At 49.6% G+C, this 115181-nt stretch overlaps 3 protein-coding genes across 5 annotated transcripts; 2 read left to right on the top strand and 1 right to left on the bottom strand.

Moving 5' to 3' along the window:
- Positions 1 to 6509: 6509 nt before the first annotated feature.
- On the top strand, positions 6510 to 40891 carry LOC119104660 (synaptotagmin-15). Its single transcript, XM_037228381.1, has 12 exons — positions 6510 to 6568; positions 7110 to 7124; positions 13163 to 13365; positions 14316 to 14384; positions 23147 to 23233; positions 23701 to 23824; positions 24668 to 24761; positions 30210 to 30352; positions 31414 to 31579; positions 32370 to 32476; positions 32971 to 33074; positions 39875 to 40891. Exons 1-12 carry the CDS (start codon positions 6510 to 6512, stop codon positions 40003 to 40005), a joined length of 1302 nt encoding a protein of 433 aa, XP_037084276.1. The 3' UTR covers positions 40006 to 40891.
- A 29960-nt stretch (positions 40892 to 70851) lies between these two features.
- LOC119104758 (translation machinery-associated protein 16) lies at positions 70852 to 76323 on the top strand. The gene is made up of 7 exons (XM_037228478.1): positions 70852 to 71023; positions 71594 to 71676; positions 72463 to 72603; positions 74395 to 74422; positions 74840 to 74906; positions 75250 to 75441; positions 76301 to 76323. The coding sequence occupies exons 1-7, from the start codon at positions 71021 to 71023 to the stop codon at positions 76321 to 76323; spliced, it is 537 nt and encodes a 178-aa protein (XP_037084373.1). The 5' UTR covers positions 70852 to 71020.
- LOC119104224 (tetraspanin-5) lies at positions 75899 to 87784 on the bottom strand. Of its 3 annotated transcripts, XM_037227891.1 has the most exons (8): positions 87509 to 87784; positions 87059 to 87253; positions 84805 to 84978; positions 83059 to 83187; positions 82223 to 82273; positions 81042 to 81158; positions 78551 to 78667; positions 75899 to 77808 (listed from the first exon to the last, which is right to left on the bottom strand). In XM_037227891.1, exons 1-8 carry the CDS (start codon positions 87593 to 87595, stop codon positions 77737 to 77739), a joined length of 942 nt encoding a protein of 313 aa, XP_037083786.1. In that variant the 5' UTR covers positions 87596 to 87784; the 3' UTR covers positions 75899 to 77736. The 3 variants fall into 3 exon arrangements, with proteins under 3 accessions (XP_037083786.1, XP_037083785.1, XP_037083784.1); XM_037227890.1 differs by lacking the exon at positions 78551 to 78667; XM_037227889.1 differs by lacking the exon at positions 81042 to 81158.
- Positions 87785 to 115181: the final 27397 nt, after the last annotated feature.

The raw sequence follows: 115181 nt of genomic DNA, 5'->3' as shown, positions 1-115181 counted from the left end.
CGCACCCAACACCATGCATTGGTTAGGTTGGTCATTCCCTCCCCTTGTCCAAAACGGTGATGGAGCCATTAGCGACTCGGAACGCCCGAGTCATAGATATTCACTGCACGTGAAGTCAGCAAACGGGTAGACCCGATGGGTTTCCCATGTCGCGAGTCAATTTGGCCGCAAGATCGCTGGAAATGGCTGATATATCGCTTCCGGCACCTCATAATGGCTCCATTCTCTCAACACTTGAAGGGGTGGCAGACTTAATGCCGCGGAAAGTTCAGCAGCCCTTAGTTCTGCCGTCGGACGCGGCGTCAGCATAAACATTTTGTCAGTGAAGCTCATTAGCGACCACACAATGCATCCAGACATTTAACTTGGACATCCGGGGACGCCGTGTGCATGCACAAGCTGATCATGGATGGCAGCATACACTGTGGGGTCCCCAGGGACATCACTTTTTTGGCTGCTTTCCCATCCTACGGGAGAGCCCATGTCGTGCGTCTTGTCCTGTAAATCATTCCATACAGAAAGATATGGGGATATTTTCGGTTGAGATACGGTTGCTTCATTAACTGTGCTTGCCCCGAATCGTTTTTGCACGCCATCACGAGGGTATCCATTACGAAACGGTCTCCTAGCTCAATTAGACCCGTATTATATATTATGGCATCAATTGCTTTTTGAAGAAAAAGAACCTGTGGGCCACGTACAGACAAGCAAGTACAGGGACCATACACAAAGCACGGAATGATGTGCGCCTCTTGCATATAGGCGATTAGCTTCTGAACTGCGACGCTTCCGAACTGATCCGCCTCCGAACTGCAACGCTTTCAAACTGATTCGCCTTCGAACTGCGACGCTTCCCAAATGCTTCGCTTCCGAACTGCGACGCTTCCCAGTTGCTTCGTTGCCGAACCGAACTGTTATATGGCTGGTACTACGCATCAGGGCATCCCAGTGGCGGTGCGTGATACGCAGAAGCGTTGGCTTGACGAGCGTGACGTCACGTACGGCTGGGCCGTGCCAGAGGGCCAAAGTGCATCGAAAACGACGAACAGGCACAAACCGCGGGCCAACCCGCACAAAGGACAGACCATCATCCTGACCTGACCTTACCTTACTGACCTGACCTGATCCCACCTTACAGCTGTACCTGGCAACGCCGATGCACCTCCCCTTCGGTAGGCCTGTGCACGCCTCTGCTGATGACCTACACACAGCCCGAGGCAATGGACGACCTCTGTGCGCGTCGCGGCGCTAACCGTGATGGAGGAGGGCCGGCCGGCGGCGAGGCCGTGCGGCCCGAGTCATGTGCCCGTGGGAATGTCGCCGGCCGTGCTATCATGAATGATTAGTGTGCCCATCGGTAATGCAGAAGTACAGGCAGGCGGCTTTACCGTTCATTATGGTAGAGCTGTCAGGGATGTGAGAGAATGATAGGCTCGCGGCATATTGGCTTGTGTATTCGAAAACTTGATGGGGTGGGATGGGAATTGAAGTTGAAATACTGAGATGGCATTTGTTCCACATTGTAATTTCTGTGACGCTTGACATTGCCGACCTTGCCTTCCAACGTTTCATATATCATAAAGCTGTTAAATGCGCGCGGTGATGCCTTAACATGTTTTCCACTTGTCCAATGCTCTTTAGATGTAGGAATAACGCTACGTCGCATATCAGAATGACGTCTGATTCTTTCACTTGAAGTATGCCTTGTTTTGAACCGCAGTTTCAGATTATGGCATGGTATGGCCCAGCTCAAATCTATAAAACAGATAATCGGCGTATGGTTTATAAAGTGCATAGTCGCTTTAGGGCAAATCAGACTTGAGAAAACCCGTTATTTCAAACGGGCAGGTAAACGTACAGTGGATAGAGAAGTGCATTGGCCATATTGGTAGAGAGTCTGGCAAACGGGTGAGCAAGGCCTTGTGAGTAATGGCAGTAAGGCTGGTACGAGTAAATCCACACGAGGTGTTTTCCTTAATCCCGGGAATTTGAATGTCACGCGTAAATCACATACAATATGAGCCTTTCTCGCGAAACGACGCAAGCGCTATGACCTTCTGTGAATCGGTGTGGCCCTTTGACCTTTCGTGAATCAGGATGACCGTGGTCGTTACGCTGTGCCACTCGTGGCTGAATTGCTCTTGTTTTTTTAACGCCTTGTTGAGTTGGTTCGGTGATTTTGCAGTGACGGAACTTTCTGGAGCAGATAACCCGCGCCGGGGCGTGCGGAGCCACCAACAGTCGGCACATCGCGTTACCGTTCGGTTACGCCATTGGTTACGCTATCGCGCTACGGCTGCCGCGTTACCGCTTGCAGGGAGCTTCACGATCAGGCCTGAGATGACCCAGCTTCGTCTCCAAGGTTAAAACTGGCGATTTAATATTCATCCGGGTTGTGACCATGACACAAATGACAACAGTTGTCGCAGTGGAGGTATCGAATATGGACGGGATGTGACTTATCCGACATGACTACCTTTGAAGCCATTCGGTGTGCACACAGTCGTGTTCTAAACCAGATTCAGGAAGCAGGCTTGTATAACACAGATCTGAGATAAAACGAGATCATAGCCGGTCATTGGCCTTGCATGACATTGAGAAGCTGTCACAGATGGTGTCCACTCCCCCTGTCCGGTGTGATGAAAATAACCTAAGAAAGAAGGAGAAAAGGCGACTATGCGTAGTGGTGGTACACATATGCGTACACAGCTTGTATCCATGGCAACTGCCAGCACAACACCGTACTTCAACCGCGCTTAACAGCCATTTGCGAACCTAGCACGTGCGACCATTCGCAATAAGCAAACGTGAGAACAGTAGTGGTCTGTATACCGGCCCTCGCTACTCATTTCAATGCCTGGCACCGCCCCCCACGCTCATGGGAGCAAGTGCATCTGCTGTTCAAGCTGCCCCGCCGCGTTCGCTTCCCAGCAGCTGCGAAACGCCGCCCCAGGGTCATGAAGTTCACTAAAGGTCAGGAAGGCCCCGGGGTCATCGAAGCACTAGGGGAGGCCTGAGGTGCCCACCGTAGGCGAATACCAGAGGCTCGGCCGCCATTGGGGCCGGCCTCGCGGCTCCGGTCCGAGCGCGTGCTGTGATGAGGGAGCGCAGTTCAGGACTCGTCCTCTTAACCGACGCGCATAGGCCCCCTATGTGTTCGTATTTCGTCTGACGCTGCTGATGGCATGTAAGCCGCGACTCGTACAGACGTAGGCGGTATTTGCTCTGTGACATACGCTATAAATACCGCCTGCGTATTCGCACAAACCGTAGAGGCTAGTTCTCACTTCGCGGCAAAGGAAACAATGTTGTCGCCGAGCCTGAAGCATGACGATGTGAGCGTGCCACAGACTTTTGAGCTTTCAGATATGCTGAAAACACTAGTCCTGACAGGCAAACAGTGCCGAGTGTACCGGCTGTCGCCCTGTGAACGAACGCAGCTCGGTCTGGGCTGATGCGGTTTCCGGTGCTGAGAAAGGCTTTTGGAGGCCGAGCTTGTTTTGCTGTTTGGAACGTTTGCAACGCTTGTGTGAGCTGAGTTGGCATTTTAGATCGCCGAATCCCGACGGGACCATGTAAACGATTTCTCGGCGAGATTTTGCGCCGTTTGGTGTTGCCGATTAGTCCTTTTTTTTCAATTGGATGTAGGTTTACGCGCCGTATTGTTCTTGGCACCCTGTTGGCAATCAGTCATGTGTTGCTGACCAATTTTAGCTCATGTTGTTTTGCCTGAATATTTTGATTTTTCTCGAGGAAAAGTATGTTTTTAAGCGCACATATGCATGTCATCGTTACATTGGCAGCTTATAATGTCTGGTGGCAAATCGGTTTGCATTCCTTGACTGGCAGGCAATGGAACTGAGCATGACAAATTTGGAGTCCAAAACTGGAGGTGTTTGGTTATGATAGCCCGTAACTGTGCGTTGGACAGGCGTTTGCGCAGGTTGCAATGGTGAAAAAGTATGGCATCACAAACGGCGTTAACAAGTTTTGTGACAAATAGCTTGCATCGCTATCTTATTTTTTCAATATATCCATTATGCATGGTTAAAAACATGTTTTGTACTTGTTCAAGTGCGATGAAAATTGTTGATTTTCTAGCCAGGTCAGGTTACTTTAAGATAACATTCGTTTACTTTCGCGATATAAGCACCAAACATTTTAAACCACAAACAAAAGTAAAACAAAATTTCCACGTATTGCGTATTTTATTTGGCCATACGTAAATGTTTCCCATGTGTCAGTTGTTTATCATGGGGCAATGTCTCAACACATGGGGCATCACAGACCAGCTCTCATCCAGCATCTTGCACGCTTAAGTCTAACCGTAGATAGTCCAATGTGTTACGAAAACTGGCGTCAGAAAACATGTTCTATAAAGCTCCTGACGTAAAACATTCCATAGAACTGGCGGCAGTTCTCTTCAAAGGGATAAGCATCGATATATGAGGTATTACACGTCGGACAGCACGCACGTAAACGTCTATTTTTCGCGTTGACATTTGATATACTAGATGATTGAGAATCACAAGTTCAACATTTTTGTATTGTTATCAATGGGTAAAAGCTTACCGACATGAATATGGCAGGACGAATATCATTCCGATGCCAGCCCTATTTGGCTGCTAAATTTAGGCGCCAGCTAGTGGACTGGCTGAGATTGACCGAAAGGGGCACGCCTGTGAGATTTGTCACAATGCCGTCTGTACTAATATGGGAGATTCTTCCCCAGCTGAGCCGCTTCCCTCAGCCCCTGAGAAATGTCACAGCTCTGGTACACGGCGTGACACTTTGAAAAGCTGCATTATGAACCGACAGCGGTAGAGACATTTATTACCAGCTTTATGAACACCAGATATTGCAATAACACCCTGGAACTTGGCCTCGGTCAACAATATCCCGTCCTCGGAGGTCATTTGACCTTTGACATGAGGTGTAGCGTCGTCGGCGCTGTGTTTTTACTCGAGGATGGGGTGATAGAGCGAGCGAGCTTGCAAACATGGACTGGTGGCCTGAATGTTCAGGTTTGGAGCCATTATGTTGGAGGTCTTCAGCCCTTCCTCACTTCCGTCTAGCACTGGGCGTGTGGAAACAGTCAGATAACAGCCTGGCGGTACATACAGCTCGGCCACGGTGTGGATGGGTGGCATGGGCACCACCGACAAGTGATTGCCTTCACTTATCTAGGGGAGCTCACAAACACACACACACACACACACACACAACACACCCACACACACACACACACCCACACACAACACACAACACCCACACACACACAACACACACAACACACACACACACACACACACCACACACACAACACACACCACACACACCGCACGCGCGCGCGCGGGCGCGGCGCAACACACCAGAAGGGAAAGAAGGAGATATTGATATCTAGATCTAGATCTAGATATAGATAGATAGAGAGAGATAGAGAGAGAGAGAGAGAGAGAGAGAGAGAGAGAGAGAGAGAGAGAGAGAGAGAGAGAGAGAGAGAGAGAGAGAGAGAGAGAGAGAGAGAGAGAGAGAGAGAGAAGAGAGAGAGAGGAGAGAGAAGGAGAGAGAGAGAGATAGAGAGAGAGAGAGAGAGAGAGAGAGAGAGAGAGAGAGAGAGAGAGAGAGAGAGAGAGAGAGAGAGAGAGAGAGAGAGAGAGAGAGAGAGAGAGAGAGAGAGAGAGAGAGAGACGTACACAAGCAATAAAAGCTACTGATTGTCAGAAGCCTTTTCCACCTGGTTTCGATCTCCTTCGGCGCCATTTTAGAGGAGACAAAAAAGCAGACATTAATGAGCCGGGACCTCGAACATTAATGGGGCAAGTAAGGAACGTAATCCTCGACCATGAATGGGGTCAGGACCAGGACAGAGACAGGACAACAGCGGCCTCAATGGTGATCACCTCGGGTGTAATCACTGGAGAAGGGACTGGTAAGATGTGCCCAACATTTTTATAATAGTTTTTACTTGTTTGCGTTTTGCGTTCTTCTATTTTAGTGGAATTTTTTAGTGGCATTTTGAATCCAATTCAGCACCTTCCTTCGTTGAGATGACAGCCGATGGAGGAGGGATCGTGGACGCGGAAAATTGGCGGGTGATGTTTCGTATTGTGCCACTGTTGGGGCGTCAAGTGACATGCAGCCGCTCCTGGTTGCGATCTCCGGCGTCACTAATTGTCGACATTCTTCGCTGGAGGTCTTCGACGGAATTCCCCACTTGGAACATGATTTCCCTTGTACTCTCTGTATGGGCATGAGAAGATAACCTGGTGAATTGTCCGTCGTTGGTAGCGTGTATTACTCACCAAAGTGCCACGAAACACACAAATGACAACCATCGATCAAACATCTATATCTGAGTTTCGAACAATCCAATTCACAGGGCTCACTGTCCTTGAATGGTTCCGCTGACAGCGCGCCGTCATTGAAAGTTCAAAATAACCTGCTCCGGGTTCAGTCGCTCCACGGTGCAGTTCTGCTTCGCCAAAAACTGTTCCTTTGTTCCAGACATGGACCATGTAACGCAGATGGCCAAGTCTCTCCAGAACAAACTGGTCTTCCCCGCCGAGTAAGTACCTGAAACAGCGTGAAAGGTGATCTCCGCATTTCGTAAATGCACATTGCCTGCTGTCTGCGCGATCGCGTCCGGTCTTTTCCAAGAGCTCTACGTGGGCATTGGAATAATGCTCTTTGGCAGAAAAATCGTCTATAAGCCGTTTGGTTAGTATGGCAGTCGTAAAAAGGAACAGTACGAGTTAAGTTTCGGAGATGCTTCGTTGAAAAACAAACACCTTGATCTTCATCCTCGCACCCGGCAGAAGCTGGAGGATCTAAATGCTGCGTACCAAAAGTTGAAACATTCGGAATTCATTTGCAGCATTCAGTTAAACTGTTAGGTTGCAATATGTGGGATTGATAAAGGATGCAACTTTGGGCACAGCGGAGTTTATGCAAATGTAGCACGGATTGCAATCGCATGTATTGTTGTAATACCGTCAGTATGCAGTGGCAAAACAGCACCAGCAACAGTATAATATAACACTGACTTGCCTGATCAGCAAAGCCAAGAATCCTAAAGCGAATCATGACCTGCCTGATTCCGATTCCAGGATGAGCTTCCGCAGGTCAGTAAGCGCGCCAAGCACCCAGCATCAGAGCACTTACCCACACAGCACAGTGTGTTTGATTAGGCGTAATTTAGACTGACGGAGACGATGTATACGTCAGCGGGGGGCACGGCAGTGTTTTAGCGACGCACAGCAGTCTGCAAGACCAGCATGCACATAACACGGCAGTGTTTTAGCCGTGCACAGCAACACGTCTGTAAGATCAGCATGCGGTGAATGCGTCGCACTCTTCGTCTGCTAGTGGTAGGTCGGAATTGCTCACCTGCCTTGTTTTTCTGCCGCACCAAAGCCGATGGAGCTTAATTAGACGTTCCATATCACCCAACGTGAGCAAATTCATGAATTGCATGAATAGGTAATTTTAATTTGCAGTCATTAATAGCATACGTTAACAGTACTAAGCGATGTAGCCAATGTCGCCAATTGCAATGTGTAAGGCAGAGATTACCTCGAAAAGTGTTTGGTAATTCACCAAGCAATATACTGCGAATAGCGTGCCTTTTCATGCCTTTTTGCCTTTCGAATTTCAACCTGGTCACTGAACCGGGCAGGCCATACGGCGTAATCTGTCAGCCAGTAATATTTACAGAGTCCTATTTGGACGTTAACAACCACGAACACAAGCCGAGCGCACGCCCACAAAACTGGCAGCCGACGGCAAACCCGACGCCTGTAGATGCCGGGTCAGTGCAGAGTTGAACATTGATCCCGGGAGAGGCTAGCGAATTGCATCCGGTGTGTCCCCAGATGGCGCTAGCGGGCTTTCCAGATTGCTGTTGAGTAATATCCTCGAAGGCATAGGGCAGCATATTGCTTGGAGACCCGATTTGAGCAGCGTTGGCGGAATGGTTTGTTTCCAATTTTGCGTTACATCATCGGCATTGTTTTGGAGAAGCGCGTAGTAATCATTTAAACCATAAGGAGCCAAATCGAAGCACCCAAGAGGCCTCTGGTCGGGTTGCCGCACCCAGTGCTACCGTAAGGATAGATCTATGCCAGATCTGATACAATTCTGCCTTTTCTGGTAGGTATTTAACATGTGAATTAAACCTGCTTTGTCTTGCGGTTTTCTTGATGCAGTTTGGTCCATCTCATATTTTCTTTAAAAGCCAACATTTTTTCAGAGGGTGGTACAATCCGTGCCCAATCTATGTTTACCTCAGTAAATCGCCGGTGAAATTTACATAAGTTGTTCAGTGCATTAGCGAGGAGCATTATTCACGTAGATAAGACAGTAGTAATAGCTGTTTCCTCGGAGAAAAGCCAGGAGAGTGGAGACATTTGTTTTTTCTGAGGAATAAGGCTATTACTTCCTGTCTTAACTGATGAAATTTGATTGCATTGTATGGCTGGGATTCCGTCATCTTCTCCGCGGTCGCATGTCTGTTGGTAGGCTTCCACAACGTTGATGTCTACGTCCCATCACTGTCACTGGTGAAATTCCGCTTCGCGTTTTGTGGTGGCGACTGGAAAACTCATGCGTCTTCTGTCTTTTCCGGTGTCTTTTAAATATCCAACCCAGTCAAGTTGTCACATGTCGGACATCATGACGTAAGACATGTGAAGAAGCTTTGACGGAAAGGCTACGCTCATTTGCTTCCGTGCAACGTGAACGTCATCCATGCAAGTCATTTTGTCACAGCTGGCAGTGCAAAGTAGACGCCTTCCATGTAAATCACTTTGTGACATGTAGGAGTGCAATATAAAAGTCATCGATGCAAACCATTTCGTAGCATGTGGAAGGAGACTCGCCACATATTTCGCCAAAAGCTTGAATAAATATCCCACAACACATCGCTTCGCCTAATCGTCTTCAACATATTTCTTCCTGACTAAGTCTTTTGACGCCGCGCCCTTACAGCTCCACATGTGATAAGCATCGATGAGACTATAACCGACAGCTGTCTCACACTCTGGACGTCACGGGTTAGACCTGGGGCGTGGGTTCGCGAAATGAGTGCGGGGAGTACTGAGGCCCCAAAATGCTGCAGCCTTACCCAAAAATACACCAACATGCAAGTTTCACCAGGATTGGCCCATTTTCTTTTCAAAGCTGGGATGGGGTGCGCGTGGAAGAAGGCTTGAACCCAAGTTTGGAGAGGGGCTGGAACTCCCCACCTGAAGAGGAAAGTACACCTCTGGTGTAGGACCTTACTGATGGCTGCTATCCGCCCAATAATGACCAGCATGACTCTTTAATATTATTGGAGGACGCCATTCTTGACACATAACAACTACCAAAAATTTCCACGGTCAAAAGTTCAGGAAAATCGTTAAATGACATAGTATAACTGAATGTCGGTTATTCATACGTGAAGCCCGTTGAAACTTTTGCTAGATCTCAGTAATCCCCCTGGAGGGACCCTATTCTCCTACCGCCGTGGGAAACCCATCCCTCACTCTGACCGTGCGTGAACACTTGTCACATGTCGGACATATGACATCCCATGACATGAATCCTGAGGTCCGCAAGCCTTAGGCGGCTGGATCTATATTCCACATCCTGGGATTCGTTTCAGCATCAAAACACACGATCACGGGTTTCAATGGCGTCAGACCCTCGTTGCTGGCAAACCCGCAGTCCCGTGGCCGCCGGAATGTCTGTGCGTATCGGCGTAGTGTTACGACGTTAGCACTACGGCAAAAACTCCTTCAGACAGGAGTGCTACAGCAAAAATTCATTCGGACGGGAGTGATACGGCAAAAGCTCTTTTCGACAGGAGTGCTACGACATCAGTTATATGCGGTATAAGTTCTGCTGCAAAAACTTTTACAACTCTACTTTTGTGCGACCTCACTTTTCCTGCAAAGATTTATAAACTCTGTGAGTGCTACACAACAAATTTTTACAGCAAAAGCTTATACGGTCTTTAATTTAACGCGACATCTCCTCTGCAAACACTCATACACGATATGAGTACTACTCGGCAAAACTTTTACTGCCAGAACAAAAAACAGTCATTTCTTTTACAGCAAGAATTCATGCACATTTCATTATACGCGACATTACTTCAACTGCAACTGGTTAAAGGTGACATTTTTAGGGTACAAGTTGTGTGGTGTGGCACTTATGCTGCGTATAAGTCCTTGCAGTAGAAATAATTTCAGGTATAAGCAATGGCTGTAGGAGTTTTCGCAGCAGAGATCATAACGGGTGTAAGTTTTTGAAGTGTTAATTCTGTCCTGGAGCACTATTGTAGTGTAAAAGCCTTTGCAGTGGAAATAAAGTCATGTTTAATGAATGGCTGAAATATTTTTGCACCAGACGTAATGACGAGTATAATTTTTTGAAGCATAAATGCTGTCGTGTAGCACTAGTGTTGCGTATGAGTTTATGCAGTAGAAGTATTGTCGTGTAAAAGTTGTGGTTTCAAAACTGTTTGCAGAAGAAGTACTGACGAGTATGAATTTTTGCAATTCATGCCTGTCGCGTAGCACTAGTGCCATGCATAAGAACTGACAGTAGAAATAACCGCGTATAGAAATAACAGCGTAGAAATAACATCGTATGATGACACTCATATCGGTAGGAGCTTTTGTTGCAGCACTTATGTGGAGCCCATCGGCGGTGTCCGCGGGCCAGTCAGATACTCGTGTCGATAGGAGTTTTTGTTGCAGCATTAATGTGGAGCCCATCGGTGGTGCCCGCGGGCCAGTCAAACTTGACCCCTGACCCATACGGATTCCATCTGGCCGCCTGCGGCCTCGTCTCGCGTCCAATTGCCTGACCTCTTGACCCCGGGGAGAAGGATCGATCACCGACGCAAGTCCGGCAGCTGCCGGAGACTGCTGAGTGGGCACGTGTCGCGGAACTGGCGCGTTTTTGTTTATAGGCGCGCGAAAAACCGGACGCGTACTGGCCCAGCCGGCGCTAGCATAGCTGTTTGGGCCCCTGCTTGGGGGATCGCTGGCAGGTATTGTGGAATTATCCGTCCACCTCTCTAGTGGCCAGCACTTCATGCAGGCGCTGCGTCATAGTAACCGCGCATATGGAGCTAACGAGACTTTTGTAGATAGTGTCCAATGTCCCTTTATAGTGAAGTAGTGCTGTTTAAAGTTCTCACTGGTCTGTTTAGGCTTGACAGTCGACTCCTGTATATCTTAGTGCCCTTAAAATTCCTTTGTTTCTTGTATGTCTTCGGTGGCTCGCGCGCACGATCTAGTGACAGTGATCGCCAAAACGAGGTCATATTGCAGGGGACCTATGTGACAGGTCCCAAAGATTATATCCTCTGTTTGAAATAGACATCACGAACGCCTTAAAAGGCCACTGACCTTTCCAGCCGTTCGCTTCCTTGTTCCGGCAGCCTGAATGGCCAGCCAATCAGAAACGAGAATCATCCGAACGTGTCCCGGCAGTCCTGTAGCCGCCAGAATTAAGGCTGGGCTGCGACGGTGCCGCTGCGACTGCCGGTGATAAATTTAGAAAACCGCTCGTGAGTTGGACGTTTGCGCTCTTTCTCTCGGCATTTCTAAGCGTGAGCTGTGTTGACAGCGTTGCCACTGGCGAAACATAGATTGCAAAGCTCAACCAAGTTATTTATTTGCTACTTTGTGGGCATATCCCATCCTTGTTTTGCCGTCTCCAATGCGGATCAGCGTAGCCAAGCTCCGTAGCAATGTATCCCACAACAATCGCCATTTCAGGTCGTGGTCGGAGAAGAGCCGTTTAGCTCATAGATGTAGGGAATATTTTATTGTAATGAGGACAACCAGGAAAACTGCAGGAATGTGCTGGGAAAAGTCCTTTTTCGCGGAAGCGGACGAGCTCGTCAATGCTTCTATTCTATGAAAACACTGTAAATACGCGTATTACCGCTGATGTTTACACAAGCAAACTAAGCTTCGGTATGAAGCCATAGTTGCGCTGGTTGTCACCACTTTCACGGCAGCGGCGAGCGTGTACAAATCATCGTAGTAAAGCCTTTAAGCATCACGTAATTGTTTGTAAGAGCAGTCAGCTCTTATCTCTTTTTGCAGTCAGCGTTCTCGTGTATCGTCACAGCTTTCCATGAATTTAGCATCTGGAATCAGTGTTTCCATGCGTCGTGCTGAATTTCAATGACATTTCTGATAAAGTGTCGCAGCCTCCCCTCCTCCGTCCCCTGGCACCGCCCCTGCCTATTACAACACCCGTCAAAGCGGGGCCAGTGCTCGGCACAGCCGTGCTTGCCAATTTGCCGCCGTCTCGCCGAACGCGACCTTTTCAAATATGGCGCCAATCAAGCTTTTCAAATATGGCGCCAATCAAGCTGGGAGCGGACCGCACGTGCTCGATTGGCCGGCGACGGGAGCCGCCGAGTGCGGAGGCTTTTAGCTGCCTCGACGCTTGTTACTGGCCGCACTGCAAACAAGTGGTTCCGAGGTCTGGGATGGTAATAGCGGCTGAGACCGGGCCATTTGGCGGCAGAGGGACTGGACAGGGGCCATCTTGGACACAGTTTTGCCTTTTGGGGCAGTGATGACGTGGACCTCCCGGATGGTGATGATGATTATAAGAATGATAGTGGCGATGGTGGCGGTGGTGATGATAATAATGATGATAATGATGATGATGGAAAGACGCAGTCGTGACGTGGAGCTTGACAAATGGACAGAGCATCGTCGTTTGGGCCGCCTTGCTCGTTGGCAAAGTACCTGCCTGGGTTGCCACCGACGACATCGCAAGTGCCGACGTCATCCACAAACGACGATCCTCCAAGCCATGGGAATTGTTGTGACGCACTAACCTCTGACGTCATGGGTCGCAACTCGTGAACGGCGTTTGGTAATGAGGAACGCGGGCCTGATAAAGGAGAGTATCCGGACATTTTAAATGGCGGACAGGGAATATCAGCATTGAGGTAAAATACCCGGATTTGTGAAAAAAGGACTTTGTTGGCGGAGGATTTTGTCTCCAGAGTTTTACCGACACGCATCGTCCGCCTGCGTGTTCATGAACTCATGAGCCCATAACATCACCGTCCAATATGACGTCACACAACATGGAACCGTTCGCTCTGCCGCCGGCTGACGCGCCCCTGTTCTGTCAGCAGCGGCCGCGAGATGTTCTCCATGCCTCCCATGCTCTCTCCCGACGTCTTCTCTCGGCGCTCGTCCTCGTCCCGGGACGTGACCTTTACCCTGCCGCCGCTGCTCTCTCCCGACCTCTTCCGACGTCGCTCGTCCTCGGCCGCCGACCTGAGGGCCAGCGGCTCGGACGGGGCCACCACGCCGCTCACGCCCTCTTCGCCCAGAGGTGGGTCGGTCGGAAGCGAAGGCTGCTCTCGACGAGCGGTGTTCTGATGTGCTATCTCGGGGGCCAAATGTGGTCGCTTGGTGTTCAAATGTGTTCTATTGGTGTTCAACATATTCTATCGGTGTTCAGATGTGAACAGATGTTGCCTCGCCTTGTCACGGGACACGGTCTACGTTTGGCGACAAACTGCGTGATATTTTGGTCTTGCTTCCTGAGGGGATGGCAGGCTTTGGTGTGTGCCTGTGAAGGGACGGCAGGCCTCTGTGCGTGGCTGTGAGGGACGGCAGGCTTCAGTGCGTGCCTGTGAGGGGACGGTAGACTACGGTGTGTCCCTGTGAGGGGACAGCAGACTCCGGTGGGTGCATGTGAGGGGACGACAGGCTTCGGGGCGTGCATGTGAGGGGACGACAGGCTCCAGTGCGTGCTTGTGAGGGGACGGCAGGCTCCGGTGCGTGCTTGTGAGGGGACGGCAGACCTCGGTGTGTGCCTGTGAGGGGACGGCAAGCTTCCGTGCGTGCCTGTGAGGGAATGGCAGGCCTCTGTGCGTGACTGTGGGCGGAAGGTAGCCATCGGTGCGTACCTGTGGCTGCGTTTTCGTCCGTTCTCAGTCTGCTGTGTCACTCTACGCTAAGTGCGTCCTACCTTGCGCGAGGAAGTGTCTGAATGTAAATGACGAAGCCCGGATAACGTCGCTCTTGATACAGTATGACCACGTTTAGATGACTTGCCGGAAAGCCAGGTTGTCACCATTAAACAACGTTCGGTCGGTGCTGTGAATACTGCTGTCACTTCGGTCACCACTGAGCATGCATATAGACTTCGTTGTCGTTTCCATAACTTAGTCCGCGCCGTTAAGAGCAAAGCACCTTCTCTCTGATGACCAGACTCGTTGAACCCGCACCTGCGACAGAGCTGTGTATGACTGATTGCTGCATGACTGATTGCTGCAGATATGGCCTCAGACTGTGGATCAAGAAACACGACCCCTTCTCCCATCGCGTTCTTCTCGGAGTCCCCACGTAAGTAGGCCAATGGCGTGCGTTTCGTGGTGTTTCGCGGCATTTTCGTAGCATATTTCGCAACAGTTCGCTTTGTGACATTTTGCTTTGCAACACTTTGCTTCGTAACATTTCGTAGCATTTCGCGCAGAGCTCCAGCATTGGAAATACGATGCAGAATGGAAAACGATATATATTGTGTTCATCTCGTAATCAACATGTGACCACACAACATGCGAACGACGTATGATTGTTGACAGAACCAGAGACTCGAAGTCGCTGCTTCCCATGTGCGATTTGATGTCACATCAAATAATATATCATGACGTTATTCGGGATTTACGACGCGCTCAGCTGCGCTCAGCTCAGCTGATTATTTGGCGTCGTCTGCCTCTCAACCCTGGCAGGCAGGGCGGGTGGCGCGGGAGATCGACCCCACGACCTATGGTTCCTCAGACTAGCAGCTTAGCCACCACACCACCGGAACCCAAATGATTTATGAGGGTACCAAAAACAATGTCATCTGGACGTGAGCGTTTTGTTCATAACGCAGTTAATCACGGACGTGTGCTCAGATGTCCAGTTGCTGTTTGGACACAACATGCGCGGCACTGGTCGAGGTGGATCGTTATCGAACAAACAGGTGAACGTCTCAACAGCGACGTTAACGCCTTCAATAAGGTTCGGACTTCTCCGGGCGCGATATTCGGTACCCAACGACTATTGTCCAACTTCACGGCGTAATGTAGTTGTGTACAAAGGTGACGACAATACTAGTGTATCTGAGCAGGGGACAAGCATTGTCTCGCAACTTCAGAAATGCTCGAAGCCTAAAGCACACTATAACAAGGACAAAGACCATCTATCTGCAGATAATGGAGATTCGCTTTTCTCCATAATATGTCTGTAGATCTCAAAATATTTGGAAATTAAGAGCTATCAAGGAACTAAAAGCTCAATGATTGCAAGAAAACATGCGAAGAGTTTATCTTTATTGATGTTAACACGAAGTTAGCGATATCTGCGGCAGAAAAATACACACGTGCACCATGTATTTCCAGTCCGTGCAGATTACTCAGAACCTCAGCTCTCGGAAATGACACAAGAGTACCCAAACCGTCTGAGACTATCCCCAATGTCTTGTAGTTTTAATCTTTCGCGCGTTCCCGACACAAGCTCGGGGATCATCTGTCGTCACGCTCGTGCTCTGAGGAAGGATATGGGCCCGGAGCAAGGGCGTGACCACGTGGCCCAACTAGGCGGGGACAAGGTCACAGGCAAGAATACGCGGAACGCCGGCTGTTCTCACTATTTCAGGACTGTTTTGGGGAATCCGGGCGGCTTGTAGAGTTCGGCTTATTCTAATATTAAATGGCGGATCCGCCCTTTGGCGGCTCGAGAGATTTCTGGGAAAGATGGCGTCCAGCAGACGCCGAACGCCCGGGGCGAGGTAACCCGTGTTAGGTCTGGACAAAATAAATGTCCATCACTATAAAGAAACACGTTAATAGGATGGATGAAGACCATTAAAGACTATTAAAGACCAGGCCGTATTCAGCGCTTATGACCTCTTTCTGGGTATGTTCATTTGACCTCATGTTTCGTTTAACCTCGTTCGACAGGTTTAACATCAAGGCACCAAATGTGTTTGTGCTATATTTCATCCCAACGTTTCGGAAATATTGGCGTCTTCTGCATTCTATCTAACTTTTTATTGCTGTCATTTCACGAGATACCATCCTGAAACACTAGAACGACTAGAATGGCCTCACGTGTTCGAGTGTGATCTACCTTGCTTCATATTTTTGTGTAGTGAGCTGACTGGTGCTGGCAGTCATTTTTGTACTTATTCAGAAAATGGAAATATATATTTCCAAGCAAGCTATATATATATATATATATATATATATATATATATATATATATATATGTATGTATATGATATTTAAACTGCCGAACAACAATGAACGAAAGATAAGGTCAATACCCCGAAAAAGCTTATTAGGATGAATGCACCCTAATCTCTCGTAAGATGTGTATAAAATAAGGCGTTTTGCCAACTTTTACCAGCATAAAACCTCATGACCCGGCAGAAGCGGATAAAGCCGTTACAACACAATGAAAACTAACTCTACACCAGATTGAGGGAAAAGGTGAAATAATCAAACCAGTTCGCTGGCAAGCCCTTGGGGCCGTATCCTTTGGTTGAGTTTTGGGCTTTGATATAAATGCAAACGTAGTAAATTAGATGTTCAAGCACTTTGAAACTAGTGTAAAACTCAAAACATAGCAACAAGATCAAAATATGCAAGAAGCTATTTCGCGTGCGTGAGACAATGTGACAGTTCCGGGGACCAGAGCATGACAAGTAAACATTTCCTCCGTTGAATTAAATGACGGTCAAAGGCGATTTTTCGATCTTTGGATCAACTGCTATTTTCATTCAAACTATGATTCACTGGCTAAGAGGCTGCATTTGAGCAATTATATCAAGGTATTCTTATTTTCAAGGAGGAAAAGAAAGAAGAAGTCAACTCTCGACTTAGGGTAGCCAGGGTTATTTAGGTGGTCAAGCCACTATTAAGGGTGGCCAAGCCTAGGCCAAGCTTGTCTGTGAAAGCGCCAGTGCAAATTGCAAACAGCAATACCAGGTCAAAACCAATTTCAAAGAAATGTCTAGATGCCACCAAGCAGCTTCGTAATGATGAAAGATCGTGGTTAGAAGGGCTGATAAGCCATCCATGTTTGTCATCCTGGATAGAGAAGAGTACCTTGACAAGACCAATAGCATCCAGGCTGAAAAGATCGCGAGTGACCCAATAGATAAACTGGAGGCCGATGTGAATCGTTGGATCGTTTCTTCAAATGCTGTCTAAAATAGCGTTCGTTTTCTAAAAATAACTGGAAAATTTTCTTCACGCTATGTCTATGGAAAGGTGAAAACACATAAAACAGACAAGCCACTTGGCCTATACTGGTCTGCTGGCTGGTCAATACCCCAACACACAAGCTGGGTAAAAGACTAAATAGCCTTATCGCGCCTTACACACCATGCAAGTACAACCTCAAGGTGATCCGGGAGTTGACTTACATGCGAACGCGTCAGGTCGCAGCCGCGTTAGCCTCTCTTGGGGTGAAAAGCTTGTTTACATATGTTTGGTAGACTACACAATTGAAATAATGTCGCGCTACATCTATAGCGCTGAGATTTTTCATTTCCTGAGCTCAGTCATACAATCCTCCAAAAACTGCTCTTATCTTGTGCAAAAAAATGCACACTTACAGGGACCTGGTAACCACCTGTGCCTTCAAAAGCAGAGCGTAACAATGGGCTTATATCTCGGACCATTATTCGCGAATTTCTACACGTGCCATATTAAAAGTGCTGCACGGGATGATCATACTATCAGTCCCAACATTTCATGCCCGGGACCTAGACCTTATGACATTCAAATCAGTATTAAAAGCAATCTCGGTCCTCAAATTAACTTACGATACCAGTTTAGATAACAAAGTTCCATTTCTTGATGTGCTACTCGAAAGCCAAACAACCGGTTTATTGTATTGTAAGACCACTAATGGCGGTATTTGCTTGAGTGCCGACTGTGAATGCCGAGACCGGTATGAGAGAAGTGTGACCAGAGCCTTTCCACGGTGTGGCGAGTTCGAGAGCCCAGAGGGTTTCGAAACTGTCCTTGGATTCTTTTGCACTTGGAGCTCGTGGGAGTGAAACAGATCTTCATCAACAGCGGATGCTCAAATTCACGAGTGGACTAAGAAATCCTACGCCATCTGAACCACGAATACCAGAAACAAAAATAATCCAAAAAGCAAGAAGTACCCAAAAAGGAACACATCAAACTTTTGTACAAAATCAAACGACCTCTGCATACAAAGCCGACAAACGAGTCGTTCAGCAAGTCGTTATCAAAAACCTGGAGCTCATCATCCATTAGACAAGCGAAAAGAGCAGCAATCTCCCTTGCGTAACAGCCTTCAACAAAACCAAGACCAGCTGAAGAAAACAATGTGATATATCGATCGTCTTGTCCTAATGTTGATAGTTGACTTAACAGCATAAGCCACTTTGGGCGCGCGGCCGGTTTGTTGTCCATAGCACTAATCAGTCTTTCATACCCCAAAATTAGCGTTTTGTCCTTACTTTTCGCTCTAGCGTTGCGCCGGAGGACAAGGCGTGCAAACTTCAGATGCTCAGCATATCGGATCCTCAAAAACCTTCATTTTTAAAAGAAGGTGAAACCAAAAACTTATATGCAGGACCGAATTCCATTAAAGGTTTGATACATTCGGTTTTTCATGTCATCGATTTGTCGCTGCTTCAGCTTCATTTCCCACAATTAGGGCACTGTGTTCTGCAAATGGAGATCCCATCAAGTACCGGTTAATATCTGTTTTGTCGCGTCAGCAGGTAGAAAAGCGCGGAGATGCATAGCGCGTTTTCGGAAGCAATTATGCTACCCATTGATCTTACGCTTGATTATGCGCTCTCTTGCATGTTTCTCAAACTGATGTTTGCTCAGCGAAACCATTTCATCATGAATTTAATTGGACCTGTCGCGTGCAGCACTTTGCATTAATAAACCTGCGCGGACATTGAATGATTGGCTAGAGATGCGCGAGACATCCTGTAGAAGTTAGCATTATGGGTTTTAGTTGTATGAATTGTAGTTGATCAGGAGACTTGATGGAATGACAATTTTAACAAGGGCAATGGTTATAATGACAACACTCCTCTGTGCACGCTCCAAATGCATGCATAGCACGTTCAATAGCATTGTTTAACCACCACTTTATCACGTGTCGCTCAACAGACATCCGTTTACTCAGTACCCACACAGAGTGGTGAGAAACCAGGAGCTAAATGCCTCTCCTGCTTTTATGAAGTATGTCGCCGTAAGCGTAGTGGACAAGCTGCACCTCTGCGCAAAACCAGAAGACAGGGTCCGATTTCGCGCGCCGTCCGCCCCTCTTGCCAGTGCTGGTATATCGGTGAGAGGCGAGGAAGCAGACCTACGTATTGGTGAATGCTGTGATGCTCGTTCTCGTGCTAACAGCTCATCGTGAATGGTATTTCAAGCTGGTCAAATAAATTGGCTTTAACGATCGGTTTGAACACAAGCTTCGATCCGTCGCAGGAACACGTTAGAATACGCACCGCAGATGCCACGTGCTGAGGAGATCCAGATATCCGCTGAGGTTATCCAATATCCACTGCTGCATGATGTATGCGCAACGGGCATGCATGTCGTGCCGCATGTCTGGCGCTGACTGATGAATGAGAAGAGAAACAGGCATTCTTAGTTTTGTCCTGATGTTAGGATCTCAATCACCGACCTCATGCAGCGTGCCCATATGCTTGGATCTGGGAGTCACGCAAGGCGCACTTATTAGGTGATGCTTATGTAAGACCCTCATCGTGTTGCATCAAACACTCTGCATTTGGGCATGGAAAAACGTGGACTGCATGAGCGTGGGCGCACAGACCATGGCGGAAGGTTCTCAATCGTTGACGCTCGCATTTATTTTGACGCGCTCGGGCTCACGTTCTCCTGGCACATTTGGCTGGGGCATGTCCTCTAGTACGCATGCACCGGCCGGGCGGGCCTCAACATTTGGAAATAACGTCACCTTTCCGCAGCTGCGTAATTTCATCGTCCCGGCCTGGCCAGGCCGGTCGCGCCATTGCAATCGTCATGATGACAGAGTTTGGGCCAAACTGGGATGATCTGTGGAAGCCACTTACCCGACCAAGCCGACCTCGCTGCTGAATAGTGTGCGTCGTTCCCATGCGGCTAAAGATAATTTCCAAGGCCAGCGTGCATTTGAAAATATATTTAACTTGGCGCCGATGAGGTGGGACACTAGCTAAGGGAATCTTTAACTCGCTGAATGCTGCATGTCAGATGGAATCATTCAATTTCTCGTCTTGAATTGCGTTCATGGCCTGTTGCTGGCGAGTAATTATTAATTGGTGAGTAAGTGAATACTTACAACGTAGTATTTTGGGCCAGACTTGGAACGCTGACCTCGAAACTAACGCCGGCTTCAGTCCAGTTGTCTAATTCCTCAACCATTTTCTAAACATGCTCTCATGGTGCTGCCTTTGAACACGCTTTATAATTGGCTTGCCGTCACGTGTGGTGTGTGTTATGTGAATGCTGAATGGGCTGTTAGTCACTACCGCAATATGATGACCGCAGTGACGTCATTTTTCCCGAAGCAAAGCCAGGGATGTGATCATCTTGCAATTTTTCGATCGGCACGTCCGGAATTCGCTGTTCCTTTGAAATCGTCGACGTAACTTTAAGTGATCTTCCATTTAGCTCACTAATTCACCACTCACCTTTTTTTCGTCAGGGGCAATGTGTCATTCTTTTTTAATGTAAACCATATTCGTTTACATCGAGCCAGAAACACACCTATTGCTTTAACATTGCCAACATGCCAGTGCAAGGTTACCAGAAAACGACAAGGAAAGTTAAATTATTGCTTCTGAAAAGTTCACATCTTGTCCCACACGACGTTCTACGCAATGGAGTAACCGCGTGATATCAAATAAACCTGATGCACCACCGCACCGTGGAATATTAACTTTATGTTCGTTTCATATTGCCAACATCGAGAACACAAAAACGTCAGCAAATCTCGTCAATTCCGCCTCCTCACGCAACACTGCGTTTTGGTACGTTCAGAGGAACAACCATGCAAGAATTCTCCAAGCTTATCTCCGCCAGCAATTGGAACTACTCGCCCTGGAAGTGCAGCAAAATAAAAGACATCCTGACGAATTATTAAGCTTCTGACTGCGACCGTCTGGCTCTTGCGATTATGCTTTATATATATATATATATATATATATATATATATATATATATATGCATACATATATGCACACACACATATACATGTATATAGGTATATGTGTATATATGTACATATACATATACACGCACACACACACACACACACACACACACACACACACACACACACACGTATATATATATATATATATATATATATATATATTGCGACTTGCGCATTCCCATACCTGGCGGCCACGCAGCCGCCGGACAGCATGACTTACCAGCCTGCATAAACACTGTAGGGCAAAATGGCGCTAGGACGGAGGTTTAAAAAAGCAAACAACAGGACGGAGGCGCGAGAATGAATGCTCAATGCCTGTGCTTTTTTAAGAGGGGGCCCTGAAACTCTTTCTAGATTGGACGCATAGTTGTTTTCACGCGCACTACCAGCTCGTGACGAAACACCTATTGCTTTAGTTTCATATAAGTGGACTGATATCATGGTACGCAGCTGAACGTGAAAATTTGGAAACAGCTTACAAAGAATGGGGCCAAAGACGAAGCTTAAATGGAGTGTTCCATACTTGCAAAGGGTTTTGAACTGAACTTGCCATCTTAAAGATCATTCGGTGCAGTTCACAACACTGCACTTCTGAAGACCCAAACCCTTCAAAGTTCTGAGCTGACGCCCGCGAAAATGTGCAAGCTGTTTCGGAGGACTATTTCAAGGTCACCCAGACATCCATAACGTCATAGCATTATTCAAATCCTGTCATTCTTTTGGTCATGCGGTGGTCCAGGCAAGAAAAATATGAACGTCGAGTAGTTGACATCTGTCGTTTGTGAGCACGATTTGCAGACATAACGGCCGTCCATTGAACTGCAATCAATGTGGCCCAAGGTACGATGACATAATCAAACCATGACGCATTGAAGAGCATATCTACTAAACAGAGAAACTGTGTTGTCTAAACAAGCCGGTTCCACTTAAAAGTGGGCACGGTAAACACCTTAAGTTCAACAGCGGCTTCGCGATGAATGTTAAGCAGCATGTATCCTATTGCAGCCATGTACGACTCAAGACTGTCTGCTGCTGAGGCTCGCACATACACTGCGTCTCCCATTACTGAGCAATATTGCAGAGCAATGTCCTGTGTTCACTTGCCAGCTCCTTCCCGTCGAGGCTCGCTTACCGTGTCACGTTTTGTAGCTGCAATGGTGCCCATCTCGTACCACAATGACTGTGACGAAGTTTTGCACCATGATGCACCATGCAACATCTGATCCAAGTCAGTCTTGCTGGCTGATAGCCCCAAGCTACGTTTGCAATTAAAGAAGCGTGGTTACCAACATAGCAGCTCCTGATGCCATCCCAAAATCCGGAGGCCGAAACTGGGGGGGGGGGGGCGTGCACGTGGTCCCCGTCCCCCCTTAACCACTCATACCCTCAACGGTGTCAAACCATCTTATTTTACGCACATAAGCCATCCACAGACAAGGCCGGAGCGTGGTCACTTTGTGGGGAGGCAGAGTGTTTGACTTTGATCTAAACATGACCTTACCAGCTGAGGCAGCAGTCCCAGATTGGCAGCAATGAGGTAGCATCTTTGGACTGAAAAAGACTAGTCCGACGAATTTACCTGCTTGGCTTTAGTGCCGCGAGGTAGCATCTGCACGAAGCTACACAGATGACGCTAAGTTGACCTGCGATTTTCCGCCCAGTCAGTCATTATATCTCACCTGGTAAAGCAACGTTGGTACTAAAAACTTCTTCGATGTACTTCTCCTCATTTTGGCGTCATGCCAGAATGACTTCATTCCAGTGCTGCTCATCTTCTATCCTCAGACCGCTAGGTTTGCGGCGCTGAAGACCTGACCTCAGCGTCGCGCCAACACCTTGCCGGGTACCGGGCTGTGCTTGCATGAGTTCACGCGCTGATTGGCTGTCCGTTCCAGAGCGCAAGGGCCTGGGTCGATTGAACCCAGACATCTACCGACTACCGTCCCCGGACAACGATGACGTCGAGGTGAAGGCGACGCTAGGTGAGCTGTCGACCAATCACATTCAGGCGCCGCTTTTGCCGATTCGCCGTGCCCGCAAACGACTTGCATTGTCGCGCCGGTGACGAACACGTTACGATGGTGGTGCTGTGGCAGTTGGACACTGTAGCGGTCATGGACGTCGCCGAAGCTAATGATTGGCGGGATAATTTTTGGTCCATTCGTGTCAGGCGCACAGGCCACATATAGGCTAAGGATGAGACTACATTTGGGCGCCGAGGGCGTACATGAATGAATAGTTATATATATATATATATATATATATATATATATATATATATATGTATATGTATATATAGTAGAAATATGGATAATCTAAACTGGGACGACATTTAGGCTCACGTTACAAATTTGCATGTTTCCGTGGCAGCTGCAAAATGAGATGTTGTACCTGGTATTCGCCGACATGTCATTATCCGCCACTATCATCTTGTCATCTGTCACCTCAGGGCGCCTCTGGTTCTCCCTAGTCTATGACGCGTCAGAGGAGAAGTTGACAGTCACGGTCATCAAGGCTAAAAAGCTGCCCCAGAGGTCACGCGACGAACCGGACAGCTGTGACCCTGTCGTCAGGTCAGCCCAAGGTCATCTAGCCGGTGCCATAGATGGTAGAATTTGTTAAGCTATTGGAGAGCACCCGTGGTGCTCGAACTGCCAAAGATTGGCGTCGTGGTAAGTGGCCCCTGTTAAAATGTATACACCCTTCTTTGCCACTTTTTATGTGAGTATTTTAGAGAGTATTTTATGGCAAAATATATTATTTTGGGATAAAATTGCTGGATTGCAACGACTGTGATGATCATGCTGGTACCCAGGCAGAAACAACAGCAGCTAGGGATCAATTTCGAAGCACATAGAGTCCGTCGTTCTACCAACCGCCCAAACTCGCGTGCTGTACTTTTCTCCCACCGACCCCACTCCGGTGCGCTTGTCTACGTGCTTGTTAGACTCTTGCCGCAGGTGAGACAAATTTAGATACACTCGGAAACTGTGAATGGTTAACGCCTCAATGCGATGCGTTTCTTGAGGTATTTTTGTTGTGCGATAATATTTCCTGGTGTTTCGATGCGTTAGGAATTTATTTCCATTCCATTCCACTCATCGCACATGTAGCGTTGCCGCGTTTCGTTTCTGAATGCACTTGCAGCATTCACAAAATCCTGGCCATAAAACAACGCATTACTTGGTTGCCCACTGTCTATAGCAAGTGTTAGAGCCGACTCTCACACTCAGCTGTTCAGTTCAAGCCTGCATTGACGGCCGCTAGGTCAGCTCAAAGTCAGCCGACCTTGGGCCGACCTTCAGCCGACCGACCGCCCGCGGCGTGCCACGCGACCCGGCTGCCGGCATGCCACGTGACCCTGCGGAGGCGCCTTTAGGTACACCACACCAACCATCCACGTGTTTTTTTTTTAGGGTGCACCTGCTGCCGGACAAGCGTCGCTACCTTCAGTCTCAGCAGAAGAAGAATACCTGCAACCCGCGCTTTGACGAAGAGTTTCCCTTCATGGTGAGGCTGGGTGCCGCGCTTACTCAGGCGAACGGTGATGTGGAAACCGGTGCTTCGCGGCGGGACATAAAAGTCCGATGCCGTCGGACATGTTTGCTCCCGCAGCAAAATCTTATGCTCCACGCTCTTCACGCACGATTGTGGTGTTTTCCGCCATCGCTTTGAAGATGTCTCGTCCCGGACCGTTGGGTCCAATGTGAACATAAATGCGTGCAGGCGACTGTCGTAATAGTTCTGCCACTTTTGAGATCACAGGTCTGCAACGTACGGGCTTAAAAAGCAAGGCTTCAAGGGGGTATTGCTAGCTACATTGCGGGTATTGGCGGGTGTTCTACGCCGTAAGTTCTCCCACTTGTGTTTGCTTGCCACAAATGTAGATATTATTCACTGACAAATGTTGGTGACAAATGCTGACGTAAAAAGAAATAAGTTGTCGGCGCAATAAGGACAAAAAAGAAAACTAATGTATATAATTGTTATGAAGTTTTCACTTGTGCAATGCATGCCATTTCAAAACAAATAATCCATGGCATACCGGCACTTCAATGGGAGACTACTGAAACGTAACAGCTGTACAACGTAAAGTAAGGCACAATTATTTTACGACACATCCTGGGAAGATGAAATTTCAAAACAAGAACAAGAACCACTCTGAAATACCCCCGCTTTAGTGATAGACTCTGCTTTGGCCGAAGTTTTCTACGCAATAATGGTCTCCAGCTCCAAGCCCCAACCACAGGAGAAGCTAAGCCATTTATCCCTGCTCACCTACCCCAAGCATATTTGCAAAACTACGCTCATGGATCTAAAACAATTTCCTGAATAAATTACAGGTCACAGACAAGACAGGTCGCATGCAAAAACTCAGTGGTTTGCAAACACATCTGTAGATGCAATTCCACGGGACATGTTCAAACGGCAAACATTCTCCAATGCCTGGAGTAAGTGAAAAGATTGGCCGTGTATTTGAAATCTAAAACATGTCTATGGAGTCCATAACAGCAAACCGATCCCGCTACCTGCAATTTAGACCTTATCCACAATTCATGTAACTTCATGTAGCAATGCTCTCTGCAATATGCATTCACTGATTTGGTATTTAACCAAAAAGAAAAATGCAGGAAAACAACGATTACCAAACCATCCCGGTGATCACAGGAAAGTTTCAAAATAATCGCATCGAAGGCGAAATCGGCACACGGTGCAGAACTACTTGGACCAGCAAATGCTGGTCAATGTCGTCAGCTGGCCAGGGAGCTCGGATGCACAAGATTGCCGTTACGAAGGGTATTGACGACCTCGTACTTGCTAGTCACGCTTGAATGGATCATCAGCTGTCCAGGGGCGTAACACGAGGTTATTGATAGCGCATTCGTCTTTCGCCAAATGCTACGCTTACCTTCTGCTACTTGCCATGTGGCATAACGATGCCGATGGTGGTCAACATTCTGTGTTCACCAGTATTGAAGGCATTTGGAGCATAAATGCAGCATCAAAAGCGCAGTATTATAGTTAAGCTCTAAGCCTCATTACTTGACGTAAGTAAGCCTAATCAGTCATCATTCGGGTATACACTTCACTCTATGGAGTTGGCAATTCTGTTCATATGGTGCCTTTTAGCCGTGGGCAATGCTGTTCTTCATATTGCTTCCATGATATAAACTGCGTTTTTTGTGTGGGGCTATCCATTTTGCCGTGTATATGCCAATGTGTTCCCGTGAAGTTGACAACTTGGCCATTTCAAATGCCTACGACACTAGGGTTTTGGAGGACAATTTTTTGATGCACACATGTGACTGAAAGGTCATCATATGATCTCAGGGAAGCGTAAGTTCAGTCTGGATTTATTTGCATTCTGATATTAGTTGGAGTCCTCTGAAATGTTTACTTTCAATAAATTTTCGGCTCCATTTGAAGGGCCTTTTGAAGGATCATCATGATTTTGTCTCTGACAAAGAAACTTTATTACCTGGGACCAAGGGGATTGGTTCTTCTCTGATTGGACCATGTGTTGCGTCTCCAATAGCCTCTTCAAAACAGTCAAGATCTTCAAATGAATGTAGCTCAGCAGTTTTCTTCATTGCTAATTAATAAACAACAGGTGAAGGAATAATGTTTGCAGCTCGGCGATTCTTGTGGTGAGCCTGACGTCATAATAAGGCTAAGTGTGTGTGCTTGGAATTAAAACAAGGCCTCTTGATGCCATGGCAGAAACAAAACAAAAAAGATTAAGAGGCTCGTAGATGTCTCGCAGCTCCTTGTTTTGGGACCAGTGATATTTTGAAGGTTCGGAATGTGTACCTGGAATGAAAAGTAACGCTGACGGGCCCATGTAAGCTTTTGGGGGCCACTATTCCTGCGGGGCGGGTACGGGTTTTTCAAACTCGGGTGCGGGTGGGTGCGAGTATTCCAAATCTCAATAAGTGACAGCTTTAAGTTATGCCTACTTGATGCAAACTTAAGCTCAGGATAAACAATCACGTTCCAACCAGGAAACAAGTACGATGCAAGCACGATAGACAAGCACAGCCTGTTCCGCGTTCCGAGCCAACAGCTTTATCTTCAACAATTGTGTTACCAATTGCTTTACCTAGAAGCCCTGCTGCCCTAGCGCTCTGAGCCCGTCAAATGCACAGTGCATGTCAGGCGCTTTGACGCTTTCCCAGCGTCAGTTCTTGAGCGTGTGGCGTGGAACAATACGTCCTGGCCGGTGCGTTGATGCCGTCCGTTGCCGGTTGCCAGAGACACCTATCGGTGACCTCGACTCCTTGCACTTGAACGGCCGGCGCGTTGTGATTGTGGTTGAAGTACGTCACTTCGCTTGCAACTGACAGCGATATCAGCAGGGATCGGAGGGCTCAGCCCTGAAGACTGCGATGGTGTTGTTTCCGAGCGGTTGCGGGTAACATGTCCCGTATGCCGCTTGGCTTGTCGCCAAGTAGCTAGGTCGCAATCTCGGTAACTTCACTGGCCTAGACCTGCAATTTAGTCAGGCCGACATCGGGATGTGTGCCGTCAAAACTCTGCATGCAGGCTAGAAGAAACTGTTTTAGACCTACAAGGCACGAGCGAGAAATGTTTCCGCTATCGTCACCGCTAAGGGTGTAGGATGCTAAGGATGTAGGATGGATGTAAGGATGTAAGACTCATCTGCGCGACTCCCACCGAGTGATGAGAACGGAAGCCGTGGTGAGAAGAAGAGAGGAAACGACAGTGGGGCATGTAATGATTCCGGGGCAGGATCAAGACAGCGGGGCAGCTGATGGCTCTCGGGCGGAATGACATCACTCGGGGAAATTTTGGTGGTGACGTCACGGCGCAGGATATTCCGTGCAGTAGAATACATGGCCGTCAGGAGATGCTAGACGCCACATGGCAGCACGGACAACAGTGGCCAGCGTCAGGGGTCGGTCAAGCACAGGGGCGTGGCGTGACATGCCGCACTTCTTCAGGCCTGGTGGCTCGGACTCTTGGTAGAGTCCCGAGTTGAGATTGCAGCGTTCGGGAAGGCGACAATCGCGTTGTCATGGTGAACCGTGGTGTTTGACCCACGTCTCTGCATGCAGTGCATGCTGAAATCATACGCTGAAATCAACCATAGCACGGCGGTGGCCCCAAAAAATGAATGTAGGCTTTAAGCGATCATCTCGGCTGCGCATTCGTGGGTGACGTTACAAAAGTGTGGGGGGCACCATTCCATGCGCTAGCCAGCGGTGGTGTGCGTTGACCTATTGGAAGAGCACTGCCTGACGGTACGGGATGCCACAGGAACGTAATTATCCGGGCTGCGCTCGATGCTCAGCCTGGGAATACTGCATCGATTATTCGATTTAGCGGTATGCCGGGCGTGGTGGGGTGGCGCCGGAGTTACGACGAAACCGAAAAACGGCGTAGGAGACGCGGAGGACGCGGCGAACGTCCAGGCCCTCCTTCCGCGAGCCGGCTGCTGTTGGTTTCCGATTTGACACGGCCCGTCGCACGTCGTCGGGATCGACGCGACCCAATTAGTCTTCATATGGGGAAATCTGGCGTTGATCTGGCGTCACACGACAGGTCTGACAGGCGTGGTTGGTCCTGAGAAGCGTATGGATCTGTCCTGCGGGGTGGGTGGCGCCCTGCTGAGCTCCGCATGAGCACGTGGGTCCAGACTGGCGTGCTGCGGGGTGTCCAGCACCATGTCTTCGCATGTCCTCCGAAAAAGCGGCTTTTCAGGACATGCATCGCAGGTGCTTATGATTTAATCATGCATACACAAATCGAAGGCGTACAGTAGGAAATGCACGACAAGGACACAAAGCACGGGTGCTAGTTGACTGGTGTTGGCACACGGCTAATTCGCTGGCGTGGCTTTTCTCTTGTGACCAAGATGAATGTTTCATGAGAACAGAGATACCGCTGGTTCCGTGAAATTGAGTATGGTTTCAAGAAGATTTTGAGTCACCGAGAACTCTTCAACGGTGTCACGAAATTATAAAAGTGAGGCAATCAAGTGCACGGAACTTGAAGGTTTGTCATTCTTTGTAGCTTCAGGAGAGACATTTTCGAGATTAACAAAATGAGAGTGACTAACCGAATGGAAGAGACGCACTAGCGTAAGGTTTGTGTGGTGCGAAGACACCATTTGGATGTCACTGCGTTGTTGGCATGCTTATTCCTGAACAAACCGGGCAAACGGGCGGATTTCTGTCATAGATGTAACGGTGAATGAACGGAAGGTATTTTGGCAATAACGCGTACAAGGGTCAAGACTGATCGCATATACGAGGTCTTCTCGTGATCTAAGGACAAGCGTATGCGGTATTTAATATACGGCTGCAAATGACAAATCCAACGCAACGTTACCCGAACCATATGAATGCTGGTCACCAACCGCGAAGAGCACGCTGGAAATCCATGGGTCAATCCGCTCTCCCGGCGTACAAAGCAGTTGGTATCTGCCGAGGAAACGCAAGCCCACCATCCACTTTCCGAACTTTTCTGATCAATGCGCCCCTCAAAATATATAAATCACATTCCGGGCTCCGCCTAAACAAGGTTAGCATCTGGGTACCTATCGGCCAAGCGTTTTCAAAGCAACTGGACGGTGCACTTTCTGTGCGGGGTTATAATCTACGCAGAAAATTCGACGTTGCAAACGTCAGAAACCGACCTCAAAAACAGCCCGCCGCTCGCCGAACGTCAGAAACAGACCGCAAAGACAACGTGGGAAAATTCCGATGGATAAAACAGTAGAAATAGCCTTATTCCTCGGAAAAGCAGGAGAATGAAGATATACGAGTCTTCTCCATACTACATTCTCCTGGTTTTTCTCCGAGGAATAAGGCTATTACTACTGCCTTATCTATGTGAATAATGTTCCTCGCAAATGCAATGAACAACTTACGAAAACTCCGACGGTATGTTCTGACCTTATGTGATATGATGACCTGATCCGATCCACATCCGCAGATCCCGCAGCGGAGGCTGGCGCAGCACAGTATCCGCATCTCCGTGTACGACAGCCGCCGCGACCGGAAGCACGTGCCACTGGGGAGTGTCATGCACAGCCTGCGTTCGGGCCACACCCTCACCAACGTCGTCCGCGACATCAGGTGAAAACAGCCCCGCTTCAGTAGATGACCATAACCCTGTGGCGATTTGGATCTCGCGACGGATTTTAAAAGCAGCGTGGCATTGCATCGTGGTGGGGCTTAGGGGCGATGTTAATTACATGCCGCCGTCTGCCTGGAGAGCACATCCTTGATGCCTGCCGAGCGCTACGACTGGGTTTGAGGGCATGATTTCTATGAGCTACGGTAGTGTCAGTCGTTGCTTTTGCTCTTTTATGCGCGTTTGACGTCACGTCGTCGGGTACCTCTCTGCGATAACGAACTGGTGCTATTTTCACAACTCCGGTTGTGAACAACACTTGTGGTAGATCCACACAAACAGCTTCAGTTGCTAACAGAACCAAAAACGGAATAGCCTGGAGAGCACCGATGATGAACATTACCCGTGCGCCGTCAATAACGCCGAGATTGTGAACGCATCAGACAACAGCTAATGAGACTGTTGCTATATATATACCACGGTGACGCACATGCCGTTCGTGATCCAGCATCACTGGTCCGGGTCAGGGAGAACTGATAGACATGTGTGACTCTCAGTCAGCTGGCGTAAAAAAATAGCTGAAAGGTAAAAACTCCTTCAGCCGAAATGCAATTCGGTGCCAGTTTTGGCTAAGGTGACAGAAGGTGGGCTTGCGGTAGGGCAATAAGGGCCAACTGCTCGCTTGCCATGATTTTGGGGATTACCTGTGTGTTGCCCCTTATCCGCAGCGATGTGGGTATTTGGCGCGTGTTACAGCGCGTTTGGGGAGCGAGAGCAAGAGAGAGCGAGAGCGAGAGAGAGCGAGAGCGAGAGCGAGAGCGAGAGCGAGAGCGAGAGCGAGAGCGAGAGCGAGAGAGAGAGAGAGAGAGAGAGAGAGAGAGAGAGAGAGAGAGAGAGAGAGAGAGAGAGAGAGAGAGAGAGAGAGAGAGAGAGAGAGAGAGAGAGAGACCGCACTGGAGGCGCTCGCAGTGCCATGTCACAGCCGCCTCCACGTGCCAGTGCACAATCGCGTAGCTCACCCAGCGCCAGCAGCTGACGGCGGCGTACGCCTCCCGCCTTTCAGCAGGGTGGAGGTGGATGCCGACAGCGGTAGCGGTGGCGGCAGCTGCGCCAAGGTGGTGAAGGTGCCGGCCGCGGGCGGCACCGTGGGCGGCGTCCTGGTGGGCCTAACGTACAACGCCGGCCTGGAGAGGCTCAACGTGGCCATCTTGGAGGCCGTGGAGCTCGAGGTGAGGCTGCCGCACTTGTTTGCTGTCGTATGCGTAAGGCCGCGTGTTCGACGCTAGGTACCGGCGTAATTTTCCGTTGTGGCTCGCAGCAGAAGAGGAATGCGGCGCTTAACCTCGTTAATGATAGAGTGGGCGTGGGAGGGGGAGTACGAGTGAGGGAATATGTGGGGTAGAGTGTGTATGGCAGGGGGAATATGGGTGAGGGAATGGGAAAGGGAGGGAATGTGGATGAAGGCGTATAGTTGCGGGGTTTATGGAGGAGGATGTATAGGGGAAGGGAGTGTGGAGGAGTGTGTATATGGAGGAAGCGTGAGGACGTGGGTGTGGGTGGAAAGGAGAGCGGTGGAGCAGCGGGAGGCGGAGTGGAGGTGGGGGCAGGCGAAGAGGGTCGGAGCTGAGCGTTGCGATGTGGATACCGCAGACTACCGCTGGATTGGCGTTGCCACGAACCATGATTGGTTCACGTACAGCTGGCATTGTGTACACGTGCAGCTGCCATTGTGATGCACGTACCTGTGCTGTTCGTCGGTGCTGGGCGCCGCCAATTCCTGAGCTGCCTTCCTGCGATGATCATTTAACAGTTCAACCTGCAGTCAACCTAACACCATTCGCCCTTGCAACAAGACGCATTGAGCACCGTACCATAGCCTTACCAGCCCTCGACACCCACGACTGGAAGCCCGTGACGCTGGTCGCCGAGATACTTACATGCCTCGGTAAACACTCTAACGGCGGCAAGACGACTCGCGTCTGTGACGTCACGCTGACGTCATTTCCGTCTGGTCGCCAGAGTGCCAACGACGAAGAGCTGCCGTCGACCTACGCCAAGGTGACCATGTACCATCACACTCGTGGGCTCAAGTCGAAGCGTACGGAGACGGTGCGCGAGTGTTGCAGGTGAGTATGAAATGCACCGCAGTGGTTCCAGTCGGTATCGCGCTCTGGACTGTTGAATCACGTGGGTCTATCCAACGACGATCCGGCGTTGCGGATGTACTCTGAACTCTAACACCCTTGCCGAAGTACGAATTAAGATTTCAGGCGCTCTCAACCAAGATGAGTGGCGCTGTCTTGGTGACGATGTGTCCGAAGTTTGTGAGGTACGTTGAGGAGACTACGATGGAAGTTCACGGAGCGGTGTTTAACGGTAAAGTCGTAGCTGACCTTTTTCAGTAAAACTTGCGAGATAACGGACACTTGTCTGGCTTGTAGGTATTGCTCGCCAGGCTTTAGCTGGCGTCTTGCGTTAGCTCTGCACACTAGACGTTCGGCTGCCTGTGGTTCCGTGTTGCGCGCAGCCATGTCGAACTGACAGAATCCTTCGTCTGGCATTCGTGCTGGCATGTGCCCAGTCCCCGGATGAGTAACGGCAACTGCGTCGTCCTTTTCAGCCCTAAGTACGCGGAGAGCTTCAACATGTCCTTGCCCGCCGACAACCTTAGCGCCGTCCACATCAGGGTCCAGATCAAGCAGAAGATGTCGCCCGGTAGGAAGGGTGAGTTTCTCCGAATCGTTATCGTGAGATCGTCGTGCAAAACTTGCACGACGATCAAACAAAACTTCCGCGGCCATCGTGCAAAACTTTCGCAGCCATCGTGCAAAACGTACGCGGTCATCGTGCAAAACTTTCGCGTCCATCTTGAAAAACTTCCGCGGCCACCGTGCAAAACGTCCGCGGCCATCGTGCAAAACTTTCGCGGCCATCGTGCAAAACGTCCGCAGCCATCGTGCAAAACTTTCGCGGCCATCGTGCAAAACGTCCGCAGCCATCGTGCAAACCTTTCGCGGCCATCGTGCAAAACTTTCGCAGCCATTGTGCAAAGCGTCCGCGGCCATGGTGCAAAACTTTCGCGTCCATCTTGAAAAACTTCCGCGGCCGTCGTGCAAAACGTCCGCGGCCATCGTGCAAAGCTTTCGCGGCCATCGTGCAAAACGTCCGCAGCCATCGTGCAAAACTTTCGTGGCCATCGTGCAAAACGTCCGCAGCCGTCGTGCAAACCTTTCGCGGCCATCGTACAAAACGTCCGCGGCCATCGTGCAAAACTTTCGCGTCCATCTTGAAAAACTTCCGCGGCCATCGTGCAAAACGTCCGCGGCCATCGTGCAAAACTTTTGCGGCCATCGTGCAAAACGTCCGCAGCCGTCGTGCAAAACTTTCGCGGCCATCGTGCAAAACGTCCGCAGCCATCGTGCAAACCTTTCGCGGCCATCGTGCAAAACTTTCGCCGCCATCGTGCAAAACTTTCGCGACCCTCGTGCAAAACTTCCGCGGCCAACGTTCAAAACGTCCGCGGCCATCGAGCAAAACTTTCGCGGCCATCGTGCGAAACTTCCGCGGCCATCCGTGTTACGGTCTTCGCGCAGCTCATTACGAAGAGGGGAAATTTGGACTGCCTCAAAGCTGTTCGCTTGGTCTGCAACATGGCGAGGGTCGTCTGCGCGGGATGACAACGCCAAATGTTAACACGAAGCGGATGACTCGGGTGATGGTCTTTAGACAAATCTGTGTTTGCTCCATTTACCCGGGATGAGACTTGCACTGGTGCTCGGTGTCCAGCAGGGCGTGACATGGGGTAGCTGTGGGGGTCGCGGACGTCGATGAATCGCCTGACGATGATTATCGATGAAGTTCAACGACAAATGGATGACCTGTTCTGACGGCTAACCTGTATCGAGCTCAGCACATACCTGACAGCTTCCAAATGTCTCATGTGCTTGGCCTAACAGCGAGAACAACTCAACGACCACCGTCGAGATAACAGTTGTTTTGAGTTTATATGTTCCAAAAAACTGACCTTAGTTTCGTCAGGAGATAGCTATTCCAAACAGATGCCAAAATACTACTGCTCATATGTTCATGAAAAAGTCAAACTGGACTTCTTTGTCGTGTACAACCTAAGTATTCTCACAACATTTTGTGGTGATTTGTATGTCTTCCGTAGTCAATGTCTCGTACAATAGCCAATGATGGTTACTTCAGCACGACCTGAAAATAACTACACGTCGGGTCCTACGGGGGTATCACTCATTAGAGTTCTCCTGTTCAGCAGCGCTCAGGAAACAATAACCCGTGCAGGGTGACTGTCAGCCCGTTTAATACGGTCTATTTTCATCATGGTTGACACTCCCACCACTCTTGTGCCGCGGGGTTACATCCCAATAAGGTTTCATCCAGACGTAGGCGCGCTTCAGACGACCAGTATGATGAAGGCGCCACGTCAGATTAATAACTGCGTTGCTGGTAAGAGCATGAGGCAAAATTGCCTTGCCAAGGGCCGCCGGGTGCTTGCGCTCAAGTGGTGCAAGCGCCCCAAACGACTGCTGAGAAGCTCGAGAAGCGAATGATGGCGACGGTCCACGTCGTTGCCGAGTGCATCGGCCTCGAGTGCCGGACGGCCCGGTGGGGTGGTCTCGTCGGAGAGGCAATAACGAACGCGAAGCGGGCTCGAGTCAGATGTCACAGATACGCGCGTCCTGGGAGTCGGCGGACCGCGGCGTGGTCCAGCAGAGCATGCGGAAGAACAAGTGGGGGTCGCAGGTAGGAGATTGTATTCGCGCGCACACGAGGAGCTTATGAGGATTGGAGGACTCGTGAACGATAGGCAGCGTTCGCAGTCTGACATTCACATTTCTGCCCGGACCTGTGCAGCCAACTGCCTAGCTGTCATCGTGAAATGGCGTCGCTATGCCACAGTAGCATCTATGTCTTTGTCGTGTAGCGCCAAAAAGCCACGCTGTGAGCTGTGCTACCGTCGGCTTAAATTCTCTGTCGATTTCATCGTTATTTCCGTGTTACACTTTGACCCAACGGAGCGAAGACAAACCCAATGGGAACTCTTCTTCCATCAAAAACCAATTCGCTGCATGATTTCCCAAGGCATCAGTCTCTCCACTGATGACAACCCTGCCAGAAAATGGCATTCCTTCGGGCACGGACTTCTCCGGCCCGGCTTTCCATCCGACCGCCATTGGCAGCAGTGGCAATTCGCCTGCGGCAATCCCACCCGCCGCAGCAGTAGACACCCGAGTATTCTATGTGCAGGAACGTGCGCAATCTGCGTGACGCCTCCAGCTACGGCGACGGCGTCTGTGGCGATACCGCCGGCGGGCACGCGTCGCTATCGCCGATACCGAAGCGCAGGCTCCCGAACGCACCTGGGCTGGAATGAACGTGCCCCGAGGCGGTTGCGCTGAGCAGGGGTGTGTTCAGGGCCCGCGAAATGGGCGGCGGGTGAGATAGGTCGGTAGGATGTGAGTGACGCCGGTTTTCATCGTTGGGTCGTTGTGGTGGAGCCACACGCGAGTCTAGGGGCTCAGTCACGCGCTCGGACAACCCGTGCCGAGTGATCCTCTCAGACTGAAGTTGGTTTCACGAAAGGGCTGAACGCAGCTTTGAGGCCACAGCTCGACGCGCACACTGAACGTGCGTGTCGAGTTGAAAGGTGAAGTTTGAAAGGCGTCGTTCCCGTGCCAAATGCGGCAGGGAATGGCTTGGCATGTAGGGACTATAGATGATGCTGGTCACAAGGATCATGCCAGGGTTCGGGAAACACTTTCGGATAATTTTTAATGGATCTTCTTGCATGAGAACGTTGTATTTGTCAGAAACTTGAAACAACGAAAGCAATCCCAGCTATGTCATTTTATGTCCAACTCGGGCCCTAACCTTCCTTGGATCCGCCCTTTCGAAGTGATAGCACACCTTCAAACTTTTCCATTAAGGTCATGGAGATAATCCCTAAATGTAAGCTAATGAAGTCACTTGCCTTTGGCAGATCCTGTCGATAAGCATGGTCAATAGGGAAGTCCATATATGGTAGGTGTTACAGACGAAGGCTCATCGATGTGTAATTCGTACGCTAACCTACAATTGGCATCGCTTGAAAAGTGTCGGCTACGGGTCTGGCTTGGTCAGGCACTTAAGACAACAAAGTTCTTCAATTTACAGTGAGCTAAGGTGTGTTTTTGTACTTACATATACCATTACTTACAATAACTTACTTACATTTGCAATTTACAGTGAGTGTTAAAGTTGAAGCGAGACCACAAAAAGGCAAAAAACGCGATGTCTTGGGCAGATCTTGGACACAATGGACAAGTCTAAATGCCGGCGCAGTTTCCACGAGCTGTTCTTTCTTGGCGGCCAGGTCCACGGGCTCTTTGTATCCGAGACTGGCTTTGGTAAGCTGACACTGGCCATTTCCCGATCAGCCGCTGGTGCGCCGGTGCGTCGGGGAGTGTTTGCGAGGCGTTCACGAGCCGCGGCGGCACGTTCTCGTCCGCCAGGCGGGTCTTCGCTCCTCCGCTGCTGCTTTTGTTGAGATCTGGCAACAACAGCATACTGTCTAAATCGAGCGTAGCTATGGTTCGGCCATGTGTAGTCATGTGTCGGTCACGGGTAGCCATGGGTCTGGTATGGGTGGACAGGGTCTGCCATGGGTAACCATGGGTCAGCCATGGGTAGCCATGAGTCTGCCATAGGTACCCATGGATCGGCAACGGACAACTATGGGTCGTTCAGGGGGAGTCCATGGGTCGTCTATGGGTCCGCCTGACAGTGTGTGATAATCTGCACACATCGGCCCACTCTGAAGCCGGTAAGATAACGCCTGCTCCCTTCCTTCAGATATGCCAATCTCAGGTCGCTGCGGAGCTAGGTCGTCAAGAGTCGAGCCCCGTGTCGACCCGTTTTCATCAGTTTTTCATCATGCTGGGAATGTTCACTTTTTGTATTGCCCGAGTGGAGATTGAACCATGGTAAGGCTACAATGTTGCGAGAAAATACCCTTGGCGGAAATGCTCCGCATTTGAAGAGGTGAATGCAAGCATCTTATATGACAGAGGAAGCTCCCTTATGACTATTGGAGCACTTTCAAGTGGAAAAAACTGCTCAAGACAGCACAATGTAAATTCAAAATTGCCTGCCGACCCTACTCGGTTTTTAGTGTTGTTTTTTCGGCGTGCCACGGTTTTAAAAGATCACTAACATTCAGAACGTTACACAAGGAGCAAATTGACAGCCATCACTACGATACAGAGTAGATCTAGCTTTCAACGTAGTCAAACAAACAGGCATCACGCGCTAGTAACACAAGCAAGCGATTTCAAGTACACGATTTCAGGTAGACAGGCATCACACACCGCTTACACAAGCAAGCGATCTCAATTAAACAGGCATCGTGCATCACGCGACAGATATTTTTCATACATGAAAACGATTTTAAGCTAACACGCATCACACCAGGCACTAATCGCGTTCGCACAATCAGCCCTGATGAGCCCTGTACGCTATGGTTTGGTCGCCGACTTCTCACAAGAATAGATTTCCTTATTTTCCCGCCTGGGTGGCCCTGTGCTATGTAGATGACTTTAAGCTCTTAAAAAGGCATAGGATTTGTACCTGCCTGGATTTCAGCCTGAGCGCATTTTGCTGAAAAATGGTGGGCAAAAGGGGTGTAATGTGTTATATTTTAGCCTCACAAAGGTGTGCATTATATCTCAAAAGAATAAGGCGCATGAACTCTCGACATGAGCTTTGCCTCTTCCATGCTTATCGCACAGTGTACATTTAATTTTGTAGCTTAAGTTACGGTGAAGTGATGCGCGATACCTGAAGTGATTTCGTTACGGCGATCATTGTAACATTGTGATCAATGACTGTATCTCTATTCTCTTGGTTATTCCACGAGAAATAAAACTATAAGTGCTGTCTCATCCATATGCCTAATGCTCCCTGTAAATTCTTTGAACAACGTACGCATCTTGCACAGCATTGATCTGCAGCCAATTAACGGCCGTTATATCTGAAAACCTTGCTCAGAAACCCCAGATATGAACGGCTTAACAATCATTTTGAACTGGCCTTGATCTCGGCATGGTCATTGGAATGGCAGGATTTGAGTGACGTTGTCATGGCATCATGGATAGCTGGCTGACCTTGTGATGGTCTGCATATCTTCGCGGGTGTGTGGTTCAGAAACTGGAGGAGTTTAGGTCTTAAGAAGTACAGGGCTGCGATCTGCACCGATGATCTTTGAGACGACCATTTCAGTTCAAAACCCCAAACAAATGTGGAATACGCCCTTGGACCGTAAAAAGGTACGCGACGTGAAGCTCCTTTCAGCACACATCTGCTGCAATCACCGTGACATTGTCAGTACCAATGCCTAGCATCCTCGTTCTGCCTGCCAGGCGACTTTTTGTATGCTGATACGGTTGGCTGCCATTGACAGGCGCAAAGCAATCCCACCTTTCATTAACGGCTGCAGCGCCGGCGTTCCTGGGATGTTTGCCAGCTTGTAAAATAGCCCTCGCCCGAGCAAGTAGGGAAAATTGTTTCCGTTACATTCGCCGTGCTGTTTGGTAACAGCGTGGTGTGTTGACATGAGCTGGATTGCATGCGAACGAATGCAGCTTTGGACTAATTTATTTTCGCCGCAAGCGTTCGCGGGCGAGTGGTGTTCGTTTCCGGACGGCTGGCTAGGGTCTGCAGAGTTGTAGCTCTGCTATTTTTTGCAAGGTGGAGCGGCTTGCCTAAAAATCGTCCGACGAAAAGGTTCACCTGCGAGAAAAAAGTTTTGGAAGCGGACGTTTTGAAGGAGTTCTGTATATGATGGTGTTCAAAAATTCCCTGTGGCGAGTCATTTGGTGGCGGTGTGGAAACCTCAGGACAAAAATGTTTCGTACATCGACATGGTTTCATTTTTTAACTAAACGTATACGTACGCCGTATATATTCACATCACTCTTGTAACTGTACGCATAGCACAGCGGACAGGCGAAGAACGCCTATCCCATTAAGTCTTGACCCTATCCCTTTAAGTTTTATCCTTTTAAGAACCATTGGTGATGCTGTTTATCGATCGCAAGAATTGAATTTACCCTCGTCTTGAGAGCAGGTCGAAAATCACTTGAGAACTTTTGTAACGGCTGGAAATATCAATACGACAGCGCTTTAGATATGTTACGACATACCCCGCCTTGGCCGTATATGCGGTTACCAACATGGTTACCTGTTACGAATTTATTCTCCTATTTCTTTCAAATGTCACCCAGATGTTGCTATGTTATGTATTTGAGACACTCGTTAACTGAATGTTATTTAAATGCTCCTAGCTGCTCTCCGTCACCCAGCATCGAACAGGCACATATAGTGAGCGGTATTCCGTGTCTTTTCTTGTTTCGCCTAAGCCTGCCGTCGTGCTTTGCCTTCGTAAATTCAAATGTGTTTAATGCGCATGCGCAGGTTCAGCCCAGCTCACACCCCACTCTGTTTGACTCTGCGCCGCTTTCCAGACGTGACTCTAGGCAGGGTCACCATCGGGTCTCACATGTTCGCCCGCGGCCATATGCAAGAGCACTGGGAGAAGATGCTCCAAAACCCGAAGGAGCAGATCCAGATGTGGCACGTGCTGAAGGCCATCTAGGCTCCTCGGCGCGACTGGAGGCGGCGGCGGCGCCATCGCTAGCCCAGCTTACACGAAGTCTGTGTTTTCTTAGCACCAAAACTGTGCGGTCGTGGGGCTTGGGGGACCGGCGGCTGGCCGTCGGCCATTGCTGTGGACGTGAACTGCCAGGCGCAAATGTGGAGCTTTCTTCAAAGCGTTCGGAAGTGCATCAGCATTTTAGGTCATTTCTTGTGACATAACGCACTCATACGTGGACTCTTGTAGCGTATTTTAGGTCCCTAACCTTTTTAAGCCCATTGGTCCAATGCCTACAGCTCATTCTAGCCACAGGACGCCATGTTGAAACTAAGAACCACGATGAAACGTCCCCTTCAACGCTGTGAATCCCCACGAGGCTTCAAAGAAAGCTCCATCGGCGCCAGGTGCGTTGTGTTCCAGGCGCACCTCCGCCGCGCTGAAAGGTTCCTGGAAGATTTTCCGGTCCAGTGCGGATCCATCCGCAAGGATGTGCGGTCGTGCTCCGCAAGGATGTGCGGTCGTGCTCCGTTAGGATGGCGCCGTGCGGACTGGTGTGCTGTACGAGCGAAACTGCCGCTGTTTTCTGCTTCATCGGGCTTGCACGCAGCGAGATGGCAATGGGCGCATTTTCTCCGCAGTTACCCGGCGTCGGTTAGCACCGGTCACCGTGTCCGCAGTGACTAGGTCACTAGGACTGCGTTCTGCTGTGAATGATGCGAGTCGTTGCGGAAATGTGGATGTCTTGGTGGCAACGCGTATGGTGGTTTGGGCGGTGCACATTGGCTTGTGAGGGGCTGTCAGGGCGCTCGTGCTCCGTCAAGATGAGGCAGGATGTTTTCTCACGTGTTGGTATATGGTGCGGTCTGTAGATGTTCTCCAGGATATAAAGCAAGAGCGGTTATCGGCGCGCTGAATAATGGAAGTGTTTGCGGAAATATGAAACGTGAATCACCCTGAGCCACTAGCTCTCACACGGTGTTCACCATGCAGGATTATCAGCCACGCTTGGTGCAGTCGGTGACACTGACAAGCCTGGATGTTGCCATGGCACCATAAGGCACCGCGCCGCGATCTCGGCTCACTGGATTACCGCCGCACTTCGATCACGGTTCACGGGATCGGAGCACTTTGATCACGGCTCACGGGACCAGAGCACTGCGCTCACGGCTCACGGGATCAGCGCACTACGATCTCGGCTCACGGGATCAGCGCACTATGATCTTGGCTCACGGGATCAGCGCACTGCGATCTCGGCTCACGGGATCAGAGCACTGCGATCTCGGCTCACGGGATCAGCGCATTACGATCTCGGCTCACGGGATAAACGCACTAGGATGTCGGCTCATGGGATCAGCGCACTGCGATCACGGCTCATGGGATCAGCGCACTGCGATCTCGGCTCACGGGATCCACGTACTACGATGTAGGCTCACGGGATCAGCGCTGCAGTGTGATCTCGGCAGCTCATGGGACTAGAGCACTGCGATCTCGTCTCACGGGATCAGCGCACTACGATCTCGGCTCACGGGATCAGCGCACTGCGATCTCGCCTCAGGGGATCAACGCACTGCGATCTCGCCTCACGGGATCAACGCGGCAGCGACCCCCAGAACTGCCTTGACGGAATGGGCCGGGTTTTGGTGCCCCTGCTCAAATCCAAACCGTACTCAAAGTTGAGCATAGGAACGTCACAGAAGGTGGTGGTCAAGCCTCTTTACAAGTCGATAATTTCGAAACGCCACCATATTGTCGAAGTTCCTGAAAGAGTGGAGGAATGTCACACCAGGCTTCAGTTCCTGCACGGATGTCTCCTAGAGCATGTGGAACGGAACGATTTCACCATTCGCGTCATTTTCGTCTACTGTTTCGTCATTCACATCCTTGCACATCAGCCATTCCGCTGTGTTGTGTGACCACGGTGGAAAAGCACGGTAGCATGATAAAGCACTGTGATGCGGGCGATAAAGGTGATTAAGCACGGTCACAAAGGTCATATAAGCAAGGTGACAATTGTGACAAAGCACGGAGATCAGGGCGACAAAGCACGGTAATAAAGCCCGATGAGAAGGCACGGTGACGGACCACGGTGAAAAAACACGGTAAGAAAAACCTCACTTCTGACGGCTCCGGCTCTCAATGAGAAGGTATTTCACCAAAAGTTTATAGTACAATGCAGCTGCAATGTCGCTACAATTGCTCCCGCACAGGGCGCCTGTCAACTAAAAAAAAAATGTGTCCCGGAACGCCGGCCCAATAGACTACCTGCCCAGCGTGGCACACAGTCTGGTGCGTCGGCTCGCACACAGGCGACGCACGGCCATCCCACGCTTGCCGGCGTGCCGGCATCATTATCCGCCGACAATTTTCCAGGTGAGCCAAGGTATCCGCCGCCAGCTCTCCAGGTGACAGTGCCCCGCAGCTGAACTCAGGGCTGGGGATGATGTCACGCACATGACAAGCAGACGCAAAATCAGCTCGAGAAACGCATCAGAGTGACGCAAGTTACAACCTGGGGTGATAGAAAATGCGTGCCCAGAATGCGCCGAAATGCGGGAGGCATGGTGTGGTGTGGTTTCCTATCCAGTTGGGGAGGGAGCTTCGGCCCCAACTTGGGCTACAGCCCCCCCCCCCCCCCAACTTTAGGAAGAACGTGCGCCAGATCAGGGGAGAAACCTGTTTGTTGGCATCTTTTGGGGTTGAGTTGGGCCATCTTTTGCCGCTGAGTCACTCCCCCCCCCCCCCCATTCCAACTCATTTGTGAAACTACGTCCCTGTTAGGAAAAGAGTGAGAGAGGACTTCGGAGACATCATTGCTATCGTTAAAAGGGAGTGTCCCACCTTTGAGGTATATTTCAAAAACATGCTGTAGTGAAACCTCAGGACTAGTTACGCCGAATAGTAATACTTGGTAGTGCTACTGCAGCGCCTTCGAAGCATAATGATAATATAAATTTTTAACACTTCGAGTGCAAACTACGCTGTCCACGCTTTGTAACAGCACCACCTAGTGCTACTGCACTTCTTCCCCGTGGTCGTGACCACCGTCGTCATGACAACGACCGTGCGCACTTCTGCTGGTGTGAATGGCAGCGAGTTTGTAATTGGCCCCGTGGGGAAGTCCAGTTGCTAAAAAGTTGGTTGGCTGACATTTGGACAGGCGCGTCACACGGATCATGTGATACTCCAATTCCCCAAGCCAAAGTGCGCCTCGAAAGCAGTCATGCGGATAAACGTCATAAGGGAGAAACCGAGGCCACAGTATAACGTTTCGTTAAATTTGCGGGATGAGAGCTTCATGTTTGCAGAGCTTTTTGTCTTGACAGAGTGCTTCAAGCTTTCGTATAATTTATTGCACAGCCATTTGACTGCATTAATGCGTCGCAAACATTACAGAACACACACATTGGAAACAGTATGTAATATAAAAATTCCAAGTGAAGTGTATTGCTTCCATAGCGGTGAGCGCGGGGCCAAATGAGATTTCTCGCGTAGCGTCGGCTACTTCATTGAGTTATTTAGAATGATTCCGAGAAAACTGGTGTTTCTGATCAAATCGTACACGTCTGACGTTCCAACAAGTGGAATATACAACAACAAAAATGGGACGCTCCCTTCAAGCGTCCCTGGTGAACTACGAGGGGGTGCGATAGGCCTGGCTCGTGGCTAGCTGGGTATATCTCAAGGATACATGTATGTTTGTTCAGTGCATTACCGAGGAACATTTTTCGCATAGATAAGACAGTAGTATTAGCCTTATACCTCGGAGAGAAAAAAAAGGAGAATGAGGGTATAGCTGGGTTGATATTTCGACAACATGCCTTTATTGAAACATAAGCAGAAGTAATTCAAAACTGCGTCTGCTTTGGACCTAAGTTTGCGTACGAACACATTAAGTAGCAGCGCAGTTGTGAATCTTCAGCTCAGCAGCTTTCCAATTAGCACATGTGTTGACATCCTGAACGGTTGGTGTGCTTGCCGGAATATTAGCAAAGTCTTCAGTGCCTTACCTCAAACATAATTTCGTGGCGTATCTCATGTACACAAATGACATCCTGGAGCCCACAAGTGGCTTGTTCGCCTAAGACACACAACAATTTCGCCGAACGTGTGGTGAGTGGTGGTGCATGCTATCTATTCTAAAAAATGTATAATAAACGAAAAAATGTAGGGCTGACCCGTCCATCTGGAAATTCCGTGGGTTGATTATCACTACTAGCTTGATCTATACCGCACGGGTAAAAACATCCTTTCGCACCACTGAAAGTACCTTTAGTGTTCGCCACTTGGCATCTTGATCTTTTTTTATTAGTTCTTAATTTTTCAAGATTAATCAAGATTCTCGATAAATCTTGCCTTAATTCCTGATTTGTTATTCTTTAGCGTGCTCCTATTCCTCTCTTGCAAGGCCCAGCTTTATCCAACTAATCTTACGCAGGCAGATGCTAACTTACGTCCCTTAGTGTTGTAACCGGTTGCTGGTCGTGCGCGATCAGGTGGTAATCACAATTCATAACGTGGAAAACTTTTGGAGGTGCTAACTCGCGGCTGATAATTAAAATATACCAGGCCTAGCTCCCACCATTAGAAGCAAGACGACCAAAATGGCAATCAAGCTTTTTGTTGAGGGATTCTTTCTGGCGTGCAGAATGATCCGTTTCGACAATGACGAAAAAGGTGTACGTATATGTATATATATATATATATACATATATATATATATATGTATATATATGCATGTATATATACCATAACAAAAAATAAAACCTAACTTGTCGCAGATAATGAACCGCCCGCACACCGGGGTCCGCGTCGCATATAATCCAACGCTTTCGCCTCAGGCACTGCCAACGTCCCGTCGTATACTTTTGCGGGATCATGGTAAGGCAGATGGACGGGACAGGGTTGCACCTGCTCAGTCATCGAGCGAGATGCAAGTCGCCTCATCACGCCACATGAACAGCGGGTTGTCGCTCCAAAGGTACCGAGTGACTTCTGCGTTGGCTATCTGAACGAACAAAAAAGGACAGAGTGCAAGGCAGGTGCGAAGGAGATCATCTGTGCCCGCCGCCGCTGCGCCTATCAATCAAACCACCTTCACACTAGACTTCGTTAATAAACAGTGAGACGATGAAAACATAGTTGCCTTCGACTATTATCGGACAAGTGTCCCGGATTTGTTCTCGGCCCAGGTGAATGCAACAATTTTCCTTGGAGGAGGTACCAAGCGTGATTCCACTAACAGAGGAGCATTCCGGCTGCTTATCGAAATTTTGTACCCGACCAAAGCACACTCAGATGTCGCTTGCCCCTCAAGATAGTGTTAGTCATGTTTCATGACTCTGTTATTTATCTGATTTAAAGAAAAACGCATCCTGCATAAACTCATCAAAATTGGGGTGAAAAATAATTTTCCCCACAACAATAATTGTCAATCGTCGTGACATTTAAAACGAATGTAGCGCAATTCTGTCAGAAGAGTGATAAAGAAAGTTTATCACGTGTCATGCTGGTGATTTCAGAACTAAAATTGTCCGCATCAATGTATTCAAAGAGCTTGGGACACCAGAGAGAAAACTAGACATATTGTGAAGTTCTTAGATGAAAATGAAATGTGCTTGGAAAGTTTTCATTTGTAAGCAAAATACAAAATGCAGACAATTTTAAATCAATCGTGGTCTTTGTCGCAAAGTTTTCTGATGCTTCGGGGTGTCTTGGGTCTGGTGCAGGTGAGTGTCATCCGTATTGTTTAACGCTATCAAAAAGTGGCAACATCGAGCTTGCGTGAGAATAGAGGTAGTTTGGAAGCAAAGCCTGCATGACGTCAAGTTTATCATATTTAATGACGTCAGTGGCACGAAAGCTTCTCAGTTACCCAGCTGACTGCTACACAACCTATTAGTTTGAATGGTGAGTATGTTTTAGGGGCGTGCGGCTGACGCTTCCCGGTTGGACTCTGAATGAATGGTCCACGGTTTTGTCATACAAACACAATTCTGAAAGCGAGATTGAATCCCGGAACAGTTTAACCTCATCAGAATTTTATATTCTTCCGTGGGGTGTACGTCACTAGGGGTGAAACGTCAAACGGCGTTTGAAGCGCATCACGTATCGCAGTTGCTTGGCGCTTTATATCAGTGGGTTGCGATCAGTTGCCATGACTACGCCTCGTACCAGAGATCTCCTGTGCAGTTTGTCTTGAACGATTGGTAGCATTTAAAATGCTCGGTCAGTGAATATTTCATTATGCATATGTGTACAAGCCCTGAAGCAAAAAACGCGTGACTGTAGCATCATAAGGCCAATACCATAGGGTTTTACTGTACTTATCTTACTGCACTCACATCACTGTGATAAGAAGAGTGGGAGCTACTACAAAGTAATATTGCAAATGTTCATATAATTATACCTATAGACAGAGCAAATTATGCAAGTTGAGCTGTTCAACTCTGCCACCAGGCACAAAACGCACAGGCAAGCCTAAGGCTATCTAACGACAAGCCAGCCTCGGACAAGACTGGTCATGAAATGTAATGCACCACAAACGCCGCATGACATACAACCCCGCGTTACATCATCATACATGCAAAAATCGTACATTCTGATAAGGCTTAGCTGTTCCAGGACTCACTGTTCATTCTAGAAATGTGTGCAAACAACGAAATGCCGGATGATTTCTTCTCAGTCCAACGGGGAACCGCCAGCCGCACGCCACCAAAACATACTCACTATTTAAACTAATGGGTTGTATAGCAGTCAGCTGGCTAACTGAGAGGCCTCCGTGCCACTGACGTCATCAAATATGGTATACCTGACGTCATGCAGGCTTTGCTTCCAAACTACCTCTATTCCCACGCAAGGTCGATGTTGCCACTTTTTCGGACCGGACGGTTCCACCTCGTTGGATAGGCTTGGTCTAATGGCAGGAGCTAGATTTGCTTTTGAAGTGTCAGTTGTTAACCAAGCACAGGCTGTTAAATTTTCGGATGTCCTGGATAGGAGTGATTGCATGATCGCACATGACCCATGACTACGTACACATGCAGCGTACGACATCTAAGTTTCTTTGTACATAGGTGTCTACCAAACAACTGAACCTTTTGTCATAAAAAGCAACGCGATGCATGCCATCGCGCACCCTTTTATGAGGCACAGGAGCTGCAGCATTCTTATTAGCCCTCAGGAGACGGCGCAACCGAGGTTGGAACCCAGGCCCCAACGTTAGAGACGAATGCGAAACCACCCTGCCATTATTCCCATCTACCAACTTGAACGCGGTAGGGATCCGCTGAATGCAGACATGCGTTTCAAACCTGCGAGCTTTGAAAGAAAAGGATCAGATTTAGATGGCATGGACAGGATGGCGCAGCAAAAATGGCATACTTTGAGCTGCCAGATCTGTGAAGTGATGCGCGAGAATTTCATCACGTAGACATACGCATGCAACGAGAATTATTGAAATCACTCGTCCGTGCGTTTAAAGAACTACCTGAAAAAGAAAAAAACGTGTACAGAACTAGTTTTAACAAGAGGGAGACAGGCAGAAAGGGTGAGAGAGAGAGAGAGAGAGAGAGAGAGAGAGAGAGAGAGAGAGGGAGAGGAGAGAGGAGAGAGAGAGAGAGAGAGAGAGAGAGAGAGAGAGAGAGAGAGAGAGAGAGAGAGAGAGAGAGAGAGAGAGAGAGAGAGAGAGAGAAGAGAAAGAGAAAGAGAGAGAGAGAGGGAGAGAGTGAGGGACAGAGAGACAGAGAGAGAAAGAGCATGCATGGTTCTGGAAGTAATGAGCAAGGCAGCTAACTCAGACAAATGATACACGAAACCAATTACACCCATATCGTGTTGTGGCAACGCGCAGCAATCCCAGATATCTGAAATTGATCACATCTGCAATCAAGCCCGCGGCCCAGTATTGCTCTTACATTTTACATTAGTTTTATCCTGGTTGAATGAAGGTATAAGCAACGCTGTTCCGTTAGGCGCAAGCTGATAAGTTATGCTCGGTGACGCAAAGGAAGGATTGGAGTCATCTCATTAGATAAGCGACTAACGAAAAACTGGAATTTCAGCGGTCCAACTCGGCACTCACCGAATGTTGACCAGAAAGGGGGAGGGGGCAGGGGGTAGGGGACCAAGGAAGTGAGGGGGCAGAGGACATAACCTCCCCGATGAGCCAAGGGGTCGTGACTTCGAACTGGCGACTTGGCCGAAAAGTTGGTCCAAATTTTCAGGAGTTTTGGAAAACATTTGACACTTGCCCCCCTCCCCCCTTCCTCACCCTCCACGGAGGAAATGTTTGGATACATACCCAACGGTTCCATTATTTTCGCCACTTTACTTCCGGAAACCATGTAGTTTTCAGCACCACTATGCCCGATTCCTTACGCATTTCCAAGCAGCGCTTTTCACCAGGAGCAGTGCTCTGTGTTACTTTGATAGGAGCGACAGAGTGGTGAAGCTGATAAGCTGGATAAAATGGATACAGAGCAGAGCCGTGTAGGATTGGGATGTTGAATTTGTTTGAGAGCTTCGTCGAAGAGTACGTTTAATCTTTTTGGACTTAGCTCCACGGCATTTCCATAGTTCAACCCTCTAGTCATGTATAACCTTTGGAATCAACTGCGAGTGACGTATATCACGGCAGGATAAGCCAAGATGTTCTAAGTTGGTTCTAAGCTGCCCAGAACTATGGTATCTGCTACGCTTGCGTCTTGATAGCATGCACTCGTCTCCGAGAGGCACTCATTGCCTTCTTTACATTGAATTCCTTATTTTCTCAGCTCTACAAAGGTAACACCTCGTTCACTTGAGATAGGGTAGGCGGCATGGAGTCAGGGTAACACGAGCGCCGATAGATGGCATTAGTGACGCCTGGGTTCAGAAGTACGCAAACATCCGCAAACGGTAGATAAGGTAAGACAAGTCAGGTGGACTTAGTGCACCTACCTTAGACGTCTGCGCGAATCTTAGGAATTGTTTACACGACGGCTGATCAGACGCGTTTCACAACGCTCAAATGTCAGGTACCGCTGAAAAAACACCAGAGCACCATGAAACATTTAACAAGCTTCATGCAAGCCGTGCCTCTCATTAGCATCATGGTCTCCAGAAACAGCTGGTCTTGCGGATGCTTATGAGATGCGCGAGGATATAAGCTCCGGTCTTAGCTCCGGTTAGCTTAGTTAAGCTCCGGACGCTATCTAATGTTGGGAGATTGAGCTGCAGAACATCCCGGATCTAACTCAATGACAGGTGAAAAAATCATAAATGAGATATCGGATATTATCGGGGGACCCAGATCACCAGTTTCTTCAGAATCATCAGGATCTCATGATGCTTTTTCTTTAAAAGGACGTTCCACATTTGACGATATTAAAGCATCAGATATGATGAAATAGGCTCACTTATAACTTTTGGTATACTTTGAGGTGGAAAAACCGCTTTAGACAACACAATGTCTATGTTTAGTAAATGTTCTTCTCATTCCGTCATTGTTTGATTGCGTCATCGTATCTTGCACAGCGTTGATCAAGAATCGATTGTCGGCCGTTATATCTGGAAGTTTTGCTCACGACGCCATATATGAACGAATCGGCAATTAAAGTTTTCTGGGTCTCGATCGTCGCATGGCCAAAGGAATGTCACGATTTGGAGGACGTCATCGCAAGGCCGTATCTACCTGCGTAACCTTGAAAGCAATCTCCCAAAGCAATCTGCACATCTTTTCGGTTGTTAAGCTCAGAAACTGGAAGTGGGTAAGTCTTAAGAAGGGCAGGGCTGTGAATTGCACCGAATGATTTTTAATATGGCTGTTTCATTTCAAACCCTCCTACAATTGTGAAACACTTCCTTTGTTCATCGCCGGGCGGGAGATATTTTCATTCTCGCTGTTAGCAAGGGGTCGAGAGAGAAGAGCACTGCCCAGCTACTGCAGGCTTGGTTTGTATCTTATAGGCAGCCTTTGGCAGCCCTTCAAATAAAGTATTGCTCATTGCGTCACATTTTTTTCAGTTGGCTCCTTCGCCCAGAACGCCCACTTCCTGCCAAACGATGCCAAAATCTGCAGCAAGGTTTGAAAGCACGTGAACAATTACAAATTCGGCCTTCTGTACACCCTGGATGCGCACAATTTCCTTTTTAGCCTCTAGCCACGCTTGTCACGGCCCGAAGCAACCAACGGAAACAACTGGCTCCCTAGACGCCGCCAAATGATAAAGTTTGTGCGAGCTTTGGCATGAGTTAGCCCGGTGCCGTTTGGCTCCCGACGCTGCGGGACTTCCGCGAGGATTATTTGTGTTAGGAAATGTTAGCAGCCCGTACGGAAGTCGAAATGAACCATCGGCCGCATCGACTTTATTTGCAACGCGTTGGCTGAGGCGTGGCGGCCGTTGACAAAGCAGACCCTGTATCGCCTCGTTTCCTTTATTTTGTTTTGGCATTATTGCTCACGATGCTCCTTTCATTATCCCTTAAACTAGGTGGTGTTATGCATACGAGATGTGACACGTGATACGACACGTAACATGTCGTCTCGAACCCTTTTGTAGAACACAAGGGCAGACAGCAACTACGGTAGTCATCCTGGCCGCTAAAGGCCATGACCCCACCGGGATTCGAACGCAGGCTCTCGCGCAGCGTTATTGCTTTACAGCTTTTCTTCACTTTATAAGGCGGTTTGGGCCTATTTTATCTCCGCGCGCGCTTATATTGTAGATGCACAGCCGCATTCGCCGTATTTGCCTTACCGACAAAACATAATTTGCAAAACTACAGTACAAAAGGCCAATGATCACTCTCTGAGGTGGCCCCTTGGCCTGCCTGGAGTTCCCCCCCCCCCCCCCCCCTAACAAAAACAACTCTTTACAAGCTTCCCATCGGAATCCCTCACACCGATGCCCAAGAAGATGAGGTGCATGCACAATAGGAATGTGTTGACACGGGGCCCAACTTTCCTCACTGCTGCCGTGGAAAGCTTGAGCGCGAGTTCACTGATGAGCAACCTCACGCGCTTGAAATACAAACTCGCGGGTCATTTGAAAATAAGCTCAGCGTTAAGCTGGCGCGTATTTCGTTGCGATGCGCTGAACGAGTTGGGCGATATCTATGATGATTCATAGGGATTGAGACACCCAGCCCCCCCCCCCTTCCCCTCCGCAAGAGAGTGTTGCCATGTTTTCATATGGACGTGCGCGGGTGGTGCTAATACTGTGCAATGCAGCATCGTTTGATTTGGTAGTCATTTAGTTAAACATGGCGTGATTGATATCCCAGAATGCCGATCTGAGGCCATCGTGATAAAGTGAAGCACCATTCGTTGCTGACTGTTCTGTTGTCATGACTGAATGAATAATGAAACGAATCTAACGAATCATGGCAATGAACAACTCGTAATGAAATGCAACTGGAGAAAGAAAATACCCGATGGTTAACTTTTTGACAAGTTCTTACACATTTACCTGCATAACAATGTTAATACATCAGAGAGAAGAGCACACTTGAAAACATGATAATCGCACACCTGTACAAATTGATGATACTCAGCATAGGCCCAGGAACATACCTGCCGCTGACATTCCAAGCCCCGATATGACTTGTTAACTACTATGTTCCCTCTGTTGACTATATAACTATATATTAACTCAAGGAGCTGCAGCCACATTGTCAGCGGGTATTCGGATATATGATCAGCGTGTATACTAGATGTCGACATAGCGAGTTTTCCCCAATTTCGGGTATCTGTTCCGAATTCGCAACTAGCAGGGTATTCCACCAACCATAATCGCGCCGCATCACGAGCCAAGCTCGCGCAGCAACAATGCGGCTGCCGTTTGTCGCGCGCACGGCGCCGACATGATCACACATTCCGGGCGTCCAACTGCACCGCGTCCGCTCTCGGTCCAAATTGGACGATAGTAGACGCCACTGAGATATGCCTGCGAGAAATGCCGACAATGTGTAATGCTGCGGAGTTTGTGCCTGTTAGTCTGCGCTCACCAGTAGCCTAGTGACGTAGTCTGCGGTGGCCCTGCCGCTGCAGCGTGCAAAAACGCTCGTAGGGTTGGAGGCAGTATTGAGCTTTGCTGAGTCCGGCCAGGTGGTGTCTGTTGTAGTTGGAAGCTGCGCCGAGGTGGTGTCTGCTGTAGTTGGAAGCTGGCTCTCTGGTTGAAAGCTGTTTCGTGGCGTCAGGTATCAGCTGGTTGGAGCGGTAGCTGTCACGAGACGGGTTCTGACCCGTCTCGTGACCGACCAATGCTGACAGATCGTGATAGATCGTGACAGACAGATACCGGCGCCACTTAGCCATGGTTGTCCTTCCGAGCAGCAACAGTCTGGAGCCGTTTTCGGCAGTGTTCCTCTTACCCCACCCCCACTCCCACCCCACAACCACCCCCGGCCCGTCTCCGTACTCGCCGAGCTCTCTGTCGTGATTTTGGTGTTGGGTGGTGGGTGAGTTTATCTAGGTGGGTGAGTGTAAAAATTACCTTTGTTTTGTATGGACAGGATGGGCACCTTAAATCACTTCGGGGATGCATCTTAGAACATGGACATGAAGTTAGCGTACCCGAAGATTGCGAATAAAACAAGTGGGGGATACGCTTCACATGTTTTACTTTTGCTTTCGTTTCTTTATCCAGTTCTCGTCCGTCCTATCAATAACGACTTTGCTTTCCTTATATTCTAATCTAATAGAACAATGAGAGGGCATATGAGGTTCACACTCCCGTCAACAATATTCCACAATGTCAGTAGTTTTCCAGACGTACAATCACGACCCGAAACAAGCACCCTTAGCAATAGGTCGGACATGTTGGGACTCATTCGTGCGCTTTCAACTGCCAGTATATTCCACATACGTCACTTGCCTTCGAACTGAGACATTTCTCAGGAACATGCCCCGACATTACAGTCCAAGCAGACGTGTGCAGAACCGGAACCCTAGGCCCGAACTAACTGCCGACATCACACGACATCACCGACGAACTAACTAACATCACAGCCGACCGCCCGTCGTATTACACTAAGTGACGACAGGCTTAGCACTTCATCTAAGACTTGGCCTATCTCAACGCTCTTTAGAAGGGCCCGCATCGTCAGAGCGCGACACCCTTCTGTGAAGAATGGTTCGCCGGAGCGGAGAAAACACTCCCACGCCAAGCCTGAGTGTGAGGGTGGGCTCTCAAGGTTAATTGGATTCAACGCTGCCGTCCCATACTCTGATTAAAAACAGCAGCACACTCACTGGTATGTGGACATTGCCATGCCGGTCCCCGCGCCACCAACTCCAAGGGGAATCTGTCGTAATCCCCAGTCATACACGTCCAAAACACATTTCATATAGCTAGGCGCAAGGGAAAATTAGCAATCTGCTTCAGCACAGCGCTTTACACTTCATTGAAACTTCTTTTCCTGCTGAACGCACGTGCGTTAGTGAGGCAGCGCGATGTTTTTGCGTCAAATCAGCTGTTATCATCCGGCGCAATTGATTCAAAGTGCACAGGTTTCTGGCGCCGGTGCGAAGCAGCTCCGGCTCCAACAGCCCTCGACTGCTCATTGTCCGAGCTGATGTCGGATTTCACAGGCAGGTCGATTGCCGACACTGGCGCAGCGTATAACAATGCTGGGTAGCGAGTGCTCTTCGAAAATACGCGCGTGCTCCCGCATGTAAAAGTGGGTGGCCCACATGAAGTTAGAGATAGACAAGGCCTCTTAGAAAATGTCATCACGCCAAGCATTATTTGGTGGTTTTCAATTTGGTACGAGGATTCTTTGTTGCGCTACGGGCGAGTCTTGCTCCTTTGCAACACTCGTCACATTCCTGAAGATCTGCCGACTAACCGACTGGCAATAATTCTGACTTGCATCGATCTATGAGGGTCTCGAGCAGTCGTGAGACATGCCCTGGTGGTTTCTTCGAGGCGAAATGTATCGTGAAAGCACTTTTACACGCAAGCACACACAAGCACACGCACACAAAACGTGCTGTCATATATATATATATATATATATATATATATATATATATATATATATATATGTGTGTGTGTGTGTGTGTGTGTGTGTGTGTGTGTTTGTGTATGTGTGTGTGCGTATAATGAAGATATATAGTATTTAAATAAAATATGTGCATCATATCAATATAAAGGTAACAAAAGTAGCATAATATCTAATAAAAACGACAGGTGTGATATGTTATAAAATAGGATAAAAATTATATATATATATATATATATATATATCGTAAATGTATTCGTCACTACCCTCATACCATCAGCCCTTTCTGTCCCGTCGTGGGTGACGTGCCGAGCCATGTGGAGTGTCCATTAGTCCAAGGTGTGGCGGTGCAACGCCTGAAACATCTGCACTGACGTGCGGTGACGCATGGACAGACGGCTACCCGGCTGGCCATGCTCGGACAGGTCACATTAGTGTTGGAGATGGCGGACCGGCAGCCTGGGGCGGCACATGTGAGGAGAGCAACGTGGTGGTGGGTGGTGTACTGCGTGGTGAAACTGTTGAAGGGGTTAGAACTAATGGAAATGTGTGTGCTATGTGTAGTGATCGGAGCTAATGAAAGCGTGTTTGTTTTCTAGAACACGCGAAAAATTGTTGTTTCAAAACGTTCAAGAATCCGAACCGACAGAAGCAGACGTCTTTGGGAACATATTCAAATGAGCCGAATAAATGACATCGGAAGTCTGTCCTTCATGATAGTTTAAGGACTGGGTGCTTAGCGACAGGGCGATCGCTTGCTTTTCTCCACCTCAAAATTGGTCGGCTATGGGCCTGGCAAGGCCGTTCTACGAAATCAATAAATTTGCGATGTCTTACGCCGCTGAAAACCATGGTAAAGTGCTGCGAAAGCGCAAATTTCTTTGTTTGGATATAAGTAAGTGCAAATTGCACCCGGAATCCGTGTAGTTTTCATCGTCCTGCTTCTATCGGTTCATTTCGCAGTGTGCTGCATCCTTTTCGAAAAAGGCATTTCTTCTACCTCTCGGTCGGTTAGTGGCACTCCTGTAGGTGAGACAGTGCCGAGATCACCCAATGTTTTACATCCGGTGCTTTCGCCTTTATACTGTTTTTTAAACTACTTTTTATTTTTTTACTATTTCGCCTATACTGTGCGGACTCGAACCTGACTGAAATAGCTAGCACGCCAATGCGTTAGGATGTTTCTGCACATATTTTTTGAAGCGATTACACTTATTGTCACTGTACACGCAGGACGCCGCGATCAGTGGATACAGAGGCCTCCCACTTCCAGAGGCTTGTAGAGCATGGAAGGGCCGGGCCTGGCGCTGAAGTTGGAAATGTTCCCGCCCTCTAACCCGGACTTGCCTGGCTCACCGCCTCCGTCCCGACACGCGCGCATGCACGCTGAGTCGCGATAAAAACTCAGTTCCTTTCGGAGAAGCCGCGTAGGTGTTCAAGCCGGCGTTCCTGGGTAAGTCGGCACGACAAGAAGGGGCACTGCGCATTATCGATAGCCTTAGGCGGGTAGCTCTAGGTCTTCAGACCGCGTGCGTTGAGTGGTGAGCCCTGCAAGTTTGGGATGTCCCGATCTTACCTACGTTAGCTGCATCCTGAGGAATGCTGAGGTGAAAGGCAAAATGCGTAAAAAGGAGGCACAAATAATTTCGGTAAGAGAAGCCTCCTAAGCCAGAGAAAACGCGAGCTGTCTTGCGAAAGCCTGCTGTAGCACGAAGATCCGATGATCGTAATGCGCGATGAAAGTCACTTCACATATCGCAGAATCCACATGCCCGGGAACTCCGGGTGCTATGTCGGTCCAGATGGAGACATGCCAGAAGAGGTTGCAGACCAGAGGGTAAGTAAGCCTTTCTTGCCTCAGCAGGGGTCATGTTATCAGCGACGTCCAATGATAGAGCGCCTGAAGGAATTCCTCATTGCTTTTGAGATGAACATCGCCCAGAGAGGAATCGCTTAGAGGATGCAGGAATTGCTGAAGGAGGTCAATCGTATCTTGCATGGCATGTGCCAAGACTTCCCCTGTGCGTCCCAGCTGTGCCCATGGAAAACCTGGTGTGTGGTAGTAGAAGTCAGGTCATGCGTAGTAGACAGGTCAGGCGTAGTAGCAGTCAGGCGTAGTGGAAGTCAGGCGTAGTAGTAGTCAAGTATAGTAGTCAGGGCGGACGTAGTAGTCAAGTCAGGCGTAGTAGCAGTCAGGCGTAGTAGAAGTCAGGCCGCGGAGACATGAAGGAGACTGGTGTCCGATCTTACTGAGGAGCTGAAGAACCCTTTCCAGCAACTCATCTCTTAACTGTACCCCGAAGTGACGCGAAAATTTTCCGGCACGTGTCCGCGTGCGAGCGCACTGCTTGCAAGCAGGAAGTGGGGACGTTTGTTCACAAAAAACGCGGTTACGTATCAGCTGACTTTGTGATGTCTGACATATCAACAATATCACAGTATTAAGTATGACCTGACATTAACTGAGGTATCAACTGACACACATACGGACTTAGTTCTGCCTGAGGTTTCATTTGGAGGGACTCCACAATATCTGAGATGTTGAGCTGCACTGTGGCCACATTCGGTGTTACCTGCTGTTATTAAATGTCTTCTGTACAATATTGCAGTAGTGGGCGCAGAATTTGTGATGAAAGAAGAAAGAATGTACTGAAGGAGAGTTATGCCAAGATGAATCAGGATTGGTTTCGGCGCAGAAATTTAAGTCTCCAATTGCTTGTGTCATAGCTGCCACCTTCTGTCGCCTGTGCATTCAGTGACAATTGCTCAGATGTTGCGAAGTACACATGTGGTGCATGTGACGGTTGCAGGCAAAAACGCTGACGGGATGGCTCGGCTTAATTTATTGGCAAATTGGAACAGATCACCAACAAAGTGAATAGTCAATGGGCGCCATATGACCAACGTAGTCGGTGCGCCCCAAAGCCCAAATCATCATCAAAGTGGATAGTCATCTTGCAGAGTTCAAACACTGAAAATGCAAAAGTATGAACACACTTATTGTGATTTGAGCTCATCTAAACACTATACCAAAGCAAGCGTTTTCCGACCATGAGTAGCCGCACATGCTCCGCTTTTAAGATCCTGCACCCTCTATAAAAAAGCTGGCATGCAAACACGTGTGCTCAGTCATCGCATCAGTAGCGACATGCAAAGGAACGGAGGGCACTCGAATGTTGTACTTACTAAAAAAAATCACATTCAGTTAAAAGTATAATTTTGATTTTTTCAATCGGACAAGTCTCATTTTTCATTCCTCAACGCGTCGCTAATCTTTCTAGCTTCACCCAAAGAAAACATCGTCTGAGACTATAAGCTTTCGCCTCAGGTTTTTGTCGTTAAAACCAGTCACAGAATGTTGAGATATCACAGTTCGAATCGGGTTTTCATTCATAAAGCTCATGGAAGTTCAGTGCACCAAAAAAGGATTAAGGATATTTGTAAGTTGTTAAGTGCATTTGCGAAGAACATTATTTACATAGAAAAGACAGCAGTAATAGCCTTATTCGTCGAAGAAAACGAGGAAATGATATCTTTACCCAAGGATATGTTATCCTTAACTTATGAGGTATTCTTGTCTTGAGGAGATTTGTCTTGTACGGCGGAACAAGTTTCAATGCAATACTGACTGTTTTTTTCTGCATTATGTGCATTAGGACTTCATTATGAAGTAGATCGAATGCCGAGAAAACCTTAGATGATCAATGACAGCATTTTTAAACTGAGCGGCCCGACCATGCCTGTTCTGGTCGTTGCGATTTCGGAAACTTATTTGCGGCCTTTGGCCACATCTTCACTGATGTTGAGATAACAATAAGTTTGGTATTTAAGAAGTCTTGCTGTATGAATCAAAATCTGTTCTAAAACACTGTGTAGCAGAAAAAGACACCAATGATAAACAGTGTAACTAGTCCCGAAGCCTGCCCCAGTTATGATATGCTATCGCCCAAACCGAGAGATATTTGGCCATGAAAACTGGATTGGCGGGTGGTCCTCTCATTTTGACTACCGTCCCTTAAAATGTGTTGCCCGCAGGCTGTAAATCGCGTAAAATGTTGGTGTTCGAATGCATCCGTCTCGGTTGTGACAGGATCTGATCACTTTGAAGATGACAGAAAACGATAATAAAAATGACAACTGACGACAGAAAAGCACACGACGGCACAGAGTTGTGCGAGTCAATTACAATGTAAAAGGATGAGGCCATGCAACGTGCCATACGGAACAAACGGGGCAGCAGCAGCGGCCGGTCATTGCAAGGTCACGTGGAACAGCGCCGAGCTTGAAGGGAGTTGGCCAGACGTCGGACAGCGCTAACCAATGGGACCACCAGGAGCGTCCTCACAGGCACATGAGTCAACTACGCATGATGAAAGGCCACAACAAGCCCATGGGCGGAGTTGACATCGATGACCGGCTGCGTGCTAAGCACAGCCCCGGCATCCGCGGCCCGGAACCGGTATGCCGCATGAGCCGAATGCCCAGCCGCGCCTGCACGCGCCCGGCTGGACATGGCCGCCGGGAGTGCCTGGCTGCCGCATCGAGGCTGCAATGAGGACTCGGGCAGGCCGTTCCTGAACTTCCTGCGACAGGTCGCCATCTGTCGCGTGAAGAGTTCATGAGGTACAGCGAACCCTGACAGCGGTACAGCGAACCCTGACAGACCGACACCGTGTCATATGTAAGGCATGACGGCTCCTAACATCCTAACATCACATCGCTGTCAGTGACAAACAGAGGCGATGACAGCGCGCTAGGTGCTTCTCCAAGTCAATGACCGTGTGCGAGAAGTGTCTTATTTTAACTAAAGTTAAGTCTAAGTGCAAGTGTCTACTCTAATGTGTGTAATGTGTCTATGCAAGGGTCTACTCCAAAGTGTCTTACCTTAAACAACACTTATGGATCTCGTACTTCAAGCTGCGCAACACGCGGTAAGTGGTGTAGGCGTGCCCGGTGTGTTGTGTGTGAGTGGCCGGTGTGGCCCATACAGGTGTGTCGGGTCGGGCATGACTCATGCTGCAAACGATCTCATAGTTGTGCTCTCAGCATATAACATGATGTTGCTGAGTACCTGAGACTTCAGTCTGTATGTCTGCTGAGAGCCCAGACAGGGCGAATGCAAGCTGGGATATTTGCGGCTCCATGTAGAAACCGATAGCTGAAAATTTTAGGTATTTCGTCTAATCCTGCCAAGTGCCTAAATGCCTAAAAATTAGGTATTTAGGTGATACTTATGCTGGAAATATATATTTGCCTGCAGCGATTTTTGGTAGGTAACCGAGGCGGCTCCGGACGCACCAGGCTCGTGAACTGCAGCCGAAAAGCGTAATGCGAAACGGTGGAATCGAGAGAAGCGCAATGCCGGCAAACAGGACAGGTAATTGCTGGCCATAGACTCCAGGCATCGCACCCAATTAAGTTATCATTACTATGATGATAACATTATTACCAAGTCGCATAATCTGCACATTTTGTAAGATCCGTGTAGTCAATAGTTAAATGGCCGTTTGTGTCTGAACCATGATCAAAGGCTTCCGGCGCGCGGCGTGGTCGCCCGCCCCCCCCCCCCCCCCCCTCCCGCCGGTACAGGGCGAGCTGGCGGGGCAAATATATCGCAGAAACGCCCAGCGTCCTAATAAACGATCTGACGGCCTGGATTTCATACTGCGGCGTGAGCTACAGCAGAATTACTTTCGGGATGTCTTGGCCTTTGCAGTGAAGCCCACGTTACAAAGTTGAAAGCTGATTGCACCATTGTTATACGCTTGGGCGCTAATATGTTCATGTCGCCTGGGCGAGGAATGCTGGGTTAAATTCATGGTTAGGAGGAAGGTCAGTCATGGTCAGTAGGAAAACGGAAAGACTGGAAGCTTTTGAAATGTGAAATTGTTAGTGCTTCTCATTTGCTTCCCAGACACTCATGTATTGAGTTGTGCCCAGCATTGCTAGCTCAACATGATCAGTCTCGATTCCGTCCCGCCGCGGGATGATAACTCGTCTCGACTGCACCCTGTCCCACTGTGAACTGATGGCCTGTCTCGACTGCACCCCGCCCCGCAGTGAACTGATGGCCCGTCCCGACTGCACCTTGCCCCGCAGTGAACCTATGGCCCGTCTCGACTGCACCTTGCCCCGCAGTGAACCGATGACCCGCCTCGACTGCACCCCGCCCCGCACTGAACTGATGGCCTGTCTCGACTGCACCCTGTCCCGCAGTGAACTGATGGCCCGTCTCGACTACATCCTGCCCCGCCGCGGGCTGATAGCGCGGTTTGACTGCGCTCTATCCCGCCGCGAGCTCATCATTCGTCCTCACCAGCAGTGAAAAGTGTAGTTCCATTAACCAGCGGTGAACTGTGGTGATGTAGAGGATGCCAGTTGTGCAGTGAGAGCTGACACCAATATTCATCAAAAGAGTCGTCCTCACAAGCACCTCCCCTCCTCCCCAGCACGTGAAGGACGTGACCTCACTCCTCACTCGTCACAACGTGAACGAAGCGCTCCTCACTCGTCACACCGTGAAGAAGCACCCCTTATTCGTCACACCGTGGGGGAAGCATTACCCACTCGTCACACCGTGACGGAAGCACCCCGCACGACGTGAAGGCACTCGGCGTGAGTTCGTCGCATCCAGCGACGAAGCAACTGAGTAATCCAGCATGTCGCATTGGATGAAGTTCCGGCGTGGATAGCATGCATTGCGACTCGCAGGAGTACGCATTAGTCGTATGATTTCATGAGATTTCAGATGTTCAGAAAATTTCATTTTTTCGCCAACATTATAAACGGAAAACTGTCCTTGGATGCGTTAAGATGATGGGAACAGGCGGGACGTCGGTCAGGATATCACTCATCTCTGTGGAGTTTGCTCCCCATTATGTGTGTTTCACCTAGTTCGCTGGCAGCTGCTTGTCTTTCGTCGCAGCAGGTTGACCGTGGCACTAGACAAGATGTCCATGTGTCATCTTGCCTCAGGAAGTGGTGAGCACCTAAGAGATGGCTGCTGCTGACTAGACCAAAAACGGCAGTCATTCGAACAGCGCGGACCTGTTTAAAGTGTGAGAAAATAAACGCGTGGGTTTTTTCCTGATGGTGCAGTGTAACGATACGCGAGTTTGGTCGAAATATGAACATTTTCGCAGTTCGTTTTTGACATCGCAAGGAATTTTAGGAAAAATAAATCTGAAAAAGTCCCACTTGTTGTCGATTTCGATACTCTTGGGCACGTGTTACAGTTTCTAAAACAGATCAGACATGGGAAGAGGCGCATAGTTCTTCACATAACACAGTAAACACCAAGTTACTAATGAGTAACGGCTACGGACGCGCGACGGGTTTTTGCAATGAGGGGGCAAAATTTACAACTGTCACCGAAAACCCACTCAACCGGGCCGTGTATTGTTCTGGCAAGGCGCTTAACAACGAGGCATTTTTTTCAGTACAGCTGTTTTACGTGTCTACTGTGATGTTTTAGTTGTCCACATATATTTGTATAGTTATTAAGCCATGTAACGCTCGGAAAACATGGAATTTTTCCGAGCTTTCTCTTTCGAGAATGTCCATGGTTACCGCAAAGGTCCATTATGTCACTGTCATTGTCATTGTCATTGTCATTTGTGTCATTCGACCTGCTAGAATGCATTATTCATATTTAACGCATGACCTATTCCATGCCGATTACTTGCATATGCTGCGAATCAGCTGATGACTGTGGACATGATGGCCACAGGCATAGAGGGACCGGGTGATGCTGTAGGTCAGCTTCCCACGCGTCACCACAAACCCCACGCCCAATGTTGGGACCATCGCGACCCGCCCCATCCCCCCCCCCCCCCCCGACATGTCTGTGGCGCCGTCCCTGCTGACAACGATGATCGGTTTCTCGCTGGCAGAGGTTGTTCAGGTGCGCCATCGCTCTGATTCGAGCTCCAATCGAGCAATGGTGCGGCCAGGGGAGCGATCAGGGTGCTGTCGGGCCTGCGGCCACCAGCTCTTAAGTGCCGCTTGCGGGTCACTGAAAGGTCACGGCTTATTGTATTGGCGGCACTGGGTGTTGAACGCCCCCGGCAACGCGGCGCCAGGGAGCGATAATAAATGGACTCAGACATTGGTGGTAAGCCGGCCTTGCATCGTTTGTTTTGTTGTTTTGGTTCATTTGAGCAAATCGCCTGTTTCTTTCTGTTAGTCTGTTTTCTGTTTGGGGATATTTTTCGATATGCTAATGGCAAAATCCCGCAAGTCCAGCCTTCAATCACCTCACAAAACACCTGGAAGTATACGGCAAGAATGCTACGGTGCGATGTGGGAGTTGGTGTAGTCCAAGAGAAAAGGGGCAAATCAAAATGTTTTTTTTCAAGCCAGATGACGGTTTGCATAGACCAGGCACCAAAATTCGCGATGTTGTGTTCCAAATAACGGTTTTGTTGCTCTCAGATTTATCAGAATTTCACCATTTGTAAGGACGTATTTTCACTTATGTGGGAAAGCTTGTACGCCCATTTCTTCAGAGGTCCACTACCAGCCAGGTAATAAAGGGCCTGTAATATCCTCCTTTGAATTATTGTGAGCCTGCGACGCAAGACAAGCATTCCCCTAAGCACCCAAATGCTAAACTTTTGGTCCCTCCTAGAAGAACACAGAAAAGGAAAGCAATAACATTGGTGCCAAAGAAAAAAATCAAAGATTTAAGAAAAAAAGAAAGAAAAAGAAAGAAAAGAAAAAGAAGTTTCAAAGAAAAAAATCTGCTTGAGACGCGTACATGTCTGAAAGCCATTCATCGTCAGAATTATATAGCACCTTATGAGGACGGCAGAATTAACTGGCAACAAATTGCATTCATATGAACACACTATATGTGTACGATTGTCCGTGCATCTAATCCATTTGTGATAATAACGACTCGTCTTAATTATTCTCGCGCAGTGACTAAAATGCTCTGCTCATACTAACATACAGGACAATGACAATATCACGAGCAAATATTCCATCGGCAATTCAATTAAATGGCTTCAACCATTCAGTAAAACTATACCCCATATTATGTTGTGGCTACGGCTGAAGATAAGGCTTGTGGGGATTAGCAGCTTTTCAAGAACATTTTACTACGTGGTGCGGCGGATTTTGACATTTAGGCGGCGGGCATGCGACGGGTTTACGCAATACCAAACATTGCCAACCGTGCACGCAGCTATCCTATTCAGATTTCATGCATGGCGGAGCCCCATCAGTGCCAAGCATGATCATCGTCGTTATCACCACATCATAGCTTGTTCATGCAGTGTTTATCATCCGTATCGCCACATCCTTCTCCATTATCAAAATCATAATAGTAGTCATCAACATAGCAGCACTTATCATCTTCATCACCCCATAATTGTTATTATCCAAAACATCATTGTTATCGTAGTCATGACCATCATCACCACCGTTATAACCATAACAACCACCAAAATCAAAATCATCATCACCACCACCACCATGGTAATCCTCACCATCTCCACAACCACCGTCATCACCGCGCCCGTCTTCCCCAGCACCACCTGGCGCCGGATCCAGTAACGATCGAGCGCGTCACCGGGGCACGTGTCAAGAATTGCCCAGGGCGCCGCCGGGTCAGAGGTTGGCGCGTGCAACATCGATCGCCACCTGTTGCGGCGCGCGGCACCGTCGACTAATAGTTCGTTAGGCCGGCGGCGGCGTCTTTCATCGGGCCGCTGGGCCACAAGACGCCAGCTCAGATCGGATCGCCTCGCGCGGAGCGCTCCGTTCGCGGCTGCTCGACGATGCGCGTCACGGTGGGGGGGGACATCGAGGGAGGGGGGGGGGGGGGGGAGGGCGCCGTGGGCGTAGGACGCGGCGTGGCGACTTGCGCTGTGTGAGGTAAGCTGTGGCAAAACGTTGCTGTGAGATGGAGAAGAGAGCTGATGTGGCATCATGGTCACTTGGCGTAGTTGTCATTCAGGCCAACGTCAGTTGGCACACGTCTATTCCTATGCACTACAGATGCGGTTATGTCGGTTGCGTCAATTACAGTGACAAGGCGAAGTGCCGTCGCTAGATCTGCATCATTGCCCGACAGGTTGGTAGACAAAAGACGTGGTATTGACGTGTCCAGTACTTCCGAGGAGTCTGGCAAGCATCTTAGATTCAGACAGCTTGTCCTTCATCAGCATGGAAATAATAGGACTAAACCCAGAATTTTGCAGAATTATCACAGAAAAACTGAAATTTTATTCACTTGTGGGATGGCACACGGATAAGGCATTTTGCAACATTGTTGGTGTTTTAGCGCACTGTTCCACATTTGACAATACTGAGGCATGCATCAAATATAATCGGAAAGGCTCACTCTTAACTCCTAGCATGCTTTCAATTGAAAAAACATTGCACGTAACACAAATATTTCACCAATTAGCAAATATGTGTCATCCCCAATACGTCATCGTTCTATTGAGCCATGGACTATTTTCGTAACGTCAGAGCCGGTGCCAGAATTTCCGTGCCAGAGTTGCCGCTGTAGCGAAGAGGCGTGACTCACTTGTGGTAAATCTGCGCCTGTAAGGTGGCGATGTTGAGTTATCGCATGATTCAACGCATGAAAGCTACGTGCGTGCGTTTTCACCGTTTCTCGTGATGCATATGTTTCTGCGATGGCGTTTTCCTCAATTGCATTTGAATTTTCGATTGCGGCGTTGTTCCTGAGTTATTCAGTTCTCAGCCAATTCTCAGCCGCATACTTGTCGTATCTAGCAATCGCCAAAATGTCTGTGTTATCTATGCTGAAATGTGATTCGTGTTCGAGGCATGCCATCAGCAGCGCAATCTAACTGGTAGCCAATCGCGTTTCATTGTTGGGACATTACTTGCTGCACCACCGCAAATACGAATGTTCGTGTGTCCATGGACCATGGGCGCAATACAGCCAATGAGGTGGGGTGTCCCCGTGCCGTTTCCATGACGTCATAATGTCTGGATGACTTCCCATAGGCGACGCGTAAAAGACTGCACAAGTTCACGTGCACCAAGCTCAGAAATAACAGCATTTGAGGTCCTCAAAAGGACATGGCTTTAATCTGCAGGAAATGAGCATGAAAGTGACTATCTCATTTCAAGCCAGCACACAAATGCGCGGCAATCCTTTCAACTCGAAGGCAATTCAACGTGCTGATCCTTACACTTGCCGACAGTCAGCACAGGGCCCCAAAAAACGCTGTAGTTGAGGCGCCCTTAAGCCCCAAAAGTCCGTAAATAGTTCTCAATTCCCACACTAACTAATACTACCGGAATGCCAGCAAAATCTGCACATCGAGCATGGCCACTTCCCAGCGTCTATTATGATGCCTGTTCCTATCCGCCGTGATGTTCCAGACCCGCCTGTGTTGAGACCAGTGCTAACGCATGCTCCTGCAATGTTCTCGGTAGTGGTCTATCGTGGTTTCAGGTTGCCGGGGTACGGACTGCTGGCTAAATGCGGCCGAAAAAAACTTTTTTTAATTCCTGGGACATTGCAGCACGGACTACAAGCTGTTCGCTTTTATTGGTGCCTTCGTGTCGATCGGCAAATAACCAATCAACGCACAGGGTAAAGTCAAACCCACCACGGTTTAAACTTACATGGCGAAACTTAGAGAGCACGCGTGCAATTTTACCTTGTAAGCCTCATCGCTATTGAACGGTTGACCCATTTGCATTCTGCGTTGTACACATCATCCACTGTCCGTGGAGTTATATTTGTATTCGTTCTTGAATTGTAGAGTAATACACCTAGCACAAGTCGCGCTCTAAAACTCCAATCAAAATCATCGAGTCCGATCAGTTGAAACAGGTAGATAATCATTTACATTCGAACATATGATGCCACAAGTAGTTTTGTACACATAGTATTATTTTAACACGGGGCAACCCAAAGGAGCATTCGGTGAAGCAGAAAGCGAGCATTTGCTTTGGGTCACAGGCTTGTTGTTTGCTACGGAATAATCTGTTCTATGCGACTTGCGTCAGGCGTGCCAGCCTTTTAATCAGTTTAAGATTATCACCAGCTTAACTCTCCAGCTCAAAACCATGGAAAATATACGCGCTTGACTGGCTGGCGTGCAGCTCCACCATGCGGTCAAACAGGGACAAGCACGCTGGAAGTCTGCTTTGTAAAAAAGTGCTCTGCGAGATCCTCGATACCGCACGTTATCAACCAACTGGCCAGCAGCTTACGGGTCGATGTCGGTGGGCCTGTCGGGACACTCGTTTGACGATAACGACACGTTAGGACAGCATAAAAGACGTGTTAAACAACTGCCAAAACGTGTTAAACAGCAATCAAGACGTAAGTTGTTAAATGCTCTTGCGAGGAACACCCCACGTGTAGATGAGACGGTACTGTTAGCCGTATTCCTCGTAGAATAGTCTTTCTCCTGGTCATTCTACGAGGAATACGGCTAGCAGTGCTAAGCGTCAAGACGTGCTTAACACCGCCCAAGACGCGTTAAACGGTGCCGCAGACGTGTTACACAGCGCCCAAGACGTATTCAGTGCATGCTATGGAGGCGTTTCACGCCCACACATCAGAACTAAACATTGGCAGTGAACCCGTGTAGAAGCTGTAGGATTCTTTGGTCCGTATTTTGATAGCATAAATAGGCTGCGTTATACCCTGGCAAGGCGGGTTCGATGCCAAGTCGAGATGCTTTTACTGAGTTCGGATACCTTGGGCGGCAGTCAACTTTGGTTCACAATGATGCGAATAGTTTAGATCGGAAAATAGTAGTCTCGTGCAGTCAAAAATAATGCTATTGGAAGCTGGCTAATTCAACCGACTGGTGGGTTCAGAGCTGTCCGCAAGAATGTCACTTATAATGAGCGGCTGGAACGGCGGTGATACATGCAGGCGGTCGATAGATGTGACCAGTAGAGTCATCCATTTTCCACGTCAACCAACTCAACTTCACCAAAAGGTAGCTGGAAGATAGCATTAACATCAGATCAAAATGCCTCTAAATTTCTGAAACCTGGATATTTCGATTATGTGCATGCATGAAGTTTTGTCAAAGTGCTCATGCCGAACGCATATTTAAAACATTTGGCATTTCTCGATCATCCCTGCGTGTAAACTCATCGAGTCGATGCAGCCAATTCTGCAAGACCTAGCCGGCCGTTGACTGTGTTGAGGGGCAGCAGGTGGCATATTCTGGTACATTTTGGTGACAGGTCCATCTCCAATGCCCTCCTTCTGTCGTTTCTCACTTTCAATTTGAGACTGACACTGTGATGTATAAAATGCGCTGGCTGCGTAGTCTGTAGACGGCTAGTATGTTCTTTCACATTTGTTTTACTATTTCTTCGCATCAACACCGGTACCAGACAAATCCACGTGCCCTATATTATATTGCTAGGCATTGTATGGACTTTATGTATTGATCTACTAGCCAACACACACTCGGGTAGGGGTCGCAACTCGACCCTTACACATCTGAAAATACAAGAAAGCTAGAATCTCCAAATGTTCAGGGCAGATATGTCATTATGTTCAACTCATCTGCGTCAGAATTTGATGTCCCTAGGTAGTGACATCTTGGCCATGAAGGGAGAACAAGGTCAAGCTCCAGATCAGCGTCCGAAGTGCCGTCAGACCTCCCCACGCAGCCGTCGTTAACCTAAATGCCTTTTTTACAGCAAAGGGTCACTGATGTAGATATAAGATCAGCGACCTTTTTTGACGTTGAAAAGGTCAAGGTGACCAAAAACTTTCGAGATTGTTTGGATATTTCAATTTAAGATCAACATCAAGAATCCCTCTTGTTGGCATGTTCCTCAAGCAATATGTCTTCTCAGTTCGGTGATCTCCCGTGAAATTTATGAAGGCGTCGGGCGATAAAAAAAACATGATATAATATAATATCTAATCTACAATATTAAGTTACAAGTTGAAATATTCATCAGATGTCTGTTCACGTCGATGTGGTGTAGGGATCCAGAATGAGCGTCAAAGCTATCCCATTAAGTAACTTTTCCAGCAGTGAAGTAGTTGGAGTTTGGCTTTGATATGACCTTCATACCAAAAACAAGGTCAATGCAATCAGTCAAAATCCTAGTTTCGAATGCCTTATTATCCAAGAACCCATCTCAAAGCTGGAGGACGCCGTTTACCATTGGTCCATATGGAGAGGAGCCCGTCCGCGCTCCTGCTGCCACCTAAGGCACCGCAGTTTTTCTTCTTTCCGTCAGATGTCAGCACAGAACAGGGGCTGCAGTGTGTGAGCTGGACGTGCACCGCTGTGGCCATCAAATGCTCCGAGTGCATTCACGTCCTGCATGCTCTGTATGAAGGCTGCTGTTACGTCATCCCAGACCAGGACAATCCTGCAAGGTATGACGTCACCTCAGCCTTGACATGACGTCACTGTCGGCGGATGACATGACGTCACCGTCCAGCCAGGCGGTGACGTCACCGCGGTGGTGGTCGGCGCCCAACGACGCTGCTGTGGGGGTGCTGGCGGTGCACACCCCGAGCACAGTCAGCGTCGTTCGGTCCATCGGGCCGCCACGGTGTCCGCCCCCCCCCCCCCCCCCCCTCCTCCCCGCCGCTACAGCCGTGGCCAGCGCGACACGCTCTAACGTGTGAAAATGGTGTAATATGAGGTAATATACATGGTAACGTAACACGCAATGTAGAATGGCATCACGAGATGAAAGGCTATGCTATACTTATATATGGCAATCTGAATACAAACATGAATAGATTCGTACTGTTACCAGCTCCTTTTAACTAGTGTTCAAACCTCATTCAACTGCTTGAGCCCGCATTGATAGCCTTAAACACGCATTGACGGTTTCGACGTCATCTTTAAACTGGCATGGCCAGATAAGCAACAGGTGATCAAACCAGCCATTGGCGAGGCCAGATAAGCAGCAGGTGATCAAACCGGTCATTGGGGAGGCCAGTTAAGCAACAGGTGATCAAACCGGTCATTGGCGAGGTTCGCAATAGGCAATGGCTAACGCCTACCCATTCTCATTATACCCTACCCATTCTCATTATAGGCCATTATACCATACTCCATCCTCATTGTACCCTGCCCCATTCTCATTATACCCTTCCCATTCTCACGCTTTGTTAGACGTAGGTGGCAGTCATCGTCACCTTGACGTGTGCGACAATACGATTGTGCCATCTGTTGATAGGTTTCAGAATCACGGTTTATTCCATATGACCACTAGCCATTTAGGGAATTTGACCTGCCCTGCTTGTCCACAAAGTGCAAAAAAACCTTCCCATTCACAGGACGCAGGAGATCCTCATTAGAGGCCCTGAAACAGGAACTCTCATTGTGGCATGGACCCCGGACATTGCAAACCGCGGACCCCGGCCTCGTTTCTGCTTGGGAAATGGGTTTCAAGGGTTCAGACGGGCGTGAAGCCGTCTGTTCAGTGCTCTTGGTCTCTGACCGACTTGGACACCCGGCTTTTCTCAGGGGTTCCTCAAACGCTGAGAGGATCTCTGACTGATATTTCAGGTCAAGACCCCACGTGCCGCGATTTTTTATGCAACCTACAGTCAATTCTTCGGGCCCTTATGCCCTCCGACCAGGCCTTTGATCTTCGGGTGCAGCGACCGCCCGGGCCCCCCTACGGGCCTCACCGAACACTTCCCTTGGTCTGCTCGGGGTCCTTGCGAGCACAGGACCCTCTATTAGGCGTTGTGGGCCCCTGACAGAAACAAGGCTCCGACCATCGTAAATCAATGACCCCGGCTTTATAGATAATTGGGAAGTGAGCCCTCAAATCCGAACTAAAAAACCCGAAACGAAATCGACACGGAGCCAACTGTGCGGTAGTGGTGATACCTGACAGACATATAAGCCGATATCGACCTAGGGGGTCCCGATTGGCGCAAAGGGTTCTCTGGCCGATATTCGAGGGTCCTTCTTCGCAGTCCGGGATCCATGAATAAGACTCCGATCAGCTCTTTATGTCCTTAGACCCTCCAATCGTGCCCTTGATCGTCGGACCCGGTTAGCCTTCTAGGCTCTTAGGGCCTCCTCAAGCATTGTCTCTGGCCGATTCAGCTCCCCTTGACAACACAGGGCCCCTGTTAGATGCTATGAGGCCACGAGCAATGTAAATCAATGGCTCAAGCTTCGCCCCCGCTTGGGAAATGGTCCCTTGGGTTCATGCTGCAACGGAGCCGACTACGTAACTGGGGGTGTGTGACCAAAGTATAGGCAGTTATCGAATCAGTGGGCCACTGATCAGCGCGCAGGCCCCTCTGGCTGGCATTGGAGCGTCCAGCCGGCCTTTCAGACCCTTCGGGCCCTCAAACCGGGCACTTAATCAAAAGTTCCGAGGGGCCTGAAGGGTACCTCGGAACCTAATAGGGGAACGTGCCTCCTGACCCCTGCCTGCGCTACTGGGTCTTAATACCAGCTCTGGGACGGGTCGAACTCCCGACGCAGCGCCCCTTCTGACAGCGCATCCACCACCGCAGTCTGCCAACGGAGGCCAGGAAGCGCCTTCCCCACCGCTTTCTTCTCATCCCCTACCACCAACCGACAGGCATCCAGCCGTCGCAAGAAGGCTCAGTCCTCTACCGCATCACCCCACGCCAATATCTCCCTCGACTCCATTTGACATGCTCCCACTCGCTGCTACTGGTGTGATATCCGCGCGCGCTCCCCGGCATCAGAAGACTGGCGTCGCAGTGACCGCTGACCGCGACGGCCGGTCAGCACTCGCCTCCGACGGTCGGCCGCAGAGGCGCGCCCAGGCGCGCGCACTGGTAACGCACCACACCACTGCACTTTACTGGCATATTTGACGCGCTTGCGACCAAAGTTGCGCCACGAATTTCATCACGTTTTCGCTTGCCACGGTGGTATCAGGCAGCAGGCGGGCGAGGCTTTATTGGGCGGAATAAACAAATATTTTACTTGAGGAAGGCTGTATGTTGATCTTTGCGAACGTATAAGATTTCTAGAGAAGGTACAGACAGCCCATGTGAACTGATTTATTTTTGCTATAGGGGTATCGAAGCTCGTTAACCATGGTAAGTCCTGGGATCGGAAACTTACGTCCATGTTGGTGATTGGAGGGGGGCAGGTGTGCCTATGTCTCTTTTTTAAGAATTGTGAGAACAACTCTGGGAATAACGGGCACAAACAGCCCTGATGTCTGCTAAAGTTAGTTGGTTTGTGTACAAATATGCATGAAGTGAGGACAAAAACTGTCATGTCAGGTCTGCTTATACAATGTCTGTGTTAAAAATGGAATAAATGATGATATCTGAACTGCCCCTAACAGAGGGCTGCATCCTTATACTGCTGTGGCACAAATCAGTTTATTTTAATGTGTTTTACCTCTAGTATGCTTAGCATGCTGTAGTTAAGTATGTTTTTATTCACTGTGGGTTAAGTACATCAGCCTTTGGATTTGCACTGTGAAGTCTAGAAGAAGCAAATTCTGAGATCCACATAGTTTTCAGCGTAGTAGTAATTTGCATTTGATCAGTGTCTGTGCCTTTTTTGTCCCCTGTTGGCTATTATGTTTATTGATGGATGTGGCTGCATTCTACACAGCTTGTTGCTCACATGCTTTAACCATTGTTTTCCAAACACAGGGGAAATTAGAGAAGAAAAAGGAAGCCAAACTAATTCACCCCAATAGCAGAAAAGCTACTGCCTTAGTCAAGAAGAATATCAGGTAAGATTTTTCATCAAGCACCCATTCCCTTCTTGTATTCGCTCACAAGCTTCCTAAGCAAGCCTGTTTTCTTTCCACCCGCAGCTTTTTTATGCAGGTTAGTTGGATGACTGAGGAACTTCTGCTAATCTGGGTGGAGGTGGATGGTCTACTCTGGCTATTTCTCTTACCTGTCTACCCCATTGCCTGTTGTGCTGCATGCCTGCTGAGGGTATGGTTAGATGGCCATTGGTGTCAGATGGGATGGTTGGTATGGTAAAGATGCTCTGTCTTTGTTTTTTCTAGCATGGCAGCAGTCTGTATGATTCTCTTGTGACCTTTTTAAAATGTCTGGTTTGCATTTCAAATTGTTTCTGTCCTAGACTGCAGCTGTGGGGACACATTCAGGTACTGGTTATGGCTCTCCATGCTCTGTGCGTGGGTTACCTTCAGTGCCTGGCTGCACTTGCCAGGCATTTCTAAAGTTTTACCCTTCCCAAGTAGTGGACAAGTGGAATGCACTCACATTAGGCAGGGAAACAAAGTATGGAAGCAGCAATGGTGAATTACATCAATTATGGAGGGAGTGTATGGTATAAATATGTCACCAACACATTTGTAAGAATGTGAACATCTTGGTTTTAATGGTATTTGCAGGGAGCCCAGGTGCAAGGCAAGAATTACTTCCATATTGTGAATGAAATTTTGCAATAACTGCATGCCTGTTTAACAATTTATTATTGCTTAATTAGTAATGTTACAATTATTAGTGCTAATTTGATACATTAACTTCTAATTGCCCACCAGAACTGCGCGACGTGAGGCGAAAAAGCAGCAGGGTCACCAGCACCTGCGGCTGCTGGCTGAGCGGCTCATCTGGTTCAGGGACCACCTTGACACTGACAAGCGGAAGTACTCGGTGGAGGAGACCCACGAGCTTATAGAAAGGTAGGGGCAGCAGTTGGTAATGGCAATGGTCCAAAGTGCTTGGTTCTGGTCAGTGATTCACAGGATCTGACATTGGTCAGTGATTTGTGCTATGGACCTGGCCATTGATTCACAAGGTATAGCGCTGGCCAATGACTGATGGTATGGGGTTATTCAGTGATCAACATGGTGTGGTGCTGGTCAATAGTTCACAGGGTATGGTGCTATTTAGTGATCAGCAGGGTGTGGTGCAGTCCAATGAACCAGAGCGCAGGGCGCTGACCGAAAAAAGCTTGTGATAGCGGTGTTTGGTGTTATGGGTTTGTCGATAACGTGACCATCTTGCGCCATTCTGAAAGACGCCAGTCATGGTCACAGTTGTGTGGTTAAAAGGAATGCTCCGCATTTGAAGATGGTGAGGGAAGCATCAGATATGATGAAAGAAGCTCACTTGTAACTGTTGGTGTGCTTTCAATTGCAAGAGCTTGCTCTAGGCAACACAATGTTGCTATTCAATGCGGCATCGTTCCGGTGCGTCATCTAAGGTGTTTGCGATGTCAGAGTTGTTGTCGGACTGTCCGTACGAGACGTGCCACTTTCGCAGACGGGCTAACTCTCACGTGGTGCGTTAACTTGCTGGGCGGTGGTTTGTTATCTTCACCCATCTTCACTCACATGCTTAGTTCGGGCGTTATCCTTAATTTGTTCGAGGCGTGCCGGTAGTGTAGTGGTTAACGCGTCTGCGTTAACCACTGCGCGTCTGGGAAACCAGAGGTACGGGGTTCGATTCCCCGTGGTGCCCGCCCCTCCTGCCAGGATGAGAGGCAGGCGACGCCATACAGCCTCAGCAGCTGAGTGCGTCGTAAAGCCCCAATAACACACACACACACATAAGTTATTCGACTTCCAGTCTTATTTCCGTCATGTTTAGAACTACTACCCAAATTCGTATATTATGTTTCCCAAACCGCGGCTCGTATTCGGCACTTCCACTCGATGCATTGAACAGGTTGAAGGGCAATTGCTGTCTGGTGATGCCATGAGTCGTACGACAGGCATGAATAGTTCAATGATCAGATTTGTCTTGGCCTTGAGCACTACATGGCCATTGAGGTGGCGGTAGTTGCGTGGCGTTTCTATGACCGCACGCATCCCTGGGTGACCTTCAGATAGGCTGCGCGAAATAGTCCGCACAAGCTCACGGTTATCAAGCTCGGGCATAAGTGAATTTTGGTCTTAAGAATCGCAGAACTGTGAATTGTATTGCATGATCTTCCAAATGGCTATCTCATTTCAAACCCCCATACAAGTGTGCAACACTCCCTTTCATTGTCAATGGTCAATTGTTTTCGAGGTCGGATCGTTCTATGCCGTGACGTGGGAATGACGTCACAGCCACTAACCAATAGGGTCATTGTTTCCATCAGGGGCCGGCGCAAGACCCGTGGAAGCCCTGCCTTGTAGTGCCTGTCCCTGGACTAGACCTCTGGGCTGGACCCCTGGACTAGACCCTTGCACTGGACCCCTGGTCTGGACCCCTGGCCTGGACCCCTGGCCTGGAACCCTGGACTGGACCCTTATACTGGACCCCTGGGTTGGGCCCGTGAACTGGACTAACCCATAGACGCCAGATGGTTGGTGCGTCTTAAGCCCAAACCAGCATCAGCACCGGACAAACCCGAAGCAGCAGGCCACAGCGTCCAGCCACCACGAGTGCCGCCCTATGCCTCCATCCGACAAGGACATTGCCCACACCGTCCTACGACCGGCCCCCAGCGGACGGCCCTGACCCCCTGACCTTGTGCGGGCCAGGTACATAGCGCGCCAGGAGGCGGAGGCGGCCCGCCTGCGCGGCGCCGCCGCCCCCCGCGGTCCGGCCGGCCGGCGGCCGCGGCCGCCTCCCCGGCTCGAGGCCATCGTGGCGGCGCAGCGAGAAGAGGCGGGCCAGTTCAGCCAGGCTGGTTTCGGTGAGTGGTGGCGGCCGCGGTGGTGGTGGTGTATTTTCTTCCTTGGGAGGGCAGGAGAGGTTACGAATGGGAGCCACGTAGCTCCCATGACTTGCGCGGCTCTGCCAGAAGCTGCACGGGACCCCGGGTCCCGCCACGATTTCATGTTGTTTTTTTTTAACCGGCTACAGCTTGATGTGTGCATTTTTGTAACTCACCACGGTTTGATGTTTGATTTTTATTTTACCCATTGTGGTTTGATAAGTACTTTTTTGGCGGAGGTGGCGGAGCAACGCGGCTGTCGCCGGCAGTGCTCGGGCGTGCCACTCGTGTCCCAGGAGGACCTGGTGAAAGTTGACGAAAATATCAACAGTTTTGGTTCGGGATTTTTGGCTTCATTTTCGGTTGGCACTCTCTAGCGCAGTGCACAACGCTGGTGCCCTCGTGTCACTAGTAGCACTGAAACTTCGTGGTTCACGACATGTAACGCTTACCTTCCATGGCACAGTGCATAATACTGGTGCCTTCGTGTCGCGTGTGACGGTGGTACTCCGTGGTTCATGGCATGTAATGCTTACCCTTCCTAGCGCAGTGCACAACGCCGGCGCCCTCGTGTCGTACTCCATGGTTTGTGGCATGTAATGCTTACCCTCCGTGGCGCAGTGCACAACGCTGGCGATGTCCAGTATCATGCGTGTCACGCCGGTGTTTTCTGGTGCAGAGTGCGTGGACCTGACCAGCGAGGAGGCCGTGCTCTGGCTGCGGACCTGGGACGGGCAGGTGAAGCTCGTGCCGCAGGTCAAGACGCACAAGTTCATCAGGGGACGCCTCGCGGACCCGGCCGAAAGTTCCGCCTCCAAAGATGGCCAAGAGATGGCAGGAGACGTTGACGATACGCCCCCGCTTGCTGACGGTGATTCGGGCATGTCTGATAGCTAGTGAATATATCGGGGAAACAACCGCCTGTTTTCCGCTGGGTACGGTGTAACATCGCCCCCAAATGACGTCAGTTGCACGGCAACATACCACAAACGAGCAACACCGTAGCAGCACAGGTGGCGCGAAATCGTGGAGGGTGATTACAGACCGAGCAAATGGCGGCAGGGCAGTGTTTTATGTGAACGGCAGGGCAGTGCGAATGGCGGCAGGGCAGTGCCCCCGCGAGACCGGATTTTTTTTGTGGATGGCGGCAGGGCAGTGCCCCCGCCGTCCCGCTCACAGTTCATTGTCTTTGCCATGTAACCGCGGCAGGGCAGTGTGGTGCGTTGGAGGCCACTGCTGTTACGCATTCGGTTTGTCGCGTCTTTGCCATGTACGAAGCGTGGCATCTTCGCCTTATCACACACGCGGTCGGTGTCTGAAACGCCGCCTCAGCTAGTACCGGGCTTATATTATATAAAAGAAGTACTAAACGGGCACACAACAATGCGGGCGGCGGGGAGCGGGGAGCGGGGGACAACACACGGGCCGGCCGCAAGGGGCGGCGGCACATTGTCGGGGTCACATGTAACACAACCGGGAGAGAACGGAAAAAGTTCACACAACACGTCCGAGATTGACCCCCGCTAGCGCGCCGCAAATCCGGTCTCGCGTGAAAGTGCTGTGATTTCGACGGTGTCGGAGCGACCTGTGCGCGCCTCGACCGCAGACCTCGGGTTCTATCCCGCGGCGAGGCGTTCGAGACGGGCCCGTGCGCCCGCGCAGTGCGTTTCAACATCGCCCGCCCCGCGAGCGCTCGGCCTCACGGCTGCCCCGGGGTCTCGCGCTGGCAGAGGACGAACGCAAGCGACGCTAGGCGCCTTAGCGAACCAAACCTGACATCGGCACTAATATTCTGACTTTCGATCGGAATTCACGGCTTAACGCCTTGGTGCGAACGTGACAGCGCGGGGGTCTGGACACGCGAAGGCCATTCAAAACGCGTTGCGGGCGGCGTGGCGTCCGACCCGCAAAGCGGAAGACCCCGCGATAAAACCAAAGCCCGGTCCTTACACCACGCTGCGATCTTTCTTTACGTGCTGCCTAACTGTTCGGAGCGAGCCTCCTTTTTGACAGACCTGACAGACCCTCCTTTGACAGACCTGGTGGCGCCTGAAGACGCCACCAGAGCGCAAACGAGTTATCCCATCGACGACGCGTTTCTCCTTCCCCGCCTCAGGGAACTCACCGGTACCACATGCCGGAGCAAAACACAGGACAGCGTGCGTGCGGCAGCGAAACGAACGGCTCCCGCCGAGGCACCACACGTGATAAGCCCGGCTTTCTGCACACGCAGAGCACTCGCGAACTAACGCGCGCGTGACAATGGCAGATCGACGCGTTAAGCACGAGCGCATTTTCTGTGCGACCTGACCTGGCACACTCCAGATCATGGCATCCTTCTCCAGCGTTGTAGCGAGTGTAAGCACTAACCTACTGAGACTACCCGCTAACATCTCGACATCACATTGAGAGAGCATTTCATGGAATAGCGCGTTCTCTTGGCAGGGGGCTCCACCGCACCCACGTGACCGCCCAGAGCACGTCCAGACGACACCTCGCGGTGCCACCACACTCATGCCCACGTCCTCAAGTCGCGCACAGCGTGATCTTCAGACCGAGCAGCGGCCGCGCCGGCCCAACGCAGACGCCTGGCGACGCGCGCGGCGGGACGGTGCCGGCGTCCCTCCGATCGCCGGTGGAGATTCCGGCCGGCGGCACCATCGACCGCGACCGCGTCACGCCGCGGCCGCGCCGCCCCGGTCCGGCGGGTCACGGGGTCTTCAATGGGCGCCTGTGAGGGTGAGTTACGGCGGATGCCTCGGCCACGGGCTGTCGCGAGGTTGCATGGCCTCAGGTGTGGCCTCCGAGGCCAAGGAAGCGACCTCAGAGGTAACGGCCGGGCGAGAGCTCGCGACAGTGCGTCAGTAGATACTATTTGCTTGGTGACGGCAGTGCCCCCGGGACGACGGTGGTCGTTCCAAAAGTCGCCCAACGACATCCGGTCAGGCGGCGGCCCGGCCGGTCCAGCAGCGACTTCCGAGACGACTCGCATCTCCCAGCGCGGCGGCCCCAAGACCGACGACAGGTCGCCGCGGCGACGCCGAGTCCGCAGCGGCGACCTCTCGTCACGTCGGTGACCCCGAGGTCAGGCCGGTGACCCTGAGGTCACCGCGTGACCTCAGAGGTCGAGCGGACCGGCCGGGGGGCGGGCCGCCTGCAGTCGCTGTCAGCGGCCCCACTTGGACTTCTGCGCGAATATATCAGCGCGAAGGTTCTGCGCGAAGCAGATGCCCAAAATCTGCAAAGGACGCGGTGGACTGTAAACCCGCTCTCCCTATCGGGGGGGGGGGGGGGGGGGGCGCCGCAGATATAGCCGACGATTGGCACGACCGACGTGTGGATGTGACATCTGGGAATCGGACGCGGCGGAGTCGCCTGGGTCGTCGCCGGCATCGGCGGCACTGAACTGGCTGAACGTTCAACGGGAGGGCGTTTCACTGAGAAACGCCTCTGGCCGCGCTTGCTGGCTCTACGATGTGGCCATCATATCCAAAGCGAGACGATGATGCGGCGCACAGATTTCAGTTGACTGTATTCAGGGGGAGAGGAGCCCCGTCCTGGCAGGACACGGCCGTACGCAATGATCGCGGCCCGAGTTGTCGGTATACTTACAGTGTACTTACAGTACAGAGTACAGTCGAGCCAGCACAACGCGCGATCTTTGCTGTACAGACAACTCATACACATGACACAGATGCGATACGCCAATACAATGAAGGGTAAAGAGGCAAGCACACGATGCGCGAGCTTATTTTGAAGTGAAGGTGCTGTACAGTCTCACCTGAACGTGGCCGCATGCACGCCCACTCACAGGTCTGCTTCTTACCGTGCTCGGTGAGAAAACGTCTCCCAACACAGTATTAGAATCGTATCTGCCGGCTCATCGACTGGATCAGTCATCAGTAATGCCACTACGCACTGGCGAGCGCAGCCAGCAAAAGTTCCCGCGACTAGCTTCGTACCCGGGACCTTTGGCTCACCTGCAGGAAGGCGATACTCACGGCCACACTGGCCACAACCAGCAGATTACGCTCGACCCACGCTTCGCCAGCCGTCAGGCATCCCTGGTCGTAGATCTTCTTCGAGTAGTCGAGCGGCTGAAACGGCCCACACGCTCAGCCATTGGTCGGAGCGACACTCGGCCGCCGCTGATTGGGTGCACAGCTGGCCGCTGGCGAGCGATTGGTCGGAGCGTCGCGGCCCGGTCGATGAGTGGTCCACGGAGTTTGCACCGGCCGATGGTTGGCGGGTCACGCGCCACTCGACCTCTGATTGGTCAGAGGGCTCGCGCGCCTGCACGTCATTGGGATGGCGAGCCAGTCGTCTGCTTTTGGTCGAGGAACTTGATGGTGTCCGGGAACTGGCGAATCACTACCACCACCTCAACGCGCAGGACCTCCGTGAAGGAGCAGGCAATCATGCGGGAAACCGAACGCAGCAGCACGCGGGCATCACAGCGTGCGGCCCAGTGCCCATCTGGCAGACGCGCCCACATGCTGTTAGCTAGCGTGCCTCGTGCAGCCCGGCCCGATGCCAACCCGCACGATCACACCTGCCCGGCAGATCCCTCGTGTCGACGACATTGGCGACCCTCCGCGCAGCAGCGTCGTGACGCGTAAGCAGCCGGGCTGCGAGCGTGGGCCTGAAAACCTTCCCGCCGATCGGTGGACAGAGCGATCCTCGCCGCTGTTGTACCTTCTAGCGCTGCGGCAGCTTTCAGCCGGGCGGGCGTAAGGGACGAAAATAATCACGAAAGGAGCCTTCTACCGCTCCGGCAGCTTTCAACCAGGCGGCCGTCGGAGATGAGAATGATCACACAAAGTGATCCGAGAAGACCTCGGCCTCGGTGTTTGGCTTCGGCGGGGTTTCAGTTTCACTTTGTGGCTTTTGACGTGCCCCGCGCGGCGTGCCAATCCGCTGTTGTCATGAGCTCTGCAGGCGAGGCGAGGATTCTGTGGCATCATTTTCGCGACGTCGTCCACATCTTGGCTCGCCACATGTCGAACCTTTCCCTCCAGATGATCGAATGCTTGATGCACAGACGCGCGGACACGTGGCGCACGACTGTGAAAGTCGACGGAGAATCCGGCACGTTCGAGACGAGTTGACTCAAAACACAGTGCCATCGGCGGCACCACACCACACCACGTCCCAGTCCGGTGTCTTCCGCCTTCCGAGTTTTGGGCCGATGCCAAACCTCGACCGCGATGACCGCGCCCACGGTGGGCTGTTCATGAGGGTCAGCGGATGCGCCGTGCTGCTCCCGTTCTTACACGCTCCGGAAGTTGGATTGTAGCTATCGGGAAACACGACAATAAATACAGAATACTTCAACAGCAGCTCAACCCACCGTCCGAGGGACTGCCCTATTTTGCACCAGTTTAAGAGATGCAAACTTGACCGGTCATTGGACCTGCTTTATTCGTGCTCTAGTGCCGCGAGGACCATGCACGCCCCCCCCCCCCCCCCCTCCTACCAAATAACAAACAAGGAAAATAAGGGCCGAACTAGGACCATGAATACACTAAACAGACGACCGAAGACACATCCACTCAAGTTTCCCGCCACCATCGCCAGCCCGCACCCGTAAACGTTAGCACCCGTAAGAAGTTCATCGGTGCCCCCCCCCCCCCTCCGTCCCGATAGAGCTTGCCTTGAGGGGGGGGGGGGGGGGCTACGGACGGTCCGACTGGCGTCACCTACCGTCAAAGCCGCTCGCCGCGGCCGGTAGTGGCGGCGGCGAAGTGCGCACGGAGCGAGGAAAGGACACGGCCACAGGCCGGCGCCGCGGTTAGCTGCTCGAGGTCGAGAGCGAGCGAGAGAGAGAGACTGCAAAAAGGACTACAAGGGACGCGAGTGACGTCACAGAACGGTAAGAGGTTGCGGAGCTCATTTGTGCCAGCAGCATGCTGTCTGATAGCACTTCTGCGCCGCGTTGGCATACAGCCAAGCAGGTACGAGCGACGAAACCATAAACAAAACAAATCACTTGCGTCACAGATGGCGCCAGTGATGCCACAGAGGAAACAACGCAAGCAGAAAATGGAGGAAACGGCGTCCATATACAACATACAACACAAACCGACACAAAAAGCCCGACCAGACCGAGGAGCATCAGCAGCCGATGAAAGAGGGCTTCAAAAAGCGAATCCCGCCAACAGACCAAACAGAAAGCGACTAAAAGGTGAAAGAGACCGTTCCCGAACGTCGCCCGGACGGAGAACGTCGCCGAACCGTCGTCCTCGGTCTACAACGTCCGGGACGAAGCATACTTCAGCCTGCAAAATCAAAGATGCAACACCCAAGATGCCTCACTCTTACCCTACATCAAAAATGCAACGGCCTTTAGCTACTACAGCTAGAGTGGGCGCGTCTCAGCCGTAGAGGCGGACGCTCCGAGGTCGCACGGTCCAGAGACGGAGAGCCCGGAGAAGGCTGCGGCGCAGCACACTGCGCCCTACCCGAGTGTACCTGCAGAACGGCCAGGGCCACCGTGGCGCCGGCTATCGGCACCAGATTGCGCTCCACCCAATCCTCGCCGGCGCGCAGGCAGCCGCGCTCGTAAATGACGCCGCTCCTGTCACCCAGCTGCGGAAGCGCAAGTGCACGGGCCGCCGTTAGGTGGCAGCGCGGTGTCGGTGAGAGCAGCTGCGGACTCCGCATCCGGAGGCATGCGTAGGCGCTTTTCGACCCGGTCAATGCACAAATTAGTAGACTGCTAAGTCACACTGCATTGCAGCATTCTGTCACCGTGTATGGCATCCCCTGGCATGCGTTAGTGATGGCGCCACCTGTTGGCATGCAAAGAACGCGAAGGCTTTCGCCACGACGCCAGACGGCAGCAGTGTGGTGGGTGCGGTTGGCAAGAAGCGGTTCCACACCCGTGACGGTCGTTGGTGAGGGGAGAAGCTAGGTGACCAAAGCAAACTGAGCCAAGGCGTGGTCCACAGAAGCGGACAGAGACGATTCAGACGTGGGCCTCAGTTGCAAAGTGCTGGGGTCATCAGCCAACGACAAAACGACAACGCATTGCTCTGACCTCGCTTTGAAATCTTAACGCGGGAGATGAACTGGGGGGGGGGGGGGGGGCTCTAGGGGGATAACTGCTGCTAACGGTAGCAGCAACTATCAGTCAGTATAAAGGCTGTACCATGGCCTACCAAATACGACCCCAATATGACACCCTTGCCAAATAGTATCATCCCTGCCAATCATCCCACACGCTGATTGAGTAATATATACGGCATGGTATATAAGCAGGCTTTGATCGTACCAAAATCCACCCGCAATCGTAGTAGGCATCGATGCAGAGCACGCGTATAATTAAGCACACTCTTAGCAAAGTTTACAATAATACTGTGGAAGGGACACGTCAGACAGCTGCTAGAATGCTGGCACAGAAAGTGTTTCGTCCACACACAGCATCGCATAAATCACAGCAAACACGCTGTTTTAGCAAAAACTGTTTCGTGATCCGCGGTACAAAACGCACCAGCACAATGCACCCGGACGTTGACATGGACGGCGTACAAACGGATTCCACGGTGAATGCACTTTGCCTTATCATCACCCACACAATAACCCTTTTCACGCCTGACACCTTATCAGACATATGACAATGTGTCATAGCTAGGAGTGAAGTCATCACTTACGTAATCAGGACTTCTCACGCCGTAGCCGCACTGCTTGTTCCTGATGATCTCCTGTGGGGGAGGATCAGAGCTGAGCTCAGTATCGCCCAAACGCAACATTTGAGAATCTGAGAATCGACCAATCGCAAGCCTTGAAGGACTGCGTGTCGACCAATCGCTTGCTTTGAAATGATGGAACCCTACCAATCACAAAGAGCTTTGGCAGTTATGATAATTATTGAGGCTTCACGTCTTTGCCAGGGCCATTTCAAGACAGGATGCATTCTTTAGGACTGCGACTTTAGGACTCCATGTGGACTGCGGTGGTGGCGTGGCTGGGACTCTAACCTTTGAGAGTCGCCCATTTGCAAGCTTCGCGGTGAGAGTCGACCAATCGCCTGCTTTTAAACGATGGAAGTCGACAAATCGCAAGAGCTTTGGCAACATGAGAGTCGATCAATTAGTAGCTTTGGCGGCGCGAGTCAAGCCATTAGCAGTTTTGGCAGCATGAGTCCGCGCCGGGCGCGGGAGCGCCTTTCTTCACCGGCTTTGGGTACCGCCAGAACCGGAGAGGCTCTTGAGCTCACCCGTTCAATGCAGCGATGAAAACCCAGCAATAACGCGTGGAGTTTGTGTCTCTTTTAGGAAGACCACGATCCTCTCAACCTCTGCATTGGACGGTTGCCTTCCGGAAATCAAGGCTGACGCTACTAAATAATGTGAAAACACTTGCGATTCCCCCTCCCCCCACCCACATGATCACACCACAGAGCACCACACAGTTACCATTCGAATGGCCCCCATCCCCACCGTGACCTTGGTGACCCGGCCGGCACGGGAGAGGGCAACACACTCACATTCTCCTCTGGGATGCAGCAGCTGAAGGGGACGCCGCAGGCCTCGCTGCTGCCGACGGCGACAGCCGAGCAGTTGAAGTAGCGGTTGCCATCCCAGTCCTTGGGGCCCTCCACGCCACAGCAGTGCAGCTGTGAATGGAAGATCGTGGCAGTTCAGGGCAGGGCAGGGCAGGGCAGGGCAGGGCAGGGCAGGGCAGGGCAGGCAGGCAGAGCAGGTAGCACGAACCAAGGCAAGTTGGGCAAAGGTAAGCTAAAAAGTAAACTGAGTTGGGTCAGAGCCACTCACATATCACCAGGTCACATCACGTCGAATCAGGGGCCAGGGTGAGTCAGGTTCGAGTCACTCACTTACCGTCATGCCAGGTGGGGCCCAGTCAGGTTCAGATCAGGTTAGGTTACAGCAGAACAAACTAAGTAAGATTGAGGTCGCTCACATCGTATCTGACCAGATATGTTCGCATCGTGTCAGGTCAGATCAGGTCAGATCATGTTAAAAAGAGTCAGGTCAAGACACAGCAAAGAATTTCAGATGAACTATGAGCCTGCATGTCTAGTCACACTCTGATGTGACCTGATGTGACAAGGGATGGTCAGAGCAGATAACATCAGGCCCAGCTGGACCAGGTAGTCAGACTTTTTAAGTCATGCAAATCAATATATTTCATTTAAGTTATTCATATCAGAGTTATGTCCCTTTTTTAAAGTTTGGTAGTTTCTAAGTTCTTTGTTATTATTATATATATAGCTGAAATTCAAGTTCCATGATATGGCGATGAACTACCTGAAAAGAAATTTAAAAAGTACACAAAAATTGAAAAAATCAACCACAAAAATACATGAATACAGAGAAGAAAATCAAAACAATACGTGAAATACAAAATAAACAAAAAGTAAGATAAAAGATTGAGCTAATGATGATAAAGGCCTACTTGGGCATGAGGCGATCCTGGAAAATCTCACACCAACACACAACCACACCACGCAGTTCCCCAAAAGATCATTCAGGGTAACTGTGTGCAGCCCCGGCACAATCATAAACAAACAACACGCTCCCGTCACCTAGATAAAGTTGTCGCCTCTTCGTATTGGTCACGTGACCGACACCTCAGCAGGGCCACGCGCCGTGGCTTTGTGATTGTTGGTCACGTGACCGAGGTCAAAGTCAGCTTGAGGTCAAGGTCGTTGTTGTCCATTGGTGTTTTCGGGCGCGTCGACTAAAGTGGTCATTTTGCGCCCCTTGAGGTCAAGGCCAGACTAGTCAGGTCATGTCGGGGTCAAGGTCAGGTGACCGAAGCTCAAACGCCGCGGCACGACCAGCATTCCAGGGCGGGAGAGTTCGCAGCCATGGGGACGGCCGTCACCGCCAGCCGCTCCCCGTTCAGGGAGCGCTCCGCCCGGAGCACCAGTTAAAAATGCAAGCAACGCATTGGTTGATCTGTGGGCAGCGTGTTAAAATGCAGCCATCGCAGTGGCTGATGGATGTGCAGCACGTTAAAGCCATCTCGGTGAAAGGCAACACCGAGGTCATAACAACGTCAAAGCCCCGAAGGAGGCAAAATCAGCGGAAGATCCGTTTTATCGATGAGCAGGAGACCAAACTTAGAACAGTCCAAATTTGAGAATCAGAAATTGTCCGCCAGTGGTACCACTCCTCGACTAACATCCTGAGCGTTGATACGGTCAACACCTCACGCTGGGCTTAGTGGGGCGTCCAGTTCCGCCTGCGCCCCGCGCAAGCATCCTCACCCAGCCTTCCTGTATCCAATCGATGAGGTTCTGCTGGTCGGGATCGTCACGGTAGTGGACGATGAAGGCGCGGAAGCCCTCGGTGGCCTGCTCCTTGAACCAGTCCTTGAAGATGAAGCACAGGATGCCGCCCGTCATCTCCAGCAGCAGCAGGATCGCCAGGCAGATAGCGTACTGGGGGCGCCAGCGTCAGCCGGTCAGTCCCAGCGCCCGCACGTGTTCGCGTGGGAGCGAAACGGCGCAGTTGGCCGCCAGCTGGGCCATCGCGTGGGAGGCCCGGGTTCGATTCTCGGCTGGCGCCAAGACCTCTGGGTGCTGATGTGGACAGTGTAGTTGCTTGCATTCCAAACAATTGAGGATGACATCATGCTGCACCACCCTGGAAGAAAAAGCTTGCATGGGCTTGTTTACATATGATACAGAATAACCTCCCCTGATATAATCCTTCCCATCTGTCACTTCAATCAATCAGATATCAATAGTAAATGCCCATTTGGGAGCAACATGCCTCCACACTGACATGCCATTAAATGCCAAACTACTGCATAGGATAGACATAACTGCACTAAGTTGGATACTGTGTGCACATTTGATGATGTTGCGCAGTGTATTTGTTATTCTGTGTGAGTTTAGGGAAGGCATGTTGACTAATTTATGCTCACTCAGAGCCATAGTATTTCTGCTCACTTCATAAGCTCTGGCCAGGGGTTTGCATTCTGACATTACCAGTAATCAAATTTTGAGACAAAGTTCATTGACTGAAAAGATGGACAAATATGTGGTAACAAGACCATGGCTCATAACAGGACACTACATGTTTATCACCAATGCAAAATGGCAGCAATGAGAATGACTACATAGATACGGCTATCGCAGACCACTAATGAACAATGGTGAACAATGATTACATGTGTGCATCCCTCACTATGCAAGGGTGCTCATGGCATGGTGGTTCACATGTCTGTGTTAGCCACTAAGCATCTGGGAAACTGGAGGCACTGGGTATGATTCCCTGCTGTGCCCATCCTTCATGTCAGGCTGAGAGACAGGTGATGATATACAGCCAAGTGCATGGGGACTGTTGACTGCAAAAGTCAAGCAGGGCCAAGGGATAGCATTAGTTCCCCAGTGTTGAACTAAGCCCCTCTGACATGATGGGGACACAGACAATTTATTTGCTGATAATATACACCATGCTGAATCCTATTCCTTCTTGTAATATGCACTATGACAAACATTATTCCTACTTTGCTCTAAGGATCACTCAAGAACAATCATGCATGGTATGGAGCCCACAGTTATTATGAAAAAGCCTGCGTAACTTACAATCCCTTTGATGCATGCTGCATTTGGATGAAACAAAACAAACAATGGAGAAACCATATGGAAGGTTGGAATTTTTCCTCCTTATATAACATGTTGTCATATCCAGCTCCCTATTCAAATAGCAATGAATTTCCCCACATATTCTATTCAGCATCCCATACCACTACACACTGTGAACATAACCATGCAAAATTGACATGAACTCTCCAATTTCAGACAGGTCTTGACAAATGCAAGACTGCCCATCATGCAAAACTGGCATAGTAAAACTACATAACAAATGCAGAACAAAGGCACAGAAAGTGGTCATTCTAGTTACAACAAAAGAGCAATGGCCATTCAGACTATAATACAACAGCAAGTCACATTTAAATTGTAATAGAACAGTGGCAATTCAGATCATAATTACTGTAATTGAACCTAGGAAGAGGACCATAAGTTGACATGAAGAACTCAGGGTGTTGCAAACACACTTGCCCTGAATGCTCAAACCACATCTAACTGACACTAGATCAGAATAAGGAACCAATAACATAACAAGTGAGGCAATATTTGATGTCTACTCATCAAGGAAAAAACTTTGGCAAACATTTAATGTTTTTCTAAGTTGACTTCAATGATTTTAAGCAGGCACACTTGTTGATAACTCAATGACAGAATTGGGGAATGGTAGGAAGGTGTAGAGTCTCAATATTTTCTATATAGTCTGTTATTTCCTATGAAGTCTCTATGTCTTTAGACCAAAAACCTGTTTCAACTTTGTTTCCATATACAAAGAAAAAAAACCATCAATCACAACAAAAAATCAGCACACAACAATGGAACCAGCAAACAACCTGCTTTGAATTTGAATCATCAATGCAAAGTCAGTCACCTAATCAAGTTTCCACAAAGCGACAGAACATCTGTGTGAACAGTGGTTACTCACGAATGCCAAGAGGCAGGTGTTTTCACGCAATGCTCCCACACATCCTGTGAAGCCGATGATGAAGGTGATGGCACCAACAATGATGAACATGAAAGCTGGATCCATTGGGATGTGTGTCAGCTTGCTGAGGTTGTTGAATGTGTTCTTCTCTGACCATGCCCACACACCGATTGCCAGGATGGAGAATCCCAAGAACTGTGAATCAGTCAAAAACAGTCAGTGCAATTGGCTTCCACAAAATTTGTATTGCAAGCACATTCTCAACCAAGTGATGAACCTTACTCTGTATATACATCTGCATGCATAACACTCTTTTGCCTGTCTTTGTCTTTTGTTTCATTGTAACACAACACAAGTTATTCACTGGAAACGAGCATATGTCAAAGAGTCATCAAATACTTCACCCTGCCTTTGTTTCCGTGAAGTCAATGTCAATATTTGAGTACTCACCCAAAATATTATATTAAATCCAAAAATAACATATTTTAAACAACAGCTGACTTCCGTTCGGTCACGCCTGTGTCTATGAGATGGCATAACTGGGAAGATTTCACAGCCTTCAGGGACTATACATAAAATCAACGGCCTCTTCTGGTTAACACACTTATGGTGTCCTTAGAACACTCAGCCAACACTTCACACAAAGCGCAGATCACTCAATCAACGCCCAACAATCGCTATGCGCCGCCTGTTGCGAGGAAAACAATGCGCGACATGGACAGAGAACACCCAAGGAAGGGCATAAATCAAGGACACATGAATGGGAACGAAGGTGTCTGGCTCCCCAGCAGGAAAATGGTGATTTAGCTGCATTGTTCTCGTAACGTTTTCGATTTTGCCAGTTATTTAGCATGCCTGCAATATTAAAGCATACAGGGCACGGGTGTCGATTGACATTATTTTGAGAGCCCTGCCCCCCCCCCCCCAATGTTAAGTTGAGCCCGCCCAGGTTGACTCAGCTTCCCCCAGGTTTTTGGCGGGAATGCTACAAAAAAATGTGGGTAAAAGATGATCATAACACAAAGACTATATATATATATATATATATATATTCTTTGATCTCGCGGCGAAGTGGCGTCTCTTGCCACTCTCATAATCAAAAATCACGGCTACTCTCACCATAAGATACAGATCGTCACAGCTAAGCGGATAAACAATGCAATAAACATTCCTAGCGCCATTAGACACGCGGTGAAAAGCTCTGAAGATGAGGATGGCCTGAATCCTTCATGGATAACCCCGTTCCCGTCCCCCACAACCGAAATGCGTGCCGCCTCCCATGACCGCCAAAGAAGAGCGTCACCTGTGGCCTAAGGTGGCCTCTAAAGCGGCGCCTTCGTGTGTCGATCAGAAGAGACGGCTGCGTCCATTGCCTGCTCCCTGGATCCAACCACGCATGACTTCTGTGCTGCCCGAATTAAATATTTTATAAATCGTACAACGATTTATAACGTACATTTGAGCTAAATCAAAATAAAGTGGGGATAAATCCGGTGAGAAATTTGGGGCAGGGATAGGCTGTCGGGCCTTCATTTTGCCCCCTCCCAATAATTTACAAAAATTAAGGCCCCTGGCGCAGGGTTGTAGTTTCCTATGCGGTGGTGGGATGTAGCCCTGATAGTATCTCATAGGTAAGGGACGTAGTAATATTTTTCCAGTGGAGGTGTCAACTTTTCTTAAAAATTTGCGAATCTGGGCCATAGTTCTGCGAAATCACCGGGTATCGAACGCATATCTATCACTACAGAGGAGTGTAAGGAGGAACGTTCCCATTAACACTCTGCTTGGTTACGTAACTGCATGGGACCAAATCCACATATTTTGTATTATACCAGGTACCTGCGGAGCACAAATCTTGGAAAAAAACAGCCTGGATAACAGGTCGAGCTATGAAGGCATGGAAACGAGTCTCTTGATAAAAAATCCTTGAACTTCAAAGGAAAAACCTCTCAACCATTTTAACACGCGCTCGGGTGGAGGGACCAAATTGCCCCGAAGGTTTTTCCGGAACAGTTTCCGAACGTCGAGGCGTAGCCAAACGAGATTTTGCATAGCCGTAGACAGTCAAATATCGGATCGTTTGGCACTTACAAATTAAGATGTACCTTGTAGGGTCGCTGACCTATGACAGGTCAAAGTAAGGTCATGGTTTCAGCGAAATCAATTTCTATGGAATCGTTTAATGTGATGCAACAAAGACGTGTTAGACGAAGCCATACATCTCTGATATGCTTTCTTAGGCAACACAACAGTTATTGAGCAAATTACATTGACCTAAGGTCAGGTATGAATGTCAAACCAAGGTCAAAACCAGCCTGTTTTATTACTCTAGGGCCTGCTGTATGGGGTAGTTTCTGGTGTTCATTTCAAATTTACTGATAGCAGGAACCGCATTATAATCTTCCATGAAATTCTTAGATGTCAGAATAGGCCATTGACCTAAGGTGACCCAGGTCGACATTTGTTTTTCGGAACATGCTGCCTAGTGTAATCTTTGTCGCTTATTTAATGCAGAACTCAGAGCAGCTTGCATGAATTTGATTACCATGACCTTTAAAAGGCCAAACAAGGTCACTGACTTAAAATGAGGATGTGACCTTTTCCTTAGAAACGGTTATCTAAATTCTGGGGACATTTTGGGGACCAACCCGGAATTTGACCTTGTTTGACCTTATTCGACGCGAAGGTCATGATATAGGAACCTGAAATTTTGACCTAAGTGAGTTCACGTACAGGTGAATACACTCCGCAAATTTAGGTGTTTTAGCCCTCTTAGTTCCCGAGATCTCAGGGGGGCAAATTGACCTCCTCACCAGGGCGGAGTGCATCCAGTCGGCCACCCGGGCTCGTGTTAAAGCTGGATGCTGTGTAGGGACGTGCGATAGGCTTTTGCAAACATTCTCAAATGAACAGGGAAGTAATTAGGCGCTGTATCATGTATGACGGGTATCGCTTTTTGAAACCAAACTTGGAAAGCCTCTCTACCATCTGCGTAGGACTTTTTCAGTGAAAAATGCCCCCAAGGTTCAACGTCCAGTTCAGTTTCGGCTCGATGTTTAGTTTTTTTCTAGACACGGTTACATGATTTGCACTGGTTGTGTTGATGGAGATGCTACCCAATTGGGGCTAAACTGGAATGCAAAATAGATGCAAATTGAGACCTCGGTTGTCATGGCAAACGGTTGGTGTTGTCGATGGTGAGCCGGACACTGCGTCAGTGGTCTGGCCAAAACACTGGTAAATATGCGCTATGAATCGGAACAGAAAGTGCAGTTTAGTTCGTATTACACTCTGGGGGAATCCTTGCCTGTCTGTTCCCAGACGGCAGTGTCTGTATCTTCGGGGGGGGGGGGGGGCGGAACACCACCCCCTGTTTATGGTGACTTGAGTATTCTCCCCCCTGCCCGATGATCTACTGGGGTAATGAAAGGGCTACAAAAAATGAACTAAAGGAATGAGTAAAATTTCAGCTCTACTGGTACACTTGGTCCCTAGAAACAGCCCGGTAAATTTTGTTCGTTTTGTTCCAAAATACTACAAAAAGGTACCTGACGTTTTGGTACGTCAATTCCTTCATTTGTCAGACCAGTCTGCAAGTGTTTGACTTTTAAGACCCACCCGGGAGACTCATTCGGTGAGCAGCTTTTAGCTTCGCTGTCCTCCCAGTAATCGACATATCTGTTGAGAATGTATTGCAAATTTAATTCTGTTTTTTAAACATAGGTTCATGATGGCAGTGTATTTTTAAAAATCGGCTGGCTCTCATCCGTATTCGCCAAACCACGCCATTCTGCATAACACCATCTTTTACGCCCGGGGCCGGCTTCGTTAAACGACGAGCTGTACTGGCAGCGCGGTTGAACGCTGATGACAAGGGCTCGAATTGCCAAAATGCTTTTTCCCGTAGATTACATTCCATCCAAAAATCCTCTATCTGAATAAGTATAGGTTCACATGACCTTTAAATGGGAGGTGGTTGCTCATAAACAAAAAAACTAGAATATTACAAGTTGCACAGTCATCTTTATCGTCGAGGACACAAACTGAAGTGTCCAAAACCCGAGAAGAAATCCCTTTTGGGGAAAGGTCAGGTCAACCTTACCAGTTCAGCTACAACCGATTTTAGGAAGTGGCAACTCTGGGTCCGCTTCAAACGCATTCACATTATCTAACCTGGGTGCCAGTTTCTCAAAATAATTGGGGAGCCAGAGTCGCGAAGTCATCAAAAAGGACAGCAATGAAAATCCTGGTGTCGTGTATATATATATATATATATATATATATATATATATATATATATATATTATATATGTGTGTGTGTGTGTGTGTGTGTGTGTGTGTGTGTGTGTGTGTGTGTGGTGTGTGTGTGTGTGTGTGTGTGTGTGTGTGTGTGTGTGTGTGTGTGTGTGTGTGTGTGTGTGTGTGTGTGTGTGTGTGTGTGTGTGTGTGTGTGTGTGTGTGTGTGTGTGTGTGTGTGTGTGTGTGTGTGTGTGTGTGTGTGTGTGTGTGTGTGTGTGTGTGTGTGTGTGTGTGTGTGTGTGTGTGTGTGTGTGTGTGTGTGTGTGTGTGTGTGTGTGTGTGTGTGTGTGTGTGTGTGTGTGTGTGTGTGTGTGTGTGTGTGTGTGTGTGTGTGTGTGTGTGTGTGTGTGTGTGTGTGTTTGTTTGTGTGTGTGTGTGTGTGTGTGTGTGTATGAACACCAGTTCGTTGAACATAACAGCAGTGTCCTTGCTTGTTATCTCCCGAGATGAACCTTCCATCTTGCGTATCAAGCGCTTGCTTGCTCCCTGTGTTGTGCTTGTTAAAAACAAAAGCAAACTCACTATGAGAAAAGTCCAAGGGAGCACATTCTTGTCCTGTTCCTTATACTTCGTTGACGTGTAACCAATCCTTTGACCTTTTCGTGACATATAGCGTAAAATCACATTTATCACACTGACTACACATGATGATATCAGGTGACACCCACCATGGCTGGCGTTTGATTGGCAACATAGAATAGCCTAATCTACACAGCGTAGCTTTCAGGCAAAAAACAGAAGACCAGCATACTCCTTTTCATTTTAATTTTCCATCAACAAGCGCAACATACTGGTGCTAGGTTCCCCATGAATCTACTTCAAAACAAAACTTATGGAAACTACTGTCAAAAAGCTAAATCACCTCCCGCTAAAATTCTGTTTTTCTGAAGCACACTACCTTCGCATGCTAGCTCTAATCCGTGGGAAGATACCCTTCGTAGTCGTAGTGGTGGTGTCTACCATTTGCTTTCTGTTGAGTTGCTAATCATGGTGGGATTGCGTGTTTTTAAGACCGCTGCAGATCCTTTTCACTTTTAATGGACCTGTTATTGGCTCATTCTAAAAGTCAGCACATCTTGGAGGGTAACCTTTTATTTGTGAGAAAAACTGACATGTCATGTGCGATTTTGTATGCATGCACGTCCGTCGTGTTCGAAGCCTGCGCTGCACGCACTTCATTGGTTGCGAGCCAACTGCAGTCCGTTGATGCCAAAAATTGTGCTGACGTACCCCAGACGCGGACAACTCGATGGTCATATTTTTGTTGGCCTTTAACACTGCAGGCAAATGAGGTAGCAGTAATTGCGTTACGTTTTTATGACGTCATGCATGCCTATGTAACTTTGAAAAATTCTGCATAATTTCGCGGGTGCCTAGCTCAGAAACCAGAGTTCATTAAGTCTTAAAATGGGCAGAGCTGTCAAGCGCACTGAATGACCCTTCAAAAACACTACCTCAGTTCAAGCCCCCATGTAAATGTGGAGCACCCTTTTTAAATAAGGGACAGGCCGGAGATTTTCTACTTATCAACATCAAGTCTTATTGGAGGCCCCCGATAACCCAAAGGTGGTCCTGTTGGAGGTATGGAGGTAAGTGGAGGTGTGAAGGCCCCCCCCCCCAAAAAAAAAATATCACGGCAAGCCCCGCCAGCTTAATGGCATACCCCGATAGTAAGACCGGAGACCTACCTGACCAGTAATGAAAATAGTGATTGAGGCTTAACGTCTCACCGACTACCAAGCCAAATTCAGGACGGGACGCCTTCATTAGGAGCATGCGGGATGCAGTAGTAGCGTGGTAGGGACTCGAACCCAGAACCGACAGCCCCAGAGCCGAATGCCCTAACCAGGGGTGCAGTTTCCTATCCAGTGTGGAGGTAGGGGTGGTTTCAGCCCCCCCCCCCCCATTGAACTCCGCTCCCTCTAGCTTTGATGGAAAGCTGGACACAATCCGGGGAGAAAAGAGTGCACTTGGGAACTTTTCGGGGTAGATTATATCATTTTCTGCCCGTTCAGGCCCCGTAACTCACTTTCAAAACTGCACCCCTGGCCCTAGCCATTATACCAGCCGTGATCCCCTCCCCCTAGGCCAGGACAAAGCTTTGTTTTACAGTGTGCTATTAAGAGACTTAAGAAAACGAGTCGCGTGAAAATATAATGTATATATATATATACCCGCTCTCTCTTTCTCTCTCCCCTCTTTGTTTGTGTGTACGTGTTTTTCTGGGAAGATGATATTTTTAGGAAACATCTTCAGGGTAGGAATGTTCCATGTCATTTAAGGAGACTCAATGCTTGCCCCATGTTTGCTTACCCGTTGCATACAATGGCTTGCCGCTTGCCTGCGCCTGCTTGTCGCTCGCCTGTTATCTGCTTGCCGCATACTTGCCCTATGCCTGCAACCAGGAAAAGTCGCTGCCCCCCCCCCCCCCCCTCCCCCCTGCGCCGGTGTTATCTACTGCCACGCGGTTCAAACGCCCCAGAGCAATCCCGGTGAACGGCACTACCTGCTTATCGGCTTTATCGATATTATCGATATCACACTAAGAGCACGGAGGCGGCACACTCGCCAAGGCTCATCCTCGCCCGTGGGGATCGCCGAGGCTCAGCCTCGCTCGTGGAGATCGCCAGTTGGGACATTTTGAGCTGACAGTCGTATGACAAGTTGTGATCACGTGGTTACAGTTCAACTGTCGTGCGTGACTGTGCATTGCCTTGGTTTGCTTTATGTCTCCTGTAATGTACTCGACTGGAATGGAAAGAAGCCCGCTGAGCGAAATGATCCCAAATAAACTGAACTGAACTGAATGGAACTGAACTGAACTAAATGCAACTGAACTGAACTCGAATTCAATGCCCGATGCGGACGCCAGAGTTTGAGCATTTTTATCATGCTCTTTCAATAAGGCACTACTTCTTCCCGATTTAGACACTGTCATTAGACATGAACTGCACTTGTCCAGAGCGTAGCCAAGGGGGGGGGGGGGGGTTCCATAAGTTTGTTTTTAAGTATATCCATGGGGATACCTAGCACCAGTGCGTAGCGCTTGGTGATGGAAGGATTGATTAAACGTCAACGACCTATAAGAAACGAGGCAAAAATGTGGCTGGCTTGGACTTCTCTCACAGTTAGCTTGCTTTTGTTCTCAACAAGCGCAGCCCATCCCTTCGCTTCGGATCTTCGGCTTTTCAGCATAACTGGCTGGCGACAGAAAGGCAATAATTGCCGTGATGCGGCCTCGCCGAGCTTTGCCTGCTTAACAAAACCCTGGCTGCGCCCTGGCACTCGCAGATGCAGCTCCGCGGCGCCCAGCCGCCCGCTGACCCCGCCGAACGGCGGGGAAGCCCCCGCTGACTTGGCCGGTGCAGATAAGCCAGCTGGCCGCGCTGACCGACTCGTCGGGTGCGGCTGAGCACAGATACGCCCCTGCCGTCGGCGAAGACGGGCCCACTCTGCAGACCCCTGTCGGTGCAACCTTCGCCGCCCGCCGGTGAGTTCAGACAGACGGACGGACAGGCGGACAGGCGGACCGGCGACAGGGGACAGACGACAGGTGACAGGCTTGGAGGCAAGCTCTGGCGCCTGAGTCGTCTGAGTCGTCTGAGTCGTCTGAGTCACGGCGTCGCGGTGACTCCGAAGGGAGGATGAGTGGGCGTGCTAATCTTTTGGAGCACATTAGGCGCCTCGCGTGGCGTTCGAGGCGTAAGCTGTTCGGTACTGTGAGTCACGGCCCGACGGGCGTAGGCAGGCCTCAAAATTGTCGAAACAAAGTCTGTTCTCATGCCATTTTTTCCTTCCCGTGGGTTACGGTGCACGTTTGCATGATGTTTGTGGTAACGTTTACTTTTTGCGCATTTGTGCGTTTTGCGAAAATGCACCGGAAAAGCCTTGCCGAAATGCATTTTGGGGCCGGTGCAAAGCCACGCATCATGGCAGTAATAACAGCTCATCACGAGAGGCGCATGGGCCGGAAACACCATGAAAGTCGGTTATTTTCATTTATCATTGCAGGGATAAAAGCATACTTTCAAGAGAAGTGAGCTTTCCCATCCCCCGCACCTTGTTCTCACAGCTTTGGAGTGACTCATGCCGTCAGTGGCAAACGATGCCGTCGGCTGCACTTGTCAAGAATGACGTCAAACTTGCTACGACAGGCTGCGAAATCGGCGCAAAGAAATTTAACATCATGTGCTGAAGCTCATTGAGTGGGGTGGCAACGAGACAGTTCAAAGCAATGTTACCAAAAATGAGCTTCTGTACTGGCGCGAGGCTCATCGCTGAGTCAAACAGATAACGCTCAACCGAGAGCAAACAATGAAAGCAGCCTCGACCAATACAGAATTGCTCTTAAATCTTGATAAATTCCTAGTTTTTAAAACGGCCGATGCAGGATCCCCTCTCCGGCAATATTGCGCATTCGAGAGTGCCTGCCAAAAAAGTGCGTTGTTTGCGATGAAAACAGCATACAAAAAGGCACCTGGCATCAAGGCAATTCATTCAAGCTCGACAGAAAGCCTATGGTTTTTCCTTTCTGTTAAGAAACGAGAGAAAAAAAACGAAGCAAAAGTGACATGACTTTCTGCAGATTGAAGCACCAGCCGTCGCTCAGGTTTGATACGCCACTGTTCAAAACTACTTGACCTTACGCCAAAAAATGAGGCTCACATTCGTGAAATCATTCCGGGGACAGATCTGCAGATGAACGTTGGGCTTAATCGGAACTGCGCTCTAAGTGTTAAAACACGACGCCAAGCAAAACAGCACGAAGGCGTGTAGATAACTACCTACTTTCTCGTCCATTGACACTGTCCGCCCCGGCAATGCTCCCGAAGCGCCCTCCTGGTAGTCAATATGTCACAAAGAACTGACAGCGTGCGGTATCCCTCCTTAAGTGACGAAATACACAGATTTGCACAGACTCCTGTTCGCATTTCTCACAACAATTTAACTAGCAAATAAATTTATGTTTTGGGAGAGGCCGACGATTGAACATGACTGAGTTAAACGCATCTGTAACGTCCATTATTAATTGCTTTCGGTGGATCAAGTAAGCCAGCCCAAAAATACTGAGCCCGCCATTGTCGGCAATTTCATAAAAAGTATACCATATGCACCACCATATTCAACCTACCAGGAGCATCGACATACAGCTAAGGAAATGTCGACTTTTATGTGTAAAAGCACGGCACCTTAAATCATGCTCATCTCATTTCAAGGCCGCATGCAAAGGCAAAATATCATTTCCTATCACTTTCTATTTGCATGCGGTGTAACATGATGTACGTGCACAATGCTTTGTACAGACTATTTAAAGATCCCATGCATTCATGACGCCATAGCAACGTTATTAAAATCCTTCCAATACATTGGCCATGCAGCGATCAAGGCCAGGAAACTACAATTGTAGAATCGTTCATATCTGGAGCTCGTGAGCACAATTTCCAGATAAAACGGCCACCCATTGGCTCTCAATTAGTGTTGTGCAAGGTACGATGACGCAATCAAACAACGGCGGATCATGGAGCATATTTGCTAAAACCAGATATGGTGCTCTCGAGAGCCATCTTTCCACATAAAGTATTCCAATTATAAGGACTGAGCGTGTTTCATCCTATTTGATGCTTGCTTTGATATATTCACATGTGGAATATTCCTTTAACCAGAGCTGATTGCACAAACGAAAAATGTTTCTTTTTCAGATGGAGGCAAACATGACAAGAGCAAGGCAGATTCTCTCTTCGGGAGAGAACCATACTTTTCGTCTCCATGTTGAAAATCTGGAGTCAATTCTTCTTGCTGACGACGTCATAGATAAGCCCGTCGTGCCGATCTCCGTAGCCGGCGCGTTCCGCAAGGGAAAATCGTTCCTGCTCGACATGATGTTTCGCTATCTATGCGCGAAGGACAAAACCAACTGGATGAATGAGGAGCCCCACGGCGTGGGGTTTCCATGGCAGGGCGGCTATAAACGCCACACCACTGGTATGCTCATGTCAAGCCCTGTTCCGGTGACTCTGCCATCGGGAGAGGAGGCTGTCGTCCTGCTCGTGGATACACAGGGAGCATTCGACAACAAGTCAACGGTCGCGGAGTCGGCTACGGTGTTTGCACTCAGCACGCTGCTCAGCTCCCTGGTAGTCTTCAACTTGATGAATAACGTGCAGAACGATGATCTGGAACATCTGCAGCTGTTCACAGAGTACGGTCGCATGGCGCTCGATGATGAAGGCAGCGGCGCACCCTTCCAGAAGCTACTCTTCCTTATCCGTGACTGGCAGTTCACTGAGATTTCGCTGGGAGCAGCCGGAGGCAAGGAAGTTATTGACGAATGGCTCAAAGAACCCAGTGGGAATCAGGAGCAAGAAAAAGTCCGCAAGCATATAAGAGATTGTTTTACTGAGATCAGCGGATTTCTACTGCCGTATCCCGGAAAGAAAGTCGCCTGCGGCGGAAAATTAAACGTATGTGCTGGGGACATGGAGGAGGACTTTGTCCAGTATCTGAATGAGTTGATGCCCATTCTCCTGGCACCAGGGAACCTGAAGATCAGAACGGTCGCAGGCAATCCCATGAAAGCCCGAGATCTGGCAAACTACCTGAAAATGTACCTGGACCTGTTCAAGGGCGACGAAGATCCCCAAGCCACAGAACATTCTCCAAGTGACGGCCGAGACCAACAACATGGTAGCACGCCAGGAAGCGAGGTTACAGTACATCAAAGACATGGAGAGTGTCCTGGGCGGCGACAGATCTGCGCTGAGTGAAGGCGACCTGTTCAGGCATCACATAGAATCCACGCACAGGGCTGAAACCACGTTCAAGAACCGCAAGAAGATGGGAGACTGGAAAGTATCGGAATTCAACCACGGCGAACTGCTCAAGGAGATGGAAGAGTGGTTTAAGCCCGTTGAGAGGCTCAACAAGATAAAGCTTGAAGAAGAACGGCTGAAGGCGGAAAAGTTTAACGCGAGCCTGAAAGAGTCCTGCAGAACGACCTATGCACAAGCAATGCAGACCGTGACTGGTGAGGAGGTTGGGCATGTTCCACCCCAAGAGCTAGACAGAGTACACGGTTGCGCGATGAAAAAGGCCCTCGCGCGGTTTGATGCCGAGAAGGCTGGTGCTGACAAGACTTCAGAATGTCGTTCTCGTCTAGCTGATGCCATCCATTTTGAGCACAAACAGATTATGCTCCACAACGAAGTAAAAAAGGAGGAAAGAACACGGCAATGTGCGCAGCAAAACTCCAACGCGGTGAGGATGTCGAAGGAATGCTACCAGGCTATGATGGACAGCACGACTCAAAACAGCTCTATCTCGGATGAAGAACTGAGACAGGGTCATACAGAAGCACTGAAGGCAGCCGAAGAGTTGTTTGAGGGGCTAAAACAGGGTAGCGAATCCCTCTGTTCTATGTACCGAGAGAACATGGTTGCGGACTTGACGTCCAGGTTTGGTGACTACCAGCGCTCAGTTGAAAATGAGGTGAAGTTGAAGAACATGGTCAACCAAATATCAGACCTTCACCACCAGGTGAAACAGCAAAAGAAAGACCTTGACAGCAGATGGTGCAGTGTAATGTGAGCACTGTAACTGGAGGACTTCCTGCTGTGGGGTATGGGTTTTCAGTGATGCGAATTTTGGGGAACAGCGAGCGGCTGATGCAATAATAAATTTGCTAATTGAATACTATGACTTTTTGATTTGTGCCGTAAAATACCACTGTTGTCAGTGTCCTGCTACGGCATGAGAGCGCACCGAAAATGCTATTTCAGTGATGTGAACAGGAATTCGGATCCCACTTGCCGGGTTGATTTTGCCTCTTTTTTGCTGAGTTGTCTCCTTGCACTATAAAATGCAGCTTTCGTCATAGCAAGGGGTGTTTCTAACACATAATGGAAGCGATGTCGTCTTCATTGTGGTAGCATTTTAGTCCGAAGCGTCACAGGTGGCGTGGTCTAAAAGCCGTCATATCCCTTTAATTTGGTTTGCCATATTTCCAAGGCTCGTTTTGTTCCGCTCGTTGTGAACAAACGAAATTAGAATGCGTTTTCGGCAGGTTCGGTTTCTTGACGAACACCACTTCCGCCCAATCGTTCCCCTCGCCCAGATCACATCCTGTCCGCCCAAGCTGCGGCCAAACCGTGGCCAAACCGTCGCCAGCCCGTCGTAGAACTGTGCGAAGAGAACAAAGGAGATGAAAAAATCCCGCATAGTTGGCCGGTGGCTCCGCAAACGACGCCTGAATTCCGCCGGGGAACTGACGTCAGATGAACAGGCCCGAAATATTCGCCAGCAGTTGCTCAGCAACCTGTTCCGCTGTTTCAACAGGACGTTCAATGCCGGCGGGACCAGTCTCCGTCAAAGGTAAAACCCCATATGCTAATTTCTGGCCGTTTTTCGTTTTTTATGTCAATTGATTCGTCTCTTAGTGCCGAATTCAGATATTGAAGCCAAAAGTTGAAATTTGCACAAGCTCTTAGCTGAAAAATAGGATAAAAGCTTGGAAAAATTTGAACTAGTGGCTTTGATCACCAAATTCCGCATGAGTAGCCGAATCAGGCGACATAAAAAAACGCAAAACGGTCAACGGGTTTTTACCTTTGGACTGCGGCAGTGTACGGATGCTCAGTTTGCAGTTCAATAGATTTGTAATTGCAGTTCAATTAGAGTATCAGGCGATGAAATATTAATGTATACGCCTCTGTTGTAACGGCATTTGTGTAGTCGGTGCACCGTTTGCATTTCTAGTTTGATTTAGTGCTCGCTTCTCGTTTGTTGAGTCACTTAGCTTGCGATTATCTTAAGGTCTAATTTAGCGTCAGTCAATCCATGCTATTTTGGTATTCATTTTGTATTGCTAATTTTAGTTTCTGTTCTGTCTGTTTCGGCTCTGTTTAGTTCTAGGTCTAGTCTGTCCATTTCCGAGGTTTCGTTGTTTCCCTGTCAGCGTCCACGAGGAGTTGAAGCGCGGTGTTGGCGATGGGTGGTCATCAAATATAGTGCACCTGAAACCTCGGTGTCTTCGACGTGGTGGCCGTCTACATTTGTTTAGCATTGCGCGGGCGTGCATGCATCCAAATCACACGTGATACGTCAGCTCTTATTACAAATAAAAGGTATGCCATCCAAGCTGTGTTGAGTTTTAAAACAAGCCGCTTACAGGTCCTCTAAAAATGAAAATGATCTGCGTTCAGCGACTGTGCGCGACAACAGGCCGAAAAAGTACCGTAACAAATGTTTTTCGACGTGATGTGCGCTCGTCGCTGTAGCTACACGATCTTCCGTATCGGTGTTTACTTCCTGCACATTGTAGGTTCCTGGCTTTTGGCCTTTTTATGGAGATCCTTCTTTGAGCGGAGACGGACGCACCATTGCGTTCCCGCCAAACAGCGGCTTGAAATTGACGTGTGCCGTTTGCTCGAGAGACCGTCAGGGTCTCAAGAACTGCCAGCACATCCACAGCGGCACGGACCACATGGCCGGGTCGGGTTGTCGACAGCTCGTTCGCGGGCTTATCTACGAGCAAAGTTTCCTATCATAATAAAAAGAGATTGGAGAGCCGGGGGTGATTCTTTGCATCTTCGTGATTTGAATTCTTTTAGCACGCCCCTCTATTTTACCATGTCATCAATCCGGGGCCAGCCTAGAGATTCCAGAGTCGGTGTTATACGCTGGCTGCGTCTTATACCAGAGAATTCGTTGCTTAATTTTATTATACCTATATCTATATCCATTTATACATATATATATATATATATATGTATATATATATATATATATATATATATATATATATATATATATGTGTGTGTGTGTGTGTGGGCGGGGGTGAATTACAGAAATATATATAGATATATATAACAATAACAACTTTTGATTTATGATTTTTGACTCCTCGGTGCTTGACACTTGATCGCACCACCCCTTACGAAAATACGGTAAGTTATGTATAGAAATACGTAGGCTTGAAATAAAATTTTGAGAACATAAGGTGTAAAGTAATGCCTGAGGCGGTACAGCGAGATAAGAGCTGCATTGCATTTTTGCACGACTTTGGCGACTTGGCGACCCCACGAAAGCGTCGGGTGTACTATTATACCGATCAATCTGATGTGCCGTGAAGGTGAGGTATTCTCTCCATCTATGGTAAATTGAAAAGCACAGCTTTTCTTTACATTATGTTTTGAGTCCCTGAGAGCAAAGTTGGTTTTGCCTCTGTTCATTTTCAATGAGCTAGCGCGCTGAAACAAGCCCAAAGTGCGCAAATTGATATTTCCACACGATGTTTTAGTGCATGGAGACTGCTTGATGGGGGCTGCGTGACCCAGATGTTGAAGGTCATCTGCGTATGAGATGAGGCGCCAATGTGACAATGTGATCAATTCGTCAATGTGACCGGGTAAGTCGTCCATGGATAGGGTGAATAATAGCGGACCGACTGTCGGTCCCTGGGGCACCCCACGGGTTAGCGGTAGACTAGTCAATCCTACACCTACCTACCTGTCTTCGACCACTCAAATAACTTTTGAACCGATCAGAGTCCACGCCGTACCACTGCACACTGCAGTTTGTTACCAGCAAACCATAACCAACGCTGTCGAAAGCCTTGGGTAGGTTGACAGCAGTTGGCGAAGACATCTCTCCGCTGTCGACGTTCCTCATCACCTCTCCGACAGTGTCAAGCAGAGCGCCTTCAGTGCAATGACTTTGCTGGTAGGCATATTGAACAGGGCTTGGAATACCAATACTTGGGGATACGTGCTCAGCTGGCTGGAAATGACTTTTTCAAGAATTTGGACAGCACACTTAAGAGAGATATGACCTTTTATAAGCTGGTACACGTTGGGTCACCTGACTTCAGGATGCGTGCCACGGACGCAGTTTTCCACTCGCCGGGGAATGGCCGAGCTGTGGGGGAGAAGTTGACGATCCGCAGAAGGTGCGGACCAATCACAGGGAAGCATCTGCGCACCGCTTTTATCGGTGCGCCGTCCACATCCACCGCTCCTGAGCTGCTCTTCCACCGGATCAGCTAAGGTGATTCAGGGAGCGTAGGCGGCTCAAAAGTGGAGGAGGTCGTGAAGACTATTGGCGGTCTCGGAGGCTGTCCGGTGTTCCCTCTAAGTCTGGCGGCAATCCGTGACCCAACCGTCGCGAAATGACGATTGAATTCGTCAGCCAGGTCAGGGTTGCCTTTTAACGGATCTTCTCGGTTTGGTGATGACATCATGGCGAATCGTTTGAAAGTAGGCCAAAAACTGCTGACGGCCACCACACGTCGTCACGCCGCAGAGGGCCATCACGTCTAGCAGCTATGATGGCACATTTAACGCTGTTTTTCCGCCGTGTGAAGTCCGTGTGAGCCCCTGGGGTGCGCGGGGCCGGCCAGGTGCCCCTTGCTGTGTCCCGCTTGGTCATCACAGCCCGAGACTGCGGGTCATCACACAGCCAGGGGCACCTGAGGCGCTTCACACGGGCAGTTTGGCCGGGCGGCGACGACCCATGACGTCATTGTACAGTTTATTAAATGATTTCACCATCATGCTCACATCACTGGTGTCATGGAGATCTGCCCAGTCAGCGGCGAGCAAGTCCAGGCAGGTGGCGTGCCAGTCAGCCCGGTGCCAGAGCCGAGCAGTGCGTTTCTGGACTGGCTGTCTCATCCTGCCCAGTGATGGGCTCATCCCATCCCGCAGTGATGGTGATGGCCCGATGGTTATTGATGGCATCAGGCAGGACAGCGACAGTTGGTGGTGGGTCGGGTTGATAAGTGATCATATATTCAAGTACCGTGGACGTTGTTGGAGGGTGAGTGGAATGATTCACCAATGTCGTCACGTTCAGGTTGCTGGCCAAGTTGAGGTAGTCCTGGACCCCTGGGATGTTCGCTACCCTGATGTTTATGCCTCCGAGAAGAAAGGTCGGTTTGCAGGAGCAGAGCGCATCACAGACCTGGCCCTGTCATTGGTCCAGACTCGCAGCTATCGGCCCGTCAGGTGGGCGACACACCACGCCGACAGAGTCAGCCATGCACCGCGCCGCGTTAGTGCAAGCGATAGAGTCTCCAGCGGTCCGTTTCCCTGCAGGTTTCACCGCCTTTTTGCCACGAACAGTAGCATTTCTGTAAGAGTTCGTCAGACCAACAAGACAAGGTGTTTAGGGCAACTTCATTTTATAGTGATCGATACGCTGTCGTTCGTTTGATCTCAGATACGTATTACATTCCAATTTTTATTTCGCGTATAATAAATCCAGATATGATATGCGACTTTTTCGCGCATGAGCAGCTGAAGTAGAATCATACGTTGTTGTGGGGAGCATCCGTTGAGCCAGGCGCCCCAACTTATGATGCACAAACGCTGCCAAGACCCATGTAACCTCAACGGTGACCTCTAGGTCACGTAGGTCACCGCCACGTTGGAAAGGTTCACCACTGTGCCGCCGAGGGTCACCAGGGCGGAGGATAGGCCTCTGGTGTCACGCGCTCTCTTGAGTGGGTCACAGCGGGGACCACAGGGGTACGAAGGGAGGCAAACGTTACACACTAATGTCGATCTTCCGATCCAAGACCAGTCTTGTTCTCGGAAACAAACGTACGATCTACGCACTTCTGATTTGCCTACATCGTACGTGGATCGTTCGATTGTAGATCGATATTTGATCGAGATTTGATCGTAGATCGTTTGATTTGCGGCGAACAAACAGGCTCTTGTTAACAAGCATACGGTCCTCAGAGCAAGCGAAAGGAGCCCAGAACCAAAGTGGTGCGCCCCTAAACGACCGGTGGTTCCTCGGCAGGCTGACATATGGAGCCCAGGCCAGGGTACAGGGCCCTCTGAGCAAAGGGGAATTACCCAAGACCATGAATTAATACCCCTGTGCGACCAGGAGCACCCGGCCAGGTTAGCGGCAGGAGCATTGACAGAAGTACAATCTACGCGCTTTGACTTGCGTCGTATAGGCTCGTAGACCAAAATTAGCATAGTCTGACCAACGCATCCCGTGTATCAATGGTTTGATAATGGAGAGGCCAGGCAAAGGCGGATTTTGCCGGCTGGAATGCTTACAAGACACAATTTGAACAAATGCACATCCATAACTCCGCTGTATGAAGCTAAATCACGTCCCCGAACGCTGTCCCTGTCCCTGGACGTCCCCGTTCTGAACGAGAATGCTCATGGCAGACAGCCACCGTAGTGCCGCGAGCATGCGTCGTTGGCTCTGTGCCAGAAGCACCGGTGCGCAGGCGGTGGTCTCGGTTGTCGATGGAGGCCATAGTCAGCAGCACCGGGGGTTCCCTGGGATTCCCCGTGACGCCGCACAGCCGACGACAGGCCGTCCGATCGGGGCGCCGATGTCGAGTGTGCGCTCGTGATCGGGGAGTCTCCAGACGCATTGCCCTCATCGCATGGTCTCGGCCCTCTTACCAGAGCTCAGTGGGCGGTGGGAGAGGGCGGGGAGCCGGCGGGGTCTGCTTCTCACTACGCGACACTGATCAGATGGGTTCGTACCCCTTCCCCTCCCTTCATCCCTCCCACCAGTACGGGGCCGCCACGGCCAGGGTGTTTTCTGGAGACGAGAAGGTCATCGGAGGTTAGAAGGTCAGAAGGCCCAGCCCACGTCGCGCCGGGCGGCATCTCCATCGGTTGTCTCCGGGGGCCCGTGCCCCTCCGGAGCTCGCCGTCGCATCCTGTCGAGGCCCTCGGTTGTCTCCGGGGGCCCGTGCCCCTCCGGAGCTCGCCGTCGCATCCTGTCGAGGCCCTCGGTTGTCTCCGGGGGCCCGTGCCCCTCCGGAGCCCGCCGTCGCATCCTGTCGAGGCCCTCGGTTGTCTCCGGGGGCCCGTGCCCCTCCGGAGCTCGCCGTCGCATCCTGCCGAGGCCCTCGGTTGTCTCCGGGGGCCCGTGCCCCCCCGGAGCTCGCCGTCGCATCAGGTCGAGGCCCTCGGGTGCATCCTCCAGATGCATCACCTTACACCTATCATAATTGAATGACATCTGCCACGGAAAACTCCAGTTCACTAGTTCATTTAAGTCAAGCTGAATCTGGTTCACCTGATCAGGATTTGTCGACAGCCCTGCCAATTTAATATCGTCAGCAAAAAGTGCGAACAGCCTCTTGAAACAGCGCCTTCCTGTAGCCTCCTGAAGGGGCCTCGAAGCGGCACCATTTGTGCGCACGTGCAGTGTTCACTTTAGCAGACAGGTGCTGTGGCCAGATAGTGACCGGTTCTTCTCCAGGAAATGATCCGTTTTTGAACCAAAACAGGATGCAAAATCGATGTACTGGGAAAAAACATTACTAGTAAATACAAACGTCCATCTGCTGTTCTGCGCCCATTCTCAAGAGATGGGCTCTTCATGATAAGGACAGCTCGAAATGTTGAGTGCTCCTAATGCGCTCATTGCTAATCACTTCAGCTTCGTTTAATCAGTGCCCCCAGCTATGTCGCAGGTCGTTAACCCAACGCAAGAACTTTGAGTTCATGATACCGAAATACCGGTAGTGAAAGGAGCTTTTATCTTATATCAAGTCGAAATTATGATCGCAAAGTAAAGTAAACAAAATTTGTCAAAGTATGTGTCCCAAGAATGGACAAGGCTCATGGCTTCGGCCAACCGAATGAAATGCGCAAAGCCCTACCCGTGCTAACTACTATTCAGCAAGTGATCCGTATCTAAGTGTGACTGACAGCTAGCCGTAATTAATTTCTCTAAGATCATGCATGCGAGTGAGTAAAGACTAATAGAACTGTATTTGCTGACACTTTTTGCTCACTTCTTAAATATTGGGATAGTATTGGCATTGCGCCACTGCTCGGGTATTTTTGGGAAACTCAGGGACTTGTTTAGTATTAACGAAAGAGAACAAGCTTAAGCACCAGCGCACTCATCCAGTACTCTGCCATATATCTGGTCAGGTCCGACCGCCTTATCAACCCTGATTTCCTTCAGGCTATCCCTAGCCATACAAAACCACTGGTAATGATGATCGCCTTGGAGGTGGTGGGCATGCGGTCAAAGTTCTGTTTAACACTGCGATCACGTGGTGTGATTCAAAACCCCGCTGATAGATGGCAGGAGGAGTGGAAGCCTCTTCATGGGGACGGTCTGCGAGCAGGCGCGCGTTCTACCAACGCCAGCCCGTCTCTTCACGGACACCATGCTGCCATCTGGTGGTCGGTTACGAGGCTGTGATTCACTACCCGTGGTAGCGCTGACCCTGCAGAGGGCGCGCATTGTGTTGGTCTGCCCGCATTCACAACACCGACAAAAACCCCTCTGCCCAACATGCTGGAGGAGATCTGTGTGGTAAGCTGAAATGAATGAAGCCAGACGGGGACCTCCCGTCTCTACGTCAGGTCTTGCCGTCGTCACATCGCGGCTCAACTCCCGTCGACGCTGCGGCGGGTCTGTCCGCTCTTGAGGTGTTCTGCTTTTGCTATCAGTACACTCCTTCCGCTCTTGAAGTGTTCGACGATCGCGATCAGTACACTCCTTCCGTTCTTGGTGTCGACGATCGCGATCAGTACACTCCTTCCGCTCTTGAAGTGTTCTGCTTTTGCGACCAGTACACTCCTTCCGCTCTGGAAATGTTCGACGATCGCGATCAGCGATCGCGATCAGACGATCGCGATCAGCGATCAAAAATATCACGGCAAGCCCCGCCAGCTTAGCGGCATACCCCGATAGTAATACCGGAGACCTACCTGACCAGTAATGAAAATAGTGATTGAGGCTTAACGTCTCACCGACTACCAAGCCAACTTCAGGACGGGACGCCTTTATTAGGAGCATGCGGGATGCAGTAGTAGCGTGGTAGGGACTCGAACCCAGAACCAGCAGCCCCAGAGCCGAACGTCCTAACCAGGAGTGCAGTTTCCTATCCAGTGTGGAGGTAGAGGTGGTTTCAGCCCCCCCCCCCCCCCCCCATTGAACTCCGCTCCCTCTAGCTTTGATGAAAAGCTGGACACAATCCGGGGAGAAAAGGGTGCATTTGAGAACTTTTCGGGGTAGATTATATCATTTTCTGCCCGTTCAGGCCCCGTAACTCACTTTCAAAACTGCACCCCTGGCCCTAGCCATTATACCAGCCGTGATCCCCCTCCCCCTAGGCCAGGACAAAGCTTTGTTTTACAGTGTGCTATTAAGAGACTTAAGAAAACGAGTCGCGTGAAAAAATAATGTATATATACCCGCTCTCTCTTTCTCTCTCCCCTCTCTGTTTGTGTGTACGTGTGTTTCTGGGAAGATGATATTTTTAGGAAACATCTTCAGGGTAGGAATGTTCCATGTCATTTAAGGAGACTCAATGCTTGCCCCATGTTTGCTTACCCGTTGCATACAATGGCTTGCCGCTTGCCTGCGCCTGCTTGTCGCTCGCCTGTTATCTGCTTGCCGCATACTTGCCCTATGCCTGCAACCAGGAAAAGTCGCTGCCCCCACCCCTCCCCCTTGCACCGGTGTTATCTACTGCCACGCGGTTCAAACGCCCCAGAGCAATCGCGGTGAACCGCACTACCTGCTTATCGGCTTTATCGATATTATCGATATCACACTAAGAGCACGGAGGCGGCACACTCGCCAAGGCTCAGCCTCGCCCGTGGGGATCGCCGGGGCTCAGCCTCGCTCGTGGAGATCGCCAGTTGGGGACATTTTGAGCTGACAGTCGTATGACAAGTTGTGATCACGTGGTTACAGTTCAACTGTCGTGCGTGACTGTGCAGTGCATTGGTTTGCTCTATGTCTCCTGTAATGTACTTGACTGGAATGAAAAGAAGCCCGCTGCGCGAAATGATCCCAAATAAACTGAACTGAACTGAATGGAACTGAACTGAACTAAATGCAACTGAACTGAACTCGAATTCAATGCCCGATGCGGACGCCAGAGTTTGAGCATTTCATCATGCTCTTTCAATAAGGCACTACTTCTTCCCGATCTAGACACTGTCATTAGACATGAACTGCACTTGTCCAGAGCGTAGCCAAGGGGGGGGGGGGGTGTTCCATAAGTTTGTTTTTAAGTATATCCGTGGGGATTCCTAGCACCAGTGCGTAGCGCTTGGTGATGGAAGGATTGATTAAACGTCAACGACCTATAAGAAACGAGGCAAGAATGTGGCTGGCTTGGACTTCTCTCACAGTTAGCTTGCTTTTGTTCTCAACAAGCACAGCCCATCCCTTCGCTTCGGATCTTCGGCTTTTCAGCATAACTGGCTGGCGACAGAAAGGCAATAATTGCCGTGATGCGGCCTCGCCGAGCTTTGCCTGCTTAACAAAACCCTGGCTGCGCCCTGGCACTCGCAGATGCAGCTCCGCGGCGCCCAGCCGCCCGCTGACCCCGCCGAACGGCGGGGAAGCCCCCGCTGACGTGGCCGGTGCAGATAAGCTAGCTGGCCGCGCTGACCGACTCGTCGGGTGCGGCTGAGCACAGATACGCCCCTGCCGTCGGCGAAGACGGGCCCACTCTGCAGACCCCTGTCGGTGCAACCTTCGCCGCCCGCCGGTGAGTTCAGACAGACGGACGGACAGGCGGACAGGCGGACCGGCGACAGGGGACAGACGACAGGTGACAGGCTTGGAGGCAAGCTCTGGCGCCTGAGTCGTCTGAGTCGTCTGAGTCGTCTGAGTCACGGCGTCGCGGTGACTCCGAAGGGAGGATGAGTGGGCGTGCTAATCTTTTGGAGCACATTAGGCGCCTCGCGTGGCGTTCGAGGCGTAAGCTGTTCGGTACTGTGAGTCACGGCCCGACGGGCGTAGGCAGGCCTCAAAATTGTCGAAACAAAGTCTGTTCTCATGCCATTTTTTCCTTCCCGTGGGTTACGGTGCACGTTTGCATGATGTTTGTGGTAACGTTTACTTTTTGCGCATTTGTGCGATTGCGAAAATGCACCGGAAAAGCCTTGCCGAAATGCATTTTGGGGCCGGTGCAAAGCCACGCATCATGGCAGTAATAACAGCTCATCACGAGAGGCGCATGGGCCGGAAACACCATGAAAGTCGGTTATTTTCATTTATCATTGCAGGGATAAAAGCATACTTTCAAGAGAAGTGAGCTTTCCCATCCCCCGCACCTTGTTCTCACAGCTTTGGAGTGACTCATGCCATCAGTGGCAAACGATGCCGTCGGCTGCACTTGTCAAGAATGACGTCAAACTTGCTACGACAGGCTGCGAAATCGGCGCAAAGAAATTTAACATCATGTGCTGAAGCCATTGAGTGGGGTGGCAACGAGACAGTTCAAAGCAATGTTACCAAAAATGAGCTTCTGTACTGGCGCGAGGCTCATCGCTGAGTCAAACAGATAACGCTCAACCGAGAGCAAACAATGAAAGCAGCCTCGACCAATACAGAATTGCTCTTAATCTTGATAAATTCCTAGTTTTTAAACGGCCGATGCAGGATCCCCTCTCCGGCAATGTTGCGCATTCGAGAGTGCCTGCCAAAAAAGTGCGTTGTTTGCGATGAAAACAGCATACAAAAAGGCACCTGGCATCAAGGCAATTCATTCAAGCTCGACAGAAAGCCTATGGTTTTTCCTTTCTGTTAAGAAACGAGAGAAAAAAACGAAGCAAAAGTGACATGACTTTCTGCAGATTGAAGCACCAGCCGTCGCTCAGGTTTGATACGCCACTGTTCAAAACTACTTGACCTTACGCCAAAAAATGAGGCTCACATTCGTGAAATCATTCCGGGGACAGATCTGCAGATGAACGTTGGGCTTAATCGGAACTGCGCTCTAAGTGTTAAAACACGACGCCAAGCAAAACAGCACGAAGGCGTGTAGATAACTACCTACTATTCTCGTCCATTGACACTGTCCGCCCCGGCAATGCTCCCGAAGCGCCCTCCTGGTAGTCAATATGTCACAAAGAACTGACAGCGTGCGGTATCCCTCCTTAAGTGACGAAATACACAGATTGCACAGACTCCTGTTCGCATTTCTCACAACAATGTAGACTAGCAAATAAATTTATGTTTTGGGAGAGGCCGACGATTGAACATGACTGAGTTAAACGCATCTGTAACGTCCATTATTAATTGCTTTCGGTGGATAAAGTAAGGCCCAGCCCAAAAATACTGAGCCCGCCATTGTCGGCAATTTCATAAAAAGTATACCATAGCATGCACCACCATATTCAACCTACCAGGAGCATCGACATACAGCTAAGGAAATGTCGACTTTTATGTGTAAAAGCACGGCACCTTAAATCATGCTCATCTCATTTCAAGGCCGCATGCAAAGGCAAAATATCATTTCCTGTCACTTTCTATTTGCATGCGGTGTAACATGATGTACGTGCACAATGCTTTGTACAGACTATTTAAAGATCCCATGCATTCATGACGCCATAGCAACGTTATTAAAATCCTTCCAATACATTGGCCATGCAGCGATCAAGGCCAGGAAACTACAATTGTCGAATCGTTCATGTCTGGAGCTCGTGAGCACAATTTCCAGATAAAACGGCCACCCATTGGCTCTCAATTAGTGTTGTGCAAGGTACGATGACGCAATCAAACAACGGCGGATCATGGAGCATATTTGCTAAAACCAGATATGGTGCTCTCGAGAGCCATCTTTCCACATAAAGTATTCCAATTATAAGGACTGAGCGTGTTTCATCCTATTTGATGCTTGCTTTGATATATTCACATGTGGAATATTCCTTTAACCAGAGCTGATTGCACAAACGAAAAATGTTTCTTTTCAGATGGAGGCAAACATGACAAGAGCAAGACAGATTCTCTCTTCGGGAGAGAACCATACTTTTCGTCTCCATGTTGAAAATCTGGAGTCAATTCTTCTTGCTGACGACGTCATAGATAAGCCCGTCGTGCCGATCTCCGTAGCCGGCGCGTTCCGCAAGGGAAAATCGTTCCTGCTCGACATGATGTTTCGCTATCTATGCGCGAAGGACAAAACCAACTGGATGAATGAGGAGCCCCACGGCGTGGGGTTTCCATGGCAGGGCGGCTATAAACGCCACACCACTGGTATGCTCATGTCAAGCCCTGTTCCGGTGACTCTGCCATCGGGAGAGGAGGCTGTCGTCCTGCTCGTGGATACACAGGGAGCATTCGACAACAAGTCAACGGTCGCGGAGTCGGCTACGGTGTTTGCACTCAGCACGCTGCTCAGCTCCCTGGTAGTCTTCAACTTGATGAATAACGTGCAGAACGATGATCTGGAACATCTGCAGCTGTTCACAGAGTACGGTCGCATGGCGCTCGATGATGAAGGCAGCGGCGCACCCTTCCAGAAGCTACTCTTCCTTATCCGTGACTGGCAGTTCACTGAGATTTCGCTGGGAGCAGCCGGAGGCAAGGAAGTTATTGACGAATGGCTCAAAGAACCCAGTGGGAATCAGGAGCAAGAAAAAGTCCGCAAGCATATAAGAGATTGTTTTACTGAGATCAGCGGATTTCTACTGCCATATCCCGGAAAGAAAGTCGCCTGCGGCGGAAAATTAAACGTATGTGCTGGGGACATGGAGGAGGACTTTGTCCAGTATCTGAATGAGTTGATGCCCATTCTCCTGGCACCAGGGAACCTGAAGATCAGAACGGTCGCAGGCAATCCCATGAAAGCCCGAGATCTGGCAAACTACCTGAAAATGTACCTGGACCTGTTCAAGGGCGACGAGATCCCCAAGCCACAGAACATTCTCCAAGTGACGGCCGAGACCAACAACATGGTAGCACGCCAGGAAGCGAGGTTACAGTACATCAAAGACATGGAGAGTGTCCTGGGCGGCGACAGATCTGCGCTGAGTGAAGGCGACCTGTTCAGGCATCACATAGAATCCACGCACAGGGCTGAAACCACGTTCAAGAACCGCAAGAAGATGGGAGACTGGAAAGTATCGGAATTCAACCACGGCGAACTGCTCAAGGAGATGGAAGAGTGGTTTAAGCCCGTTGAGAGGCTCAACAAGATAAAGCTTGAAGAAGAACGGCTGAAGGCGGAAAAGTTTAACGCGAGCCTGAAAGAGTCCTGCAGAACGACCTATGCACAAGCAATGCAGACCGTGACTGGTGAGGAGATTGGGCATGTTCCACCCCAAGAGCTAGACAGAGTACACGGTTGCGCGATGAAAAAGGCCCTCGCGCGGTTTGATGCCGAGAAGGCTGGTGCTGACAAGACTTTAGAATGTCGTTCTCGTCTAGCTGATGCCATCCATTCTGAGCACAAACAGATTATGCTCCACAACGAAGTAAAAAAGGAGGAAAGAACACGGCAATGTGCGCAGCAAAACTCCAACGCGGTGAGGATGTCGAAGGAATGCTACCAGGCTATGATGGACAGCACGACTCAAAACAGCTCTATCTCGGATGAAGAACTGAGACAGGGTCATACAGAAGCACTGAAGGCAGCCGAAGAGTTGTTTGAGGGGCTAAAACAGGGTAGCGAATCCCTCTGTTCTATGTACCGAGAGAACATGGTTGCGGACTTGACGTCCAGGTTTGGTGACTACCAGCGCTCAGTTGAAAATGAGGTGAAGTTGAAGAACATGGTCAACCAAATATCAGACCTTCACCACCAGGTGAAACAGCAAAAGAAAGACCTTGACAGCAGATGGTGCAGTGTAATGTGAGCATTGTAACTGGAGGACTTTCTGCTTTGGGGTATGGGTTTTCAGTGATGCGAATTTTGGGGAACAGCGAGCGGCTGATGCAATAATAAATTTGCTAATTGAATACTATGACTTTTTGATTTGTGCCGTAAAATACCACTGTTGTCAGTGTCCTGCTACGGCATGAGAGCGCACCGAAAATGCTATTTCATTGTTGTGAACAGGAATTCGGATCCCACTTGCCGGGTTGATTTTGCCTCTTTTTTGCTGAGTTGTCTCCTTGCACTATAAAATGCAGCTTTCGTCATAGCAAGGGGTGTTTCTAACACACAATGGAAGCGATGTCGTCTTCATTGTGGTAGCATTTTAGTCCGAAGCGTCACAGGTGGCGTGGTCAAAAAGCCGTCATATCCCTTTAATTTGGTTTGCCATATTTCCAAGGCTCGTTTTGTTCCGCTCGTTGTGAACAAACGAAATTAGAATGCGTTTTCGGCAGGTTCGGTTTCTTGACGAACACCACTTCCGCCCAATCGTTCCCCTCGCCCAGATCACATCCTGTCCGCCCAAGCTGCGGCCAAACCGTGGCCAAACCGTCGCCAGCCCGTCGTAGAACTGTGCGAAGAGAACAAAGGAGATGAAAAAATCCCGCATAGTTGGCCGGTGGCTCCGCAAACGACGCCTGAATTCCGCCGGGGAACTGACGTCAGATGAACAGGCCCGAAATATTCGCCAGCAGTTGCTCAGCAACCTGTTCCGCTGTTTCAACAGGACGTTCAATGCCGGCGGAGCCAGTCTCCGTCAAAGGTAAAACCCCATATGCTAATTTCTGGCCGTTTTTCGTTTTTTATGTCAATTGATTCGTCTCTTAGTGCCGAATTCAGATATTGAAGCCAAAAGTTGAAATTTGCACAAGCTCTTAGCTGAAAAATAGGATAAAAGCTTGGAAAAATTTGAACTAGTGGCTTTGATCACCAAATTCCGCATGAGTAGCCGAATCAGGCGACATAAAAAAACGCAAAACGGTCAACGGGTTTTTACCTTTGGACTGCGGCAGTGTACGGATGCTCAGTTTGCAGTTCAATAGATTTGTAATTGCAGTTCAATTAGAGTATCAGGCGATGAAATATTAATGTATACGCCTCTGTTGTAACGGCATTTGTGTAGTCGGTGCACCGTTTGCATTTCTAGTTTGATTTAGTGCTCGCTTCTCGTTTGTTGAGTCACTTAGCTTGCGATTATCTTAAGGTCTAATTTAGCGTCAGTCAATCCATGCTATTTTGGTATTCATTTTGTATTGCTAATTTTAGTTTCTGTTCTGTCTGTTTCGGCTCTGTTTAGTTCTAGGTCTAGTCTGTCCATTTCCGAGGTTTCGTTGTTTCCCTGTCAGCGTCCACGAGGAGTTGAAGCGCGGTGTTGGCGATGGGTGGTCATCAAATATAGTGCACCTGAAACCTCGGTGTCTTCGACGTGGTGGCCGTCTACATTTGTTTAGCATTGCGCGGGCGTGCATGCATCCAAATCACACGTGATACGTCAGCTCTTATTACAAATAAAAGGTATGCCATCCAAGCTGTGTTGAGTTTTAAAACAAGCCGCTTACAGGTCCTCTAAAAATGAAAATGATCTGCGTTCAGCGACTGTGCGCGACAACAGGCCGAAAAAGTACCGTAACAAATGTTTTTCGACGTGATGTGCGCTCGTCGCTGTAGCTACACGATCTTCCGTATCGGTGTTTACTTCCTGCACATTGTAGGTTCCTGGCTTTTGGCCTTTTTATGGAGATCCTTCTTTGAGCGGAGACGGACGCACCATTGCGTTCCCGCCAAACAGCGGCTTGAAATTGACGTGTGCCGTTTGCTCGAGAGACCGTCAGGGTCTCAAGAACTGCCAGCACATCCACAGCGGCACGGACCACATGGCCGGGTCGGGTTGTCGACAGCTCGTTCGCGGGCTTATCTACGAGCAAAGTTTCCTATCATAATAAAAAGAGATTGGAGAGCCGGGGGTGATTCTTTGCATCTTCGTGATTTGAATTCTTTTAGCACGCCCCTCTATTTTACCATGTCATCAATCCGGGGCCAGCCTAGAGATTCCAGAGTCGGTGTTATACGCTGGCTGCGTCTTATACCAGAGAATTCGTTGCTTAATTTTATTATACCTATATCTATATCCATTTATACATATATATATATATATATATGTATATATATATATATATATATATATATATATATATATATATATAT

Source organism: Pollicipes pollicipes, unplaced genomic scaffold (assembly GCF_011947565.3).
Source record: "Pollicipes pollicipes isolate AB1234 unplaced genomic scaffold, Ppol_2.1 Scaffold_6052;HRSCAF=7182_pilon_pilon_pilon, whole genome shotgun sequence".
Classification (NCBI taxonomy): Eukaryota; Metazoa; Arthropoda; class Thecostraca; order Pollicipedomorpha; family Pollicipedidae; genus Pollicipes; species Pollicipes pollicipes.
This window is presented reverse-complemented; position numbering and strand designations above follow the sequence as displayed.

What these genes read in the sequence shown, in the direction of transcription:
- LOC119104660 (XM_037228381.1), top strand. Translation starts at nt 6,510, where the DNA reads ATGGACCATGTAACGCAGATGGCCAAGTCTCTCCAGAACAAACTGGTC. An exon ending in CGAGGTGAAGGCGACGCTAG is followed by an intron (nt 23,234 to 23,700) that starts GTGAGCTGTCGA and finishes CTGTCACCTCAG; the next exon opens with GGCGCCTCTGGTTCTCCCTA. An exon ending in AGCTGTGACCCTGTCGTCAG is followed by an intron (nt 23,825 to 24,667) that starts GTCAGCCCAAGG and finishes TTTTTTTTTTAG; the next exon opens with GGTGCACCTGCTGCCGGACA.
- LOC119104758 (XM_037228478.1), top strand. An exon ending in CGCGCCAGGAGGCGGAGGCG is followed by an intron (nt 74,423 to 74,839) that starts GCCCGCCTGCGC and finishes TGTCGCCGGCAG; the next exon opens with TGCTCGGGCGTGCCACTCGT. An exon ending in TACGCCCCCGCTTGCTGACG is followed by an intron (nt 75,442 to 76,300) that starts GTGATTCGGGCA and finishes TCGCGCTGGCAG; the next exon opens with AGGACGAACGCAAGCGACGC.
- LOC119104224 (XM_037227891.1), bottom strand. Translation starts at nt 87,595, where the DNA reads ATGCCATCTCATAGACACAGGCGTGACCGAACGGAAGTCAGCTGTTGT. An exon ending in GCTGCATCCCAGAGGAGAAT is followed by an intron (nt 82,274 to 83,058) that starts GTGAGTGTGTTG and finishes CCTCCCCCACAG; the next exon opens with GAGATCATCAGGAACAAGCA. An exon ending in TGGCCCTGGCCGTTCTGCAG is followed by an intron (nt 78,668 to 81,041) that starts GTACACTCGGGT and finishes GGGCCGTTTCAG; the next exon opens with CCGCTCGACTACTCGAAGAA.